The sequence below is a fragment of the Salvia hispanica genome, chromosome 4, assembly GCF_029641045.1.
Source record: "Salvia hispanica isolate PSC_SH4W2 chromosome 4, Shi_PSC_v1, whole genome shotgun sequence".
NCBI lineage: Eukaryota > Viridiplantae > Streptophyta > Magnoliopsida > Lamiales > Lamiaceae > Salvia > Salvia hispanica.
This window is the reverse complement of record NC_142695.1, coordinates 18,846,265-18,986,433: the sequence shown is the minus strand read 5'-3', so window position 1 is coordinate 18,986,433 and position 140,169 is coordinate 18,846,265. Positions and strand designations below refer to the sequence as shown.

The following is a 140,169-nucleotide window of genomic DNA, read 5'->3' as shown; positions in this document are numbered from 1 at the left end:
CCTTGCGCGCAGACTCTTGCGCTCGGGCAAAATACCTTCTTCTATCTCCGAGTGGGCATCTGATCGTCTTCAGAAACACGGGCCATTGCGGATAGATGCCCTCAGCCAGGTAGTACCCCATGTTATGCACATTGCCATTGGCCGTGAATTCGATGGAGGGGCCTAACCCGTTGATCCGCTCGTTGAAAAGGGGCGAGGAATTGAGAACATTTAGGTCGTTGTTCGACCCGGCTATACCAAAATAAGCATGCCAAATCCAAAGCCGTTGGTCGGCAACGGCTTCAAGAATGATGGTGGGATGCGTACCTTTGTAGCCGGTAGTGAACTGGCCTCGCCACGCGGTTGGGCAGTTCTTCCACTGCCAGTGCATACAGTCGATGCTGCCGAGCATCCCCGGAAAGCCGTGGGTCCTCCAGTGCCAATCCAGTAGGAACTGGCAGTCAGCTGCGTCCGGCGAGCGAAGGTAGTGCTCCCCAAATATCTCTCGCACGCCCTGACAGAAATTCTTCAGGCACTTGTTGCCAGTCGTCTCGCCGCAGTGCAGATACTCATCGAACATGTCGGCGGACCCTCCGTATGCCAACTGCCGGATGGCAACAGTGCATTTCTGTAGGGGCGATAGTCCGGGCTGTTAGGTTTGGTATACTGAAAAGCATGTTTCGAGCAAGTTTCGCTCGAATAGAATTTTGCTTGTATACGTAAAACTCTACAATCCACTTTTAACCCGATTCAGTATTATTCGAGCAGTCTCGCACGAATAGAATCACTATTATTATTACATTGTGTTTGCTTGTGCATTTATAAGATGTTTTATAAACATTTAAATGCATAAGAAGTAAACAAAGTCTAAGTCTTTTGCTTAGTAGACCGGTTGTGGGCGTCGTCCACTTTAAGGTAACACGGTCAGATCTATGCAATGCTTTGCAAAAGAAAAAGAAGAATTTCACAACCTAGATAGGCTTTGACTACCTATCGTGAAAGGTTGCAATGTCAGTCCGCATATTTCTAAGCCTTACTGAAATAATTTGACATTGGTGTGGTATAGCACTGAACGGATCTAACAGCAAGACTTGCCTTAGGCTATCTACTGAAAGGCGAGGTCTTGATAAATATTTATTTCTTAATCAATGTAGGTTAGCATTGAGCATACGGTATTGATTATGCACTACTTTGACTTATCAAATGGTGCGGGTTTTTCGCAACCCAATAATCCTGATATATTGAGTAGTGGTGATTAATATCTAGCGATGCTAGGATTGCTATTATGTTGAATCGTGCGCGAGGTGAGTCTCGTTTGATAATGTCCTCAAGAGGAGCTCGAACAAGGTTTTATTATTCGGAAAACTGGCCAGTTGGAGTTTTATTACTCTATGAATAATAAATAAATGATTCTTGCTAAGTCCACTCTTGGAATTAATAAGATATTAATTAATTAAGTCCATAGCAGACATTAATTAATTAATGGACATTTATATCTTAAGCGCGGGAAATAAATAATAAAAGTGGAAACCCGGATTACTTGTAATTTCGGATTTGGATGGGGAGAGTTCAATATTACTTCTGTAGTGGCTGCTCGTAATATTCCAATATAAGCTTGTATTAAATTGTGGGTTCAATTTAATTAGTAAAAAGCTAATTGGGCGAGCCCATATCCAAAACCTTCCATAGATCCCTGTCTGGGCCCATAAGGAACTTAATATAAATAGGAGAATAAAGGAGACAGAAATAACACAATTTTATTTCTTAAAATTTTCGAAAATTTTGAAAATCTCTAGCTTTGGAGAATTTCGAATTCTTCACCTATTTCTAAAAGGATTTCTTCTGTCTTCTTTATTCGAGTCCTAGTATTTTGATAAGATCAGCCCACCCTGATATCGAGATACAGTTCGGGAACCAGAGAGAAGATCCGTGGTCTAGTATTGAAGATCATCACGTGGAGAAGGCGCGAGCAATCGACGATTCTTTGGAGAATCAAATCGGTAACTCTAAACCGTAGAATTCATGTTTTAGGATTTACTTTCTTAGAGCATGAATTATTTGCGTTCTAGCATGCAATTATCTGTTTAACATGTGAATTGATTAATCGCATAATCGGTCAAATAGATCCATATCTGATTTATTTGTTTTGTACAAGTCTTCCGCTGTGCAAGGGGCACCAAATCCCAACAATTGGTATCAGAGCCAGGTTTTTGGCTCTGATTATGTGGATTAATTTCATGTTATGTGAATTGCTTGAATGCATGAGTTCTTCGTTTATGTGTTTTATTTACTGTTGAACGAAGAAGCCCAAGGTTCCATGAATGTTGAAGACGGAGAGGGAAGGCTAGCTTGATGCAGGCGGCGATGGCGGTCTGAGTGGGAGCCCTTCGTGGGCAGTTCCCGGGCTCGAAAGACAGCGACCTTCGTGAGCAGCCGGCGTCGGAGAAGTCAGGCTGGCCAAGCTGCATCGGCAGCTCAAGCTCTCGAGCTTGACAGTTTGCGTGAAGCATAACAGCGGCTGTGATTCGAGTGGGAGCTCTTCGCGGGCAGTTTCCCGGCCTCGAGTTTGACGTCGCATTACCTCGTTCCGTGACTTCGCTTTCCAAATTTGATTAGGGTTTCCTAACCCTTGCATTAATTTTGGAAAGTATTCCGGATTAATTTGGAAATAAGATTTGAATATATCTGGTGGATTTTATATATTATATAAGATTTGATTTTGTATTAAATCATGGATTAATTATAGATTTTATTCTTATTTTATGGATTTGTAGGGATTTAATTCCTAGATGAATCCTAGTTAAATTTGGATAATGACAATTTAATTTTTATTTATATCCTATGGATTAATGTGGATATATCCTAGACAAATCCTAGTTGGATTTAGATAAATATAATATTATTTTATTCTTATCCTATGAGTTTATATGAATTTATTCATAGATAAATTCTAGATGGATTTGAATAATGATAATATAATATTTTATTCTTATCTTATAGATTTATATGGATTTGTTCCTTGATAAATCTTGGATAGATTTGAATGATTATAATATAATATTATCTTATTCTATGGATTTGTATGGATTTATTCCAAGATAAATCCTAGATGAATTAGGATAAACATTTATATTAATTTATTTATTCCTATAGATTTGAATAGATTTAATTCTATTAAGACAAATCTTAGATGGATTAAAATAAGTATTAATCCAATTTATCCTTATCTTATGGATTTATATCCTAGATAGATTAGGATAAAGATGATATATAAGAAATCCTTATTTAATTGAATTTAGATAAATTTATTTATCTAAGAAATCCTAAGAAATGTTTAATATATTCTGGATGTCTATTCTAAACAGAATAAAGATTTGTATAAATCTTGGTTGATAGGATTTTATTTTTATCTTATGGATAATGATGGAACTGATTCTATCTAGTAGTATCCTAGTACGATTTAAATAATGATAATCTTAGATCAACGTTATCTTGAATTGTAGGATTGATTTTATCGAAATAAAATCTTGAATAATCCTAAATGGATTTAGATAGTTAACTCTATCTTGATAAATCCTATCAGTAATTGGATAATTATGATCCAATATAAAAATTAATTATTTAATTGTTTCTCCCTTGACTAGATTAAATAATTTTCGATAATTATCCTGTGTGTTTAAATGCCATGCATTAAATGGATTTATCTGTTTATTTGGTGTTTATCTATTTTAAGTGGATTATCTGCTTTATCTGCTTATGTGATAATTATGCAAAAACTATATAAAATATCTAAGTGATGATTACAACAAGTGCGTTGTATATGGTCTCCATCGGTTGGACTGCAAAATTTTGTGAAGCTGATTTTCTAATATTATCGCCACCTACAGAGTAGGGACAATAATCCTACGAAAACAGTAAGTTCATAAGGGCGGACTTCTCACATAATAAATAGAATGAACTAGAAAGTGGTTCCCAATATTATTGCCACCTGCAGAGTGGGGACAATAATCCTAAGGAACTGCGAGTTTCAGGGTTCAATCAGAATTTATGAGATAGCTTGATTTTGTTATCAACACATGAACATTGTTATGGGAGTGTGTTGTAGAAATAAAATTCTGTAATGCTAAATCTGATGGTCGTGCTTAGGCAGCATTAGGCGTGTCAACCTCCAGAGGAGGAAGCTATTGATGCGTCGGTGTTGTGACCAGTAAAATTGTCAAAATTTTAATGCGTATTAACCTCCAGAGGAGGATACAATTTATTAATTTTGCAGTTGTAAGATACATAATTGTTTTGTGGTTATTTGTGATTATGTATTGAGCATGCGAATGTGATAATAAGTTTATTTGCCAAATCTTCATTATGTCATTTAATGTTTGTCTGCGATCCTTAAAGAAAGTAAACTCGAATGCCTAAATTATGTAGACCGAAAACAAAAGTGGATAAGATTCTCATCGCTGAAAGCTTGGAGTTTATACTCAATGATTCATGTCCTCCATTTCCTCGACATAATTCCACGAAGAATGTTCAAGAATGCATTATGCATGTACTTGACAAACTCTTTGAGGAATAAGGTCAAGCTATTTTCCTTTAAGTAGCTCGACAAGTCTTGGTTAATGACAATGAAAGATGGATATCAATAGAATCTGTCAAGATGATTCGATTGGAATATCCTAAAGTGACAGAATGTTTTGAGGATCTTTTGATCACTTAAATAGTTTCTGACACAAGTCATCGCCTAAAGTAACAAGAAATGACTATAAGAAGGTTTAACTGAAAAGTAGAAAATCTTCAGAATAATAGTCTTTGTGTTACTATTAGAGGAAAGTAACATGATAGATGACGAATTCATAAAGGCTGCATTTTTCTTAAGTCCTAGTTCATTTGAACAAAAGACTAGATATGGAAATGGGAGAGCCTGGATTGTCATCAATGTTTGTTTAAAGCGAGAAAAGATGCTTTGTGAGTTGGATTGACCTATTTTATAGAAGGACAATGACTTACATGACAATGCAACTTCTAAATAAGAGATCTTGATCCAGTTAGGTTTTTGTTGCAGTGGGAGCTATTAATGCTCAACTATTGTTTTATGGTTGATGCTTAAGGCATCATAGTATTAAAATAATATAATTGCGACAAGGTTGAGTATTCAACAACACATCAACTTCTTAATCATTGAATGATAAAGTATTTATTGCTCTTAGTCTTAAGGCCAAGAAAATACTTAGAAATTGTTCGAACTGATCTAGACTATCAAGATTTTAACATTTCGTTAAATAGCTTGACAGTTGAGAAAGTCTGTTTAATGCACTTTGAGTTAGAATCATTTGATTTTTCAAGAGATTCAGAATACTTATAGAAGTGCAACATAGAAAGACTAGCAAGTCTTAATGGTTTACACCATAAGGAGACGAGCAAAGGGTTATGATCAGTAGTGGGAGTCTAATCTCCATTAACGAATCCAAGCATTCATCTAATGAATGGGATAGTTATGTAAGAAGGAATCAAAGTCTTTCTAAGACAAGTTTGATTAAGTGATGAGTTGTACTCATTAAAATCTTATCATTGATGGGATAAACATTAAAGAAACTACCAACATCAGTACCTTCTACAAAACACGAGTTGTGGACTAGAGCGTCTCTAGTCTAGCACATCTCAAGGTGGAATGTTGTTCCAACACGTGTTGGAAAAGTGTCCAAGAAATTGGAGTTGAGTACTGAGGCATGTTTTAAGGTTTGTCCCAAATGATGTAAGGTTATAAGTTCTGTAATCTTCAAAGATATAATTCTTGTATGAAGATCAAGAGATGAACTACAAGCCTAACAGCGTGATAACTCTCAAAATAAAGAGAGAGATATCGGATTTTCCACATTACCAAGAAGTCATACCATTAGAAACTTTTGCACTAATAAAATCAACTTCAGTACCTAAGATTGTAAGAACCATATCGTAGTGGGAGCGTTCCACTGGAACACAACAAGTTCTTGGGTCTAAGAGTGTCGTAAGACTCGGTCTTAGATTAACTTGAACATAATCCCTTTAACTACAATGTAGTATTGGTTAATTTGGATAATCATCTTTGAACAGGTGATAGATTCCATATTACAATCTAAGATAGACAACATGTTTTACAAGACTTGCAATACTACCTACAGGCTGTGTCAATCAGTGGGAGCAAGTATCTTTGCAAGTGTAAATGTGGATCTCAAATGGCTAGACAATGACAATGGGTTATGCCCAAAGAGAATTATCTTCTCGCTATCGTTGTGCCATGATTTATTTGATCCTATTGTCTATTAGAACTTACATAAATTAGAATATATGTATTATGATTGTCTAGACAGCCTTCTATAAATAGAAGTCTTGAGGAAATCATCTACTAGAACATTCTAATAGATATGTAATTAAGGGCAAGAAACGCATGATTGGAAGCTTATATAGACCTTCGTGGTCTTAGGCAAGCATCTAAATCAGAGTATATGTGTTTTATCAAAATTATCAAATATTTGGAATTTGACTTATGTCCTTAACAGTGTTGTAAGCACAAGGAAGTTGAAAGTGCATTATGTATGGTATTATTGGTACTCTACGATGATGAATCTACAAAAGTTGCAAACAACTAAGATTGGCATCTAGCGTAGGAAACTGGTTGTCTACCCAGTTAAAGATAAATGATTTAAGAGAAACTAATTACATTCTTAGCATCTAAGTCCTTTTAAGATCGCTAGAAAGAATGTTGAGATTCTCTTAGGAATCCTATATCTACACATTGCTTGGAACATTTAAGCATTAGAAATTCCATGAAAAGGTTTATACCTTTCAAGGTGGAATTGTCTTGTCTCTAGTCAAGTGTCATTTGACGCTTAGTGAGATCAAGAATTATGAGACTAGTTTCGGAGATAGTTGTCTCATGTATGCTATAGTGTGTACTAAGTTTGATATTAGTTGTTCTTATACATAGCAAGTATATATCATATTAACCATGGCAAAGGATTTTGATTGAGGTAATGAATATACCCTAGTGCTTGAGAAAGACTAGTAACTATATTCTAGTTTACCAGTCATTCATGTAATGTCCTTGGGGTTACACTGTCTTAGTTTTATTACTAAACAGTGATCGAGTAAGTTATCCTCTGAATATGTGTTTACCTTAGGAATATCTTCCTAATAGCTTTAATCGTAAGTTTGAGTATGCCTATGAGTATTACATTTGGAGTATGACTCTATTGAAGGCTAACTCAAGGGACACACGAGTTTATTAAGCTAAGCAATCACATATGGGGATGAAATTAATTAAAGATCAAGTACGCAGCAAAGACATTATGGTGAAAAAGATATTATCAGAGAACAACCAAGCAGATTTTTCTTTCACCATGTGAAATGAATGGTAGTTCGATATATCTAGAATCAATACCTGCTTTGTGTATAAGTGGGAGAGTTTTTGGCAGTGGGTATACTCGAAAGCATGTTTTGAGTATAAGTGGGAGATTGTTAGGTTTGGTATACTGAAAAGCATGTTTCGAGCAAGTTTCGCTCGAATAGAATTTTGCTTGTATACGTAAAACTCTACAATCCACTTTTAACCCGATTCAGTATTATTCGAGCAGTCTCGCACGAATAGAATCACTATTATTATTACATTGTGTTTGCTTGTGCATTTATAAGATGTTTTATAAACATTTAAATGCATAAGAAGTAAACAAAGTCTAAGTCTTTTGCTTAGTAGACCGGTTGTGGGCGTCGTCCACTTTAAGGTAACACGGTCAGATCTATGCAATGCTTTGCAAAAGAAAAAGAAGAATTTCACAACCTAGATAGGCTTTGACTACCTATCGTGAAAGGTTGCAATGTCAGTCCGCATATTTCTAAGCCTTACTGAAATAATTTGACATTGGTGTGGTATAGCACTGAACGGATCTAACAGCAAGACTTGCCTTAGGCTATCTACTGAAAGGCGAGGTCTTGATAAATATTTATTTCTTAATCAATGTAGGTTAGCATTGAGCATACGGTATTGATTATGCACTACTTTGACTTATCAAATGGTGCGGGTTTTTCGCAACCCAATAATCCTGATATATTGAGTAGTGGTGATTAATATCTAGCGATGCTAGGATTGCTATTATGTTGAATCGTGCGCGAGGTGAGTCTCGTTTGATAATGTCCTCAAGAGGAGCTCGAACAAGGTTTTATTATTCGGAAAACTGGCCAGTTGGAGTTTTATTACTCTATGAATAATAAATAAATGATTCTTGCTAAGTCCACTCTTGGAATTAATAAGATATTAATTAATTAAGTCCATAGCAGACATTAATTAATTAATGGACATTTATATCTTAAGCGCGGGAAATAAATAATAAAAGTGGAAACCCGGATTACTTGTAATTTCGGATTTGGATGGGGAGAGTTCAATATTACTTCTGTAGTGGCTGCTCGTAATATTCCAATATAAGCTTGTATTAAATTGTGGGTTCAATTTAATTAGTAAAAAGCTAATTGGGCGAGCCCATATCCAAAACCTTCCATAGATCCCTGTCTGGGCCCATAAGGAACTTAATATAAATAGGAGAATAAAGGAGACAGAAATAACACAATTTTATTTCTTAAAATTTTCGAAAATTTTGAAAATCTCTAGCTTTGGAGAATTTCGAATTCTTCACCTATTTCTAAAAGGATTTCTTCTGTCTTCTTTATTCGAGTCCTAGTATTTTGATAAGATCAGCCCACCCTGATATCGAGATACAGTTCGGGAACCAGAGAGAAGATCCGTGGTCTAGTATTGAAGATCATCACGTGGAGAAGGCGCGAGCAATCGACGATTCTTTGGAGAATCAAATCGGTAACTCTAAACCGTAGAATTCATGTTTTAGGATTTACTTTCTTAGAGCATGAATTATTTGCGTTCTAGCATGCAATTATCTGTTTAACATGTGAATTGATTAATCGCATAATCGGTCAAATAGATCCATATCTGATTTATTTGTTTTGTACAAGTCTTCCGCTGTGCAAGGGGCACCAAATCCCAACACGGGCTTCCCTGCTGCGTCTCGCTGGAGCCGGAACTCGGGGTAACGCGCGGACAACGCATTAACAATGCGCAGGAAGAGGGAGCGGCGCATTCTGAACCGGCGACGAAATACATCTGCCGGATAACGTGGTTCCTCCGCGAAATAATCGGCGAACAGCCGATCGTGCGCACCAGTGTGGTCGCGAGGGATGTATCGGTGCCGCCGGCGGATTGGCCGTTGGGGGGGTGGCTGCTGCATTCGAGCGATCTCGCTTTGTATGCGGCGGGAGATATAGTTGTTGATTGGGTTGTTGGCGAAACCCGCTACATCCCATCCGGTGGGAGCGGGAGGTACCTCTTCTTTGAAGAAGAATGTGATATTTCCTCGTCGGACTGAGCACGAGACGATGAATCAGAACTCATTTAATAAAGATGGAGAGAAAAAAGATTGAAAATTTGTGTGAATGAAGTTTGTGGGTGATGAATGGAGGAAGAGGATGAAATATTTATAGGGGTGGAATTTAGAATATGACCGTTGAGAAAAAAAAAAAAAAAAATTTTGATCATCGCCGGATTATCGCCGAACAGCTCCCCACAGTGGCCGGCGATGATCCGGCGATTTTTCGGCGTTAAAACGCCGCTTGGCGTAAATTCGGTAGGAAATTCGCTGAAAAATCGCCGACCTCCTCCCAATGGCCGGCGATAAGTCGGCGATATCCGGCGAAAAATCGCCGGATTATCGCCGTCGCCATTGGGAGTGCTCTAACTACTCAATTTATTTGAATGGCTTATTAACTGTATTTTGGCCCAACAATTGTAAGCCCAAATTGTATTGTCTACATGTTATTTCAACGGCTACTTTCAAAGTCGCCTCAAATTTGAAAATCTCTCTCAGTTCTTCTTATGCCGTCGCTTCATACAATCTGTTCTTGCTTCATTAATTCACACACTCACACACACTTATGTAAATAAAGAGAGGTTCATAACTGTAAAAGTATTAAATCATACTGCAAAAAATGGATGAGCATCAGGAAATTCCGAGTAAGTTGTGTTCAGTTTCGTCATCAGAAAATCGAGATTCGATCGGGTTTACGATAAAATCGAGGCACCGAAGTTTGTATACTTCACTGTGCCCGATCACTACAGGCCCAATGATCGTTATTGGTTTTGCCTTCGCGTGGGTGAGTCTCCTCTTCCAGATTTCGTCTCTTTTCTCTACTTTCGAATTCCGATTTTTTTTTTTTCTCATACTAGCTTTTGCAGCTTGACTTATTGTTTCTCAATTAGAGCCTTGCCTTGTTTACATAGATTCGTTTTAGATGGATGAGATTTGTTTCTGTTATTGATAATTTTGCCTGATCTCTACACCTGGATGTAGAAGAATGAAAAGGAGAGTGTTTTTTTCCTCAGTTTACTGCAAATTTGCGAATTACGAGCTCACTCATTGTATTGTTGACTGAATTGGCGTCAGAAATGGGGGATTTTACGATCTCTATCGGTTAATCGGATGAAGGATATTTCTTCGATGATTTGGAATTCTTTTGTCTAATTATGATGGATCTGGTTTAGCTGTGAACCCTAAATTCCTTTTCAGAACAAAAAAACTGATTGGCATTGGATTATTATGCTCCATATCGTATTTCACATTACTGATTGATTGTTACTCCGATTAGATCTTCTTTCAAGCTATTTGTCTATTCTTCTATAGATGTGTCAGAATTTTCAATTCCTGTGAAATTGATCTTCATTTTCTGGATAACATCCTGAAAATCTTCATATAGTAATAGTAGTGTTTAAGAAGAGGAGGGCTGATTTGTGTTTCAGGATGTGATCAAAAGCATGAGGAAGAAATGGATTCTGAAGCAATCTACAACAATTTTGTTCTTCGGGTTAGTCATCAAATCATTGATTTCACTACTGAATTACTGAATCTTTTTTGAACTGCTGAAATCTGCTCATACAGGTGATGGCAGCCAGGAGTACCAATGTAAGGCTTCGGAAAGCACTTGATAGAAATGCTTCAAGGTACGTTTTTAGATAGATTTTTCATTTCTATGTCGTTATCTTGCTTCTTGAGATGACTGCAATATCTTCAACTATGTTTTCCGGAACACCTATCAAATGCCCACTTTCAGCTCTCCCTAAATCTTCCAAGCCAAGACTGTCAAGGATGGCTGTCATTTCATTGATTTCTAAGAAGATGGCCGAGGACAACAAAAAGGTCGTCCGGCCCCTTTCGAAGCCTTGTTCTACACCGCTGACAAAGACAAAACCAATTGCTGCAAAGTATCTTACAACTCCAAGGAACAAAAAGAGCACATCGGATCAAAGTTCATTTCAAAGTGTTCAGTATCCAAAGCCTATCAATGTCGAAGTGCCAAAGAGTCGAATAGTGGCAAAGGCTTTGGTTTTTCGCTCTCCGAAGAAGGCCACTAAGGTAAAGACATCTGTTGAGCTGCGTATACCTGTTTCAAAATCATGCCAAGGGATGAACAGGCTTGAGATTTCGAGTCAGAGAAAGCGTGTCTTGGGCTATTCTTGCAACTCATCGAAGAAGTTGAGTAATAGTTCTTTGAGGAGACAGGTGAGCAGTCAGAAGTTGCAGCCTAAGCCTGAAAAACCTCTTCAAACTTGCAAAGTTCAAGATGCTAAATCTGAAAGATCGACTAGAACTAAGATTAAAGGACAGCTATCTCAGCAGAAGGAGACTATGAATTGCTGGGAAGCAATGCGACACATAGCATAAAGAAGAAAGAAAATTGTGACATTCGAAAACAGTTAGCTACAAAAGTCATTGAAGAGTCTGGACTTCGAGAATCTAGTCATGAAGACGCATGTATGCGTTCAGCAGTGCCACCAGTGGCACAATGCACAATGCTTGGATTCAGTCTCACTTGATTGGTTAAAATTTGAAGTTAGCCTTCTAGTTAGAAGGAAGAGATGATTCACGATCCGGAGCTACAAAAGCTCAGGACAGTAATGGTAACAATGGAAACAATTCTTATGAAGGGGAACGGAGTCGACTTGACTATGAGGATGGAGATGATAAAGAAAATGCTGCAGCCTCTGATGATAACAGGTCGAAACTCTATAAACACGTTGAAAACATACTTCCAGCAGTTTTTGAACCTATTGAAGTGATACTAATCAGTAACATATTGTATGCAGGATACCAAACACCATTCTGAAGGAAAATGGAGGAAAAATCTTCGGAGTGCACAAGAAATGTGACAATGTTAGAAAAAAGGTTTCTTGTTCGAAGCTTTTTTGTTTACATTTATCGTGTATCGTGTTTCTGATTGCAATATACTATTGATTCCATAGGGTGCTCAACCACAGGATACTCTGAAAGAGGGTTTGTGTGGTCCAGTGACTAAGCTGAAGAAACCAAAGGCCACAAATCCTAAGCCATTTAGACTAAGAACTGATGTAAGGATCATCCATAGTTAGCACCTGAACTTTTGAAACAGCAATAATAAATCTAATAACATTGTAATTTCAGGAGAGAGGAATCCTCAAAGAAACCATCTTGGATAGAAGAGTCGTCCCAACCCCCAGCTAGCCAATGTGAAAATGCAAATGTTAAGTACCCCAGGTGGGAAGTTGCAGCAGAAAAGTTTAAGTGATATTCAAGTAAGCATTTTTGTTTCAGGGGAAGAAGCTAACAATGTGTAAGCATGGCAGTAGCTTTTAAGGCTCCAAAACGGCAGGAGAGGTCAAAGTCAGCAGCGTCGATGAAACCACAAAGTAATAAATCTAAGAGCATCCGCAGCGGGATGCTCTTCCGGACGGCGGAGCCGTGACGTCGGCACGGCGCTGCTCGACGCCTAGAGCAACGGTGACACATGGCATTTTCTGGTTGGGCGGTGACACCCAATCGCGCCCCCCGTGACCTGGCGTCCCGCCTTGCCCTGTAATTTTTTTTTAAATTCAAAAAATCTGAAAAATCATATTTAAATAATAAAAAAAAAAATTCTCACTTCCCAATAAAATATATCCATTTTTTCATACCCAAAATTCACATTTTCATCTATACACCCCTATTTCACCCAAAATAAAAAAAGTCTCACACCACACCCGAAAACTCTCTCAAATTCTCTCTCTCTCTCTCTTGCAAACATGTCCGGCGAATACCCCTCCGGATGGAACCATGATTGGTTCGGCGGGTTATCATCGGCCTCGCCGGATATGAATTTCTCGCCCCCTCCTCCTACCTAAGACTCGGGTATTCCGGGTGGCTACCGACTAGACCTGCCCAAGGTTTACCAAACCGGCGGTTAACCGCGAAACCGGAACCGCGAGAAATATCCCGAAACAAAATCGTGAATTTTAGAACCGTGGTTCAATTCAGGTTTCAAAATTTTAGAACCGAAACCGCGACCGAACTGTCGGTTCCGAACCGCCGGTTAACCAGCAGATTCATAGTTCCGACACGAGACTCGAGGAATCGCTACACCAAGTGACGTTTTAGCTTTTTGCAGACGGTTTGTTGACCAAAATCGGCGGTTTAATGATAAAACCGACGGTTCCACGGTTTTGCACAAAACACCATGCCCAAGCCCTTTTCAATAAAATTGTGGATACAGTTTGTCGGCGCAGCAGATCAACTAGGCTCTACTTCTGGTCATTTTTACTTCTTTCCTGAGTTGATCCAGTCATTCATGCACTTACCGTTTTCTTCGTTTTATAGCTTCTGCACACTCAAATTCACCATTCTTTTTGCACATTATTAGCCATGTTAGTGCAATAAACCCTGTAAAACCATGCTTGTAACGAGCCCTATCACACATCCTTGGGGGCCATCTTAAAAAATTGTGTAGTAGTGACCATGGTAGAGAGGATACACAAGATGACCTACAACCTCAACCCGGAGCTATTTGGTGTTCAGTTCCTCTCGAATGTAGGTGTCGTGGAACAAAAAGGTGGTGTACTTCAATTCTATGAAGTGACGAGGCCAGGGTCACAGCCGGCGGGGGCTAACAAGAAGAAAAGCAAGTAGAAGCAGGTGGAGGTGGTGGCAACTGAGACGGACGGAGAGAGAGAGAGAGACACGAGCAAGGATTTAAGTAGCCCCATCCATTCTGCACACGCAAGATGAAGCTGCCGTGCCTTCGACTTCCGCTGCATCTGAAGCGTCCCCTGGACATGCCTTGTGGAGTTGGTGGGACACCACGATGACTGGAGGCCAAAATGGAGGGGCTGGTTGAAAGGATAGCCCTAAGTACTGAAAGAATAGCCCTGCAATCCGAGGCCCAGACGCAGTTGATAACATCCCAAACGGAGATACAGAGGACATATGATGTGGATGTTAGGACATTAGTCTTCTCAGTGCGAGAGATGGTGTCTCTGATGGCAAGCGAGTTAATTCCGCAGGGCCAGAGGGCTGCCTAGTCTTTTCCAAGTATGTTGGGTTCACTGGAGTTCGTCTTGGTTGGATAGCAATTCCGAAAGAGCTCCATTATTCTGATGGTTTTCCAGTGGCCAAGGACTTCAACCGCATAGTGTGTACTTGTTTCAATGGTACATCTAATATTGCTCAAGCTGGTGGTCTGGCATGTGTTTCACCTGAAGACATTAAGGTAATTCCTTTTCGGTTTGCCTATTTCAAAGTTAAAATAACGTAAGCTAACATCAAAATTCAAAAAGCTTAAAGATGATGAGTGAAAAAGGCAACAAAACGGTAAAGCTAAAATGATGCTTGGAGCAATGAGCATTAGTCTGTCATGTGCAGGCAATGCATGAGGTTGTTGGTTTCTACAAGTAAAACACAGCTATCATCGCCGACACATTCAATTTCCTCGGGTTTAAGGTTTATGGGGGCAAAAATGCACCATATGTTTGGGTCCACTTTCCTGGCCGTAGCTCATGGGATGTGTTCAGTGAGACCCTGGAGAAGACTAATGTCGTCACCACTCTTGGAAGTGGTTTCGGACCTGGGGGTGAAGGGTTCGTCCGGGTCAGTGCTTTCGGGCACAAGGAGAATGTTATCGAAGCCTATAGAAGATTCAAGGAGCTGTACAAGTAAAGCTGAGGCCCCTCGGACGAGTTCTTCTAGGATCAATCGGACAATGCTTGATCAATCGGGTTAGTTTGTAATGCTTGATTTGCACTTAATGACTATTGTTTGGCGGGATTCTACCTTGAAAAAGTAGTTTAATTTTTTTTTTCTTGAAATTAATGTGTTTAATTTTTTATTAATAAAAAAGCAGGGGAAAAATTGAAGGATTCAATTTTTTACTCCGATATAAAATTCTTATATTTTATACTCCCTCCGTCCTACTTTAGGAGTCCCAGTTGAGTTAGGCACGAGTTTTAAGAAATGTAAAGGAAAGTTGGTGAAAATAAATAATGGAATGTGGGTCCTACTTTTTTATATTAGTTTTATAATAAAATGTGAGTGGAAAAAGGTTAGTGGAATGTGAGGCCTAATACCATTTATGGAATATTCCAACCGAGACTCCTAAAGTGGGACACCTAAAAATGATAAACCGGGACTCCTAAAGTGAGACTGAGAGGGTAATATTTAATACTCCCTCCGTCCCGCTTTAGGAGTCCCGGTTGATCAATTTTGGGTGTCCCGCTTTAGGAGTCCCGGTTGGTATAAACTAATAAAAATTGCCTACAAAGTGTTAAAAGTGGGTCCCAACATCCACTACAACATTTATTTATTGGACACTCCATTAAAAGTGGGTCCCAACATCCACTACAATATTTATTTATTACATAATCAAACACTTTTTTCTTAAAACATGTGCCCAACTCAACCGGGACTCCTAAAGCGGGACGAAGGGAGTATTATTTTATTAAAATAGAATACTCCATTAATTAATTTATTATTATTATTTAATAATTTAAGCAAATTTAAGAATTCTTTCTTTCCCTTCCTATTTTTATTCTCTACCAGCTTAATCTTTAAAGTATTTCTTAACTTCGTGCTGAAAAGAAATACCCCAACTAAAATAGGATGTAGGGAATAATATTATAAAGAGTGAACTATACGTTTAGGCCCTATACTATTTCGCTATGCACATTTGCGGTTCCTACATTTTAAAGTGGGAACATCTTTTTTGGTCCGATAACTTTGTCAAAGTACTATTGTTTTTGGTCCGTAACGTTTCAAAATAGCATTTATGGTCCATAAACTTCGATTTAATATCATATAAGTTATTTTTCACCGTTTCTAAAATTTTAGATGAAAATACCCTCAAAGTCATGAAGGACAATTTAATCTATTTACTCTCTCTCTCTCTTATTAAAATATTTATTTTGTCTCTCTTTCATTCTTCTTACCCTTATAAAGGAATCTTCAAAAATGTGAACTTGAAGAAAGAAAAAGAGAATGATGTAAGGATGGAGAAGGGAGGAAAAAAGAGAGATAAATTAAATATTTTAATGAAGAAGAGAGAGTAAATAGACTGAATTTCCCTTCATGGCCTTGAGGGTATTTTCGTCTATTTTTTTTAAACAATGAAAAAGTTGCTCATATAATTTTAAATCGAAATTTATGGACCTCAAATACTATTTTGAAATATTACGAAAAAAAAATGATATATTGACAAAATTCGTGGACCAAAAAGATGTTACCTCTACTTTAAATGCACTTTTGCGGTCCTATGTCGTTCATTTTGCTCGTTTTAGATGCTTTTGCACTTTTTCAAACACTTGAATAAAAATGGCTCCAAATCCATTAGGGTCATTTTTGTATTTGCTCTCCATTATGGCTCCAAATCCATTAGGGTCACTTTTGTATTTGCTCTCCAATGACCTTAAATAAAATTTATTTTGCCCGGACTTGAAATGAAATTCGTTATACTTTTGGGTATGTGATCTGTAATAATTTATTCGAATTAATATTTACAAATTGTTCGTTGGAATGGTGGTTGGTAGTGTGCAATTTATGAATCCATAGTTTAGTCAATCCATTGTAACAATAGTTTAGTCAATCCATAAAGTACCTATTTTGTCTTCTAACATTGGTACGCCAATAATAAATTGACACGTACACTGTTACTTTATTACTACTACTACTATAAAATTAAAGCTCATCCTACCGCATTAAGTAGAGGATAAGAAAATTGTGGTGAAAGAAAAAACATATGAACAAATCCGAACTTGTATTCATTCCATGTCCTGCGCTAAGCCACCTCATCCCCACCATAGAGACGGCCAAGCTCCTCCTCCTCCGCGACAGCCGCCTCTCCGCCACCGTATTCCTCCCACCTCACATCTACGTAATCGACACCATTGCTGAAACCTACTTAGAAACCACCTCTTCAAACCCTACATTTTCCTCACGACTTAAATTCATCCGCCTCCCTCCCATTCAACACTCAAACAAACATTTCTTCGAGCATTACAACGTCCAAATCCCCAACGTCCGGCGAGAAATCTCCAACCTCCTAACAAATGAGCAAAATCCCCGCCTCGCCGCCATCGTGCTCGACATTTTCTGCGTGGGGCTCGTCTCCGTCGCCGCCGAATTCGGCCTGCCGGCGTACCTTTTCTTCACCGGCGGCGCCACCTGCCTCGGCATCTACCAACACTTCGTCTCGCTGAGATTCGACCGTGACGAAGATGTCACGAGGTACAAAAACACGGAGGTAGACTTGCCGGTGCCCTGCTTTTCGCTTCCGGTCCCGGCAAAAGTCTTGCCGATGATGACGGTGGATGAGACCTCCCCTCCGGGGATCTTCTTGACCCATTTCAAGATGTTTTCTGTGGTAAAGGGTATTTTGATCAATACGTTTTACGACATGGAGCCCTACGCAGTTGAGTCGCTCCTTTCCGATGATAAGACGCCCGAGATTTATCCGGTCGGGCCGGTTTTGAAGGTGGAAAGCAAATGGTTTGCCGAAGATGACGATGTGAAGAAATGGCTTGACGATCAGCCGGAAAATTCAGTTGTTTTCTTGTGTTTCGGAAGCCTCGGTATATTTGGTGAAGAACAAGTGAGGGAAATCGCTAAGGGTTTGGAGAATAGTGGGACTCGTTTCTTGTGGTCGTTGAGGAAGAGTTACAATCCCAAAATAGAGAGAGAAAGATCTGAATATTTCGAGGGTTTCTCGGAGAGGACTAAAGGGTTTGGGAGAGTGATGGAGTGGGCCCCGCAGGCGGCTGTGCTGGCGCATCCTGCGGTGGGAGGGTTTGTGTCGCACTGTGGGTGGAACTCGACTCTCGAGAGCGTGTGGTTTGGGGTGCCCATGGCTACTTTCCCGATGCACGCGGAGCAGCAGCTGAATGCGTTTTATCTGGTCAAGGAGATGGGGATGGCGGAGGCGATTACGTTGGATTATCAGATGGATTTCACAGGAGAGAAGCCGCCCGAGAGTGTGGGGTGGGAGGTGATCGCGGGGGGGATAAGGCGGCTGATGGAGGAGGAGGGAGGGAGTGGGGTGAGGAGGAAGGTGGAGGAGATGAGGAAGAAGGCGAGGGAAGCTTTGGTGGAAGGTGGATCTTCTTACAATGCTCTAACTCGTTTTATTGAGGATGTTATGACAAATGTAGATTGATTATGTATTTGATTCTTGTATTTTTAATATGAAGTATGGTATTGCTATAAGATTAACCAGAGTAAATATTGTTTAGTAAAAATCCCTATGAAATTTAAGAAATTGATGCATGTGACGGAATCAGGAATTTAAAGAAGTTGAGGCTGAAATTTAACGATAGTACGGCATAACATCCTTGTTATCCAGTTTCGGTGTAAATAGTACTCTCTTCGTCTTGAAAAAAAATCTTATTTTGCCATTTTAGAATATTCCATTTTACCATGATAATATTTATATAAATACAAATACAATGACTTTTTGAGGATATTGTAAACTAAACTATTAAAATATGAATTTATAAATAAACATAATACTAAAAGAAAATTAATATGATATTACATTTAAATCAACTTTTTAATAATACTTGAAAATATTTTATTCTCCAAACCATTTTAAGAAATAATACTTCCTCCATCTCATGTTACTTGTACTCTTCCATTCGGCTCGTCACACACTACTCACACTATTTATAGTTTATGTTAGAATTAATGTATTTAATTAATACGTTAGATTAAGTTAAAAGCTCCTTTATTAAGTGATATCTCATTACACTTAAAATTTTAATTTAATTACATTAAAAAATCAATCTCAAATTTACGGCATAAAATGAAAAGTGCGAGTAACACGGGACTGAGAGAGTACTACTAAATATTAAAATATACTACTAATACTTTTTTCCCCACACTCTTTGTCACACCTCAACCCCTATGACTTATGCACTTACTATAAATAAATTAAAATTTCCAAAAGCACACATATTATAAAATTTCAAAACCAACATTTATCAAGTACATATTTCAAACTTTCTAAATTGTAGTAGGACCTTCTCACTACTCTATAGATTATACATTTATCTAGATGCAAAAATGATGAGGAGGAGAAGGTTGCCAAAACGCGTCAGCCGCCGAACCTGATAACACGTAGTTCCTACGACCAATCGTCAACCAAAAACCTCACTAATCTCTTATTCCTGAAAAATATTAGTGGTTTATATGAGCCACAACTCAGTATATATAAACCATACTTTTAATTTCAAATCACAAAAATCAAACATATTCTCTAGCCACAATATTCAACAATAAACAACATATATTAAAAATAATTCGTATAGATATGCATTATGCTACTCTGTTCAGTTTATTATTCTGTGACAAATCAAGCCTGGTATCTGCCCGGGATTCCTCTATGACTCGAAGGTCCCTCTGTAATTGGACTCATAGGTCCCTCTGTATTTGACCCGAAGGTCCCTCTGTATTGGACTCATAGGTCCCTCTGTATTTGGACTCATAGGCCCCTCTAAAATTTCAGATCCAGTACAAGGCTGTCACAGATCCTCTTTAATCACATGATTCATGTACTTTCAAAACCCCATGTAGCATATATCAATGTCATCAACTACATATCTATATTATATTCAATCAAATAATTCCAACATAATATATAAAACATATCCATACAAATTTCACACCATATAATTCAATTACTCATTCAAATTCAACAATTAGCAATCACTCAAATATCACATATAAAATTAAAAGTGTGATTTATACACACCTGATTATGATAGGTAAACTTATTGAGCTCCTGATTCTGATTCTTACTTTATAACTCTCAATCCTATAAATTTTTAAATGCGGGATTTAATTAGGATGAAAAAAATAACTATACAACTAACATCTACCTAGAATCAAAATATATATACCATCGTATATTAAATAAAACATACGACTAAAAATAAGTGTGTTATGTGCAGATTGTATCTTAATTAAATTTATCATCTACTTACCAAAATTTTTCTCTATACTTTTCCGTACTTCCTCTAAACTCTCTCAAAACCTTTTCTTTTTTTCCAAATGATATAAACAATATAAATATTTGTACACAAATATATACATCGGCTATTTTACCGACTTATGCTAATCAAAATAATCTCTTAAGTACAAGTGTCATATACTATGCTAACTATTCAACACGTAACCCATATAAATAATAATATAAGAATGACCAAAACGTACATGAACAATTTATTTGGTACATGTAGCGTTTAATTCAAATGCATATATATATATAATATTTTTAAGTACGTATATCAATACTAGTAATATATGGTACACATGCACATATATTTAAATAATTATGGAATTTATACACTAACTTAATTATATAGTATATACACATTCATATTTAAAATTTTCGTGAATTAAAACTATCTATACATTTGATTATACCGAATCGATCATAAAAATAAATATATTCTCTATGACATACTTAATATCTCTGTAGTATAAATGAAAATATAATATGCAATATGATAATATGCAAAATAATGCAACTTTCGGATTAGGAATGTCACTCTTTAATACTAATTTATGTGTAAAACTATTTATTATTATTATTATTATTATTATTATTATTATTATTATTATTATTATTATTATTATTATTATTATTATTATTATTATTATTATTATTATTATTATTATTATCACCACTATAAAAAAACTGAATAAGTAAAATTAATAATTGTATTACTACGACTTTTAGATTCCTAATCAAATAAAATCCAACCCAATTTTGACGGGAATAACAATATGGCAATCATTATGACCTTCTGCGCCCCTTTTCCCTTTTTTCCTTCCTAACTTTCTCTCTCCCGATTCTACCCCACTTCGAGTACTCTCTGTAAAAAATGGAGCGGGGACTTGGCCTTAGCTGGTCCATCAGTGAATTGATGTTTAAAGATTGAATGGTGATATCGAGAATAAAGTAGAACAAGAGAAAGAGAAAGTAAAGTTGAAAAAAATAACTTATTTTAAAAAAAATATGAAGCATGTAGATTGGGATGATCCAAAAAGTAATACTCCCTCCGTTTGTTATTAGGAGTCTCATTTCTTGGCGGCACGGGTTTTAAAAAATATTAAAAAAGTGGATAGAAAAAAGTTAGTGGAATAAGGGTCTCACTTGTATATATTAGTTTTAAATGAAATGTGAGTGAAATGAGTTATTAGAAAGTGAGACCCTATTACCATTTATAGTAAAAGTGAACCGAGACTCCTATTCGCAGACGGAAGGAGTACAAAACTAGTAGCCAGTGATGGAGGGGTGGAGGGAGTAATTCTTTAACCGCATAACATATTTAGTAAATTTAATTTGAAATTATGCTCTTTATTCACAAAATTAAAATATACTCAATTTTTTAATTACTTCCTCCGTTCCTGAAAAATATGAACATTTGGTTTGATACGGGTTTTAATGCATAATAATTGGTAAAGTAAGAGAGGGATCGAGAGAAAAACTAATTAAAGTATTGTTAGTGCATAATAGTTCTCAGCTCTTTAGAGAGAAAAAACTCTTTAAAATTATAATATTGACAGACTATAAAAGAATTTGTTCATACTTTTTAGGGGCAGAGGATGTATTTATTCAAAGATGACAGTATGTATTTTTAATTTATATTATTCATTTTAAGATTATATTTCTCTTATTATCTGCTCCCTCCGTCCCATAGAAATAGACCTTTTGGATTTGGCACGATTTTTAATGTATAATTGGTAAAGTAAGAGAGAAGAAGAAAAAGTAGTTGAAATTGTGTAGTGGATGGTGAAGTCCATATATGATAAAGTAAAAGAGAAGGAGAAAAAAAGTTAACATAAATGAATATGGACTATTTGTACAAGACGGACGAAAAAGAAATATGACATATTTCTATGAGACGGAAAGAGTATCTTTCTTGTAGTTTCTTAGCATTAGTTGCGGTTAATGATAGTTTGGAACCAATGCTGGACTAATCGAGTTCCGATTACCATGCTATCCACATAGCACCGCTGTGATCAAATATAAATTCACATATTAGAGATTGCAAAGTAATGAATCTTACAACGGCGAAAATTGTTGGCCCTGTATAGTATCGAGTACGAGTTGTAAGCCACATATCGTGGACTTCGAGAGTAACTGTCATAACATATTTGCACCAATTGTAGTTGTGCACGTTGGAGACATCCTCGATGTAGTGCAATATTTTTGGCCTAACGGTTCCATTAGATCGAGTCTCGAGACAATACTCCAACAAAACTAGGACAACTTTTTGAAAAGTTAACCACCGCCTTCCTCCTTCAACATGCGTGTTTGAACATCCTTAGTAGTAGTAAAATATTTTTTCATCTTGTTTTCCTTTGCTGCAATCTCTCCATCAATTCAAATTTGAGCCACATCTTTTTCTTGTAATCAATACTTTTCCTTTTCGGAAAACCTAGGGTAAGGTGGACACTCCCTTGTCAATGTGTTTGCCACCGACCCCTAGGCTTATTGGCAGGTTACATGTTAGTGGATTGAAATGTGCTGCCACCCACGCTAGCTTAATGGCATGTACTCGAGTGTTGAATCAAATAATTAGAAATACAAGAAAATTGAAATAATTACGTGAACCAAGACATGGAAAAAGAAATTCAATTAAACACAAAAATTTATTGTAGAGCCTATGAAAGATTAGCCAAACATGTTCATAGCAAAAGTCAAACGACTAGCGGAATTGATTGGGATGGCTCATTTATTCAATCTCTAGGTTATTTTCTCTCTTCGTAAATGTGTATATGGTTGGGAATACACTAAAAACCGTGTGGGGGCTGTTTATATAGGGTCCCAAGTTGCCAAATATGATTAGGGGTTTGAAAATCCCTCAAATAAAGGCAATTTTCCATGCTTCCTGTTTTTGCCATGACCTTACCCGGACCACACCTACTTCTGGATCCATTTTTCGGCAGGCAGGCCGCTCGGCTATGTGGCAGGGCCCACATGGGCTTCTTGGCACTTCTGAACAACACGCAGTCTACGTAAAACTAGCAGAACTTTCTTTGCAAAACTTTGATTGAGGTATGCAAGATACCCACCCAAATTAGCTCTTTCTAAGAAGAGAACATTGATATCCATTTTATGATATTTAGGGATCAACATTATAGTCCTTTTTTCCTTCAAAACTCAACAAAATTGTCAAAACAACCAATTGATGTATAATTGACTCAAATGCATAATTCAAGCCGTAAAACTCAACAATACACACGTTAATCTATTAATCAAAAAGGACAAAATAACGAGTTTATCATGACCTTATTGTGACACTAGAAGTCAAGAAGGGTAAATTGCAAAAGGAGCATGAAACAATGAAAGAAGATAAGTCCAACTACAATTATAGAGGTGATGGGGTTTGGCCAGCTGATCCATTTTGGTATTACTAATATTGTATGCAATCATTAAATGAGAAACATATTATACATCTCATGTTCTGTTGAAATTTTATGAATGTAGTAGTTGATTCAGTGTATTGTTATTTTTACTAAATAAATGTTGAATTTTTGCAGTCCATAAATTGATAAGGAAATTGGCAGCATACTGTGAAATGAATCAGATAAAAGAAGCATTGATTTGAGGCTAAATATGTCACCCTCTATTAATTTCATCGGAACCCATCGATGTATCAAACTAATCAAACTAAATTAACTAACTGATTTACAAGAACAAAGCCTAATTTTTTTTTGAAAATCAGATCAGGAAATAATAAAGCATTTTTCTGGTCAAAGTCGCAATTTATTTCAGCTCAGGTCCTTTTCTTGACTCCACTCTAAAACGATTACAGCGAAAAAGAAAAACTGAATACTTCGTATTTCGTATAACAAATTGCAGGTAGTAACTAGTTACTCCTTTATACAAAGAAACTCGTCTCCGAGGTATTGCATCATCTTCAACTTGAATTAATTATACTTTTACTGTCCCATAAAAATTGAGACATTTTCCTTTTTTGTCCGTCTTATTAAAATAAGAAAAATGTTTTGGATTTATGGCAATGCCATAACGGGGATTAAATGGTAATTATACACTATAATTTTATTTTAAATTAAATTTATATTTTGGTATATATATATACTTAACTATCCTTACATTAAATGATGTATTAAAGACACCTATTTATGGACATAATTCTAACTTAGGCGTGTACAATTTTTTTGGCATCATAGTAACCACAAACTTAAGATTAACAGATTTTTTCTCTCCCCTTTTTATTGCATCTATTTAATGACTCATCTTTAAAATTTTAAAATATTGCAATTTTATTAATTTTTATATATTTGGTGCACATTTGTCTACAAATAAATAATGTTTATTAGCAAACAAATAATGATGGATTTTCTTATTAAACTGGTCTTTTCAAATTTAAATTTAAATAATGTAATATAAAAATAATTAGCTATATAAAGTATTTAAAAATTTGTTATCTATTTTTAATAAAATGTAGTAATAAGTAAGATTTATATAAAATATGGCAAAAAAATTACTTTATAATTGAATTGTAATTTTCAATATTGATAAACTTATTTATTTTGTCACTTTTGATTCACAAGATTCTTTATTAATATGAAGAGTTCTTAGCCCAATTCAATAATTATTTTCTTAGCTGAATTCAACATACTATCATGCACTAACATATTAAAATAAAAATAAAATAAAATAATAATTAAAAAAATGCTTCATCATATAACTACTCCCTCCGTCCCCCATAATTTGTCACCATTTGACCCGACACGAGTTTTAAAAAATGTAATAGAAAGTGAGTTGAAAAAGTTGGTGACATGTGAGTCTTACTTTTATATATTAGTTTTATAATAAAATGTGAGTGGAAATGAGTTAGTGGAATATGAGGTCCACTACCAAAAATGGTAAAAGTGAAAGGTAACAAATATTTAGGGACGGACGAAAAAGGAAATAGGTGACAAATTTTCTGGGACGGAGGGAGTATATTATTTTATCATACAATTCAAATTTGAATAAGAAAAATATTTTATTTTTTAGAATATCTTTTCATATTATATACTCTCTTTGTACTTGAAAAATAGAAACATTTGAAACGGCATGAGTTTTAATATACAATTGGTAAAGTAAGGGAGAACAATTGATAAAGTAAGAAAGAGAATTAAAAAATGAATAAAGTAAGAGAGAGGAAGAGAAAAAGTAGTGAAAGTAGTGTTAGTGAATTGTGTAGTCCACGTCCAAAAATAGAAAGATTTTAAAGTTTCTATTTTTAAGAGCCGGACTAAAATGGAAAGAGTTGTTAACTTTAAAATACGGAGGGAATAAATAATTTCATTGTTTTGTACTCCATTTTAAAATATGTGACAAAAATGAACAAGCTATGAAAGAAGAATACAAAAGAAAAAGGAAAAATTTAACTTAAATATCAAATAATTAAATAAAAATTCACATAAGTTATCAAATTATTTTATAATTAAACATAAAAATTTGGTTAATACTACTATAATAATATTTATAATCGAAAATAATGATTTTTTAATTAAGTGTTACGTACATTACACTATTTTTAAAAAAAATCCATTTATGACCTTTTTTTAAAATCAAAGTCATAATCCATTTATGACCTTTTTTTAAAAAATCCATTTATGACTTTGAACATGATTCAAGTTTATCCCTAATTAATAAACATGCATTTAGGTATAGGTATTTAATTTGATTTAATTTTCTTAAACTAGACATATATAGCCTTAATCTGATATTAGGGTAAATTAGTCATAATATGAACTAAAATTATGGCAAAAAACATAATGTGTTATGGCATAGAGACATTATGTCTCTAAATCACCACTATTCATTTTCATTTATGGAAACTTTTCCTCAAACTCATTATCTATATCAATCAATTTATTTACATGAGTGAACTACATAAATAGTATCTGATCTTTCACTTTCGCACAACAATGGTACATGATCTTTGTTTTATATCATTTTTGATACCCCATGACAAAAATAACCATATTTACCAAACATGTGATTTTGAGTCACACAGGGTATCTTTGGAAATTTCAATTAAATAGTACTCCTTAAACATGTGATTTTTTCCTCTTTTTAGTTTCTATTTCCTCTTCTTTCTTGTTTCTTTCTTCTCTTCTTCTTTTTAGTATTTTATACATACACTTAATTGACATTCATAATATAAATTAAAGACAAAATATCTTATTAAATCAATTGTTTAAACTAATTAAACCAACTAAATATTTTTAATTTAAATTTTTATATCATTTTAGGACTAAAACACCTAATTAAAAATATTTAATATTTTATATATTATAAATATAATTCATAATTTTAAATTTTATAAAATTATATTGATTAGTTATTAATAAGATAAAATAATAATTATTATTATAATTCATATTATATAATTTATTTAAATAAGTATATTATAATTATTTATTTATTACGAGATATTAATATTACTCTCTGCATCCCCAAAGAATATGCACTTTGGGTTTAATACGGGCTTTAATGCGAAATTGATAAAGTAGAAGAGAGGTAGAGAGATAAAATAATTAAAGTATTATTACTGGGAAATGGGTCCCACTGAAGAGCGTAGAAGAGTGCGTGTGTGTTTTGTGTGTGTTCAAACTTCCCAGATCCAGATAATCCACTAGACCACTGAGTCTAGAAACTCAGAGAATCCTCGAAATCACCTGTCGTTGAGCACACAATCACTTTCTACCCTTCAAAAGCCTCAACCCGCTATGCTAAAAGGATTAGTACAGGGAAGCAGGGATCGAATCCCACAGAGATGGATGCGTAAGTAAACATGCAAAAAGACCTGGACATTGTTTTTGGCTGCTGCCATGCTTATTTTTTGGGTTGAGATTATACTCCTAGACTTTGGGAAATGAAATTCTCTATCCTTATAGCTAGACCTAGGAAAAAATAACAGAAACATGCATGATGATAACCTGACGAATTCAAGATAACCTTCAAACTAAAACAATTACCAGACCGAGCAAATAACTTCCTAAACTAGCCTAAAACAGAGCGTGGGGACCATTTCCCAAAATAGCAAGGTACGTATAAAAAACTGCAGATTAACTAACTAAAGGCTTAACTAACAGTGACTTCATCTTCTCAAAACCTTGATCACGAAATGCAGAGGAAAAACAGAGCAATAAACACAAAAACGAAACAGAGCAAACCTAAGTAAATCGATTAATGCGATCAACTACTGAAACCGAAGCAGATCTACTATTACTAGACGAGGTAAGCGAGAAAATAGAGATTAAACTTCAAAACCATGCATGAAATGAACAGATCTAGCTACGGGATGCTTCATCCACTCCAGATCCAAGCCATCCACCACAAACCACACCAAATTCCATCTCCGATCAACAGATTTAACCTGATTCAGCCGATTAACAACGATCTCCACGTAACTTCAACTCAACAACTCAGATTCATCGCAAAAATATCAAAGCCAACAGAAAACAAAGCGATAACATGAAACCAAACCATAGCAGTGAATTCCATAGCAAAAGAGTGCAATATCCAACGGAAATGTAACAAAATACGACCGAGTTTCGAACAGCGAAGACTCGGGAAACTCGGAAATGTAAACTGAAAGCAGGAAAAGAGATTGTATCTTCGCCTCCCGTGGAGACGGTGTTACACATCTACTGATAAACTTTGGAACCTTAACCCCCAATTCGATTTCGTTGAGCTAAACTAAGAGCTAAGAGATGATGATGATTCGTTGATGCCCTCAGGCTTGTTGCGTGCTCTTATTTATAGAAGTGGAGTTGAGCTTCTAGATCCTTCTTTGAATTCTCCATTCTGCCGTTCGTCTAGAATCCTCATCCGTCTGGTGATTTTCTTCTTCCTTCTGCTCACTTTCTCTGCCAGACTCATTCTCCAGGCAATCTTCTTCTTTCTTCCTAGATCTGGCATTTTTCTCTATACACCTGGCTTATAAACCGTGTTAGGCCATCCGCATCCTTGTCTCTTATCCGTCTCTTATCCGTCTCATCTCTTCACTAGTCATGGGCCCCACTGTACTTTTCACCTCATCTCTTAACTAAGAGACAACACCTGCATCCCTCCATCTCTTAACCATTTCATCCCTTAACTATTCATTCAATTTCATTTTTTATTTTTATTTCCAACAAATTCAATTAATATTTCATTGAAATATTAAATTAATACTAATAATTCATTAAATCATTAAAAACCACAAAAGTTACAACATCCGAAAATACGAAAAATACATAATTGAAATCCTATGGAGTATTTTTAATTTTAATTTTAATATTTTAATTTTCAATTTTTATTACAATATTGAAAAATACAAAAAATAAAAATTACAATATTTTAATTTAATTTATTTTCTAATTTTCCTAATTTAAAAAAAACAAAAAAAAAACATTTTAAACGGATATAAATGACGCCCACTCGCCGGCCCGCGAGTGGGCGTCACGCACGAACCGGAGCACGCCACGTCGCCAAGGCGCGTGTCTCGCCAGCTAGAGGCTGGCCTCTTCGGGACGCGTCAGGCAACGAGACGGCTCGTCTCTTCGGGACGAGATGCATACCGCATCGCCGTCTCGATGCTGTCTCGTCTCGTCGAGACGAGATAGGGACCGCATCGAGACGCGATGCGGATGCCCTTAGACCCAAGAAATTACAGAATTTAACCCCATAACCAATGCATGAAATTAGCCTTATCAAACTGCTCACACTTAAACCATACTTGTCCTCAAGTATAAAGACAAGAAAGAGAAATAAGGCGAATTTCAATGCATGGTTATTCCTAGACCTAGACACTCTACTGACATAAAGAGAGAGTAAAAGAAAAACAAACACTTAAGAAAACAAGACTGATAAGGCTAATTTCATGCATCGGTTATGTGGTGAAAAACATTATATTTTACTGGGTCTAACACAGTTTTTAAGCCAGGTGTGTGACGGAATGGCTAGATCCAGGAAGAGCCGGAGGAAACGGACTAGCGAAGGAAATGAAGGAAAGTGAGCAGAACTGAAGGGAAAAGAATGGCTAGAAGAAGGGAGTCAATAGCTGATGGCAACAAAGACTATCTATACCTCGCTGGGCCCACTTCAACGCCTATAAATAAAGGAGCATGCATCACACACATATACAATTTTTTGCTCTTAGCTCACACACTAAAACACACACTTGGGAAATGGGAGTTCTGGGGTAGTTTAGGGTTCTAAGGGTTTCATCTTCAGGAAAAGTCAGTCGTAACACCGTGCTTACGAAGGGCGAAGATACAATCTATTTTACATTCTGTTCTAGCACTTATTTCGTCGAACTTCACGTTTTGGAAGTCGATTTGGTTGTTGCTACTTACCGATTTATCTATGCATTTAGTTTCTGTCATGATGGTGTTTATCTTGTGTTGATCTACGTTGATTCTGTATTATTTGAAGTTTTATTTCGGCTGTTATATGTTAATCTCTGTTTTGGACAATTCTGTGCTTGATCTGGGGAATTCGGCGGTGGATCTGTGTTGTTGTTGTTAATCGGAGGTTGTTTGGCGATTCTGTAGTTATGGGTATGTTTTTAGCCGGGTTTGTGTCGGATGCTTGGATCCGGAGTGGATTTAGCATCCGAGGTTGGATCTGAACAGGGGATTCAAGTTGTGCATGGATTTCCGACTCTTTCACTCTTTTGCAATTTACTCCGTCTAGTAGCCGTAAATCTGTTTAGTTTTTAATTGTTCTTCGTTAAATTGTTTAAATCCAGTCTGCTTTGTTTTCCGGTCACATTTCATCTCTGTTTCTACTGAGTTTTATGCAATTTGATTTGAAGAAGATGATGTCGCTGTTAGTTAGTACCTTAGTTAGTTGTTTTCCAGCTTTTCGTCCGTACTCTGCTTTTTCAGCCATGGTCCCCACGGTCAGTTTATTTCCCAGGTCTAGGTAGTTTAGAATAGTTCTTAGATCTAGTGATTGTCTCGGTTTCCAGTTTACATGCATCATTTCCGTTTTGCCTAGATCTAGCTGTTAGCGTAGCAGATTTCAATTCCAAGTTTAGTCTAATTTCCTTAACCCAAAAATGCGTGGCAGCAGCAACCCAAAAATAGTTCCCGAATCCTTGGGCATGTTCATTTCACATCCATCTCTGTGGGATCGATCCCTACTTCCCTGTGCTAAACTTTAGTATACGTGGTTGAGGGTTTTTGAAGAGGTATTCTGTGTGTCCGAAAAACGAGATCTTCCAACGATCTGTGAGTTCCTAGACCTTGTGATCTAGTGGATTCACTGGACCTAGGAGACTTGTTATTCCTTACTGTGCACACAATCTAAACCAAAAAAGCAGGAGCTTCAAATGGCGCCGTTGCCGAGGATGGATGGCGTTTATTGTTATTGCGTTTGAGGATTTGGTGTAAATAGTTTAATTTCTGTTATTTTGTTTTTCTTGACAGTTTATGAACACGGGCTTTCATTCTGGAAGTTGGGCTAGTTCATCTGGGTCAGGGAGCGGCCGATACACGTGGCAAGTCAAAGAGTCTACGTCCACTATCACCACCAGATCAGGTTTAAGGACGGTGGACCCATTTCCGTTCAAATCAGAAAGTGAGAAGGAGTGGAATTCGTCAGGAGAAGATGACCCGAAGTCGTCAACAGAAACAGAGCATTCCGAGACTGAGGAGGAGGAAGACCCTCATTTAGTAGATCCTGATCCAGAGATATGGTCACTCACCGCACATCTTGACGGTGAACCCGCCCATGCTACAGTCTCGAACCCGTGCCGGAGGTCTATTGTTATCAAGACAAATGTGCTCGGAGTTTTGCCCACATTCTCTGGACGAAGGAACGAATGTCCTTACAAATTCTTAAACGAGTTCAGTAAGCTGTGTAGCATTCAAAAGCGCCCCAACGAGGCGACTGAGGAGGACTACCGTTTACGTGCAGTTCCGTTTGCCCTCAAGGGGGAGGCTAATACTTGGCTGCTGAGGCTCCACCAGACTCGATTAACACATGGAAGGATTTCAAACTAGAGTTTTTGGATTATTTTTTCCCATCCAACAAGACGAATGCCTTGAAGAAGGAGATTCAGGAGTGCAAGCAAGAATATGATGAGTCTCTGAGCTCTTATTAGTCCCGGTTTAAAGGACTGTTGGATGCTTGTCCGAATCATAGGATGATTAAAGCGGAGACTTACTATCTGTTTTACGAAGGTGCAAACCCTGAGTCAAAGGACTTGATGAATTCCTCAAGCGGGGGAAATTTTACCAAAAATAAAGCAAGTGAAGCCAGAGAAACTTTGGGAAGATTGATCGAGGCAAAGAAGGCCTATGATAACCCGCGGAGCATATTGAGGGGGTCAGCCAATGCAGTAACAGAACAAGATGACAAGAAGGTGGAAGATAGGATAGATAAATTGGAGAAAGCACTGCAGAATGCAATTGAGAAGTACAACCCTCATGCTCCAGTGGAAAATGAGAAACCCTCTGGTCCAGAGGAAAGGCAACTTCAGCCTTATTACGGTTAGCCCTGTGAAGGGGAATGCCAAGCCCAAGCAAATTCGATGGGGAGCTGGAATCCAGATGGAAGTTGGAACCAAGGAAGACAAAGGAATGCCCCATGGAGGACTCACCCCAATTTTAGATGGACTGACAATGATCAAAGTCAGCCACCCCCACTGCAGATCACGAATTATGCACACCCTCCGGAGAGGCAGTCCAACTGGTAAGGAAAGAGTCAAGAAGGGAAATTGCAACTGGGGTACAAGAATTAGGACCATACTAATTGGAGAAATAGGAATTAGAACAATCCAGGGAGCTCCTATGTGCCACCTCACCAGAGGAATAACTAGGGGAACTATCAGAATTCCCAACCAAATCACCAAGGGAATCAAGAGTCTAGCAACCAGTACAATAACCACCAAGGAAATCAAGGGAACTATCGGCAGAACCAAGGGCAGAACCAAGGTCAAGGATCAAATTTTAATCAATTCAACTCCAGGCCACAAAGGAGTCTGGATGACATGGTCCACGACCTAGTGAATTCACAACAGTTCATGCAGAATAACTTGCATTCCAACAACGACGTGGTGCACAAATTGCAAGACGCTCAGTCGGAACATAAAGCCGCCATGGATATGATGGCGAAACAACTGTCCCAGATCGCAGTTTCTTTGAATGAGATGCGGGGAAATGAAGGAAAACTTCCTGCCACGGTCAAGCCACCAGACCGAGCAAACATTAGTCAAATCACCTTGAGATCCGGGCGAGGCTATGAAGGACCGACGCTGGAGATCAACGAGGAGGTACCCACACAGGCAAGTAAAGGAAAGGAAGGTCAAGTGTTTCAAGGGGATAGCCCTAGACCCAGAGGAGTCCCTGTTCAGGATGACCTCCAGAAGGGAGATTTAGGGGGATCTCTGCCTCGACCAAGTGACCCATTTTTCCTAGATCCAGAACCTGAGTTAGTAAGCAAGGAAGGAAGCAGGGAAGTTGGTGAAACCCAGGCTGGGAGTTCCACAAATGCAGTGAAGCGAGCAAAACCATTTTCATACCGGGGGGAAGCAAAGAAAAAGAAGGATGATACAGAGGATCTCATGGAGATTTTTAACAAGCTGGAAATCAACCTGTCATTCTTGCAAGCCCTGAAGATGCCTACCTTTAGCAAGTTCATCAAGGAATTCATAGCAGGAAAGACCAAGCCCGACGGGAAGATTGTGATCGGGGAGAATGTGTCTGCCGTGATACAAAAGAGAAGGATGCCCTCGAAATGCACGGATCCAGGTATGTTCACATTACCCATTTCTTTAGGAGATATCAGAGTCGAACATGCTATGTGTGATCTAGGGGCGTCTATCAATGTTTTACCGCTTTCGATCTACAAGAAATTGACAGGAGTTAGGATGGTCGCTACCAAAGTGGTAATCCAGTTAGCAGATAGAACTTGCATTTGTCCTGAAGGTGTGTTGGAAAATGTCATAGTCAAGGTGCATGATTTTCTATATCCTGCTGATTTCTATGTAATCGAGATGAATGATAATGAGTCTGCTGAGTCTAGTGGCGTACTTTTAGGGAGACCATTCTTGCGTACTGCTAAGACCATTATCGATGTCTTCGATGGAACAATTTGTTTAGATTATAATGGGGAAAAATATACATTTAGCATAGATGAGGGAATGAAAAGGCCATTAGATGTTGAGAATCTGTATGCTATTGATGTTATTAACCCCCTGGTCCAAGAATATCTTGAGACGGAATTGATACAGGAACAAATTGACAACTCGGAGTTGAGCCATTTAATCGACAGAGAAGTTGTAGGGTGGTGTGCAGCAATGAACACAACGGAGTTGACAGATGAGGAACTTACAGAGGCCATCATGGAGTTTTGCAGGAATCCCGAGTCAGCTAGATCTAGGGGATCAGCTCACGTGGCTAGTCTGGAGAATTCTCCTGGGCCTGGGAGAGAGGAATTACCAGATATTGCAGGAAAAAATCCCTTGCCCCAGGAGACGAATGAAACAAAGAAGGAACTGAAGACACTTCCACCAGGCCTCAAGTATGCTTACTTGGAAGAAAATGAGGCATTTCCAGTAATAGTCAACAGCGGCCTGACCAAGGAGCAGGAGAAGGATTGTTGGAGGTCATCAGACGAAACAAGAAAGCAATAGGGTGGACTCTCTCATATTTAGTAGGAATCAGCCCTGATCTCTGTATGCATCACATCCGTCTAGAAGAAGGTGCAAAGGCTCACCGAGATGCACAACGAAAACTGAATCCGAACATGCGGGAGGAAGTTCTGAAAGAGGTGTTGAAATTGCTCTCTCTAGGGATCATCTACTCCATTCCGGATAGCGAGTGGGTCAGTCATGTCCATATGGTGCCCAAAAAGTCTGGAATACAGGTTGTCAAGAATGATAAGAACGAATTGGTACCCACTAGGCTGGTGACGGGGTGGAGGATGTGCATCGACTACAGGAAGCTGAATGAGGCCACAAAGAAGGATCACTTCCCCCTACCTTTCATCGATCAGATGTTAGAAAGATTGGCTGGCAAACAGTATTTTTGTTTCATTGATGGATACAATGGCTATTTCCAGATCTACGTTAACCCAGAGGACCAAGGGAAAACCACGTTCACATGCCCCTTTGGTACATATGCATACCGAAGAATGCCGTTTGGATTGTATAATGCACCAGGAACATTCCAGCGGTGTATGATGAGCATTTTTTAGGATCTACTGGAAGTATGCATTGAGATCTTCATGGATGATTTTACAGTATATGGGAATTCGTTCGACACCTTTTTGGCAAGCCTTGATCTAGTGTTGAAGAGATGCCAGGAGAAGCATTTAGTTCTGAATTTCGAAAAGTGCCACTTTATGGTGACGGAAGGTATTGTTCTGGGTCACGTGGTTTCCAAAAGAGGAATACAAGTAGACAAAGCAAAGGTAGATGTGATATCAAGGTTACCTTACCCCACGAACCAAAAAGAAGTTAGAGGCTTCCTGGGTCATGCGGGTTTTTATAGGAGGTTTATCAAGGATTTCGCAAAAATCGTACAACCGCTCACTCATTTGTTGCACAACGATGTGGAATTCGTCTTTGACGAAGGGTGCAAGAAGGCATTTCAGTTGCTCAAGGACCGACTCGTGTCAGCACCAATTATCAGAGCGCCAGATTGGAATCACCCTTTTGAGATAATGTGTGACGCGAGTGATTTCGCTGTGGGAGCCGTCCTAGGACAGAAGATTGACGGAAAGAATTATGTGATCTTCTATGCATCCAAGACTCTAAATCAAGCTCAGAAGAACTATGATACCACGGAGAAGGAAATGTTGGCTGTCGTTTACTCGTTCGAAAAATTTCGACCTTATCTTATTGGGTCGAGGGTTATAGTCTTCACAGATCACGCAGCAATAAAGTACTTACTGGCTAAGAAAGAGTCTAAGCCGAGGTTAATCCGTTGGGTATTACTTTTGCAGGAGTTTGATTGGGAAGTGAAAGACAAAAGAGGAACAGAGAATCGAGTAGCTGATCACTTGAGCAGAATTTATCAAGGGGAAACAGAAGAGGCCATACCGGATGCTTTCCCTGAAGAGCATTTGTATTATTTAGGGGATTTTCCTAGACAAAGGGAAGCGAACTCTGAACACAGAGCCGTGGTTTGCTGACTTAGCTAATTACTTGGTCACAGGAGAGGTGCCGAGTTCAGACGAAATTTCTCGGGCCCAGAAGATGAAGATCAAAAGCGAAGCCAAATATTACTTTTGGGATGATCCCTACTTGTGGAAAATGTGTTCAGATCAAGTGATTAGGCGCCGCATTCCAGAATGGGAACAAAAGGATGTGCTAATTCATTGCCACACTTTGGCATGTGGAGGTCACTTTGGACCGAGGAAGACAGCAAGGAAAGTATTGGACAACGGTTTTTACTGGCCTACACTCAATAAAGATGCCTTTGAGTTTTGTCAGTGTTGTGAGAGATGCCAACAGACAGGGGGAATTTCAAGGAGGGACGAGATGCCTCAGGTCCCGGTGATTGTTTGCAAAATTTTCGACGTATGGGGAATGGACTTCATGGGACCATTTCCATCATCCTGTGGGAACACTTATATATTGGTTGCAGTAGACTATGTGTCTAAATGGATAGAAGTTAAGGCCACCACAACATGTGAATCGAAGGAGGTGGCAAATTTTCTGAAGGCCAATATCTTCAACAGATATGGAGTTCCTAGAGCCATCGTCTCAGATCAAGGAACACATTTCTGTAATCGCACCATCGAGGCTCTAATGAAGAAATATGGTGTTCACCATAGAGTATCTACCTCGTACCACCCTCAGTCTAATGGTCTAGCGGAAATTTCTAATCGCGAAATCAAGGCAATATTGAAGAAGACTGTTAATCCGTCAAGGAAGGACTGGAGCAAGAGGCTCGGTGACGCATAATGGGTCTACAGAACTACTTTTAAGACGCCTATTGGAATATCTCCTTACAGGCTTGTGTTTGGCAAGATATGCCACTTACCCGTGGGTATCGAGCACAAGGCGTACTGGGCAGTAAAAGAGTTGAACATGGAGCCTTCGACTTGTGAAGAAGAAAAGAAATTACAGTTGCAAGAACTGGAGGAACTGAGGCTGGAGTCGTACGAGTCTGCCATGTGGTACAAGGAAAGGACGAAGTTATGGCATGACAAGAATCTCTGGGTCAAGGAACTCCATGTGGGACAGAAGGTGCTCCTTTCCCAATCCCGGCTCAAGCTGATGCTAGGGAAGTTGAAGTCAAAGTGGATCGGTCCATATACCATCATCGGCCTCCGTGCAAACGGAGCAGTAGAGATCCAGGGAAGTGCCTCTAACTTGGTCCCTTTTCTTGTTAATGGTCATAGAGTGAAAGTCTATAGGGATAATTCTGAGCTGTGTGTAGTGGTGGAAGTGGCACTACGCGCACTCTCTACTATCACCTAGACAGACGAGGAAGTATTCTTGATGAATTCCTGGGTCAGGTAAATTGGTTGACATTTTTTTTTTTGAAAATATGCACTGAACCAAGGAATCTCGGGGATACTCAAAAGGAATGTGTAAATAGTTTAACTGCTTTTCAAATAAAGGAAAATCCAAAAAAATAGTATATACAATTTAAATCTCCCAAAAATATTTTTGAAGTACCAGACTCCAAGGGACAACCGATTCTTTATTTTCTAACCTCGACCTAGGAGTCTGGCGTCTTCAAATTATTTTTAGGTATAGGGTCATGGTCAGGGAAGCCAGCTAGGGAAGGAGAGCCTAGAGAGAGAAGTCAAGGAGAGCCTGGAGGAAGAGGTCAAGGAGGGATGGAGATAATTTGAATTTCAAAATTTGGCCGATATTTATGGGAGGTGTACGGTTGCTTACATCACGCTTGCAACCGCACCATCTTTTCATCAGAAAAGGCAAACCATCACTTCTCTCTCCAATAATCCCAATCGACGAAAACTGCATATTCCTCTTCCTTCTCTCTACTTTCGTTCTCTCTCTAGAAACACAAACCCGAACCAAATTCGACCAAGTTTCTCTTTGATTTCAGATCTACCGTAATGGATCCAACTCAGGCCACTGGAAGTTCGCATCCGACGGCGTATGAAGCAGTTCTGTTGGCAGAATTGACGCAAAAATTAGGTAGCGTCGAGAAAGTGAAGGAAGTCTACGCTCTGTTCTCCGCGAGCCTAATGACATCCGCGGCGGCCACACCACCACTGACGATTCCAGAGGATTCGGTGGCACAACCAGCAGTTCCCCAAGAAGAAAGGCCTCAAGACTCAACCAGGGCGCCAGACTCTGGATCGCAACGAGCAGAAACCGCTTCACGGGAGGCGGATAAAGAAGAGGCAACGCATGAACTGCTGGCAGATAGTGGACAGAAGAATGGTGAAGCGGAGGTGGAGACCGAACGACAAGGTAACGGAAACCCTAACTCAACGGATTAATCTCGGCTTAGACTCTTTCTTAGACGGCAAGTACTTAATCGCCGCGTGATCCGTGAAGACTATAACCCTCGACCCAAGGAGATACGGTCGAAATTTTTCAAACGAGTATACGACCGCCAACATTTCCTTCTACGTGGTGTCATAATTTTTCTGAGCCTGATTCAGCGTCTTGGAAGCATAGAAGATCACATAGCTTTTTCCATCAATTTTCTTTCCTAGGACAGCTCCCACAGCAAAATCGCTCGCATCACACATTATCTTGAAAGGATGGCTCCAGTCTGGTGCCCTGATAATTGGTGCTGATACTAACCTATCCTTAAGCAACTGGAACGCCCTTTCGCATCCTTCGTCAAAGACGAATTCCACATCATTATTTAACAACCGAGTGAGTGGTTGCGCGATTTTTGCAAAATCCTTGATAAACCTCCTATAAAACCCTGCATGGCCTAGGAAGCCTCTCACCTCTTTTTGGTTCGTAGGGTATGTAATTTTGATATCATATCCACCTTTGCTTTGTCTACTTGAATACCTCTCTCAGAAACCACGTGACCCAGGACAATGCCTTCAGTCACCATGAAATGGCATTTCTCGAAATTAAACACTAAATGCTTCTCTTGGCATCTCTGTAACACTAGATCAAGGCTGGCTAAACAAGTATCAAATGAGTTCCCATATACGGTGAAATCGTCCATGAATATCTCAATGCATACTTCCAACAGATCCGAGAAAATGCTCACCATACACCATTGGAAAGTTCCCGGTGCATTACACAATCCAAACGGCATTCTTCGGTATGCATAGGTACCAAAGGGGCACGTGAATGTGGTTTTCTCTTGGTCCTCTGGATTAACGTAAATTTGGAAATAGCCGCTGTATCCATCAAGGAAACAAAAGTACTATTTGCCAGCCAGTCTTTCCAGCATCTGATCAATGAAAGGTAGGGGAAAATGATCCTTCTTTGTGGCTTCGTTCAACTTCCTGTAGTTGATGCACATCCTCCATCCTGTCACTAGTCTGGTAGGTACCAACTCATTCCTTTCATTCTTAACAACCTGTATTCTAGATTTTTTTGGTACCATATGGACAGGACTGACCCACTCACTGTCAGGAATGGAGTAGATAATCCCTAGAGCAAGCAATTTTAACACCTCCTTTAGGACCTCCTCTCGCATGTTCGGGTTTAGTTTCCGTTGTGCATCTCGATGAGCCTTCGCACCTTCTTCTAAACGAATGTGGTGCATACAAAGATCCGGACTTATTCCCACCAAATCTGAGAGAGTCCATCCTATTGCTTTCTTGTTTCTTTTGATGACTTCTAATAACTCCTTCTCTTGCTCCTTGGTCAGGTTGCTGTTGACTATTACCGGAAATGTCTCATCCTCTTCCAAGTAAGCGTACTTGAGGCCTGGTGGAAGTGTCTTCAGCTCCTTTCTTGTTCCATTCGTCTCCTGGGGCAAGGGATTTTTGCCCGCAATTTCTGGTGATGCCTCCTTCCCACACCCAGGAGATGTTTCCAGACTAGCCACGTGAGCTAATCCCTTAGATTTGGCTGACTCAGGACTTCTGCAGAATTCCATAATGGCCTCCGTGAGTTCTTCATCTGTCAATTCCGCTGTGTTCATTGCTGCACACCATCCTACAACTTCTCTGTCAATCGAATGACTCAACTCCGAGTTGTCGATTTGTTCCTGTATCAATTCCGTCTCAAGATACTCTTGGACTAAAGAGTTAATAACATCAATAGCATAGAGATTCTCAACATCTAAAGGCCTTTTCATCCCCTCATCTATGCTAAAGGTATACTTTTCCTCGTTATAGTCCAAGCAAATTGTTCCATCAAAGACATCGATAATGGTCTTAGCGGTACGCAAAAATGGTCTCCCTAAAAGTACCCCACTGGAATCAGCAGACTCATTACCATTCATCTTGATCACATAAAAATCAGCAGGATATAGAAAATCATGCACCTTGACTATAACATTTTCCAACACTCCTTCAGGGCAGATGCAAGTTCTGTCTGCTAACTGGATCACGACCTTGGTAGCAACCATTCTCACCCCAGTCAACTTTTTATAGATCGAAAGCGGTAAAACATTTATTGATGCCCCTAGATCACACATAGCATGCTCGACCTTGATATCCCCTAGAGAGATGGGTAATGTGAACATACCTGGGTCGGTGCATTTTGAGGGCATCCTTCTCTTTTGTATCACAGCAGACACAGTCTCCCCGATCACAATCTTCCCATTTGGCTTGGTCTTCCCTGCAATAAACTCCTTGATAAACTTGTTGAAGGCAGGCATTTTAAGGGCTTGCAAGAATGGCAGGTTGATTTCCATGAGATCCTCTGTATCAACCTTTTTCTTCTTCGCTTCCCCTCGGTATGGAAATGGTTTTGCTCGCTTTACTGCATTTGTGGAAGTCCCAGCCTGGGTTTCATCAACTCCCTTGTTTCCTTCCTTGCTCACTCCTTCCGGTTCTTGGTCTAGGAAGAATGGGTCTCTCGGTCGAGGTAGGGACCACCCTAAATCTCTCTTCTGGAGGTCATCTTGTACAAGGCTTTCCCTGGGTCTAGGGTTATCCCCTTGATGCATCTGGCCTTTTTGTCCTCCACTAACCTGCACGGGTACTTCCTCGTCAATCTCCACAGTCGGCCCTTCATAACCCCGTCCAGATCTCAAGGTGATTTGACTAATGTTTGCTCGGTCTGGCGGTTTGACGGTGGCGGGAAGTTTCCCTTCATTCCCTCGCATCTCATTTAAGGAAACTGCGATCTGGGAAAGTTGCTTTGCCATCATGTCCATGGCAGCCTTATGTTCAGACTGAGCGTCTTGCAATTTGTGCACCACGTCATTGTTGGAGTGCAGGTTACTCTGCATGAACTGCTGTGAATTCACTAGATCATGTACCATGTCGTCCAAACTCCTCTGTGGTCTGGAGTTAAATTGACTAGAATTTGGTCCTTGACCTTGGTCCTGACGATAGTTGCCTTGATGATTGTTGTATTGGTTGTTAGACCCTTGATTTCCCTGATGGTTGTTGTACTGGCTACCAGACCCTTGATTCCCTTGATGATTTGGTTGGGAATTCTGGTAGTTTCCTTGGTTATTCCTCTGATGAGGTGGCACATAGGAGCTCCCTGGGTTATTCTGATTCCTATTTCCCCAATTAGTATAGTCCTGATTCCTGTACCCCAGCTGCAATTGCCCCTCTTGACCTTTCCCTGACCAGTTGGACTGCCTCTCCGGAGGGTGTGCATAATTCGTGAGCTGAAGTGGGGGTGGTTGGCCTTGATCATGGTCAGTCCATCTGAAGTTTGGGTGAGTCCTCCATGGAGCGTCCCTCTTTCTTCCTTGGTTCCAACTTCCGTCGGGATTCCAACTTCCCATCGAATTTGCCTGAGCTTGACACTCCCTTTCGCAGGGCTGACTGTAGTATGGTTGAAGTTGCCTTTCCTCCTGACCAGGGGGTTTCTCAATTTCCACTGGAGCATGCGGATTGTATTTTTCAATTGCATTTAGCAAGGTCTTTTCCAGTTTATCGATCCTATCTTCCACCTTCTTGTCTTCTTGTTCCATCACTGCATTGGCTGATCCTCTCCTTAATATGCTTCGCGGGTTATCATAGGCCTTCTTCGCCTCGATCAGCCTTCCCAAGGTTTCCCGAGCTTCACTTGCCTTATTCTTGGTAAAATTTCCCGCTCGAGGAGTTCATCAAGTCCTTTGATTCAGGGTTTGAACCTTCGTAGAACAGATAGTAAGTCTCCGCTTCTATCATCATGTGGTTCGGACAAGCATCCAGCAGCCCCTTGAAACGGGAACAATAAAAACTCAGAGACTCATCGTATTCTTGTTTGCACTCCTGAATCTCCTTCTTCAAGGCATTCGTCTTGTTGGATGGAAAAAAGTAATCCAGAAACTCTAGTTTAAAATCCATCCACGTGTTGATCGAGTCCGGTGAGAGCCTTAGCAGCCAAGTGTTCGCCTCCCCTTTGAGAGCAAACGGAATTGCTCGAAGACGGTAGTCCTCCTCTGTTGCCTCGTTGGGTCGCTTTTGAATGCTGCATAGTTTACTGAACTCGTTCAAAAATTCATAGGGGCATTCGTTCCTACGCCCAGAGAAAGTGGGTAGAACTCCGAGTACATTCGTCTTGATATCGATCGACCTCTGTCGTGGGTTCGAGACTATAGCATGAGCGGGTTCACCGTCAAGATGTGCGGTGACCGACCCTATTTCCGGATCAGGGTCTACTAGATGAGCCATATTCGGGTCTTCCTCCTCCTCGGTCTCGGAATGCTCTGGTTCTGTTGACGACTCGGGGTTCTCCTCTGTCGACGAATTCCACTCTTTTTCACTCTCTGACTCGAACGGGAATGGATCCTCCGTCCTCAATCCTGATTTGGTGGTGATGGTAGATGTAGATTCCTTGACTCGCCACCTTTATTAGCCACTCCCTGACCCAGATGAGCTTGTCCAACTTCCAGAATGGAAGCATGCGTTCATAAACTGTCAAGGAGAAAGAAAATAACAGAAATTAAAATATTTACACCAGATCCTTAAACGAAATAACAATAAACGCCATCTTTCCCCGGCAACGGCACCATTTGAAAGTACGTGTATGAGTTCACGGTGCGCACAGAAGGAAACAAACAGGTTCCCTTGGTCCAGCAAATCCACTAGATCACGCGGTCTAGGAACTCGTTGGTCGTAGGAAATCCTGGTCGTCGGGGACACAGAGCACTTCTTTCAAAAAACCCTCAACCACTTTACTAAACCTAGTATAGGGAAGTAGGGATCGATCCCACAGAGAAGGATGCGTAATAATTATGTTCAAGGATTTGGACTTGTTTTTGGTGTTGGCTGCTGCCACGCATTTTTCTTGGGTTGAAGAAAACAAATTAAACTTGACTTGGGAATCTTAAAACTCCTACGCTAATAGCTAGACTTAGGCGAAATAACAAGAGAACATTGCAAGAAAATTAACTGCTCAATCACCAGATCTAAGAAAACTACTCTAATTACCTAGACCTAGGAAACAAACTGACTGTGGGGACCATGACTGAAAAAGCAGGGTACGGACGAAAAGCTGGCAGAATAACTAACTCGGGTACTAACTAACAGCAACATCATCTTCTTCAACCAAATTGCGTAAAAAAAAACTCATAAGAAAAACAACATGAACGAAATCAGAGCAGAACAAACTAAATCTAAATCAAATTGATGCATAACAATGAAGAACTGAACGGATCTACAGATGCTAGACGAAGTAAAACAGGAAACAAGCAGAAAACTCAAATCCAGCCAACAACTTCCTTTTCTCACTTCGGAACCAACCTTAGACGCTAAATCCACTCCGGATCCAAGCGTCCGACACAAACTCCTCCCAACAGAAACACTTCATCACTTCAGATTTAAACAACAACCTCCAATCAGTCAATAAACCACAGATCTATCACCAAATTCCCAGATCGAGCACCACAACATCAAAATAAAACAAAGATCGACATAATACTTGTTAAAATAAACTCTCAGCAGCAAGATCTACGTAAATCAACTCGAAATATCACAACTAAACGCAAACCAACAGAAGCGAAAAGATAACAAGTAACATCAACAGCCAAGTCGACTCCCGAAAGTGAAGTTCGCCGCAAAAGTGCAAAACAACCAAAATTAAAAGAGATTGTATCTTCGTCCACACGCGGACGGTGTTGCAACTGAGTCCTTCTAAAGAAATGAACCCTTCGTAACCCGAACTACCCCAGATCTCCCATTCCCAAGTGTGTGTTATGTGTGTGAGCTAAAAGAGAGTGAAAAAGTGATATCCTTGTGCGTTGCATGCTCTTCTATTTATAGGCGTTGGAGTGGGGTCCAGCAAGGTATAGATAGACTTTGTTGCCCTCAGCTACTGACTCCCTCCGTCACGCCTTCTTTTCTTTTGAATTCTGCTCACTTCACTTAATTCCTTTGCTAGACCGTTTCCTTCAGCATTCCCTCGATCTAGCGATTTTATCACACACCTGGCTTAGGAAACGCTTTTTACCATATAACCGATGCATGAAATTAGCCTTATCAGGGGATAACATGAGTTTCAAAGAACGTCAAGCTAAAGACGAAAAATAAGCGCTTGTTGGGAGGCAACCCAACCATTTATTTCCAGTTTTTGAGTATCTTTTGGTTTTTGTTTCGTTTTCTGCTTTGAAAATTTTTCCAGGTTCTTACCCTTACGTGGCGCCGCCGCAAGCTCTGCGGCGGTCCGCCACCTGCTCGCTGGAAGTTTCTGTTGACGTGCGGCGACCGCCGGACAGGCCGCGGCGGCCCGCCACCTGGGCATAGTCTCCAGCGCGATTTTTCAAAAATTTTCGAATTTTCGCCCCCGTCAAGCCTCTACGCGAAATTTTTCAGGGTATGTTTTCTTTTCAGCAGTTTACTCACGTCCCTACCGACTCTACAAACTTATTTTACACTTTGTTGTAAATAAGTTTGGGGGGATGAAGTGGTGGACCGTGAGTTTAGGTTTTTGTTTTAGGGTTTTTCTTTTTGTTTTAAAGTTTTTGTTTTTGTTTTTCAAAACCCCGTAAGAGAATTTTGTGTTCTAAAAATATTTTCTTGAATCCATGTCGTAAACTTAACATGAAGAACTTAGAAACACGCATGCTTAAGGACACCCTTTAGACCGAGTTGCCGATGATATTACATTCCATCTATGTTTAAGTGTGGCTTTATGTTTTGATTTGATGGTTTGGTGAAAAGGTGCATAATTAGTGAATTGCTTGTTCGCCATGAATCATGCTTTATACCTTGTGAGGATTTGAGCCTAAATTTCATTCTTGTGTGATTTATCTGCATGCATGTATATGTTTCTAGAACTTGCTCTTAGTCTTGCCTAAGTTTACATAGTGTTTAAGTTGATTTAGGAGGATGATTGGCCATCTTTTCTAGCCTACTTTTATTCCCAAATTTTCGACCCTCTCAAATTTTCAAAATTTTTACCTTTGGAGCCAATTTTGAGCCTTTAAGCCTTTTCTTTGGAAGCCAAATAAATGGGGACGATTCCTTGGGTTAGTTAGTCTTTGCTATCTTATTTTGTAAAGGAATTGGAGAGATAAGGAGGAAAGTATAAAATGTAGTGTGCTTAATGTAAAGAAAAGTACAAGTTGTGAAATAGAAAAATTCCAAATATGTGCTTAATCTTAGAAAGGATGCTTATGAAAGAGAAAGAAAAAAAAAAAAGGAAAAATGTGTGAATGGTTGTGAAAAAAAAATATATATATATAATCAAAGGATTGGAAAGTGAGTTAAAGGAGAAAATAGTGTTAGAAGTGTCTTGGGTTTTAGAAAAGTGGAGTCACTTTAACTCTACTTGGGATATTTTATTTTTAGTCACTTTTTAGCCAAATATTCCTCACCTACCAAAGAGCCTACATTACAACCAAAGATAAAGACCTTTCGGACTTTTGATGCTTAATCACATCTAGTAGATGAGGGATTAAACTTTGAGCAAGCCTATGGTAAACTTTGCATGATGCATGATTTGAGTGTTTATATACACATTACCCTTATACACTTTGAGAGTGAGAGAACACTTCCCATCTTTGGAAGTTTGCCACATGTGAGTGCTTGAATTCAAGGTGTTCCATGAGTTAGTAATGAAAGTGCACTAATAAGCCTTGCTTGATTTGGTTGCGTTAATACATGCTTAATCTATTCTTTCATCTTTTGAGGCAATTATGACGTCTAGTCCTTGTGCATTCCATGCGTCTATTTTTTGTCTTTATTATTTTGATCGAGGACAAACAAAAATGTAAGTTTGGGGGAGTTGATATGCTCGGATTTTGCACGGTTTTAAGGCCATTATTTGGCCCGTTTATAATGTCAAAGTTGCATTGCATGTCCATTATTTGCATATTTTATCTATTTTGGTATTTTGACATGTTATGTGAGAAATGTGCATATTTGAGCCTAAAAAGGGGGTAAAAACGAGAAGTAGGAAATCTGGAGCTTCTCCGGCGACCGCCAGCGCTCAGCGGTGACAATGACACGCCCGGCGACCGCCACAAAGATTCAGAAGCTTCTCGACTGCATGCGGCGACCGCCGGCCAAGGTGCGGCGGCCCGCCACAAAAACGTGGCGCGCGACAGCTGTCTTCAAACTCAATTTTCCGGCGATCCAGAAATCCGATCAAGGCGTTCTACACACCATTTTCTTCTTCTTGAAAATAGCTTCAAGATGGTACAAGAATTACCTCAATCGGAGTTTTTTGGAGAGAGTTATGTCCGTTTTACCAAAGTTGCGCAAAGCTGCCAGCTGCAGTCTAGGCGAAAAATTGAAGAAGGAAAGAAGATTATACCTTGTGAAGCCAAATCTTTTCCTTCTACTATGGGGAACGAAAATACATATTTCCTAATGCTTGGAGGACACTTATTACCAAATTTAAATCCTTCTAAAGCCTATATATACCCCATAACCTCATTCATAGAATTTAACCCTTCCTTAGCCCCCAAAAGGGGAGCTTTCATAGCTCCTCCTCCAACCCTAATCTTTCATCTTCTTTTTGCCAATTACTTCCATAGCATAAATTTGAGAGTTCTTCATTGTGCAAGGGGTTGGAGAAAGAAGCAAGAACATCAAGAACGACAAGGATTCAACCTACGGGTTTTATTTGCTTTAGTTTTATGTTCCAATTGTTTTCACTCCAATCTATGTTTTTAGCTTATTAAATTATGTCTAACTAAATTCATAGGATTCTTTGGATGTGTTAGTAACGACTTTGGTTATACAAATTCCTTTTACTATTTAATATTCGTTTTGTTTTTACTTTGTTTATTCCCTATGTAGTTCTTATGCTGCATGATTGAGTGACACAATCTTATATGATTTAATATAACTTGTTTCATAACTGTGACAGAGTTCTAGCGAGTTAGATTCACTTAGTAGACGCTACAGTTAGCTTCCCTTAAAACGGCACTGTTAATTGAGAGTGAGGACTTTTCAAGGGTCTTAGGAGCTTTTTGGAGTTACGTGTTAGGATTGACAACCCTAATGTTGTAATCAACGTTTGTATCGCATGAGCATAAGCTAGGTGACTCTTCCTTTCAAAGTATAAACTGTGCTAGGGTATTGTAGTTGGAATTTGTATAACCATAATTGTGAACGCACATCCCTAAAATTCTCTTATCTCTCATATTTTATCTTTGTGATTTAATTGCATTTAGTTGTTTGATTGCTTTTAATTGTTTATACTTTCAAAAACCCAAAACTTCTCTTGTTTCTCTAGATAGTATTTGACGCTTAGTACATAATAGTCAGTTGCAATTATATTCCCCGTGTTCGATATCCCGGTACTGACCTTTAGCTATACTAGATCTACCATGTATACTTGCAGGTATTTTTAGTGCTAATAAAAAATGCATCAAGTTTTTGGCGCCGTTGCCGGGGAATATTTTTGCTTTAAGCTGATATTGTAGAAATGTTGATTATACTAATTTAGAGTGTAATATTATTTAATTTTATTTTTCTTTTGATTTTTATTGAGGTACTTGAGGAGGGCAAGGAGCGCAACAATGGATGCGTTTCAATATTGGAGATAGCCGACATGGGCATACACCACCAATGATGAATCCGAGCAAAGGTGCCGTGGACTTGAATTCATAATACAAGAACTTGAAAGACATAGAGAGGAGAGTCTACAATAAGGGAGAGAAATTCGAATGGAAAACACGATGAAGTCCATGGAGAACAAATGCAAAGAGATGAATGAAGTACTCGAAAATATGAGCAAGAGGATCACTGAGGCGATACTTCCATTTTTTGAAGAAAAGTCAATCATTGAAGAAGAAAAGGAGGAACAACCCCGCACCAATTGGGAGGAACGGTTAGAAATTTGCATCATCGAGGTACAAGAAAATAGGAAGGTGACCAATCAGAGGTTGATGAATTTGGAAAGAAACACCGACCTTTTAGAGCAAGGATTCGCAAGTCTTGTCGCACAAGTGGGGGAATTGGAATACAATCTGGGGAATCTGGCCACTGCAATAGGGAGTAAAGAAAAAGAGAAGGAACCAACTGACCCCTCGCCCGCCATTGATCATCCTCAGCGGCCCGCTGCACATCTTCACAGCGGTCCGCCGGGAACTTCACAGCCATCCGAGGCCGATTCGGACATAGATGCAGAGCAGCCGCCAGCGGCCGCTGCACCACTTTGCAGCGGTCCGCCGCCTGAAAGTCAGACCCAAGAATCGCAGTTTCCTAGCACTGACAACATGACCATGTCTTCCCATGAAGATGAAGAAGATTAGACAAATAAAACTGTGGTTAATTCTTTCAAACCCTCTCTCTATATAATGTCAATTCCTTTTATTGCTGACAAAGTTGATTTCGGTGAAGATTAACAATTAAGTCATGCATGGAGGAAAAGTTGGAGCAAAACCGAAAAATCCAAGTTCAAGCTAAGAAGTTGTCCGAAATATCTGAGGTACGATTTGTGTGGGTTCAATCTTTTGTGTCTATTGTCACATTCTGTGTTTGTACAATCTTCTGCTGCAGCACTTGATAAGCTCCGTAGAGAATGGGTGAGATATAAAGTCCAATGTTGATAGCTTTCTTGTTTTTAGCAGTTTCTAGTTTTATTTTCATTTTCGCTTTGTTTTAAAATTTTCGCTTTATTTTATTATTTTTTGTTTTTTTAAAAAAAAATAGAAATCTTTTTCTTTAAGTTTATTTTCGTTTTTCTTAAAAAAAAAAGGGGGGGGGGGGGGTTTACTGGAGTCAAAAGGGGGTAAAAACACGAAGTAAGAAATCTGGAGCTTCTCCGGCGACCGCCGCAACACTTCTGGCGACCGCCGGCGCTCAGCGGTGACACAGACACGCCCAGCGACCGCCGGGCAGTGCGTGGCGACCGCCACAAAGTGTCAGAAGCTTCTGGACTGCGTGCGGCGACCGCCGGCCAAGGTGTGGCGGCCCGCCACAAAAACGCGGCGTTCGACAGCTGTCTTCAAACTCAATTTTCCGGCGATCCAGAAGTCCGATCGGGGCGTTCTACACACCATTCTCTTCTTCTTTAAAATAGATTCAAGATGGTATAAGAATCACCTCAATCGGAGTTCTTTGGAGAGAGTTATGGTCGTTCTACCAACGTCGCGCAAAGCTGCCACTGCAGTCTAGGCGAAAAATTGAAGAAGGAAAGAAGATTATACCTTGTGAAGCCAAATCTTTTCCTTCTACTATGGGGAACGAAAATTACATATTTCCTAATGCTTGGAGGACACTTATTACCAAATTTAAATCCTTCTAAAGTCTATATATACCCCATAACCTCACTCATAGAATTCAACCCTTCATTAGCCCCCAAAAGGGGAGCTTTCATAGCTCCTCCTCCAACCCTAATCTTTCATCTTCTTTTTGCCAATTACTTCCATAGCATAAATTTGAGAGTTCTTCATTGTGCAAGGGGTTGGAGAAAGAAGCAAGAACATCAAGAACGATAAGGATTCAACCTACAGGTTTTATTTGCTTTAGTTTTATGTTCCAATTGTTTTCACTTCAATCTATGTTTTTAGCTTATTCAATTATGTCTAACTAAATTCATACGATTATTTGGATGTGTTAGTAACGACATTGGTTATACAAATTCCTTTTACTATTTAATATCCGTTTTGTTTTTATTTTGTTTCTTCCCTAAGTAATTCTTATGCTGCATGATTGAGTGACACAATCTTGTATGATTTAATATAACTTGTTTATAACTGTGACAGAGTTCTAGCGAGTTAGATTCACTTAGTAGACGCTACAGTTAGTTTCCCTTAAAACGGCACTGTTAATTGAGAGTGACGACTTTGCAAGGGTCTTAGAAGCTTTTTGGAGTTACGTGTTAGGATTGACAACCCTAATGTTGTAATCAACGTTTGTATCGCATGAACATAAGCTAGGTGACTCGTCCTTTCAAAGTATAAACTGTGCTAGGGTATTGTAGTTGGAATTTGTATAACCATAATTGTGAACGCACATCCCTAGAATTCTCTTATCACTCATATTTTATCTTTGTGATTTAATTAGGGCTTGGGAAAAATATCGAAATATCAAAATACCGGCCTTATCGTACCGAAAAAATACCAAAAATACCGAAATTTTGGTATACCGTGACTTTCGGTACGGTATTATACCATACCGAAATATTTCGGTAAGGTAACGGTATGAATTTTCAAATACTGCGGTATACCGCTACATACAGAAATTCGGTATATACCGTAAATTAACGTATATACCGTAAACTAAGGTATATGCCACAAAAATATAAACACAATTATATATAAAATATATTTTATATATTTTTAAATAATAAAATTTATTGTGAAGTATAAATATAATTATGAATAAATTATATTTAATTTATTTTAAAATTATAAAATATAAATAAATATTCTAAAAACTCTAATTTTCTATTTTAATTGATGTTGAAAGCCAGGTATACCACAAAAGTAAGGTATAACAAGCTTCAGTACGGTTATCGAAAATGAGGTATGGTATCGGTATGGAAATTCATCATACCGAAAATAAGGTATACCGAAGTTCGGTATACCGAAAACTTTGGTAAGGTAAAGGTATGACTTTTTCGCATACCGTATTTACGGTAAGGTATATGGTATGGTGATTTCGATAAGGGATACCGTACCTACCCACATCTAGATTTAATTGCATTTAGTTGTTTGATTGCTTTTAATTGTTTTTACTTTCAAAAACCCAAAACTTCTCTTGTTTCTCTAGATAGTATTAGACGCTTAGTACATAATAGCCAGTTGCAATTATATTCCTCGTGTTCGATATCCCGGTATTGACCTTTAGCTATACTAGGTCTACCTTGTATACTTGCAGGTATTTTTAGTGCTAATAAAAAGTGCATCAAGTATATACATAAAATTCTCACACTTAGACCAAGAATTGGGTTAAGTGGGAGAAAACAGAATTATAACAGAAAAACAGCATGCTCAACTTAAACAAAAACTTCTCACACTTAGACCAAGGATTGGGCTAGGTGGGAGAATGCACATAACAACACCTACACATGCCTCAGCACAGATAAAACACAAACATAAGAAAGAAAATTTTAAAAAAACAACTAAAATATAAAATTTACTTGGTCAATGGGGGGTTTCAATTCTGAGTCTGGCCCCCTCGGGAGCCCGACTTGGATGGTACGGTGGGGCAGTTCATCTTCAGTTTCTTTTTAGCCGGCAATGCCAGCGCTTCCTCTTCATCTATCACGGATGTTTTAGATAAGGGTTTCTTCACAGATACAGACGCAAGGGACGGCGATGTAAGTGGGGCTACCAAAGGCTTAGACTGGGGTGGGAGCTGCTGGAGCGACGAGCTTCCCTGACCGGGCTGCTTGACCACAGTGCCGGGTCTAGGAGGCTGCCTCTGCTGGGTCTGGGAAAGCTTTTTCTCCAGCCATTCCGCCATCCTTTTCATTAAAATTTGACCGCATCGGTCATCCTTTCATTTTGGGCTGACGACCTCTCGGCCAGGACATCAATACTTCTTCTGATGGCCTGCAACTCCCTTTTTGCCCCGCCCAACTCCTCACGCATCGCGGCGACCTCCTTCCTTAGTTCCTCCACATCGGCACTCACCACCTCTTCCTCTGGTTCCCTCTTCACCTTATCCACAGCTGCTCCCACGTTGTAGAAGCACACCTCCTTCCCTTCCATGTATAGGAGCCCCTTATTAAAGAAATACTCAAAGCTGAATAGCTCCGGGGGCTCGCACATCGTCACACTAGGCTCCGCCTTCCCAATTTTCATCACAAAGTTCCGCTCAATATAGGCGCCCAGGAGATGGCAGGTATACATATGGCGGGAAGGGTTGGCTGTCATTTGGTGGCAGGCTTGGGCCAACCAATAGCCAAGGTGGACTTTGATGCGCTTCGACATGCACCATGTGAAGTACAGCTCGGTGGTGGTGAGGCTTGACCTGTTCGTTCCCATCAAGTTGTAGCCAATGAATTCCTGCACGAATCGGAGGTGATGATCTGTGATGTGGTTTCCCTTTGATACACTGGTCTTGAAGGTCCCACTCCTGGCGTGTGTTATAGACTCCCATGTCGTCTGCGGTGTGAATCCGAGCGTATTCCTTGGTGGGCCAAACATTCTGTCATCCCAAATACCTTCTGCGTCCTCAGCGTTTGTAAACAGCCCCATTCGGAGGGACCACTCTCTGACACTCATAGTATGCTCGATATTGAAGAGGTGGAAGGAGATCGACTCTGCATCTGGATCGGTGGTTGCCTTGAAGCGGAACGTAGAGAAGAACTCCCTTGTTGCGTCCACAGGGACATCGTGGTCACTGTGTTTTAGCAACCACTTGAAACCGATATCCCTGATGTGGCCGGGGAACTCCTCCTCCGACTCTATTTGCTTCAGAGAATCCGGGTCATATCGCTTCCCAGACTTGGCCAGCTTCCCAACTGCGCTCCGGTCCTTGTAGGTCTGTGCTCGTCTGGAATCGTTGAATTTGGCCATAGATCCCAGGAGTTTCTTGCTGACCCAGATTTCTTCCCGCTCATAGTTGGGGACTTCCTCTTCCTCCGACTCCTCTTCTGACTCACTATCGGCATCTGCGTTGCCAGATTCAGGAAATTTAGATGGTGCACGGGGCGGCTCACTGCTTCCCTGACGGAAGAGATTCTCTGCGACTTCCTGGCTTAGGTGTGGCCACCTTCTTTCCCTTTCTCTTACGCTCCATTGCCACGCGGCGCTCTTCCGCAGTGTCTACCTCCTCTTCTAACCCAGGCATTTCCCCCTCCTGCACACTTCCCGTCCCTGGGGCAAGGAATCCTGATCCCCTAGACTGGTCGTAGTCGTCCACCTCAGTGCGTTCCTTCACGCCACCCGTCTTGACTCCCTTAGATTGATCGGCGAGTCTTCTCCCTCTGGCACATCGACCAGATCCACAATCTCATATGACCCTTCCTTCCGGGGCTCCTATTCTTCTGCAATAAAGGGGACTTTATCCCCCACAGACTTTCCAGGGATTTCTCCCTTAGCAAACATAGACGGGGTTTCTCCCTTAGATGGTTTCGGAGTCTCCTCCTCAGTGTTTTTCGGGGTTTCCCCCTCAGATCTTTCAGGGATTTCTCCCTCTACAAACATAGACGGGGTTGCCCCCTCAGACTCAAACGGGGTCCCCCCCCCCCCAACATATAGATTTGGGGTTTCCTCCTCGACATTCCCTGGGGTTTTCCCCACAGTAGATTTTAAGACAGGGTTTCCCCCTCATCAGACATCTCCACAGAAACATTACCTTCCCTTGCGGCGTCATTCCCAAAGTCGTCCACCGTCATCCCATCAAGCTTCTCCGCAAAACCACAAACACTCTCCTGCTCCACCTCAAGTCCACCAACGCCTTCTTGCTCTTCTATATCTGGGTTCAGCCCAATTTCTGCATGTGGTTGAACTTGGGTGTGATCTTCAGCTGAGGTTTGGGCTGTTGATTCGTCAGGGATTATTGGCGGTTGTGTCACTATGGTTGCAGTTCCGGTATATCTTCCTTGTTGAATCGCCGAGAAGCAGGCAAAGATCCTTCTGGCCTCCTCCTTGCTGCTGAATTTTTCCTCCAACTCTTTTAAGAATGCCTCCTCCTTAGGGTCTTCAATGGCAGACGATTCTGGAACTGCGGAAGCGCGCCACTCGGAGCGTATATCAAGTGCTGGAAAAGTTGGTTTCGCTAGAGCCGGTGGTTGTGCCGTCAGATCCGCCTGTCCTTTAGACGAATCGCCGGGAGGTGGCCTTGTGATGGGGTTTTCCTTCCTTGCAGTAGCATCTGGTGCCTTCTTCATGCCTTTCCTGCAAGGATTTCACAAAAACTAGGGTAAAATTTGGTTAGGGTTTGAGAGAATTTGGGTATTGAGAGAATTTTTGAGAGAGAGAGAGTTCGGTTAGGGTTTGTGATTTGAAAGGAAAAAAGAATATTATTTTTTTACTTTTTAGAAGAGGCAGGCGAACGGTTGCAGGGTGATGTAAGCAACCGTACGCCTCCTAAAAGGGTGGGTTTTGAATTTCAAAAAAGGTAACCGTCTTCCCTCCAAAAGTGTTTTGCCTCCCCCAGGCATCTCTTAGTACCACGCAAAAGTAAAGGTGAAACACCAAGTTCTCAGGTCGAGGAGTGCGAATGACAAAACAATTTCCCTAAAGAGCCTGGTGCTTCTAAAATGTTTTTGGAAGATTCAATTTTTTTCTTTGTTTGGATTTTCTTATTTTTTTTGAAAGCAGTTAAACTATTTACACCTGCAAATAAGTATTCTTAAGATCCCCTAGGTCAGTGCACAGATAAACTTGCATTTCTCATTTCACCTGATCTAGGAATTCATTGAGAATGGTTATTGTCCTAACCAGTTAAGCAATAATTACAAATGCATGCAGTGGCACTTTCTTCATTACATGCAATTTTGAATTATCCCTAAATACCTTTACCCGATGTCCATTGACGAGGAAGGGAACAGAATTTGGGGTGCTTCCTTGGATTTCCACTGCTCCATTTGCTCGAAGGCCAACGATGGTGTATGGTCATATCCACTTGGATTTCAACTTCCCAGGCATCAGCTTGAGCCGAGATTGAAAAAGAAGTACTTTCTGCCCAACTCGTAGTTCCTTGACCCGGAGGTTCTTATCATGCCAGAGTTTTGTTCTTTCCTTATACCACATGCTGAGTCAAATGCTTCTAGCCTGAGCTCCTCCAGTTCCTGTAGTTGCAGCTCCCTTTCTTCTTCACAGGCCGGCGCCTTCATATTCATCTCCTTTATGGCCCAATATGCCTTGTGTTCCACTTCCACGGGCAGATGGCACATTTTTCCGAACACCAATCTATAGGGTGACATCCCAATTGGTGTCCTGTAAGCTGTCATATAGGCCTAGAGAGCATCATCAAGGCGCTTACTCCAATCCTTCCTTGTGGTGTTCACCGTTTTCTCTAGAATGCTCTTGATTTCTCTGTTCGAGACTTCAGCTTGACCATTTGACTGAGGATGATATGGGGTAGATAACTGATAGTGTACACCGTATTTCCTCAACAATGCCTCTATGGTGCGGTTACAGAAGTGTGTTCCCTGGTCTGAGACTATAGCTCTAGGCACCCCATACCTGTTGAAAAAGTTCGCCTTCAGGAACTTAGCTACTTCTTTCGATTCACAGGTGGGTGTATCCTTTGCCTCTATCCATTTGGACACATAGTCCACCGCGACCAAGATGTAAGTGTTACCATGAGAAGATGGGAACGGTCCCATAAAATCCATTCCCCAGACGTCAAAAATTTGCAAACTATTATTGGAACTTGGGGCATCTCGTCTCTCCTTGAAATACCTCCCGTTTGTTGACATCTTTCGCAAACTTGACAGAATTCGAAAGAATCCTTATTCAGGGTTGGCCAATAGAATCTGATATCCAAGACCTTTTCGGCAGTCTTCCTAGGTCCAAAATGACCTCCACATAAAATGACCTCCACATGCCAAGGCGTGGCAATGGTTGAGTACGTCCTTCTGTTCCCATTCTAGAATACATCATCGAATTACTTGGTCTGAGCACATTTTCCAGAGATGAGGATCATCCCAAAAATAGTATCTGGTCTCACTCTTCAACTTCATCCACTGGGCCCGGGAAATTTCTTGGGAACCTGGCATTTCTCCTGTGACTAAGTAGTTGGCCAGGTCAGCGAACCATGGCTCTGTATTCATCGGATATTTCCCTTTGTTTGATGTTCCTGGACCCGTCACTATCAACACTATTTCCCAATTAATAGGCCCAGCAGATTTCTCTAGATAGTAAAGATGTTCGTCGGGGAAGGCATCAGGTATGGCTTCGTCCGTGTCCGTTGTCCAGCCAGTTCGAGATGAAAGATATGGGTGATGCGGGACACATTCTCGGTATCAAGGTTCTTCGAAACCGTGCAAAGAGAACGTTGTGCTTATCCCAAGAATCTTACATCGATACGGTACTTAGACGCTTTAGCATGCAAGATGCCAAGAAAGGTTTCTTACCTTTTAGACATGGCATCCATTTATCTCAAGAGATGTGTCCAAAGACATCATCTAAGATAGCAGAGATGAGAAGGATACCATATGCCTCGGCTGTTGGTAGTCTCATGTATGTTATGCTTTGTACCAGACCCGATATTTGCTTTGTTGTTGGCATGGTAGCAAGATATCAATCAAATCCCGGCCAAGGACATTGGACTGCCGTAAAGAACATACTCAAGTACCTTAATCGGACTAAGGACTATGTTCTAGTTTACAATGTAGCCGAGCTCTGTCCTTTAGGATATACAGATTCAGACTTTCAAGCTGATGTAGATTCGAGAAAATCAACTTCCGGATATGTGTTTACCTTAGGAGGTGGGGCTGTAATTTGGAAGAGTGTAAAGCAGAAATGCATTGCAGACTCTACCATGGAAGCCGAATATGAGGCCGCTTCGGAGGCTGCAAAAGACGCTGTATGGCTTAAGAACTTCCTTCTGGACTTAGGTGTGGTTACGAATATGCCCAAGAGCATCACCATTTATTGTGACAATTCTGGTGCTGTGGCAAATTCGAGGGAACCACGGGTGAAGATCGGTATGTAGACTGTGTGCACAGAAAGGAATAACAAGTTTCCTAGGTCCAGCAAATCCACTAGATCACAGGGTCTAGGAGATCACTGGTCGTTGGAAAATCTCGGTCGTCGGACACACAGAATACTTCTTCAAAAACCCTCAACCACTTATACTAAAACATAGCACAGGGAAGTAGGGATCGATCCCACAGAGATGGATCTGAACTGAACATGCTCAAGGATTTGGAAATTATTTTTGGGTTGGCTGCTGCCACGCATTTTCGGATTGAGGAAATTAAACTAAACTTGGCATCGCTATCTACTACGCTAACAGCTAGATCTAGACAAAACAGAAATCATGCATGTAAAATGAAATCGAGACATCGCTAGATCTAAGAAACTATTCTAAATTACCTAGACCTAAGAAATAAACCGACGGTGGGGACCATGACTGAAAAAGCAAGTACGGACGAAAAGCTAGGAAAACAACTAACTAAAGTACTAACTAACAGCGACATCATCTTCTTCAAATCAAATTACACAAAAACTCAGAAGAAACAGGTATGAAACGTAATCGGAAAAACAGAGCAGACTGTATTTTAACAATTTAACGAAGAACAATTAGGAACTAAACAGATCTACGGCTACTAGACGAAGTAAAACAGAAAGTAAACAGAAAACTCAAAATCCATGCACAACTCGACTTCCCCTGTTCAGATCCAACCTCGAATGCTAAATCCACTCCGGATCCAAGCATCCGACACAAACTCCGGCCAAAAGCATTCCATAACTACAAAATCACCAAACAACCTCCGATCAACAACAACACCACAGATCTACAGCCAAATTCCCCAGACCAAGCACCAAAGTGACAAAAACAGAGATTAACATGCAACTTGCCGAAATAAAACTTCAAACAACAGGATCAACGTAGATCAACACGAGATAATACAAATATAACAGAAACTAAAGGAATGCATAGATAATCAGTAACAGCAACAACCAAATCGACTTCCAAGTGAAGTTCGAACGAAATAAGTGCAAAAGAACCGAAAGTAAATAGATTGTATCTTCGCCCTTCACGCGGACGGTGTTACGACGGACTTTCTCTGAAGATGAGACCCTTAAAAACCTAAACTACCCCAGAACTCCCATTTCCCAAGTGTGTGTGTGTGTGTGAGCCAAGAGCGAAATCGTATATCTTGTGTGTTGCATGCTCCTCTATTTATAGGCGTTGAAGTGGGGCCCAGCGAGGTATAGATAGTCTTTGTTGCCCTCAGCTATTGACTCCCTTCTTCTAGCCTCCTTTTCCTTCAATTCTGCTCACTTTTCCTTCATTCCTTCGCTAGTCCGATTCCTCCAGCATCTCCTGGATCTAGCGATTCTGTCACGCACCTGGCTTAAAAACTTTGTTAGACCCAGTAAAATATAGTGCTTTTCACCATATAACCGATGCATGAAATTAGCCTTATCAACGGGCTCATAAAGCGAGCAAGCACAGAGAGAGGAAGTATCATATCATTCGAGATATAGTGCAGAGAGGAGACATACAAGTGGTCAAGATTGAGTCTATAAACAACCTGGCAGATCCCTTCACAAAGGCATTAGCGGTCAAACTGTTTGAGAGCCATGTTGAAGGAATGGGAGTTCGACTAATACAAGACCTCAATCCGCTTTCAGTATAAGTGGGAGAATTAGACGTTAGCACAATTTTTTTTTGTATACTCGAAAATGTTTTGAGTATAAGTGGGAGATTGTTAGAGTTTGTATACTAGAAATCACGTTTCGAGTGATTGAATACTGTAAAACTCTTATTTTATTTTCCAAGGAATAAAACAGATTATTTTGGTCATAATGTTGTTATGTTTTACATTTAATGGATGTTAGTTTTATGTTTAAATGTATAAGTTAACTTAACAAAGTCTAAGTCTTTGTTTGTAGACCGGTTGTGGGCGGCGTCCACTTTAAGGTAACACGTTCAGTCCTAAACAAAGAAAAAGAAGAATTTCACAACCTAGATGGAATTAGACTACCCATCGAGAAAGGTTGCAATGCCAGTCCGCATATTTCTAAGCCTTACTGAAATAAGATGACATTGATGTGGTATAGCACTGAACGAATCTAACAGCAAGACTTGTCCTTAGGCTATCTACTGAAAGGCGAGGTCTTGATAAATATTTGTTTCTTAATCAATGTAGGTTAGCGTTGAGCATACGGTATTGATTATGCATTACTTTGACTTATCAAATGGGGCGGGTTTTTCGTAACCCAATAAACCTGATATATTGGGTAGTGGTGATTAATATCTAGCGGTACTAGGATTGCTATTATATTGAATCGTGCGCGAGGAGAGTCTCGTTTGATAATGTCCTCAAGAGGAGCGTGAAACAAGGTTTTATTATTCGGAACCTAGCTAGTTGGAGTTTGATTACTCTATGAATAATAAATAAGCGTTTCATGCTAAGTCCACTCTTGGAATTAATATGAAGTTAATTAATTAAGTCCATAGCAGACATTAATTAATTAATGGACATTTTTATCTTAAGCATGGGAAATGAATGTTAAACGAAAACCCGGATTACTTATAATTTCGGATTTGGATGGGGAGAGTTCAATATCACTTTTGTAGTGGCTGCTCGTAATATTCCAATTAAGCTTATATTAAATTGTGGGTTTAATTTAATTAGTAAAAAGAAAATTGGATGAGCCCATATCCAAAACCTTTCATAGATCTCTGTCTGGGCCCATAAGGAACTTAATATAAATAGGAGAATAAAGGAGACAGAAATCATAAGTTTTAATACTGCAAATTTTCGTCCCCCCCCCCCCCCCTGTCCAAGAGGAGTTCGAAAATTATCCTATTCCAAAAGGGATTTGTTCTGTCTTCTTTATTTAAGTCCTAGTATTCTGGTGAGATCAGCCCACACTGGTATCGGAGTACAGTTCAGGAACCAGAGAGAAGATCCGTGGTCTAGTATTCAAAGCATCACGTGGAGAAGCTGCTAGCCATCTTCAATACTTTGGAGAATTAATTAGGTATTATTTCTGCTCCGTAGAAAAGCATGTTTTAGGTTTCAATATTCTTAAAGCATGATTAATTCAAGTTATGAGCATGATACATGTGAGAATTACGCAAATAGATTTTGTCTAAATAATCTGCTAAATAGATCTGATTATTATGTGATTTATTTGTGCGATTAATAATTGTTAAATTATGTTATTCCTTCGCACCGCTTCCGCTGACAGTTCCTTCAGTAGCACCCACCTGATCAACCTTGGTTTGGACTCTCTCTTGGCCAGGAGATTTTTAATGGCTGCGTGATCAGTGTAGACTATCATCTTCGACCCTAGTAAGTACGGTCGGAATTTTTCAATTGAGTATACCACGGCCAACATCTCCTTATCTGTAGTATCATAGTTCTTTTGAGCCTGGTTGAGGGTCTTCGAGGCATAGAAAATGACATAACTCTTCTCTTCGATCTTCTGACCCAGGACCACTCCCACTGCAAAATCACTTGCATCACACATCACCTCAAAGGGGTGATTCCAATTTGGGTTCTCTGATTATCGGGGCAGAGACAAGCTTATCCTTCAACAATTGAAATGCCTTCTTGCAGTATTCATTAAAGACGAATTCCACATCATTGTGTAGGATATGAGTAAGTGACTGAGCAATTTTAGCGAAGTCCCTGATGAATCTCCTATAAAATCCTGCATGCCCCAGGAATCCTCTGACTTCTTTTTGATTCGTAGGGTGTGGTAGTTTTGCGATAACATCCACCTTGGTCTTATCCACTTGAATACCTCTCTCCGAGAGCACATGACCTAGGACTATTCCTTTTGGCACCATGAAATGGCATTTCTCAAAGTTTAGGACCAAATTCTTCTCCTAACATCTTCTTAGTACCAGATCTAGGTTGGCTAAACAAGAGTCGAAAGAATTTCCATACACAGTGAAATCATCCATGAAAATCTCAATTCACACTTAAAGCAAATCTGAAAAGATGTTCATCATACAGCGCTGAAAGGTTCCAGGTGCATTGCATAGAACAAACGGCATCCTTCTATATGCATAAGTGCCGAACGGGCAGGTAAAGGTTGTCTTCTCTTGGTCTTCAGGGTCTACATATATCTGGAAGTACCCACTGTATCCGTCAAGGAAGCAAAAGAACTGCTTCCCGGCCAATCTTTCCAACATCTGGTCGATGAAGGGTAGGGGAAAATGATCTTCCCTAGTGGCTTCGTTAAGCTTCTGGTAGTCAATGCACATTCTCCATCCAGACACCAACTGAGTCAGAACCAATTCATTTTTTTTCGTTCTTGATCACTTGTCCCTGACTTCTTAGGCACCATGTGAACTGGGCTAACTCATTCACTATCTGGAATGGAGTAAATAATACCCAAGGACAGCAGTTTCAGGACTTCCTTCAAAAACTTCTTCCCTCATGTTCGGATTCAGCTTTCGTTGTGGATCTCTATGGGCCTTTGCGCCTTCTTCCAGTCTGATGTGGTGCATACAAAGATCAGGGTTGATTCCTACCAGGTCTGAGAGAGTCCATCCTATGGCCTTCTTGTTCCTTCTGATGACCTCCAGTAACTCAGTCTCCTGTTCGTCTGTCAAGTGGCTGTTTATTATCACCAGGAAAGTTTCATCCTCTCCAAGGTAGGCATACTTTAGACTCTCGGGCATATTCTTCAGCTCCTTCTTAGGTGTGATGGCTTCCTGAGGCAAAGGATTCTTTTCCAAGATCCTGGTTGCCATTTCCCCAAAACCGGTTGCCTCGTCTGGGCGTTTTGCTTGAACAAAGCAAGTCGATTCGAATGATAGTGGTTGGTGGCAGAATGTCATGATCGCTTCATTGATCTGCTCGCCTGTCATGTCTCGAGTCAATAGGGTTTCACACCACCCTGCTACCTCCTTGTCAATAGAGTGACTCAACTCTGAATTATTGAACTGTTCCTGCATTAATTCGGTCTCAAGATATTCCTGGACCAGTGGGTTAATAACATCGACAGCATGCAAATTTTCAACATCTAGCGGTTTTCTCATAGCTTCATCAATGCTAAAAATGGTGTGTAAAAACGGTGTTAGGCATATGGTTCCATCAAACACATCGATTATAGTCTTAGCGGTGCGTAAAAACGGTCTTCCTAAAAGCACTCCGCTAGACTCAGCGGATTCATTCTCACTCATTTTTATCACATGGAAATCAGCTGGGTACAGGAAATCATGCACTTTAACTATCACATTCTCTAACACACCTTCGAGTGAAATGCATGTTCTATCAGCCAACTGAATTACCACTTTCGTGTCAACCAAACTTACCCCTATCAACTTTTTATATAATGAAAGCGGTAAAACGTTTATGGATGCTCCTAGATCACACATTGCATGCTCAATTTTAATGTCACCCAAGGAAATGAGTAAAGTGAACATACCTAGGTTTCTGCATTTTGAAGGCATTATCCTCTTTTGTATCACAGCTGAAACGTTTTCTCCAATCACTATTTTCCCATCGGGTTTGGTTTTTCCAGCTATGAATTACTTGATGAATTTGCTGAATGTGGACAGCTTCAGAGCCTGCAAGAACGGTAAGTTGATTTCCAACTTGCCGAAAATCTCCATGAAGACTTCGGTATCATCCTTTCTTCTTCTTGGCATCCCCTCGGTAAGAGAATGGCTTCATGCGTTTCAATGTTCCTACTGACCCTCCAGCTGAGGGTTCTTCAGTATCTTTCCTTGTTTCTTCACTCTCCACCTTTGGTTCTGGGTTTAGGAAGAATGGATCAGCCATACAAGGTAGCGGCTTCTCCAAATCATCCCTTTTGAGGTCATCTTCTACTCTGGTGCTTCTTATCTCAGTATCCCTCTGGTCAGGGGTAAGTTTTTCATCATCCTTGCTTGTCATAGGAGACACACTCTCATCATCCTTCATCATGGGACCTTCATAGCCCCTTTCTGACCTCAGAGTGATCTGACTGATGTTTGCCCGGTCTGGTGGTTTGACCGAGGCTGGTATCCTTCCCTCGTGTCCCCTCATCTCGTTCAACGAAGTTGCTAATTGAGACATTTGCTTAGCCAACATGTCCATGGCAGACTTCTGCTCCTGTTGTGCATCTAGAATTTTATGTACCACATCATTATTGGCTTGCATGTTGTTCTGCATATGTTGTTGAGAGCTGACTAGGTCGTGTACCATATCATCCAGATTCCTCTGAGGCTTATAGTTTGGCTGATTGGAACTTGACCCTTGATTATGGTTCGGTCCACTCCCCTGATTTGGGCGATAGTTTCCTTGACCTCCCTGATTGTTGCTGAATTGATTTCCTAACCCTTAATTCCCTTGGTGGTTATGCTGGAAATTCTTATTGTTCCCCGTGGCATTCCTCTGGTGTGGTGGCACATAAGAATTCCCTTGGTTACTCTGGTTCCTATTGCTCCAATTGGACTGATCCCCTTGATTGCGGTAACTCCAGTTGTTCAGCCCTTCTTGATTCTTTCCTCACCAGTTCAAGTTGTTGTGTTGTGGCCCTTCTTGATTATGGTTAGACTAATTCTGTTGAGTTTCTGCTGGACCTGGGTACTGTAGTTGAAGCTGTTGGTTCCCATCAGCCCACCTGAAACAGGGGTCGTCTCTCCATGGGTATCTTTGGAAATTTCAATTAATAGTACTCCTTAAACATGTGATTTTTTCCTCTTTCTTCTTAGTTTCTATTTCCTCTTCTTTATTGTTTCTTTCTTTTCTTCTTCTTTTTTAGTATTTTATACATACACTTAATTGACATTCATAATATAAATTAAAGACAAAATATCTTATTAAATCAATTGTTTAAACTAATTAAACCAACTAAATATTTTTAATTTAAACTTTTATATCATTTTAGGACTAAAACACCTAATTAAAAATATTTAATATTTTATATATTATAAATATAGTTCATAATTTTAAATTTTATAAAATTATATTGATTAGTTATTAATAAGATAAAATAATAATTATTATTATAATTCATATTATATAATTTATTTAAATAAGTATATTATAATTATTTATTTATTACGAGATATTAATATTACTCTCTGCATCCCCAAAGAATATGCACTTTAGGTTCGATGCGGGCTTTAATGCGAAATTGATAAAGTAGAAGAGAGGTAGAGAGATAAAATAATTAAAGTATTATTACTCGGAAATGGGTCCCACTGAAGAGCGTAGAAGAGTGCGTGTGTGTTTTGTGTGTGTTCAAACTTCCCAAATCCAGAGAATCCACTAGACCACGGAGTCTAGGAACTCAGAGAATCCTCGAAATCACCTGTCGTTGGGCACACAATCACTTCTACCCTTCAAAACCCTCAACACGCTATGCTAAAAAGATTAGTACAGGGAAGCAGGGATCGAATCCCACAGAGATGGATGCGTAAGTAAACATGCAAAAAGACCTGGACACTGTTTTTGGCTGTTGCCACGCATTTTTTTTGGGTTGAGATTATACTCCTAGACTTGGGAAATGAAATGTTCTATCCTAACAGCTAGACCTAGGCAAAAATAACAGAAACATGCATGAGGATAATCTGACGAATTCAAGATAACCTTCCAACTAAAACAATTACCAGACCGAGCAAATAACTTCCTAAACTAGCCTAGACAGAGGAAAAACAGAACGTGGGGACCATTTCCCAAAATAGCAAGGTACGTATAAAAAGCTGCAGATTAACTAACTAAAGGCTTAACTAACAGTGACTTCATCTTCTCAAAACCTTGATCACGAAATGCAGAGGAAAAATAGAGCAATAAACACAAAAACAAAACAGAGCAAACCTAATTAAACCGATTAATGCGATCAACTACTGAAACCAAAGCAGATCTACTATTACTAGACGAGGTAAACGAGAAAACAGAGATTAAACTTCAAAACCATGCATGAAATGAACAGATCTAGCTACAGGATGCTTCATCCATTTCTGATCCAAGCCATCCACCACAAACCACACCAAATTCCATCTCCGATCAACAGATTTAACCAGATTCAGCCGATTAACAACGATCTCCACGTAACTTCAACTCAACAACTCAAATTCATCGCAAAAATATCAAAGCCAACAGAAAAGAAAGCAATAACATGAAACCAAACCATAGCAGTGAATTCCATAGCAAAAGAGTGCAATATCCAACGGAAATGTAACAAAATACGACCGAGCTTTGAACAGTGAAGACTCGGAAAATTCGGAAATGTAAACTAAAAGCAGGAAAAGAGATTGTATCTTCGCCTCCCGTGGAGACGGTGTTACACAACTACTGATGATTTTCTTCTCCATTTTGCCCTTCGTCTAGAATCCTCCTCCGTCTGGTGATTTTCTTCTTCCTTCTGCTCATTTTCTCTACCAGACTCCTTCTCCAGGCAATCTTCTTCTTTCTTCCTGGATCTGGCATTTTTCTCTACACACCTGGCTTATAATAAACCTTGTTAGACAAATTACATAATTTTAACCCATAACCAATGCATGATATTAACCTTATCACCCACCTCTATAGAGAGAAAAGAGTTTTCAAAATTGGAAAGTGCATATTCTTGTGGGACGGACTAAACATGAAAGAGTGCATATTCTTGTGGGATGGGTGACATACTTGGATTTTACATGGTTTTACAGTGTGGTTTTGTATGAAATTGATCATATTTAGGCTATTATTAGGCGTGTTTATATCTGTTTCTCTATTATGTTGGTATGTTGACCATTTTATTAAGAATGTGTAAAAAAGGTACAAAATATGTCGATGTGCAACAGCCTTGGTTTGAGACAATTTTACTGAAGATTTTGAAGTCCAATCAGCCCCCAAGGCATATCATTTTCTTCGTCTTCGAAAGAGTTTCGTGTAGATATCTTAAACGCCTCAATCGTAGTCCGGTAAAAGAAGTTAAGGCCGTTTTACGAACAGTGTACTGTCTAGAAAATCTCATGCGGCTGGGTGAATTTCATGTTCAATAATACCACCCGGCCGGGTAGCCTGCTAAAGAATGCGAAATTCCAGAACTCTCACCCTTGCCGGGTGATTTTCCTGTGGATTAATTCCACCCGGCCGGGTCCGTCACATTGGCGTATTTTCTTAGTGCAAACGCGATTTTTAGAAGAAAAGAATAAGAAGGAAGAGTTAGGTCAAGCTGGGGCATTCTCTATCAGCCGTAACACACACACACACTTTGAAGAACTCTTGGAAAAAGATTGAAGATTCAAGCTTCAATCCTCCGCCAATTGTAATTCCTATCATGATTTCCACTTTTTTCCTAGCTTCTATTTGTTTTCTACCATGAACATGAGTAGCTAAACTTTTCCTGTAGAGTTCTTGGTGAAGATGCATTGATTCATAGTTTTAATCCAATTGACTTCGTTTTTATCTTGCTCTTGCAATTGTTTGAATTATTCTTGTGCTTTTTCCTATCAATTGCTTGATCACCAATTGGGAGTGCTATGGTTTTTTAGAGTAATCGGGAGATGAAATATCTAACCTTGAAAGAGGAATAATTCACATCTTAATTCAATAAAACTTGGGAGAGTTGAGATTCTAAGTGAGATCTTTAATCTAATCAAGCTGTTGGGAGTTAGGTCTAAGAATTAGAAGGGGACTTCAATTATTACACTTAATCTACAGATTTCTCACCTTGGGAGGGGGTTTAATCTACTATTGTGATTGCTTCAACAATTCTGGAGACTTTAAATGGTAAATCGGTTTCAATTGGGTTAGGCTATGAGTTGTGCATCGGATCCTTGAATTCTGCATATTTCTCTATCATTTTCTACATCTTGCTCACTTGCTTTCTTGTTTAAGTGCTTTATTTCAATCTCTGAATTTATATTCCTTTACTAGTTGTTAGTTTCAAAACCAAAATTCTTGATCGTCTGGATAGCAGTTGAAATTTGTTCGTGGTACTTAGGTGTACACTTAATTGTCTCTGTGGGATACTGACTCCGATATTTTTTGCTGCGTGCACAATATGGAATATCAAGCTTCCTGGGTCCAGAGAATCCACTAGATCACAAGGTCTAGGAACTCGCGGAACGCTGAAAGACCTCGGTCGTTGGACACACAGTTTATCACTTCAAAACCCTCAACCCGCGTATACTTATGAATTAGTATATGGAAGCAGGGATCGATCCCACGAGGACAGATGCGAAATCATGCATTTAAAGGGCTTTTGGGTGGTTCGGCTGCTGCCACGCAAATTTGGGTTGAGGAACTTATACTAGACAGGGGAAAAGAAATTTAACTATCTCTAGATCTAGGAACAGGAAAACATCCACGTAACACAAATTGACATTATATCATCACTATCTTCAAACCAACTTCCTAGATCTAGTAATATCACTACCTAATCTAGCTGGGAAAACTCGATGCATGCAGTGGGGACCATTTTCCCAAAATAGAAGTGTACGACCAAAAGCTGCAAAATAACCAATTCTAAGCCTAACTACCTACAAACGCAGAGCATCATCGGAATTTAACTGAAACATGATGAAAACAGAACAATACTTTGTAACTCAACGGTGACCAACAGATCGGACGTTAGAAAACGCCGAGAACCAAAAAAAAACTCAGATCTCTATCTCCTAGATGAAGTAAAACAAAAACGAAAGAAGAAACTCAAAATCCATGCATAATTCAATTCCCATGTTCAGATCCACACTTCGGATGCTAAATCCACTCCGGATCCAAGCACCCGAGACAAACTCCGGTCAAAATCATCTCCATAACTACAGATTCACCAATTCTCCACAGATCAACAACAACAACCACATATCAACTCATATTCCCCAGATCAAGTACGCAAAGCATCCAACAAAGTGAATAACAATCAAACCTCCGGAACAAACTCCTCAAAACACAGAATCAACATCATCAATAACATGAAATAAAATTCATAGATAAACAACAAGTAGCAAAACGAACAAATCGACTTCAAACGGCGAAGTTCGACAGAATCCAAAACATAAACACTGAAAAAGTAAATGATTGTATCTTCGTCCTCCTTGAGGACGGTGTTGCGCAGATTTTTCCGAAGATTAGACCCCTATTCTACCCCAAAATTCCCATTTCCCAAGTGTGTGTGTGTGTGAGCTGAGAGCTATCGTGTGTCCTCATGTGTGTTGCATGCTCCTTCTTATATATGCGTGAAAGTGGGTCCAGCAGAGGCTTTTTGTGTGAATTGTCTCTTTGCCCTCAGCTTCGGACTCCCCTCATCTAGCCATTTTCTTTCTCGATTCTGCTCATTTTTCGCCTTCTTCCTTCGCTAGTCCACTTCCTTCAATTCTTCATGTACCTGGCGAATTTCCTTCACACACCTGGCTTAAACAATGTGTTAGACCCAGTAAATGGTGACTTTTCATCATATAACCAATGCATGAAATTAGCCTTATCAGATACGATGTGCTCTTGCTTGCTATTTGCTACGATAACCCCGTATACTTGCGGGTATTATTTGGGTAAAATAAAGTTGAGTCAACGAGGGGAGTATAATAATTAAATATAATTAACACTATAACTATAATTAAGTATGATTCATAATATGAATTATATTAAATATTAATTTATAACATAATTAAAAATAATAATATTAGTAATAATTAATAATAAGTATAGAAGAGAACAATAGAGAAGATATACATATCATTTTAGGTCCTCTTTTCATGTATACCCAAAAATGCCTACCATGGCAAAAATGTGAAAATGTGATTTTTAGGAGATATTTTGGGGTGAAAATTAGCATCAGGTATTGAAAATATGATTTTTAGATTAAAAAAACGTTATAAAACAAAGATCAAGTACCATTTTTGTGTGAAAGTGAAAGATCGGGTACTATTTATATAGTTCACTCTATTTACAATTTATATTACTAGGGTCACTATTAAACCATGCTCCCTCCGTCCATCAATACAAGGCCAAGTTTAGCCGGACACTAATTTTAAGAAATGTAGTAAAAAGTGGGTAGAACATGTTAATGGATGTAAGTCCTACTTTAGTTAGTTTTATAGTGAAACAAAGTTAGTGGATTGTGGTGTTTAGGATTTAGAGTTTATGGTTCATTACCAAAAGAACAAAAAGCATGACATTTATTGGTTGGCGAACGAAAATAGCAAAATAAGACAATTATTGGTGGACGAAGGTAGTGATAATAATGTGGGTCAAACTATCCACTAACATTACTTTAAATATCATTCTCATTCTATCTCTTACGTTATCAACTGTACATTAATTATTGTGTCATTCTAAATGTCCATTTTTATGGGACGTGAGAGTATAAAATGTTACTCTCTCTGTCCTCCATTAATTGACAACGGTTAACTTGGTCCGGGTTTTAAGAAATATAGTGGAAAGTAGATGAGAAAAGTTAGTGGAATAATGTGATCCCTACTTTTATATATTAATTTTATAATAAAATGTTAGTGAAATAAGTTAGAGGAATGTGAGATCTATTAAAAAAAATAATAATACTAAAAAATAAAAGTGATAATTAATCGGGGACAGAAAAAAAAAATGAAAGAAGTGTAACTTATGAAGGTAGCGAGTACTAGAAACTATTCATTGTTGTGTTATGGAAATACACATAATAATAAAATATCAATCCTTCGACTTTAATTAATTAAAGTCCCACTTTAATTGTTGACATTTATCTTAAAGAAATTGATATTTTCACTAAATTAACGTTGAATTTATGCAGTCCATAAATTGATAAGGAAATTGGCAGCATACTTGCCGGCGATTTGTAAGCATAGCACAGGTAGTGATTTTTTTACAGTAAAATGAATCAGATAAAAAAGCATTGATTTTAGGCTAAATATGTCGCCCCGCTATTTCTAAATAACAAGAAAAAAACCTAAATTTTTTTTTAATATCATAATCAGAAAATAAGAAAGCATTTTTCTGGTCAAATTCTCAATTCTTTCTAATCGAGCCCTATTCTTGAATACTCTATCAAACGATTACAACAAAAAAGAAAAACTGAATACGACAAATTGCAGGCTCGTTCAACTAAGAATCACTGGACTAATTAGATAATTTAAATTATTCCTTTATCAAAGAATCTTGTCGCCGTGGTCTTGCACTGCATCATCTTCTTCTACTCGAATTATAAATTAAATGCTAAAAAATTAGAACACATAATAATAAAATATCAATCCTTCGACTTTAACAAATTAAAGTCCCACTTTAATTGCGGACATTTAACTTAAAGCTGCGCTGAGCTGCATGTGGAATTGGTTCATTCCTAATATTTAATTGTTTCATGATACATTGCTTCTTTTGTGTTCCCACATAATTTGTATCCAAGATTCATTGCTTCTTTTGTATTCCCACATAATTTGGATTTTCAATAACTCGACATTAAATCATCCAATCTACAAATCTAGAGCAGATGCAACTCTCACGGGGCGATGATGTTGTTCCAATCCGAATATGGAGTCGAAGCGACGAAGAAGCAAGAGCATTCTCCATAAGAATCTCGAATGCAGATGATCATGCAACAGAGATTTACAAGGACCAAGATCTCTACCTCGCAGCCAAGAATGGCAATCTTGAAGGCTTCACAAGACTTCTCCAACAAATTTCCACATCAAACCACATCAACTTCCATGATATCTTAACTAGATCCACTCCTATTGGAAATACATTCCTTCATGTAGCAGCCAAGCGTGGCAGACTAAACATAGCCAACTTCTATGGAGAAACCCCTCTGCATCTTGCTGCCAAATCCGGGCAAGTATCAATGGTGGAAGCCTTGGTCAGAGTTCATCGCCACCACCACCAACTTGATGGCGAAGAAGCCACTCTTCTACGCGCGAAGAACAAGAGAGGCAACACGGCGTTGCATGAAGCTTTGTTGAGCTTCTTGGAGAATAAGAGAGGGAAAGCATCCCTTCATGGATCCTGGATTAGGATTTCCGAATGTTTGATTCATAACGATCCTCGTCTCTCGTATTGTACAAACAAGGATGAAGAATCTACCTTGTATTTGGCTGCAAAAGCCGGTCTTAAAGATAGCGTGTCTTTGATTCTTCGTCTCTTGCCAGACCAAGAATGCTTGAATGATCTCTTCAACAAGAAATCTCCTATTGAAGCTGCAATCCAAGGGAATCACAAAGGTATGTATGTATGTGTTACAGAATCTAGTGCAATTTGGGGTTTATAGATTAAATGTGCTGTGTCTGCTAATAAGGAGTAGTTTTTTGGAATGAGTTTGTGTTTGGTATGTAACAGTAAAATGTTATGACAAAAGTTCTCTTCATGCACTCATATAAATAATTAAGGAGTTGTGTTTTCTTCATAATTTCCAGATGTTTTAGAAGCAATGCTTCACACGAACCGGAGCTTCTTCCATCTAAGAGACGAAAACGGCAAAAATCCTCTTCACCACGCGGCCGATTATGGCTACCTCGAAGGCACGAATCTGCTGCGCACCCACTTCCCTGAAATGGCAACTCAGAGAGACAAAAGTGGCTCATTCCCAATTCTTGTAGCATCAAGTGAAGGCCATGTTGATGTCGTCGAGGTTCTGCTCCAGGACCTGCCCGATCCAGCCGAGGTGCTCGACAATGATGGGCGGAACATCCTGCACCTCGCGGCCAGGCACGGGAGGACTAATGTAGTCCGTTCTGTTCTCAGGAACCGCCATCTCCACGAGCTCATAAACATGACAGACGAGGCCGGGAACACTCCCCTGCATCTGGCCACCAGACACTGGCACCCCATGGTGGTCAGAGACTTCACCTGGGACAAGAGAGTCGACGTCGCCATAATCAACGATGACGGGATGACAGCTCTCGACGTCGCCGAGTACCACATGCAGCTCAAAGATTTCCAGAACATCCAGGTACACTCCTGACAGAAAATAGAATGCGGAAAATAAATAAGAGTAAAAGTCAATTTTGGTCCTAAACATATGACCAAAATACGAATTTGGTCCAAAACATTCACTTTTTAAAAAGCAGGTTCATAAAAAATGAAAATGTCAACGAAGTAGTCGTTTTTTTTACGGTTCCATCAAAAAAACTAATGGTCATGCCACTGTGATTAGCGTTGACCGTTAGTTTTTTGACCGAACCGTCAAAAAAACGACTACTCCGTGACTGTTTTGGACCAAATTCATATGTTGATCATATATTTAGGACCAAAATTGACATTTACACTGCATTGTACTAACTCTCTATCTGTCTCAGTACCTGACTTGGACAGCACTGATGGCAGCCAGCACCCCACGGGCACTGACAGGCAACACCTTAGGCACAACCAAGACGCACCGGATAGACGCGTTCGAGCGCCAGGTGAACTTCCTCTTGCTCGTATCGATACTAATTGCCACGGTGACTTACGCAGCAGGGTTCACGGTCCCTGGAGGGTACAACAGCTCGGACGACGACCACAACAACACGCCGGGGCTGGCGACAATGCTGAGGCACATGGCGTTCCAGGTGTTCGTCCTGACGGATGTGCTGGCCATGTACAGCTCCCTCACGGCCGCGGTGGTGCTCGGGTGGGCGCTGTCGTTCGACTTCGTGCTGGTGGTGAAGGCTCTGCATCTGGCGCTGCCGCTCTTTGGGGGAGCCCTGATGATGATGTGCATCGCCTTCACGGCGGGGATTTACCTGGTTGTGCACGATGTTTGGTGGCTCAGAACAGGTGTTTTGATCATGGGGATACATTTTGTGATCAAATTGGTGCTGCTTGGCCTTCCTTTGTGTTTCCCGGTTTCTTCGCCTAATTTGTTCTTGCGCTACATTTCCTACTATCCTTTCTATTTCTTGGTATTACTAAATACCTAACATCTTGGATATTTCACTCACTTGTAGTTGTACGAGTATTGTTATCTTAATCTTTCTCCTTACTTTCCGATGTTTCCGATTTGAATATTGAAATGCAACCTTTGCTCAACCACAATTATAATCTGTTCATTGTTCTGTGGTGGTTTTGGTTTAGGCTCCGATTTTAGTTCGAAACAATCGATTTTGTTAGGTTTCTCATGCATGTACTTACAATTAGTCATTCAGCCATTCACAATTCCTTTTACAGAGCCATACTCAATATTTATAATTGACTATCAATGTGGTGTTTGGTTTTCAAGATAAAATAATACTGAGTTGTGAGATTAATTTAGTCATAGGGGGGTTAGCTATGACTAATTATCCTATGATTATCCATCTGCGATTGAGTTGTGGAGTTGAATCTCATGAACCAAACAGACTACAAATTTAATATCGGATACAATCTTGCAAACCGAACACCCCAAAAAGTGTATGATTTTGGGCTAAACTATAATCGGTAACGAATTTGGCAGACGGTGAAGATAGAATAAAAAATTAATTGTTAATTTATTCAAAATTTTCCAGATAAAATTGAATTAAAATTCAAAAACCAAAATTCTAAATCCAAAAAAGACCTAAAATAAATTTGGGAAATTGGTCTCTAAAACCATGAACTTTGCCTAAAATTTGGTATTTCCCATGAACTTTGAAATTGGTATATAATATCACGAACTTTGCATTTTGTTTGGTATTTCCCGAACTCACTCAAATAAGATATTTTCATCAAAATCTTATTTAACATAGGCAACCGTGATATGTTTTATAATATTTGAAATCACTTTTTAAGTTCATAACATGTAGCATAGAAAGTCACGTTGAAAACCACGTTGATTTAATTGTGTCAAGTATGATAAAAGCCTCGTAAGTTAGTCAAATATAGTACTCCCTCCGTCCCGGCTAAGATGACACATTGCTTAGCCGGCACGAGATTTTAGGAGTTATTAGTTAAAGTGTTTAATTGGAGAGAGAGAGGGTGGGTGTAAGTATTAAAGTAGAGAGATAAAGAAAGATGGATATTTTAATAGAAGTGAGAAAAAGTGGTTGAATGTATTAATTGGAGAGAAAAAGTTACCAAAAAAGGAAATGTGTCATCTTAGTTGGGACAAACTAAAAAGGAAAACGTGTTATCTTAAACGGGAAGGAGGGAGTAATAAACATGCCGTGGGAAATACCAAACAAAATGCAAAGTTCGTGATATTATATACCAATTTCAAAGTTCATTGGAAATACCAAATTTTAGGCAAAGTTCATGGTTTTAGAGACCAATTTCCCAATAAATTTTTGTCAGACCAATTTCCCAATAAATTTTTGTCTAGTGATCCACAGTTTTGTTAGTTTATCTCGGCGACAACAGATGGGAGAAGAATAGCCAACCAAAGACCGATTTCCGACAGCCACAAAAACTGGATACAAAAATAAAGGCTCACAACAATTTCCAATTCTATTCTAAATTATCATCTTTATTTTTTATAATCCCATTTTCTTTTTTTCAAAACTCACAAAACCAAATCATCTCACTTCACCAACAACATGGAAGCCAACAGCCGTATTTCCCGAATTTCCGCTCACCTCAATCCTTCAAATCCACAGGTAAACAAAGTTGAATGAAGTTTAATTCTACTTAAAAAAAGCGGTAGTGAATTGGAAGCTCATGTTTGCTTGCACAGATGGCTCCGATGCTAAGTGCGGCAGAGTGCAGAGCAAAAGGCGGCGCCCCGGGCTTCAAAGTGGCGATTTTGGGCGCCGCCGGAGGCATTGGGCAGCCCCTCTCCATGCTAATGAAGATGAACCCCTTAGTCTCAGTCTTGCATCTATACGACGTCGTCAACGCCCCCGGCGTCACCGCTGATATCAGCCACATGGACACCGGTGCAGTTGTGAGTTCATTTAACTAATATTAGTATTTGGCTTTGTTGAAGAAAAATATGAAGTTGCCATATATGTTTGGTTGTAGGTGAGAGGGTTTCTGGGGCAGGGGCAGCTGGAGAGCGCGCTGGAAGGGATGGATCTTGTCATCATACCTGCTGGTGTTCCGAGGAAGCCCGGGATGACTAGAGATGACCTCTTCAATATCAATGCCGGCATTGTCAGGACGCTCTGTCAAGGGATTGTCAAGAGCTGCCCTAACGCCCTTGTTAACTTGATCAGCAATCCGGTGAACTCCACCGTGCCTATTGCCGCTGAGGTCTTCAAGAATGCTGGCATCTATGATCCTAAGAAGCTCTTGGGAGTCACCATGCTTGATGTTGTTCGAGCCAACACCTTCGTGGTACATGCTTTGCTCTAATTTAGTCTTGAATTTTTCGTTTCGAGACTAGAGTTGAGCCTGTTTGTCTCATATAGACTTGGTAAAGATCATGCTTTCAGAATATAGGCAATCATCTCATGAATTTTGGGCCAATTCTAATAGTTTCAATTGAGCTTATATATTTGTACTCAAATTGATGCAAAATTGTGTATAGGCTGAAGTTTTGGGGCTTGATCCTAGAGAAGTTAGTGTTCCTGTTGTTGGTGGGCATGCAGGGGTCACAATTCTGCCCCTTCTCTCACAGGTAGTCAAGATAAACTTTGCTGTTTCAATATGTATTAATTCATTTTAGTTGCAGATCTGCATAGATTTGAATGAAATCTTCGTCTGTAGGTGAAACCTCCTTGCTCTTTCACACCAGAGGAAACGGAGTACTTAACAAAGCGTATTCAAGATGGTGGGACTGAAGTAGTTCAGGTAAAATCGATTGCTGTGTTTCTTAAATAAGTAAAAGAAAATATGCCATTGAACAAAAACTGGCCACCATCATTGCAGGCAAAAGCGGGTGCAGGCTCGGCTACTCTGTCAATGGTAATGATTCTGATTCAATGTTCAAAATAAGAGGGAGAAGCAGGTAACTAACATTAGAGATGAGTTAAACTTGTAGGCATATGCAGCAGTGAAATTTGCAGATGCATGCCTTCGAGGCCTAAGAGGAGATGCTGGCATTGTTGAGTGTGCTTTTGTGGCTTCACAGGTACATCTATCGAGCTTCATGAGGTCCACTTTCTGCAACAGTTGGCTGACTTGTGCCTCTCAATGTTCGGTTTACAGGTTACAGACCTCCCGTTCTTTGCAACTAAGGTGCGACTTGGGCGTGGAGGAGCGGAAGAGGTGTACCAGCTAGGACCTCTGAATGAGTATGAGAGGTAAGACTTAAGAGTGTGTGTGACATGAAAAATTACTACTATACTGGCTTGGTAAAAACTAAATTTACTGATTGCTGGATAACTGTGGACAGGGTTGGATTGGAGAAAGCAAAGAAAGAACTGGCAGTAAGCATTCAGAAGGGAGTTTCATTCATCAAAAAATGAAAATGGAGATAATCAACCCTATGATATTAATATAATAGCATATCAAGAATCCCTTCTTAAAGATGTTTTTACTTTTTATATCTGTTGCCTGATAAAGTCTTTAAGATGTTTCCATGTGCAGTTTCTCTCTGTGTTATCAGTAAATTTCATCTGTGTCATATACAATAAAAGTGATTGATACAAAATCATGAATCACATAACCTCATGGCTTTTTGGTGAATGGTGCAACTAAATTGCTACACTAGTGTAAAGTACAAATTTAATTCGGAATATATTCTCACTTTTTTGTTAGGAAAACATGAAATCGAGAAAATTTCCTACAGTGGAAGAAAATATTCCACACTATACCCTACAATCTCTTAATTAATCTCAAAGTGAAATTAATAAATATAATATTCATATTAAAAATGGATATATCATACTACTGTTTGCTTTGCAATAAATATTTGACAAATGATCATTAACCGCACACGAATCTTGACACACGGTGAAATCATTTGGCCGGAGAACCAAATCCCTTAGTTGACTATACATTAGAAATTAAATATTCTCTAATTATTTTTTTAATCAAGATAATCGTATTTGACCATGTGCCCAATTGGGTATATAAAATACTCTGTATTATATATATGTGTCATCACGATGTGGATATGGAAGCCCCCGAGAAATGTTCGTTTGATGAAAAGAGAATCGAAATACATTGATTTGAAATAAAATGTTGAGATCAAAAAGGAAACCATTATTGCTAAAGTTATTCCATTATCAGTTTGACCAAGTAGTTGGATCCCATTTTTGGGATAAGTACCCATTTCTCCCAACAAAACGGAATTATTAATTTATTATTGATTATTGATGCTAGATACGTTAAAATTAAAATTCCCAAAAGGAAGTTCACATCTGCAGATTATGAAATAAAATAATGTGAGAAAGATATACCAAATCATATAAGTTAGACCTATAAAATGAGCACATGTCTTATCGATTCACTACAACAAATCAACTTGAGAAAGACTCAAACTTAGAGACGCAATATTACAATAAAATTTAGGATTAACTCTTGAGTGGAAATACAAAGCTTTTTTGTCCATTGAATTGGAAGGTAAGTTGTTCATTTCTCCAACCTTGACACACTTGAAAAAAAATCAACATCTGTGGCACAAATTGATTGTTATTTTCATCTTATATGTGCAGGCTAAGGCTATATTACTATATACCATCATTATTAAGTAGATCAGCAATTTATTTCTCAAGCATGGAGATTGCAACATTCAGAAACATAGCTGATTTCGTAAGTAAACTAATAATCTTTAATTTTTTTCCAATTAAATTTAGTTATTTAGATTTTTGGTTTAATTTTGCAGGGAATGGATGATCCTCTCTTCTTTCAGCAATGGCAAGTGGACGCTATCGATGATTTCAACACGATTCCTTGTGCATTTTCCCAAGGGGTTCATCACTCCTACGCCCCCCAGCAGCCTCTGCCTGAGATCAAGAGGCCGGCAGAGGCGTTTTCGGGCAGTGAAAGCCGGCCATGGAAGCAACTGAAAGGATCAAACTGGAGCAGCTGCAAGCAAGAAAGAATGTCAACCTCACCTCCCCCAACCAATAGCCCTAAAGAGGAAAAATGGTTCTTTCCCACTGACCATCAAACCTCAAACTATGTGCTGAAGCCATGCCAAGGCATCAAGAGAATCACCCCCAACACCAAGCTTTCTCAACCACAGGACCACATCTTAGCAGAGAGAAAGAGGAGAGAGAAGCTCAACCAGAGTTTCATCGCCTTGTCCGCCTTAATCCCCGGCCTTAAAAAGGTGATAATCAGTACTCCCTCCGTCCCATGAGCGAGTCATATTCCTTTTCGCTCTCTAATTTTTTCTATAAATATTAATTTCTTAAATCCTGTGCCCAAAAAAAGTGTTTCACTTATCTTGGAATAGCGTGTAAATTACTGAATTTAGATAAATCTCACATAGAATATATGGTTTTTGTTGTTGCAATCATTGATGCAGATGGATAAGGCTTCTATTCTTGGAGATGCAATCAAGTACATGAAGCTGCTGCAGGAAAAAGTGGAGGAGCTTGAGGAGAAGGCCAAGAAGAAGACTGTGGAATCTGTGGTGTTAAGTGGCCGTGATCAAAGCCGGGCCGAGGTGTGTGAATCTCTCCCGGAGATCGAAGCAAGGATATGCGACAAGGATGTGCTGATTAGCATCCATTGCGAGAAGAGGAAAGGGATATTGGAGAAAACTGTTGCGGAGATTGAGAAGCTCCATTTATCAGTTGTCAACAGCAGCGTCATGACTTTTGGACATTCTGCTCTCACCATAAACATAACCATAATCGCAAAGGTATTTATTTGTAAATATATGCATAGATTAACAATGTTTCTATAAATTAGCTTAGCATATTATTGTAAATGTACAAAATTGTGAATTTTGGTGGTGGTTTCTTTGCAGATGGATGGCGAATCTGGTTTGAATATGAAGGAGCTGATTAGGAATTTACGCGGTGCTATTAGCAGATGACGGAATGCAAGTTGATGATATATATAGTTTGTCAAAAGTTTTGCTATGGAGTTTATATTTTGAAGAAGGGAGTATTATTTTTCCAGCTCTGATGAGTTGGTTTTTCATGGTTCCAAATAGTTTGCCCATGTTTTTATATACTTACCATTCTGTTGTAAAGTATACCTCTCATAGCCTGGTTAGGGTTTAAAGTTTGGTGTATGCTGACGCAGGAATTAAGGTTTTTTTATTTTTGAGATTTTTATGAATCTTTTTCTTAATTTGGGCTTTTTGCTAACTAGTGTTAGCCCACGCGCTATGCGCGACACATAATATTTTTGTTCTATTAATTAGATATTTTGAATAAATTAAATAAATTAAAAATAATATCATTACATACGATTAAAAAATAAAAAATATAGTACTATATACAATAATATGTTAAATAATTATAGATATAAAATTAAATAATTTTTTAATTAAATAACATGATAATATTTGTTAATTACGACACTTATAGTTACAACATACATACTTCAGTACTAAAATTCTCAATATTAAATTGATATAAAATATTAAATATGCAACTAAAAAGTATAAGGAGGACAATAACATCGTCATACAAAGATAAAATGATGTACAAAACAAATAAAACATAAACATTAGAACAATAAAACAATAGTTTGTAAGACATTAAAAAACTTATATGTGAACAATCTTAATTGTACAATAATAAGAATAGCAGCATAAAGAAAATAAAATAAATAATAAAACACAAACTCCAATATCCCGATGACTCTTCCTCAACCTTATTTTCCTCCTTAATCTCCAAATTAATTATTTATGCATATGCGCAAAAACAAATGTGATATTTATGATCTTCGTCTTCTTTGCTTCCTTTCGTCATTTCGTTGTTTTAGGTGTTTTCTTTGCATGAAAACTATGAAGTGACGAAGTTGGTGACAAATGTGTAATGTTGTAGCTTCAAAATATTATAGATAGTCAGAGCTTATGTGATTTCTATATTTGTAAAAATAGAACCATTATAGTATGGACAAAAAAATTAAAATAAAACTAATAAAAATAAAACAAACTAACATCAAGAAAAAACTGAAATATGAACTAACATCGTTGAAACAAATTAATCTCAAATAAATGTACTACCATAGGTAAAAAGTAATAACCATATCGAGAAAAATTCTTCCTTTTGCAAAGAATCCGTGATGCAATTGGACATGACAATGAGTAATGAATTATAAGCTAGCAAATGATACATATTTATAAACAATTAAAGATTTTAGTTTTAGATAAATAACTAAAAATTAGTAATAAGCTAAGCACTGACACATACCATCCGATCGTGGAACACATATTCCAAGAAGATTACATTGTTTTGTCCACATTTAATGAACATAAATATGCATGCACAACACTTGAATCACTGACGAAGTATTGTTAGGCTGTAGACATTAAGGAATGCGAATTTCATGATGTGAACAAATCTTTACTTTTGCCGCAAATTTGTGATGGAGTGAGGGGAGACGATGAAGAAGTGAAATACAATCTTGCAAATGATACATATTTATAGATATAAAGTATTGAAAATGAATCATTAATGTGGCGGTTACAAAATAATAAGGAACAATTATATTTTGTCCAATCATTATTTGAATATTATGAGTCAACAAAGTAACTCCTAAATTGAGTGAGACTAATAATCATCAAAATAATTGCCAAAGTAACTTACAATGTAAAATAAATATACATAAATATAATATGGTGATTAGTTATTCCATAAATATTTAAATTGATCCCATAACTTATAAATATTCTGGAATAAGGACAAAACTTATAAACATTTTAAAACAAGGCCAAAACTCGCCTTTTATATATGTATAGATGTAAAATGTCATTTGTAATTTATTCACTAATTGATACCTATATGTTATGAACAGTTTTTATTGTGTTCGTTAATAAACTTGATAAGAAAATGAAATAAAATAGTCAAAGAAGCAAAATTCTCACATCATATGATTAGTAGTAACTTACTAGACTACTTCATCTGCATTTAAGTATATCATTCGGCTGATTTAATTTGTGCGAGATTTATTTTTTTTTATTTACATAAGTTATGCATAATTTTGCGTTATGCACTAAACACATGTACGTACTTTAATATTTCCACACAAATAAAACTTCTCACGTCTCAGCTTTGCCACTTAAATTATATCTAAACTTAAACAAAAGTTTATTTTTATTAACAATATAGATTACAAAGTCTTTTAGTTCTCCCTTAAATGGAGTTGAAAAGTCATATCCATATTAGATTTCTCCAGATAGTTTAACTCTAAATTTGTAAATTATGTGGTTTTATTAATCATGACGAATAGTCCTCACCTAATTTTATGATTGTCTAACTGAAATTCAATAAGTAAATCTCTCACCAAGCACTAGTGGCGCCCGGAATACCATTTTCATTTCATTTTCTAGATATTCTTGGTTATATTTAAATGATCATCCACGTCTCTAATCAAAAGAAAATACTATGAAAAAAGATCTCATTCTATTTAGAAAATATATATCGATTGATGGATAAATGAAGAGAATGCTACTGAACTACTACCATATACTGCAGACAAATAAAGATTCCGTCAATATACAACATACTCCTATTTCACCAACTGCATATATGAGTACCAATTTTTTTTATTAGAGTATTAGAAGTCCTATTATTTTGTAATTTATCCTGAATCATGCAAACTAGTTGTCTTAAGTTATCAATAAAGACAAAGTCATGTCGTTTTCAAAATCCAACGCCACACTAGCAATTGTGCCACAAATAATTATGTCTATCTATATGTATTGCGATTTGATTGTTTTGTGTATTGTAAGAGAGAGAAAGTATTTGGTTTTGAGTCTTTTGACATGCTACGTTGAAGATAAATTTTACATGTGAAAGTTACATTAATAAAAAAGTGGGTGGCGTTAATGGAAAAAATAAACGTACTATTAGATAAATAAATTGAAAAAAATAAAAATATGCTAAAAATATAGTAAAAGTTAAACAAGTCGATTTTTTTAAATTAATAAGGGACCTGAGAGTATTGATCTTAGGAGCGGATCACCTATTCCAATACACTAATCCATTTCCTACTTCACGCTCATAAAATAAAATATTAAGTGTAGACAATTTTATTTTTTTTTGTTTTGTTACGAGTGTGAAGAAGGAAATGAATTGGTGTTTTGGTTGATCTATCAGTTATCACGAACCACTCCACATATAACCTCACCAGTCACCAAACATACCCAGCATTGATTATCTTCGTCTCTCTCTCTCACTTTCTATCGATAATGGCTCTAACCCCACTAGAGCTCCGGCCGTTGGGCAATACGGGCCTAAAGCTCAGCTCCCTCGGCTTCGGCGCCTCACCACTCGGTAATGTTTTCGGAGTCGTCTCTGAAGCCGACGCCATCGCCACCGTCCGCCAAGCTTTTAACCTCGGAATCAACTTTTTCGATACATCACCGTAATGCAATCAATTTATCTTTTCTCTTTCTTTTATTTTTTCACCTGCCGATTTGATTCACCTTTCAATTTCTGTTTTTATATACTACTTCAGGAAGTTGGATTGTGTCCGAATTGGGTGTTTATGTTTGTTATGTTAAATAATTTTCTTTACATTTTAGATTTGTAAATTTGGAATTTTAGGTATTATGGAGGAACATTATCTGAAAAGATGTTGGGGAAAGCATTGAAGGCTTTGGGAGTTCCTAGAAATGAGTACATTGTGTCGACTAAATGTGGAAGGTATAAAGAAGGTTTTGATTTTAGTGCTGAAAGAGTGACGAGGAGCATTGATGAGAGCCTGGAGAGGTTGCAGCTTGATTATGTTGATATCCTGCAATGTCATGATATAGAATTTGGCTCACTTGATCAGGTTCCATTTTGTTCTTATCTCCATATGCTTGAAGATTAATCGCTTGAGCTGTGTTATATGTACTGTTTCTCAGTGACACCCTTCATCATATGCATATACTATGTCATTACTCAAATTAGGTTTCTTATCTAACAGCCTGAGAAATGTCTCTAAGAAGCTGTGCAATTTTAATCTTTCTGTTCTTTCTGAGAACTTTAATCTGGCAGTATAATACTCCCTCCGCCCCCCATTACTTGACACAGTTTGCCATTTTGGTTCATCCCACATTACTTGACACACTTCACTTTTTCCATTTTTGGTAGTGGACCCCACATTCCACGAACGCATTCCTACTCACATTTATTATAAAACTAATACTTTAAAAGTAGGACCCACATCCCACCAACTTTTTCAACACACTTTCCATTACATTTCCTAAAACCCGTGCCGGGTCAAACCGTGTCAAGTAATGGGGGGCGGAGGGAGTAGTATTTATATGTTCAATGTGAGGTTGATACAGTCCGCCTTCTGATATCGTTGTTTGTAGTTCATCTGTTCATCTGTTGGTTGATTTAAAAGTTTTGTGTTGGTTTTCTGTGTGCAGATTGTCACTGAGACGATTCCCGCACTTCTTAAATTGAAGGAAGTAGGGAAGATTAAATTCATCGGTATAACGGGGCTTCCATTGGGGATATTCTCTTATGTTCTGGATAGAGTTCCACCTGGAACAGTTGATGTAATCCTATCATACTGTCACTACGGCATAAACGACTCCACTTTGGAGGATCTCATCCCATACTTGAAGAGCAAGGGTGTTGGTATAATAAGTGCTTCTCCACTTGCTATGGGACTTCTTACTGAAAGCGGCCCTCCAGAATGGCACCCTGCTTCTGCCGAACTCAAGGTGATTCTGACTTCTTTAGGCCTCCATCTGATTCTTGGACTTCCAAATGCTATCAAAATAATACTACCTCCATCCACAAAAAATAGACAAAATTGTGGATGGCACAAGTTTTAATGCACAATTGATAAAGTAAGTGAGAGTGAGGAGAAAAGGTGGTGGAAGTAGTGTGTGTTGGATTGTGGGTCCGCATTATTAGTAGTGTTTAAAACTTTCCATTTTTAGAAATGGTCTAATTTTGGTGGACGGCCCAAAATGGTAAAACTAGTCTATTTTTTGTGGACGGGGGTAGTATTTGCTTCACTGTCTTACCATACATCGAGCTAAAAGCCTATACTTTGCACCTGAAAAAGAGAAAGAGACTCTTTGAATCTTGTGAGGCTTATATGCAAAGAGAAACTTCTTTTTTGACTTATGTTAAATCATCAATTCTAAGTTACAAGTCAACCTTTTGAATGCTGCTTGCATTGGTTCTGTAATTAAGCTTCTGTATATTTTCCTCTCAGGCTGCATGTAAAGATGCTGCTGCTTATTGTAAAGAGAAAGGGAAGAATATATCTAAGTTATCTTTGCAATACAGCTTATCAAATAAAGATATTTCTACTATCTTGGTTGGGATGAATTCTGTCAAACAGGTAAATGTTAATCCCTTTTCACCGGCCTCTAAAATGTTGCTTTTATCATCATAAATGACTTGAAGCCTAGTCTCTTATAACAGTGTTTCAATTGCTGTTCTAACTATTTTGCTACACAATTGCATTAGACAGTAGACACATTATTGGTATGGCTCCTCGTTTACAAAGATCTATGGAAGTCTCTGAGTAGATGCGCCAGTAGTTTTATTAGATAGATGGTAAAATCGAAAGTAGTATCCCAATTTCTGTTCTCTTGAGTTTTACTAAAGTGCTTGTTCGTTTTTCTTTTTCATATTGATTCAGTTGCGTTATCTGTAGTACCTTAATTTAACCTCTTAAAAGACTATTCTGCTCTTCTAAATATAAATCACTTTGGATCTGTACAATTGGTATGGCTCACTGTTTAGAGAGACTTATCAAGTGTCGGATTACAAAAGCATGTTTCTTTATCAGACACTACCAGAAAGATCTTGATCACGACTATCATACATTTATGTGGCCCATTTCGTGTAGTACTAACTTGTAAACAAATCATGGATCTGCATCGGATAACATATGTTTCTCGGCAGGTTGATGAAAATGTAGCAGCTGCAGTTGAAGTTGCAACAGTTGGGAAGGATGAGAAGGCCATATCAGAGATTGAAGAAATTCTGAAACCTGTGAAAAATCAGACATGGCCTAGTGGCATTCAGCAGAGTTGATCATTTCATATATTGCTAAAATCTGGAGTGATGCCAACCCTTTCCATTTTATTCGTCTATTATTCCTCCTCTGTAAGTAATTGTGTTTTTTATAATAATTATGTAATGCTACGGCTGTTGCTTAACATTAATGTTACTTTGGATCACTCTTGTATTAAATCATTCACATCATATATTATGTTATGTCCTTAATTATTCCCCGCAGAAAGGAAATGATACTTTTTCAACCAAATTCTTTCTAAATAATATGCATATATCTTAGATTCATAGTACTAGTAATCCTTGGTGATTGGCTAATATCATTGATGAGTGTTTCCAAAACCATCTTAGAACATAGTCGAGAAACACATTTGCCAATTCTGAGCAATTCTTCCAACACCAAGATACCCATAGCGTATTGCATTTGCCAATTTGTTAGTAGTGATGTTTAGAGTAATATGCATAGAGAAAAGGATAAGAGTCTCTTCTTTTACCACCACAAAAGAAAATGCACGTAACTGATAAACTCATGTATTTCAACAGCAAAAGATGAATGAGTTTACTACTATTAGGTGTGCTGATCACTTGCCAGCCTGGATGTTTTGCAAGCAAATTACAAATCTAAGTTGAATGGAACTGAACTGTTATAGGCAATCATGCTTTTAAATGTCCACTAAAATGAGTTCAAAAGGATGAAATGTAAAAGAGAATAAAGGCATGAACCCTTGTCAACTACTACTATCTCATTATTAATCCATCTCTAAAAAGTAATCATATGAATATTCTAATTTTGGAATAGTTAAACAACACATTTACACCTTATACCATTACAGAATTTAAGTATACTACTTACTTTACTAATTATACATTAAAACACGTGCCGAACCAAATGTTTGTACTTTTCAGGGACGGATGGGGTAATAGATAATAGTAGTACCTACGTCCAGCCCATCGGGTTTCGAGTCTGGCCTACTCGGGTTGCGGGCTAGTTAAATTGTAATTTTATCGTGTTAAAAATTTTCAACCCCAACCTTCTAAATTTAATAGACTATTCGGATCAATCCACGAATTGCGGACTGAGTGATACTCTAATTGTCCCAACTACTGGTAGTTATATACATGTAGTTGTAGTCTTGTAGATGTGCCCCTTTAGCTATTTAGAGGTAGATGAACGGCTACGTTGCTTTATTTGGTACATGGACTAATACATTATCAATAGTTTATTATGTAGCAGGAACACCTCCTAACCTTCATATTATCATTTAAGGCGTCAAAATGACGTTACGTGACCTATTTATTGAAAGAGAATTCTCTTTTGGATGAAAACTCCATTAATCGACTTCCGACAACTCCACATCCACGCCAACTATTATGTAAAACGATAATGGTAAAATTAAATAAGATCCACAGTTGAAAACCATACTCATACATGATACATTTAAAGCATAATTTTGAAAACTTTATGATTGGGCTTGAACGGTTGAAATATGAGTATCATCATATCAGTTTATCCATATTTTTTAGTGTTACCACAAATTATATACACTGGATTGGTCTAGTTGATGAAGGCATGATTGTAATTTGTGAAGTAGTTTCAGCACAATATGAGAATATCCGAGCATAATCCGTCCAAAGATGAGCAAAACATGCATACCAAATAAAATCATGATATTTATTACTCCCTCCGTCCCACTTTAGCAGTCCCATTGACTTTTCTGCCCTCTTTTTGTAAAAGAGATAAAAAATAGTTAAAGTGGAGAAATGGTAAGGTAAGAGAGCCAATAACGTAGATAAGACTCTTCTCTATATTATTCTCTCTCTTAATCTACCATTTCTCCTCTTTAATAATTTTTTATCATTTTTACAAAAAGATAGCAAAAAAGTCAATGAGACTACTAAAGCGGGACGGAGGAAGTACAATAAAAACCTCCAATATATAAATACCAAGTACTTGGGGAGTGTTATATTGTTAACTCAATATTTAATTGCTAACTAAAACTAGCTATCAAATATTTAAATTAAGGGCCTAGATCATCAACCCCGAAATGTCAATACGATCAACAAAAAACGTCTATCCTATAACTTTAAAACGCATATAACTTTCTCGATTTAAATTATTTTTTTGCACAACATATATCAAATTAATGATAATTTCATAAGGATTCTAATGAGATCTCACTTGTATATGTTCCGACGTCAAAATTTGAAAAAAAAATTGAATTTTTTAAATTTTTTCGTACAGCACAAATGTCAACATAGTATATAAAATATGTCAATATAATATATGTAGAATGTTAATATAAGTCAAGTGTTAACATTTTCAAAGCATTGTGTTCACATTCTCAAAGCATTGTGTTGATATTTTTGAAACATTATATTGACATTTTCATCTAAAACCCTAATTTGGTAGTATTTTTTTATCTTTTATGATTTAATTAATAAAAATGAAAATTACACGTGGCAACTTGTAAACCATAAATTTTCCAAAATCTTATAATCTTAAATTAGTTGTAGTAAGCAATTAAATGATGAGTTAGCAATTGATCACTCCGCCGCCAGTACTATCAGTCAAAATTGTTTAAAGCTAGCGATTTATTTCAGATGCAACTTTCATCCCCGTTTCAAAATATCAACTACCACACTCCTTATTTGGAATTAAATCGTTAGAGATATAAATCATTATTTTATTTTAGTAGTAATTCATGATACTTAGATCCAAACTATGTGTCAAAACAACAATATTTTGATATTAAGATCAAGGTAAGAGATTGTGGATGCCAAATCAGTTACTACTTCTTTGAGTCAAGGACATAATTACAAAAATATCAGTTACTATAGGGGTGGCAAAATGGGTAGTGGGTAACGGGTAATTCCCATCTCGACCCGTTACTCGCCGGGTATCGGGTACCTGCTACCCGACGATAACGGGAAATAGGGCGGGATCGGGTAGTGTTTTTTAGAGTTTTGCGGGTAACGGGTATACCTGCTACCCGCGCGGGTATACCTGTTAATCGTGATAATACCCGTTATCATTAGTACTAGCCATATACCATCTTTTAATACTCTATCCGTTCCTTATTAATAGAGGCGATTCAAATAGTTATAGTGGAGAAAAAAAATAAATAGTTGAATAATAATAGTCATATACGCACTCATTTTGAAAAATTAAAAATAAATAGTTAAAATGAAGAAAAAGTAAAGTAAGAGAGATAATAATGTAGAGAAGTGTAGTTATATTATTATTTTTTTAAAATGAGTGAAGAAAATGAAACGCCTCTATTAAGGCAGAACAATGGGAGTACTTTATATAATCTAATAGTTCTTTCGAAACATTTTTCATATTCCAACGAACATACAATTGAAAACTCACCGGAATTAGAGTGTCCCCTCACTTTTATTCTCAATAAGTTTATCATCGATATTAATAAAGTAAATTAGGGAACATTGACGACTATTATGGTTTTCAAATTTTTTATTAAGATTTTGGATCGGGTACGGGTACCCGCAATGTCGGGTACGGGATACCCGACACGGGTATCGGGTAATCCCGGTATGTCATGGGACGGGTATTGAGACAATAAATTTGGCTAAAATAGGGTACAGGTACCCGACTTGCCGGGTGCGGATACCCGCAGATAACCCGTTTCGCCACCCCTAAATTACTACAATTATTACTACTATAATACCACTCTCTCTCACCAAAAAGTATAATCTCTAAATAATAATCCTCCAAAACAAGAATTTATAATAAGAAATTTATTATAGAGAAATGCTGGAAAAGTGAGCAACCAATCAGAGGTGAGCATTTGTGGTAAAATAGTGGAAACACAGTCACCACAGAGCTCTCTCATTCTACACTCACCACAAAGAAGAAAATAGAAATGGCGGCGACCAGAGTCATTGCATCGGCTGGCAACGCCGTCTCCAGCGGTTTTCTCTGCAGAGGCCAATTCCGGGCTGCGCCTCAAAGCCTCAATCTCAGCTTCAGAAACGGCAGATTCCTGACGCAGAAAAGGCGCCTCTTTACGTGCAATGCCATACAAAACCCCCAAGTTCAAATCAAGGAAGAGGGCCAGCCCGAATCCCTCGATTACCGCGTCTTCTTCCTCGATAATTCCGGCAAAAAGGTATGTCAAACTCGGATATAACACGTTGTTTTATGTCCTTTTCTCTCTTATGTTTGAGTTTTATGGGAAAGTTACTTTAATTGGAGGGTGGAATCTGAAATTTGTGACCTTTTCTTTCTATGGTGAATGGTGATTTTACACTGGTTTTGAATAGAATCTAGCACGATTTGACTCTTCGCATCTTTTTCATACTTCTTCCATTCAATTCTACAGAAATATTAACAGTATTGATGATTTTCTTTATAAGCTTTTCTCAATAGCTGCTAATGCTATAATTTCTGTTGAATTGGATGGAAGATACGAAGAGAAATCGGAAATTATTTTAGGCGTTTATATATTGGCTGATGCAAATTCCTTAACCAGGCTATCATGTGTGAGAACTACATCGAATTATTAAATTCTACTAGCAAATTCGTGGAGATAATTTTGCTGTTTATTTGGAATTAATGGATGATGATTATGTAATAGTACTTCAAACTGTGAGTTCATATTGATGATAAGTGCTGCGATTGTTTGACACAGATTTCCCCCTGGCATGATATTCCACTGCACCTGGGTGATGGTGTATTCAATTTCATCGTGGAGATTCCAAAGGAATCTAGTGCAAAGATGGAAGTTGCTACAGATGAAGTGTATACCCCCATTAAGCAAGATACAAAGAAGGGAAAACTCCGATACTACCCGTAAGATTGCTCTAATTTCACTTTCCTACTCTTTCATGGCACTGAAAATAAATTTGCTGTTTCAAACCAACAGAAAAAGCATCCCTGGTTTTTAGGCTATCTATATAGTATGTTGAAGCAATGGTCTCCGAAAGTGAAAAAAAGCAGAGATGGAAATGGAATTTTAGTTGCTTTATAGGAACTGCTGACTAGTTCTACTTATGAGTGGTTCTTGTTTTCTTATTCTTAATTTCCATGCTCTTCTGTAGATACAACATCAACTGGAACTATGGATTGCTTCCACAAACATGGGAAGACCCTTCACTTGCAAATGCTGAAGTTGAGGGGGCATTTGGAGATAATGATCCAGGTGCAATATCATGTTTTTCAACATCATGCTTTTATCGTGTTGTTAAGTAAACTTCCCTATGGAAACTTATTCAGGAAATAAAGCAAGGGAGCAAGTTTAATCTAATTGTAATATCCTTTTTCTTATAGTTGATGTTGTTGAGATTGGGGATAGCCAAGGAAAAATCGGGCAAGTCATGAAAGTGAAGCCCTTGGCTGCTTTGGCAATGATAGATGAGGGAGAGCTTGACTGGAAAATAGTTGCCATTTCACTGGATGATCCCAGGGCTTCCCTTGTTAATGATGTTGATGATGTTGAGAAGCATTTTCCAGTAAGTAATATCATATCCATATGATATTAGTCAGCAGGCTTTTCTACCTTTACTAAACCTCTACTCTTCATCATTCTCCTGTTCTATCGCATATAGAGAGAGCTGCCTTGTATTTCTAACTTTTTCAAAGTGCTTAAAAAGTTCATCTTTATCTTGATTTAATTTGAACTTTCTAGGACAGCTTGAATGATATCAAGTTCATTTATATCTTGATTTAATTTGAACTTTCTAGAACACAATCTTTCTTTGCTTGGCTTCTATGAAGAGTGTAGTGGATCAATCTACATAATAATACATCTCATAAGTCATAAGTCTGTAAAAAGCTTGAAACAGATAAAATGCCAAACTCAATTACTGCTACTCTTTTGCAGGGAACTCTCACTGCAATCAGAGACTGGTTCAGGGACTACAAGATACCCGATGGAAAACCTGCCAACAGATTTGGCCTTGACAACAAGCCAGCAAACAAGGTATTATTTCAACTATTTATGTATCTGAAAAATGTCTCATCTATTACTCCTATCCTAGCCATGATTGATCTGGTAATTATTTCCTTGTTCGGTGAGTGCAGGATTATGCACTTAAGGTTATCACTGAGACAAACGAATCGTGGGCTAAACTTGTGAAAAGATCCATTCCTTCTGGTGAACTATCTCTTGTCTAAATGAAGCTTAGAGTGTTTGTGCTGCAAGTTTTCAGCATCCCTGGTAAAGCGATGTACTTCTTTTGCTGGCAATTTGCCGTTATTTATTTTTCTGGTACTGAGAGAGAAAATATTTGAGCAATGGAACTATTGCTTGTGTATTGACCTCGGACAAGTTTTTCATGAATGAAGAGTCTCTTTCCTTTGCCACCAACTCCTTATATTGCTTGTGTTACATGAATCTTTTGTGAGAAGGCTAAGGATATAAAATGTTGCCAGCTATTTTATTAAAACTCACGTCAAGTCTAATATTTCACAAAGTTTTGGTAGATAGAGGGAATAATTTTTATATTGCTTTCATACTCGATATAATTAACAAAATTTGAACCATCCATATGCACATTAGGTCATCCACAATGTAGTTGCTTCGGGTGCAGCTGCATTGCAACGCATCAATCAACGTGGGCAGGTGCCTTTCCACCCCCACCCAGCACAAAGCCCAGCAGCCTGTCTATGTGGTCGCCGACATTTTTTTATAATTTTTGAGTTTTTAAAAACTCCAATTTCTTCTATAAATCCACTCATTTCCTACACAGTTTTGCACACTTACTCTGCTTGCACAATCTCTTTTTATCTTTTTACAAATTTGTCAGAAATAGATCCAAGTGCTAATTCAAACTGAATAATAAAACTGTTAATGAAATGAGGCTATGGATTACAGGGCAAAATTATGGATGCCTTTTATAGACAGTGGATGACAGGAGTATTACCGTAACGTCCTTTTCAACAAACCCCACTTAACAACGACTACTTAATACTACTTGGATATGGACAAGAAATAAAAACATGTCTTGCGATTCCCTTATCTGACCTTTTGTGATGAAAGAAATTACAGTTGGCCATCACAGCTACGAATTCGAAATTTCAATATCAAATCACAATAGTTAGGGATGAAAAACCAGTCCCAATACTATTACAAGGCAACTAATGCCATAAACATATGGACATTTCTGGGCAAATATCAGATTATATACATGATGAAAATTGAAAGGAAGAATTTACACAAACTAGGTGAAAAATCCAACCATGTCTCCCACTTGCTTGTATGCCAAAAAAGTCTTAGCGAAGTCGGACCTCTAGCTGAGGAAACGATGATGCGACGCAAACACTCCAAACCCTAAGCTGGTTCCGCCATCTTCTCCTTAAGCAACGGAGTGGAATTCGACTTATCCACCACCAGAGCTGGGTGCTCAGCATCTTCGTTATATCTATCCACAGCAGGCATGAAAATTCCTGTATATACAAGATGTGCTCATTGTCTAGTGCTGAATTCGTTCCATATGAAAGATATTCATGTTCTAATGTAGGTGGAGGATCCATTGGATCGAAATGGTTTGCACCATGAAGTGAACGAATTGGGGAAGGAGGAGTATTTTTCTACTTTAATGAGGAATTGTAATTTCACAATGTGTCTGGAGCCTAAAGGAAAACTATGTTAGATGTCTTAAAATTTCTGCAGAGAGGGGGAGACCATGTCATTACCGGCTGGCCTAAAGGAAAACTAGGCCATCATCCTGGTGGTCGGGGGGGTGGGGGGTGACAGCCTCTTGCCCCCACTAAATTTGTCGTTGTTCTAATGGAGTATGTGCTAATCTACCACATACTTTGTGGATTGAACAATTTTAAGCATGTTCGATCATGCAGTTAGTCAAATACTAAATGATAGTAGTATGTATTTTTGATAAACGTATGAACATACGTACCTATAACCCAAATTGCACCAGCCACGAATAGAATAGACGTCAAAGTAAGGGCAGTAACCCTCCAATTGTTAATCCGATCCTGCAGAAGGCAACTCTTATCATGAGTACTACTAAAAATGGGTCATGAATCTTGCTTGCATCTAAACCAAACATTCAATACATTGTTTTATATCTTGGTTACCAAAAGAAAAGTGGAAAAAAAATCCCACAATCCAGTGTAGGACAAAATATATAGAATGGAATATAAGAGGAAATAAGAAGAGAAACCTGGAGAAGCCCGACAAGGGGAGAGGAGGGCACATCACCAAATATGTGAATTGATACAGTAGACATTGCCATTGATAGTGGTCGAAGACTAGGCTTGACACAATGCAGACAAACGAAATTTACAGGGGCCTGCAAAGGTCATCGATGGAATCATATTTTCACATTTGAATTTAGATAATTTAGGTCAAAATGTAGGGATGAAATCTAGGAGCACTGATAAGACCACACTAAATGAAATATATCTAACGGACTGAAAATGCGACCAAGTTAGAAATTTGAATATACAAAGATGACTGCGAAGAACAGTACCTGAGTAGCAAATACGAGCAACTCTCCGATTGCAAAAAGTGCCAGAAAAACATACAGGCTATGGAAACAAAAGGCAGCAAAGCAGAATGCTGCTCCAAGGAGTGTAGCAACCGAAAGAAGCTACAAACAGACATACCAAGAACAAAGAAAGTGAATAATTGGGATCTACATTAATAGTAACGACTCCATTTCACTTTTGGTGTAATTTACAAAATATTAAACTTTCTCATCCCTTTCTTATTTGTAATGCAGAATCAGGGAGAAGGATAGGATGAATTCCGCTTATAAAAACCGTAGTTTCATGGGTGATCAACAATTACAACACGACTTTGAATCTGGATTGCATTAAAACAATACGAGTTAAGGAATGCCGATCACCTTAAATGCATTGGGTAATGTGGAATTCATACGATCAAGAACAAGACCGCCTGCTATTGACCCGAAGACTCCACAGATCGCTGTAACTCCACCAAACATATAATCTGCATTGCTCTGGAGAAAATAACAATCGATGTTTAGCCTAAAAAATGGAAATAATCATCCAAAAGAGACATCAGGATTTATTACATGACACATTTAGATATTTCTCCACATAAAAGCATTCAGATGCATAGCCTATTTATCATTTCCATTTTACGTGCACAAAGAGCTTACCATGTGGTATATATTATAGCCCGCCTTAGGTCCCCAGTAAGAATAGGCACCTATCACAAAATTATATGCGATATACCCTGCAATCACCATTGAGAAAGAGAAGAATTACAAGGACATATAGTAGTAGCAAGGAAACACTCTTCATTACAGGCTTGCAAGCAACTGATTGTGGGTCGGAAACCATTTCTTTGATCATATTTTTGGTCAATATATCAGAGTGTACCATAGCTCCAGATAATCACTATTTTCATTGTTTATGGCTTCAGAAGAAAGAAGATTTACCAAGAACATTAACCACGTACACCTTGTTAAGCAAAAGAAGTTGCATATCTTTCCCAAATGCCGTTAAAGCTCCGAACCTGAAATATACAGCATTTATTCAAGAAAGGAAAAAAAATATCCATATGTGCTCTATATCAGATCATCTAATAAATGGAAATGTTAGTTTAGAAAGATTTTTCCTCTAGAAAAAAACTAGACAGTCTTAAACCAGAGTGATGATGTTAGCTCATATGTTCTTTACCTCAAAGATTTTGAACTTTCATCACCAACCACTCCCCTTGTAGAAAGGTCAGACCCTGCAAAGATAGTTGAAAATGGTAATCTAACTAAGAAAATCTTGTATAGTTCTTCTAGAGATGAAGCTCCGAAGAAGACTACGAAACTATGCATTTATAACAGGTATTTGTTAAAAAGGAAGTAGGAAACCAGGATATGTATAATATATACATATCGATATTTCACCAATGAAGTCCACCCAAGAATATTACAAGTCCATTCGTATATTTTACTTGAACACAACCGATTATATGACACCACTAAACCTCAAAAAAAGTCACCCAACATTTTCAGGTACGTATTCGAATCACGTTATAAGCGGCAAAAATTTAATTACCCAAGATTTAGGACACAGGTATGATATTCTCACTTAGAAGATAGGAATAATAAAGTAAACATCTTTCTACAGTTTTAGATTAACTAGCACCTTGATCTTCTGATCCATCATCCGCTGCTGTCAAAGGCTGGCTAGCTTCAGCAGGACCAAAACCTGGATAAAATAGGCTTCAACAATCAGCTAATAGATATAGTTTCTGCAAAGTGTATGACTGGTTCACTGACCTTTCAACTGTAATGGTTTCATCACAAAGCCTAAAATAGCAAAAGGAAGCATCAATAGTGCCTCCACCCAGAATGCCCATCGCCAACCAAAGGTACTAATCTGTGATCAAGCACAAAGTATTTGTGAACTGAATCAACTAACACAGAAACATTTTAATTAATTTGATATCTGGACAACAATAGAGACGGAATACAAGAATCAAGTCCAATGAGATATGTAGTACCACTCAATGCTTGATAAAGGACTAATCAATAGAAATTAGCAGATATAGTAGCTATCGAGCATGAACGTACCAATCCACCATAAACGTACCCCACTGCAACACCAGTTGGTATACACATGTAAAATGCTCCAAGCCATGCTATTCTCTAGGAAGAGAGAATGTCAAAAGGAAAAGGTCAATTCAAGAATGAAACAGCACAAATAAAGGTTGAGTAGAAAATGATGGACTAGATTCTACAGGGAAGGGGAGAATGTTTCCAATGAAGACCAAACTCATGGATTGAACAGCACCAGGCTTTATAATTAGTATAACCACATTATCAATAAAATAGACATTGAAGGTACCAAGAGTAGTGATAAAATGCAAACTTATATATTGTACAACCTCAAAACTTCTCAATACAGCTTCAACACAGTTTCAATACAATATCAACACAGTGTAAAATTTCAAGATTTTAATGTCAACACAATATCAACACAACATCAATCATTGACTACCGTTGAAATTCTTTTGACATTTTCCTGTTGATGTTTTTTTTGATCTGTTGACATTTTTCAATGGTCCAGATTATAGTTTTGAGTTTGTACAATATTTAGAGTTTTCATTTGATCACATTCCGAAGGTACCAATACTAGTATGTTGGATAGAAGAAACAAATATAGCTAGTCATATTTGTTTTTCAAATGCCTAAATAGATATGCCAGTAAAAGTCTGGAATTAGATTTGCAGTAATATGCAGGCCTTGGTGTGATTTATAATTTTCTATCAGATTCTAGCAATGAAAATCATAACTAAACCTATTTGCAGTGCTTAGTCAATGATGAATTTATTGTACATTGCTCCAGTGAATTATATAAAAATGTTCTATATGCAGCATCAGCATATTTCCAAGGAACTTTTACCAACTCAAAATTTTTAGAGAATACATAATGTTGATAAAGTGTTTAATAAACACAATGAATAATGATCTGAGGTCTTAAGAGTCTTATGCATGAATGTTTAGGAAAGACATCAAACCTGTGTGACTGGGGCATTGTCATCTATGAAAGGAGCAGCAAGACTTATGAATGAAGCCTCGCCAACACCCACTAGCCTACAGAAAACGAACTCCAGCCACAAATTAAGTAACAGCACAACAATAAGGAACGAATCCTCAACATATTCTGTGTAATGAGAAAGATCTTACTTACATGCGAGCAACCGCAATGGACCAAAAATTAAACGAAAACCCACAAAAAGTAACGGCAACAGTCCAAACAGTCAAGCCAATTCCAATGAGCCTAAAAGGATTGACACTGCAGGTTCAAGTAAACACAGGAAAAGTAAGACAAAATTAAAGGAATTAGATTCTTGTTCCAAGGATGCATAAAAAGATGAGCAATCTTCAGGAGCGCATTGTCCTTTCTATTTACATTCTACACCTTTATATTGATACAAGGCATGGATAATAGATACTACTCCCTCTGTCCCATTAGAAATGCAACGTTTTCCTTTTTGGGTTGTCCCACTAAAAATGAAACGTTTCCTAAAATGGAAACATCACTCTCTCTACTTTTCTCTCTCTCTTACTTTACTCTCTCTTCATTAACTCACAAAACAACACTGCATAAAATTCCGCGCCGAAAACCAAATGTTTCATATTTATTGGGACGGAGGGAGTATAAAATATGAACTTTTGAAGGGGCGCGGGTTTTAACGCACAATTGGTAAAGTAAGATAGAGACAGAAAGAAAAGTGATTGAAATATTGTTAGTGGTCAGAATGAGTCACACCTCATCAGAAAGAAAAAGTTTCCTAAGTTAGAAAGTTCATAATTTTAAGGGACGGAGGAAGTAGTATACTACTAACGGGGAACACTCAAAACAGATCCATGTTTCTATGGGGGATTTTCCCAGCTGAATGTGAAACATAGACTAAGAAAAATTATGCCTCAGAAATGTTTCCATGAAATTTCAAAGCATAATGCTACATGATACAAAAGACACGGGGCAATAAGGGCTCAAATGGTAGATACTTATAGACATCCAGATCATGGCTGTTCTTATTTGATGATCTTGTACTTATCATGGCTCAGTAGGGCCACTACGAAAAAAACAGTCATGAGTTTGAAGGTTTATTACCTCTTGGCTGTAGATGCAAATATCGGAGATGCCACAAGGAGGCCAACCATGAAAGCAGATGATATAACTCCATCCTCAAAGTTAGTCATGTCAAATTCACCCCTACATAAAGATAGGGAGAGAAATGAAACTTTCTTGGAATATTAGCAGAACAGGATTCATGCTTTAAGTTAGAATAGCATACAAACTTAGTCAGATTGAAATCAGAATACTATTTTGGAAGTACAATCTCGAGGAAAGACTGAAGCATGTGGTGCCAAAATTTAGTAAGAAAAGGAAGCCCTGTTCATACTCATTCTAATAATTCCTCTGTTACATAATGACAAAGGAAGAAATCAAGGATATGAGACTAAAGCCAATGAAGAAGATTGGAAATTTGACACGAGATTTATTTTTATCGTGAATCAGTGATATGGAAAACTAAAGCTAGTTGGATGTGTCATTTTGGATCATATTGGCATAACAATATTCAATATCGAAGATAACAGTAAGAAGAGAAGAACAACCACTACCATTACAGGCTAAAAATATGTGAAAATGCCAAATGATAGACTTACTGAATTCCACTACCAGGTGTGCATACACCACTTTCTGAGCAAGTTCTGGCGCTCCCATTTACACCATTACTCGCTATAGCTCCACGATCAATGTAATTTATCAAGTTGATCACACAAAAAATAGCAAGAAGCCTGCCAAATACAGCAAAAAAGTTACAAACAGCTGAGAAACAAATGTCAAACATCATGAGTGAACAAGGTCAAGGGAGACTGAGAGAGACAACTAAGAAATTATAAGAACATTTCCACAAGTCTCATACTAAAGATATCATTTTCCCCCTTAACTTAAACCAGAATTATTTACAAAACCCATCAAACAAAACAAATTGCTGCTGCATTACTCCCAAGTAACCTCACCCCAATTCTTGAAAACCAAACCCAAAAAAGATTCAAACTTTTTCAACCCTTCCACCATATATTCTCCAATTCACCAAGAAGAGCAATCACATCATCATAGCTGTATTGAACTACAACCATGGTAAATCAACATAAAATAATAGGCAGGGAAAAAAAGGTTGACCTTTTCGGAGTAAACCAAGAAGGTTTAGGGGCTAAAGAGGTGGAAGCTCTAGCCATATCTGTACCCGCCCCTTTCTCCGTCTCCAAAGTCACAGCTGCAGATTGAGCCCCTGGGGCCTGGCTCGGATCCGGGTTTGGATTAGGCCCCGGATTTGAATTTGGAGTGGGATTTGAATTGGGGTGTTGTGTGTTTTCTTCGTCCCCCATCAAATGAGAAATATCTTGGAGTATAAATATAGGAGTATTATTGTTTGGTTTGACTGCAACCGATGTTCAACCGCCCGTCTTCTTCCCTTATTTTGTTTTGCTTTATACTAAAGTTTTTTATTTCTCCTTTTCACTTTGTTTTGTATGCTTTTTATTGAATCAAACTTCGGCAGTGATTTACAGAAATCATTCTGAATTCAACTGAGGAAGAAGGATACAATTGTCGTTGATGTTTGTTGAGAATTTTGGCTCAATGCAATGGGATCTTTTGAGTATTTTTCGTTAGATTTGTTATGTGAAGCCATTTCAAATTTTCAATCATTATCCTCTCCTTTATTTCCAAATGTCCAAATCTATTTCGGATCATAGCTGGTGAATTTAATTTTGGATTTTTGAATTGCATTCTTGTTTTGGGCATGATTTTCAAATATTATCCTTTAATATGTTAATTTTATGACTATTGTTTTGCAATTTTGGGTAAATGATTTGTGTGACACGATGTATACTGGTTTTATGGCATAGTATTTAATTTTTTCACCCTTATCTTGCAGGCTGCAACTAATATGCACTTATATTATTTGGATAGAGATCAATTATAATCAGTAATCATGGAATAAAAAATTTTATATATAAATAAATTATGAGTCAGTTGAATTATTAAATATGTCGACCTCAAATTAAATTTTCATGAATAATAAATTTATAGTTATGCGAACTTATTTTCAAATTTCAGTCTATTATGTAATTATGATTCAGCTATTTTATATAGAACTAATATAAATGGAATTCAAACAATTTAATCAAATTGTACTATACCATATAGTACAAAGTAAAGTCCAATAATTTGATATTGAAAAAAGTGTATTTATGTTCTTTAAGATGTAATCAACACAGTGTGAACGGTTGACACCGTATTAACGTTGTGTTAACATTATATTGAGATTGTGTCGAATCAACTTGAAATTTTAACGTGTTAAATATGTATAGAAGCAAAATTACATTAATTGCATTGCAACACCACTCTCATATACTCCTAGACTCCACCTTTAATTTTACTAGTATCACGCTTGTACTATTCACAGATTAATATATTTTTAAAATATTAATTTTCAATTTTAAATTAATTAAATAAAATTAAAATCAATATTAACAATGAACAATAATGAATAACAATTTTAGTTATATGAGAATAAAAAATCTATACAAATCAACATTGAAGTATAATAAATTTGAAACAAATCACATAATATAATGTTTAGATAAAAATCTATTACAATAAAGAATTAAACACAATGAGTAATTACTAATCATTTATTTGAAACTTCTTTTTATACACTACATTAACTTTAAAATTAAAATCAACCTCATCATTATAAACTAAAATCTTCAATTCTTCACAATTCGTCACTCTTCAATAAAACCCATACTCTTCAATAAAACTCATAGATAAAATAACTCGTTTGTCATCTTTAAAGCCGTCTGTCTCACCTAAAACTACAATAAAATAGTAAGGAACAAAATCAATTAGCAATGCACAAAATCAATAATCAATATGTATTAAAATGATCATCCGTAGAGCAAAGCATAAGATGAGACCCATGAAAGTACACAATCGAACAATTCAAACCGCATGCATTCGATGGAAGGACAAAAAATATTTTTATTTGGAATTCTAATCAAATGTTTAAACCAAATTTAAATGACATAGTAAAACCTCTCACTCACTCCACTTAATTACATGTGACATAGTAAAACCTCCCACTCACGAAACAGATTCCTCATTTTCACCATTATTTTCATTTCCAGAAGATGAACTCTTGAACTTATTTATATGTGAAATTGTTGGAGGCAAAAAAGAGTTGTCCTGTTCAATTGGAATTAACACTATAATACTTACTTCGTCATACATAAGTATCCAGTAGAGTTAGTAGTACCTCGGAATTCAGAGGCCTCTTCCTTGTATACAGATCTCCAGGAGTAAATTCTGCCTAAAAACAAAGATAATGGTCAGATTCCAGCAGTAGACATATACACATTCGTAAGAAAAATACAAAGTCACAAACCACTTGTTCGGTCCTTCATATATTTCATTAGATTATTAAAATTTATTAAAAAATAAAATAAAACTGTCATTCATATGAGGGTGAAAATATTCACCTTTTTAAACAGAGTGGGGAGGGGGGGGGGGGTGTTGAAGAATTGGCTCCTCAGCTGAAAGAGTGGCCGCCTTACTTTTGGAACATTGAACTGTTACTTCTCAGTGTAATTGAATAGCAGTGAAATAGTTCACAGAAACTGTAATAAGGATTCAAATTTCCTATACAATCACCAACGTACCTAATAGATAAAACAACAGAATCCATAATTCCCAGCATAGGAGGAGAAGACTTGCAACACCCAATTAACGCAAACCTTCTTATCTCTTCCATCTCCATTCATTTGTAATACGACCAATATGCACCATTCAATCAATATTGTGTCAAGCAACAATCAAAATGGCTTCTTATCAATGCACATGAGATACAAATCCTTTTTAAAATATCTTCATCTGTGACTGTCCCACTAATTTTAGTTTATAGTTTTATACCTACATTGTAAAACCTCTCATTCACTCCACGTAGGTTTTCATAATTCACACAATTTTAGCTGCCCTTTAATTATACATTTTTAATTTAATATAATTTTGAGCACAAATTAAAATTATTCTTTAAAATGATCATAATTGAATTATAGTAAAATCATATTTATGGATTAATTATAGGGTAAAAAAATGATTATTTAAAACTGATTACAATTACAATTCTATGAAATAAATTAGTTAAATTCTATCCCTACAATTATGGAATTTAAATTTGTGTTAAATTTTAAATTTACAAACAAAAGGGCTATTCCCTAAATACTCCTAAAATTTCCCTTATTTCCCTAAATACCCCTAAAACTTTACTTTTATATATTGTATAGATATCAGTTTTCGTTTACCAAACATAGGTATTGAAATTTAACTAAAATTTAATTTCTTTCGATTCAATTCTATAGAATTCTATTTTTAATTTTGTGTACCAAAAGAATGAAATCAACCCCCTAGAATTTACAATGCTATTTAGTTATTAATTGAATTCATATGTAGTTAAAATCAAAACTACTGGTATTAAACTTATGAAAATCAACTGGACTGCACTATCTATGTGGTACGTAAACATTACATGAATGTCGTAATTTTAAAATACTTTGCATTTAAATGAACAAAAATGCAAATGATCAAGTGGATAATCAGCTCATCGTCCACTCTTTCAGGTACATAGTTTCTGTATAATGATTTGGATATTGTCTAGATACAAGAAAAAGCCTACTTGATTCCTTCTCCTTGTACACATTAAACATTCGTGAAGTCACATTTCTGCATACCAAGTCCAGAGGTAGAATGCATTGGCCATCACTGTACAAGACCAAAGCCTGCAAATTTCAGACATCAACCACAACTTTAACAAACTCACAAGTAATTAATACATCAAAATCTATACATAGTTGTCAGTTTCACAGTAAAGCCAGTAGTGATCAAAAACTTCAGAAAACACCAAATATATATACCTACTTCTTTCTTTCCTCATACATTCTCAATCATTTCACTAAGCTCAATCTGAACATTCATATAGGCCTAGATATTGCAATCATTTATCAAAACCGGACTTGTATGCCAATCAATGCATTGCATACTTATTGATTCTCGAACAACAAATCATAGATGTAGATGACTAACATTATTAAAATTTAAAATGACAAATTTTGAAAAGTTCCAAAAACTACACTAGACCAGGAATTCAAACATAAAATTTTCAGAGACAAGTTTTTCTGTCTCATCAACACGGAGCTGTCAGCAAGAAACTACAATTCCACAACTGAAAGTGTTAAATTTCTCCAAATGCATGTTTCTGGAAGAAAATAATGTTCTGGAATAGAAAGTTGGGATTTTCTTACTTAGCCTTCCGTGATGTAAATAGTGAGTCCATCATTTCCCAAACTCTGTTGCTCTTCTTGCAAGTTCCTTGCAGATATAACAGCAGAATTCTTGCAGCGATGCAGTTCAATGGTCTCCAGCAGAGGTGATTCACCAATTCCATAAGGGATCTCTTCCAAAAACCTGCAATGCCTTAGAACAAGCTGACAAAGATTCGGGAAATGATTTCCATCAGTCTCCCATATCTCGAGATTTGTGCTGCCAATCAGCAGGAACTTGAGACAACGAAAACCACCCGTCCAGGAATTCCATACTGCTCCCGAGAAGGCATAATTTCTGAGTTTAAGCACCTCTAGTTTGGGTAGCATACTGAGCTTGGACATATCGTCCCACGGCAAGGAGGTACCACTCAATGTCAGCTTCACTAGCTTTGGGGGAAGACTCTGCCATGGTGGAAGGCGACCCGGTTTGAGAGATGAACTGATAAATGGATTGCTAAAGACATACTTAAGCTTCTCAAGTTCTGGTAAGAGGACACGCCTTTCGAACCAGCCATGAAACTGGTAGTCTTCTTCACTTTCATACACTCCCAAGCTCTTTAAATGGGGCATGGATCTCAACATGTTCTCAGTACAACTGATAGGCCGTACTGTGGATACGGATAACAAATTGTTAAGCACACTTAGTGGAAGTGTTTCTCTTACTGCAGACACTAAGGGTAGCTGTGACTGAGATAATAGAGAATAAGTTGATAAATAAGACTGACAACTTCTCTTCAAATGAAAATGTCTTAACTCCAGCATGTCCCAGAATGTTGGGATTAAATAGCCGTTCCATTCACAATCAATGACAAGGGTCTGCAGGAGGCGGAATTCAATTAAGTTCCTTATATCTAAGGAACTATGGACAGTGAGTGCCAAAAACTTCAACTGAGTTAGCATCATTATTTCTCTTGGAAGATCCATTAGATTGATGTTAACTATGTTCAACACTTTTAGTAGTTTAAACGACATGCCTAAGAAACATCGATAGCCTGATACAGATAGTTTCTCGAAGCTCATCAGAGAACGGGTGTATGGGAATGATGCTTTATTGCTATACTCGTGGATGCTGGAGTGGAAGGACAGTCTTTGCAGATCATAATGTCGGGGAACATTCATCCGTTGAAGAATGTGCCATGGAATCTTCACCTCATCTGGTGCTGGAAGTTGTCCACAGCTGTTGATTGCATGAAGAAAATTGTGCTTCTGGGACTCTGGGCAGAGTTCTCACATCAAATCATGGACGTAGCAAGTCTTGACCGTACCACGAGAACTTCTCCTTTTGACCAATATTAAACTTCTAGCTATAAGGTCTGCCAAATAATTCTCAGCAATTTCGTCCAAGCTCTTATGAGTAGTAGACCAGATAAATCCTTCCGCAACCCACAACCGTGTCAATTTCTTTACTGATACTTCATAATCCTCCGGGAACATACCCATGTAAAGGAAGCATGGTTTCAAGAAATCAGGCAAATGGTTGTAACTCAAAGCAAGTATGTGTTGACACTGTTCTGCTTCTTCCATCAACAGTGACCCCACACATTTGGCAACTGATTCCCAAACATCTATTTTCTTGCTCATCTTTGACAGAAGACCTCCTAAAACAACTATAGTTAGTGGCAGACCATGGCATTTATAGGCTATTTGCTTTCCAACCTCCACCATTTCCTGAGGGCAGGATTCACCACCCACAAAGATCTTTGAGCTTAGAAGCTCCCAACTTTCATGCATACTCAAGCAACGCAGGCAGTGGGGAGGAGTGTCTTCACTTGCATGAACAGCTACTTCTTGAATCCGACTTGTAAGTATAATTCTACTACCATTCTTATCATCAGGAAATACTCTCTTTAAGTCATCCCAAGCTTTAGCATCCCACATATCATCCAATACAAGGAGATACCTCTTCTGCTTTAAAATCCTGTATACCTTTTCTTCTAGTTCCTCCACACTCCTCCTTTGCAAATCAAATGAATCTTCGTTGGCAACCAAATTTAGAATTGTCAACAAAATTTTTCTGACTTGATATTGCTGCGAGACAGTAACCCATGCACGGACATAGAAGTGATGTACCACAAGAGGATTATGATACAATTTGTTGGAGAAAGTAGTCTTGCCAATCCCAGCCATACCGATGATTGGGAAAACTTTTAGTTTCGACGGATGCCCAGTTAGACAGTCCAACATTGCTACAAACTCATTTTCAAGACCAATCATTTTGGCTTCTGGATTTACAGTTGTTGTTGATGGAACCAACCAAGAGGTGGGATTATCTGCTCCTAAAGGGCTAAAGTTAGAAAATTGTAGAAATCACAACTCACTGGAAAATAAAAGGGCAAATAGTTTAACCAAATTCTCTGACATATTTAAACATAAGCGGGGAAGAGTGAAGAGTATACACGAAATTAAGATTTTGTTCTTGCCTATAGAAGAGGATTGATGAATGATGTTAAGCTCCTGGTTGATGGCGATCATCTCTTGTGTGATTTCAGCGAGGCTGATGGATTTTGTCAGGTCCCAAGACTCTGGGAATCTTAGATATTTAACCATCTGTTACAAAAAAGGGATCAAAGCAGATAAATGGGCACAAAAACAAACACCTAGTGTACTGTACCCAAAAGTCGAGATATTTCCCAGCGTTGCGAGCCAAAGACACGATCCTATTCTCTGAAATTTGATTGGTGAGGTGATAATTGTAAGTGAGTCCCGAAGAATCAGTGAGGAGCGAGTGCATACAAGTGACTGCATCGTGCAGAATTCGAATCTCTCTCCTGTCAAAAGGAGCGGAGCTCTGAAAGATGAGATTGTTAGGGCAGAGGAGCTGCTGCAGATCCTCTACTAGACTTACTACGGCCATGTAGCTGCTGCCCATATTCTTCTTCAATCACTAAAGATTCTGCACAATGTTTTGTATACTTCTGCTGAATTATCATTATCAAACACAATTAATGTTTATAGTATACTACTCACCTCGTCCACAATTTTAAATTCCATTTATCTAGAGCAAATTTTAGAAATTTATTTAATTTTATGGAGTAGTTTTATATTAGTATAAAATTTGAAATGAATCTTATTTTGCTAAATTTATTTGTTAGAATGACATGTCCAAATTTAATACTCCCTCCGTCCCAATAAATATGAAACATTTGGTTTCCGGCACAGGATTTTATGCAGTGTTGTTTTGTGAGTTAATGAAGAGAGAGTAAAGTAAGAGAAAGGGAAAAGTAGAGAGAGTGATGTTTCCATTTTAGGAAACGTTTCATTTTTAGTGGGATAACCCAAAAAGGAAAACGTTGCATTTCTAATGGGACAGAGAGAGTACTACTTAATTAAAAAAATTTAAACAATTTAATTATAAATAGTAAACATCCTTTCTAGTTTAATTAAAATAGTGCATGGAGATGAAATCGAGTAGCTGAACAAACCTAGAAATCATTACATATTTGTTCAAAATTTAAGAAAAGAAAGTTAAATACAAATCATCTGTAACTCCACTCTATTAGCATACAGCATCAAGCTCATTAAGCTCCCAACTGCCCCAAAAAATTAACTGAGCAGATTTTAATACATAGCCCCCCCTCATAAGAGAATCACCATAGAGCAGTAAATCAACAACTAAACTAGAGCGTTCAAAAGTAGAGGACAAATTTAACAACTCCAAAAAAATTTACTAACACAATTCCTTCTATAGCCACCATGGATGGTAATCTGAGATATGAAGTTGAAACAAAGGAACAAGATGCATTTAAGGTCAGTAGGAAGACAATCTACAAGAAAGGACAATGCAATAGACTACACAAGGGCAACTTGTAGCCATGAAAGCAATAGTTAGTGGCTATGAACACAGAGATATATTTGAATTAAATAAAGACAAGGTAAAAACACTTTTTGTTTTTGAGAAATCTTTCATTAAAAATATGGTTGTTAAACATGATGATAGCAAAATCCTACTACACCAGTTGTTTTAAATTGAAGTATAAACACATTTCTGTATAGCAAGATGTAAGAGAGAATGCAGAGACCATCACTGTATGAGACTAAAACCTGCAAATTTCAAACCATAAAGTTTATAACAAACTCACAAGTGACTGACCACCATCCATTACTTTGGTCCAAAATCACTAATGTGATAAAGACCTCAACATCTGTATATAGCTGTCAGTTTCACAATAAAGCTAGTCATCAAAATCTTCAGAAAAACACCATATATAGCTAAAGCAAAAAACGTACAGGTCATCCACTCTTTATAAACTTTAAACCTTCATTGGTTTCACGTTTCTTTCCTAAATTTCTCAATCATCTCACTCTAAGCTCAATCTGATCATTCATATTGACCTAATGTTGCAAACATTTATCAAAAGCAGACTTGTATGCTAATCAATGCATACTTATAGTTTCTCTAACAACAATACATGGATTTAGATGACTAAAAATATTAAAACTTAAACTGACAAATTTTGAAAAGTTCCAAAAACCAAACTACACCGTGAATTCAAGCATCAAATTTTCAGAGACCAGTTTCTCTGCCTCATTCAACACTGAGCTGTCAGCAACAAACTACAATTCCACAAGTGAAAGTGTTAAATTTCTCTAACTGCATGTTTCTGGAAGAAAATAATGATTTGGAAAAGAAAGTTGGGATTTGCTTACTTAGCCTTCCGTGATGTAAATAGTGAGTCCATCATTTCCCAAACTCTGTTGCTCTTCTTGCAAGTTCCTTGCAGATATAACAACAGAATTCTTGCACCGATGCAGTTCAATGGTCTCCAACAAAGGTGATTCACCAATTCCATAAGGGATCTCTTCCAAAAACCTGCAATGCCTTAGCACAAGCTGACGAAGATTCGGGAAATGATTTCCATCAGTCTCCCATATCTCTAAATTTGTGCTGCCAATCAGCAGGAACTTGAGACAATGAAAACCTCCGATCCAGGAATTCCATACTGCTCCCGAGAAGGCATAATTTTTTAGTTTCAGCACCTCTAGTTTGGGTAGCATACTGAGCTTGGACATATCGTCCCACGGCAAGGAGGTACCACTCAAAGTCAGCTTCACTAGCTTTGGGGAAAGACTCTGCCATGGTGGAAGGCAACCCGGTTTGAGAGATGAACTGATAAATGGATTACTAAAGACATACTTGAGCTTCTCAAGTTCTGGTAAGAGGACTAGCCTTTCGAACCAGCCACGAAACTGGTAGTCTTCTTCACTTTCATATACTCCCAAGCTCTTTAAATGGGGCATGGATTTCAACATGTTCTCAGTACAACTGATAGGCCGTACTGTGGATACTGTTAACAAATTGCTAAGCACTCTTAGTGGAAGTGTTTCTCTTACTGCAGACACTAAGGGTAGCTGTGACTGAGATAATAGAGAATAAGTTGATAAATAAGACTGACAACTTCTCTTCAAATGAAAATGCCTTAACTCCAGCATGTCCCAGAATGTTCGGATTAAAAATCCGTCCCATTCACAATCAATGACAAGGGTCCGCAGGAGGCAGAATTTAGTTAATCTCCTTATATCTAAGGGACCTTGGACAGTGAGTGCCAAAAACTTCAACTGAGTTAGCATCATTATTTCTTCTGGAAGATCTGTTAGATTTATGTTAATTATGTCCAACACTTTTAGTAGCTTAAGCGACATTCCTAAGAAACATCGATAGCCTGATACAGATAGCTTCTCAAAGCTAATCAGAGAACGGGTGTATGGGAATGATGCTTTATAGCTATACTCATGGATGCTGGAGTGGAAGGAGAGTCTTTGCAGATCATGAAGGTAAGGTGGGGGAAATTTTATCACTCCAAAGTCTGGAGGGGGATCAACACCAGACATATCTTCAACATGCAGTGGCAGTTGTCCACAGCCGTTGATTGCATGAAGAAAATTGTGCTTCTGGGACTCTCTCAGGCAGAGTTCTCTCATCAGATCATGGATGTAGCAAGTCTTGACGGTACCACGAGAACTTCTTCTTTTGACCAAAATTAAACTTCTAGCTATAAGATCTGCCAAATAATCCTCAGCAATTTCTTCCAAGCTCTTATGAGTAGTAGACCGGATAAATCCTTCCGCAACCCACAACCATGTCAATTTCTTTACTGACACTTCATAATCCTCAGGGAACATACCCATGTAAAGGAAGCATGGTTTCAGGAAATCAGGCAAATGGTTGTAACTTAAAGCAAGTATGTGTCGACACTGGTCTGCTTCTTCCATCACCAGTGACCCCACACTGTGGGCAACTGATTCCCAAACATCTATTTTCTTGCTCATCTTTGACAGAAGACCTCCTAAAACAACTATAGTTAGTGGCAGACCATGGCATTTGTAGGCTATTTGCTTTCCAACCTCCACCATTTCCTGAGGGCAGGATTCACCACCCACAAAGATCTTTGAGCTTAGAAGCTCCCAACTTTCATGCATACTCAAGCAACGCAGGCAGTGGGGAGGAGTGTCTTCACTTGTACAAACAGCTACTTCTTGAAGCCGGCTTGTAAGGATAATTCTACTACCATTCTTATCATCAGGAAATACTCTCTTTAAGTCATCCCAAGCTTTAGTATCCCACATATCATCCAATACCAGGAGATACCTCTTCTGCTTTAAAATCCTGTATACCTTTTCTTCTAGTTCCTCCACGCTCCTCCCTTGCAAATCAAAGGAATCTTCGTTGGCAACGCAGTTTAGAATTGTCAACAAGTTTTTACTGACTTGATATTGCTGTGAGACAGTAACCCATGCACGAAAATAGAAGTGATGTACCACAAGAGGATTATGATACAGTTTGTTGGAGAAAGTAGTCTTGCCAATCCCAGCCATACCGATGATTGGGAAAACTTTTAGTTTCGATGGATGCCCAGTTAGACAGTCCAACATTGCTACAAACTCATCTTCAAGACCAATCATTTTGGCCTCTGGATTTACAGTGGTTGTTAATGGAATCAACAAAGAGGAGGGATTATCTGCTCCTAATGGGCAAAAGCTAGTTAGGAATAACAACTTCACTAGAAAATAAAGGGTATCACTTATAATTCAAAGGGCAAAACACTTTAACCAAATTCTCTGATATAGTTAAAGATGAATGAGGAAAAAGTGAAGCCAATACACGCAATGGAGATGTTGTTCTTGCCTATAGAAGAGGAGTGGAGAATCATGTTAAGCTCGTGGTTGATGGCGATTATCTCTTGAGTGAATTCAGCGAGGCTAGAGGTTTCTCTCATGGCTTTGGCCCAGTTCCAATGCATGATGTTGTTCAGATGTACAACTGTCTGTTCCAAAAAAGGGGATTAAACACATGAAAGCAGAGAAATCTAGTGAGTGTAGTGTAAGTGTACCCAAGAGTCGAGATATTTCCTAGCTTTGTGAGCCAAAGATACGATCCTGTTCTCGGAAATTTGATTGATGAGGTGATAATTGTATGCGAGTCCGGAAGAATCAGTTAGGAGCGAGTGCATAGAAGTGACTGCATCGTGCAGAATTTGAATCTCTCTCCTGTCAAAAGGAGCTGAGTTCCTAAAGATGAGATTGTTAGGGCAGAGGAGCTGCTGCAGTTCTTCTACCAGACTAACTACGGCCATGTAGCTGCTGCCCATATTCTTCTCCATCACCAATGTTTTGTGTGTGTTTAGTCAACAATAAAGATAACCATGAAAAAACAATAAAACAATCGTACTTTGAGTTGAAGAAAATATAAATTACGCCATAACTAGTGCGATAAACGTGAATTTCTTCAAACCCATTTGGCATGGCATGCTTTTTTTACACGGCCATAAACTCTTCAAAGGTTGTTGATTGATCTAAATTTCAAGTCTCTATCAGCTCAATCCAAATTTGACTTAGAATTATTCATAATTACTCACATATACCCCACTCAAAAGCTAGAAAAATAGCAAGAAAAACCAAGCACAGTCCAACGCGGCGGCGTGTGCCGCCCAAACGCTCCTTAATTTACACTAATAACAGAAAAAGTTTGAAGTTTGAACACACAATCTTTTGCAACTAGAGAAACACAATTAGCTGCGATGAGTAATTTATTTAAAAATTTCCACCGATCTAAATGAGTTTCTAATATTTTTAGTAAAGCTAAACCGATCTACTTAATTATGTTATTTATGAATAAATAGGCATTGGCATTGCGTGGTCAATTGTGGTGGGTGGATGCACCAAACATCCATCCTATTTGAGCAGTTGAATTTCGTTACACCAAATCCCATTCAATAAAACTCAGCTGCCCCCAAGTCGTCCCCTCCCTCCCTTCACCGGCACCAATGGCGGCGGCCAGCGCCTTCTCGATTTCCATCTCTTCTGCTAATTCCGATGCTAGATTCAAAATTCATCATTGCACCAAACTCTCTACTTCTTCCATGCTTTCTTTTCCTCCACGGACACGACCTCTTTTCACCGATAGGATTTCCGCTCCTCAAACGCGGTCCTTTACGTTATGTCCGCGATGCGACCTTGCTTCCGACTCGGAGATCCCCTCCAAATCGACCAGCCTTTCCGCGTTGGAGCTTCTCAAGTCGTCCGCTGCTGATCGTAAGTTTCATCCTTCTTCATTTTATTAATTATGTTTTCACTTTTATTGTCAATGTGTTGTGATACTGTGTTTGGATGAGTAACGTGATAAATTCTCTTCCTGGTTTTGGATTATTTGCTGTTAATTTTGGAGATTTGGCGACAAGGATTTTGGTGCTGGTAAATGATTAATAGCTGATGTGTAATTCAGGGTTGTGCAAGGCACACGATGCTAGATTTTTCTCCTATTTGACCTTGATGGTGGACTTTTATGGATTTTTAGAGACTTTGCACTGAGATTATGTGCTTAATCAATTACTCTATTTTACATCACTCAATATATTGGAGGAAAGAAAATTAAGGTAGTTAGTTAATATGTATGGTTTCTATGGAAATTTTGGTGTTTGTTTGATGCTTCTTGAGTTGGATCATGAAGAGATAAAGCTCTAACAAAGACTTGTACATTTTTCTATTCAGGTTATACGAAAGAAACCAGCAGTATTTTGGTTGTGGGTTTTAACTACCGTACAGCACCCATTGAGGTACGCGAGAAGCTTTCTGTTCCCGAAGCACAATGGCCGCAAGCAATTGGTGAACTATGCGCTCTAAATCATATAGAGGAAGCTGCTGTCCTTAGCACGTGCAACAGGCTGGAGATATATGTTGTGGCTCTGTCCCAGCATCGTGGAATAAAGGAAGTGACTGAATGGATGTCTAAGGTAAAATAACAGTTTGCAGATTTCTTATTTATATGGATTTTGAATAGTTTATTGGCTGACTTGAAAGTTTATCATATGTTTTTTGAATGGCTTGCAAATTTTCGTTCCGGTATCCTTTTGATGGCTGATGACCAGATTTTCCTTAACAGAAAGAATGATTAGATCCTGATTCATCTGCCTGAAATCTCATCACTTCTCCTCCATGTTAACTTTTTTCTGAATGGCTTTATTCTTGAAACAACTGGGTTAGTTTTGTGAGCGTAATTTTGAATGGATAGTGCTTGACATTGCTGTCTCGTTTTGCAGATAAGTTCAGTGCCAGTTTCAGAGCTGTGTCAGCACAGAGTTTTGCTTTTCAACAAAGATGCCACACAACATCTTTTTGAAGTATCTTCAGGGCTCGATTCCCTTGTTTTAGGTGAAGGTCAAATTCTTTCACAGGTTAAACAGGTTGTTAAAACAGGACAAGGGGTCCCTGGATTTGACCGTAAAATTAGTGGGCTCTTTAAGCATGCAATCACTGTGGGAAAACGTGTTAGAACAGAAACCAGTATCTCTACTGGGTCAGTATCAGTTAGTTCAGCTGCAGTGGAGCTTGCTATGATGAAACTTCCAGAGTCTGCTCATGATTCAGTGAAAATGTTGGTCGTTGGAGCTGGAAAGATGGGAAAGCTTGTGATAAGACACTTAGCTGCGAAGGGATGCAGGAGGATAGTAGTTGTTAACAGAACAGAGGACAGACTAAATTCCATACGAGAGGAGCTCAAGGATGTTGAGATTGAATATAGGCCTTTCTCACAATTATTGAAATGCGCTGGTGAAGCAGATGTCATTTTCACATGTACGGCTTTGGAAACACTTCTATTCTCAAAAGATCAAGTTCAGACACTCCCCCCTGTGGCTTCAGAAGTTGGAGGCGAGAGGTTATTTGTCGATATTTCTGTTCCTAGGAACGTGGGATCATGTGCGTCAGATATTGAGAGTGTTCAAGTTTACAATGTGGATGACTTGGAGGAAGTAGTGGCTGCCAACAAGGAAGACAGATTGATGAAGGCAATGGAAGCTCAGGCGATCATTGAAGCAGAAGTGGAAGAATTCGAAGCATGGAAGGACTCCCTTGAGACTGTCCCAACCATCAAGAAGCTTAGGGCATATGCAGAGAGAATTAGGGCCGCTGAGCTAGAAAAGTGCTTGTCTAAGATGCGTGATGATCTACCAAAGAGTGAAAAGAAAGCCATATATGATCTGAGTATGGGGATTGTGAACAAGCTTCTTCATGGTCCCATGCAACACTTGCGATGTGATGGCACGGATAACCGTGGGCTGAATGAAATCATGGAAAACATGCACGCGCTTAACAGAATATTCAGTCTGGACACGGAGATATCCGTCCTGGAGCAGAAAGTACGGGCGAAAGTGAAACAACAGAACAAACAAGCAGCTTCTTGAGATCTCTGTATGCAACCATATGTTCATTTGATTTTGGGGAGGGGAGCTTCTCTCCATCGGCATTCAGTTTATCTTTATTTGGAGGCGTCGCAACTCTTTTACATAGGCAGTGACAAGGATACAAGCAAGCCATTGCATCTGCCTTACATTATGAAAAGACATAAGAGAGGTCAGAATGCAAGACTTGTAGCGTTTCTTGTTTCGCATATTTTTTCTGGGAATTTAACTTTGCATTTTTTTACAAAGCATATTCTTTTGTAAAATTGTAATATTCGTGTATTAATTGACATATAATTAATTTTAAATGAAGAGATGCTTTTATTATTTAATCTTTTTACCGATGTTGGAGAGTCGCGGGTTTCTATTATCGCATTTCTAGAAGATGTTCTCAGCAGGATTGTGGGAAGAAGCATCGCGGGTTTCTATTATCCGATTTCAAGATTATTTCTAGTAAATCACGAGTTTGCACTAAGTGACGGTCACTTAGTGAATGGGTATTTTAAAGTTGAATGTAACGACCACGGACCATGTACCGTGAAAATTGTCTGAACTATAAGAAAGATGATTCATCATTTTATTTGTTTGACTGCTTCGATTTATTACATTGGAGATTATAATATGTAAATGTAAATGCTATAAAAGATTATTAATCTCAATTGCTAAAAGTTAATTTAATTCATATGAAAGATGTTAAGTTTGTGTTGAATTAAAAATGGCTATAAAGTCTCCAACTCATTCAGTAGAATAGAACACAAAATCAAAATCCGAGATTTGAGCATGTGATTTAGATGTATGTAACTATTTATTGTCTTCTTTTGAGATGTACAGATACAAATTTCTTTGATTGTGGAGACTTGTGTTAATTAAAAATATAATTATAAAGATATCAAATTGTTAAATTCAAGTTTCGTTTCTTCAATCTTCATGGAAAAACTTTTGCTTTTTTAGCTGGCCGAGGAATCTCAATTCACTGTTCTTCTTTTTCCCCACATAGCAATAGATTTTGGGTTATTTTCTGGTATTAGATGTGGATTACTTTCTATAAATGGTTTGACAATGTTTCAACTACAACTTTCGTTGCATGCCAACATTACAAAACTCAACGAAAAGATTTTATAAAATGCTCCTCACGAATAAAACTTAAAAACCCATAAAAAAGATTCTTCAAATCAAACAAATATTCGAAGCAGATGTAGAGAAGCACTCATAGAGAATTCTAGTTTGTAATACTAATGCAGAGGCCATCCTTTCTTAGGTGGACTTTGTAAAGAATCTATTTTTTTCAAGATTAGATACAACCAAAAGATACAAAAAAATATCAAAACTACCAATAGAATAGCTAAGCATTTAGACAGTGCATACATCTTCTAATCGCACATGGTCAGGACTCCTGGCCCTCTGAAGGACCATCATACCTATCACAATATGTGCCTCGAGCCGGCCCTTAATCACAACTTGCTTGATTGACTATGGTGGCATGCTGGACTGAGTGACACATCATTACTACGACTTCCATGATCTCTTATGGGGATACATTATCTGCGACCCCTTTCATCATCAACCCTTTCTACTCATCAGAAACAACTCTATTGAATATCTTACTGAAAATTCACAAGTCAATTTATCAGCCCACTAAGAAGAGGTTAAGAAAGGAAAACATAGCGATGAAGCAAGCTAACATACTCATTACATCATATTGGTGCCTTCTAGAGCCTTTATGGCATCTTCATGGGTATATGCATTAAGAACCCTCCATAATGCTCAAATTGTCTTTCGATGTCAATACGGTCAAAGTTTATCACAAAAAGGGTTTTAGTTGGTCTTTGTTTTGATCCTATAAAAAATAAAAAATAATGCAACTGGTTTCAAATGAAAAATTCTTAGGAACCTCATAAATATCTTTAAGAAACAAGTGACCAAAAAATTTATCATTTGTATTGCCTTGACTTAATAACATGTGCATAAGTGAAATACAAAGGAAAATGTGGAGGCTGCGTACCCGGGTAGATGTTACTAAGCTAATGTTAGCTTTGGCCTCAGATATCTCCAATCAAAAGAAAGTATAGACAACGCAAAGCTATTCATATCATTGCACACTAAAACATTACGTGCATAACCAGAGCATTGACCTCCAAGCATTTATCCAAAGTCAATTGGCACGGAAACCTTAATCGACATTCTCCAATAAAATTCTTTCCAAAGTGACGTTTATGTTTCCACAATCAGGAACAAACTTTTTAACTAGAATGCTCCAAGAATCAGATTTGACCTCCACTTTACTAGAGACAGCAGCACCAAGAACATTCAGTATATCATCTTCACAACCAGAGCTGCAGAGCCCTTCAATTAAGATAGAGTAAGTGGATTCATTTGGAGAACACCTTTTATCCAACATCTCCTCAAATATCTTGATCCCTTCCTTTGCATAACCCTTTTTGCAGAACCCTTTAATCAGTAAGTTATAAGTAAAAGCATTGGGAGGACAACCCTTTTCTACCATGTCATCCCACAACCTCCCAGCCTCACATAACTCCCCTTCATCACACATGCCTGCAATGAGCGTGTTATACGTTAAAACACTAGGTATAGAACCCTTTTCAAACTCATCAAATAACTTCCTTGCTTCCCAAACCTTCCCTTCCTTGCAGAGCCAATGCACGAGTGTGCTCAGTATCACGTTATCTGGTGTGCAGTTCTTCACCAACAATAGCTTCCACAAGCTGCAAGCTTCATCGACCTTCCCTTCCCTGCACAAGACATCTATAACCTTACAACATAAAGCTGAGCTGGGGACATAGTTACTGTCAAGCATATCACCAATCATATTGACTGCTTCCCCTGACTTCTTCACTTTGCACAATGCCTCAATCATGACACCATATGTAACATCATTCGGCTCAACCCTATTATCCATCATCTCATCCATCACCTTCGTCGCATCAACAAAGTCCCCCAATTTACAAAACCCATCCATCAGAACTGTGTATGTGGTTGCATCAGGCAACCAGCCACGATCCAAGAGCTCATCGAACATTCTCTTTGCTCCCGACATATCACCACGATCCACGTATCCAGACATAATAGTAGTGTAACTCACCACATTAGGCACCATTCCCATTCCAGGCATTTCATCAAGCACCTTGAGTGCACCCTCAACATCATCCTTTTTACACAGGGCTTTTAATAATATATTGCAAGTGAACACATTGGGCATAATGTTGAACTTCTTCTGGCAATTTTTGAACATAAGGTACACAGAATCGTACTTCTTATTCTGAACCAAAACGTTTAACAAAGTATTTAACGAACGAACTGACCTTTGCACTCCAAAACCATTAACTTGGAGGAACATTTTAATTGCATCTTTCGGTCTGCTGGCAAGACCGTAGTACCTAATTAGCGTGATGAATACATTTTCTCCGCATTTGATTTGTGAACCACGTAATTGATTTAAAAGGGAGGGTATGGGCTCGAAAGAGCGCAAGCGGGAGAGCTTGTGGATAATGGAGTGGTAGGTTTCATAAGTGTGATGGAAATTCGGGTGGTAATTTCCGGCGTAGTGGAAGATTTGAAGGGCGAGATCGAGATTTTGCTGTTGGGTGATGATGGAGCAGAGGCGTTTGGGGGTGAGTTTTCGTGGCCAGGGTTTGATTGGGGGTGTGACAGTGTATAAGTCGAGCAGTTCGGATTTAGAGTTTATGGTGGAGATGTGGTGGTTGTCATTGGAGGAGATGGTGGAGAATGGGTGGGTCGCGGCGGTGACGCTTCGGACATGGTGGATTTTCCTATAACTTAACATGATGGATATAACCTGCAGACAAAGAGAAACTTGGTTTGTATATGATCTTAATTTCCTCAAACAGTTGATGCTCAACAGCAAGACAAGTGTATATTATGGACCAAGCAACAGATTAATTTTCCCAACTCACGACACTCTTCCAAAACTTCAGATCATAATTCTTCTTTCTTTTTTTAAGTTGTAGCCAAAATCATATTTACACCTATCAATTAGCGTAATTCCAAACTCAATTAAGCACATCAAACTAAGTTCTCTTTTTTGATTCATCTCCAAAAATCTACCTTCATTTTCAATTATCTTCAATTTACAGGATAGAGACTAAATTAATGTCCAAACCAAGCAATTAGAATAAACAAGAAAAAGGAAAGTACTCGCCCTATTCATTCCTTTCATTAAGAATTGGAATTTGTCCATTTTAAATTCTGATAGAGAATAAAATAAGTGAATTAGAACCAGTTGTTACCTTAATTTCACAAGCTATGGGACTGGGGGTGTTGAACTTTATGCCACTTCCATGAAGATAGGAAGAGAAGGAGCGATTATATTGTAAATGCTGAAAAACATTGAGAACAGAATGAAGAAGAGAATAGAACTGATATTCAGTTATAATTTCAAATTAATTTATGTTTGTGATGGGCCTCATTGTATAACAATTTATGAAGTTATATGTGTGATGATGGGCCACCAGTTGAAAACATTAATACTAATGAAGATGATTGATTTTTATTTTTCATTTCTATATAATTTCTAATTAAATAAATAATATTATTAAATTATTATTATGTATGGCTTCTATAAATTAAATAAGTACTGGAATATAAGAGTTGGTTTCATTTCTATTAAATTGAAACCAATAAGTTTTTGTAAATCGAGAAAACGATTACAATTTGTTATTGTCATCTATTTTAGATTTAAATTAACAGAATAAATTAATTTAATTTAGAACAATAAGTGCTTGATGGTAGAATTTAGATGAGTAAAGGTTATTAATTCATCATTTTCATTCTAGTTAGTAGTATTATTTTTTTTGGGATGTTACAAGTCAATATATGATAAATTTGTATTTACATTGTTAAAAATATGATCAATATCATGAAATGAAAAAATGAAACTATTTTTCATGAACATGAGTCACGTGAGTATTAGTAGTTTACTAGTTTATATAAATTTGAGTGTGATAAGTTAATGGGACGTGAGATTCATTACCAAAAGTTGTACTCCATCTGTTCTATAGTAGTAGAGCCATTTCATTTTCTGCACTCATTTTGAAAAAATGATAGTAATAAATAGTTAAAGTGGTGAGAGAGTAAAGTAAGAGAAAAAATAATGTAGAAAAGAGTAATATCTACAATATTCTCTCTCTTACTTTATTTTTTTTAATTTTAACTATTTATATTTATTTTTTTAAAACAAGTGCGCAAAATGAAATAACTCTACTACTATGGAACGAAAGGAGTAGTAAAAAGTAAAGGTGTCAATTAATCGTGGATGTATGAAAAAGAAAAGTTATGTCAATTAATCATGGACGGAGAGAGAGTATTCATAGATGTAATTTAATCATGCTACGAAGATAGCAAGGCCACTTGGCAAAAATGGTGGTTGCATTGGTTTTACAATAATGAAATAAATAGGTGCAAACCAACTTTGAAATCTTGCATCAAATTGACGCTAAGTTGTAGGTAATGAGTTGTGCTAAGATATCAAGCCAAGTATCAGGAACACCAGGCAGGCACCAATGCATGCAGTCCTGTCCCCACACAGCCACTGCATCCTTCTTCCCCAGCCACACTGCCGGGTGAGCATCGGCTCTCCACTCGCTCAAACCACTCAAGTCCAGGGGTCTGATGCTCGTCCCCTTCAACATATCCCCAATCACTTCATTCACTCTTCTAGCTTCTCTGTTTGTTCCGTTGTTAGCCGGGTCAAACCATAAATCAAGCTCAGATTCTTTTAGAGGCTCGTCGAACAAGCAACTTCCGTTCTGATTCCAATCGCCGCCATAAAAATGCCGTGGTGACTGCAGCCGCCAGAACTTGAGCACCTTCTTGGGGAATGCTTTCTCAATATGAGCTACCATGTTCTTCACAACAACTTTCAGCCCATCCATCAGTTCCAGATAAGGATGTATTGGCTGCCCATCTCTGAAGAATACGAGTGGAGTCTCTTTTGGGAATTTATCAGGACCCCACCTAAGCACAAGACGACTTATTATCACATCAAGATACAAAATGAAACAACAAAATGAGACCACATAACAGCACCTAAACAAAAATCTTCCCCAACCAGAGGAAAGGTGTGAATAAGAAAAGATTAGAGAATCACCAGTGACCAGTGTTGAAGACCAGAACATCGTAGAAATCTGAAATGTTAGCCCAATCATTAGCCGGGATATCAACATCTACTCGGTATATTCCTTTTACTCCATCTTGACCAGAAAACCCAGGCTGTTTAGTCTGCCACCTTGTTTTATCAGTAATTAGCTAGTGAGGAAGCAAATCCAACAAAAGATACCCATGGTACATATCATAATATATGTCCAGCACTAAAGAAACACATGTAAGAGGATCAAATTCAGTCAGATAATGTCTGACACGGTCATACACACTGCTCGGGTAGAAAGAGGTGAGATCCTGGATTATATGAAAGAGGCAAAGAGCTGCAACCAATTTGATCAAAAAAAAGGACAAACATGTAGCCAATACGATCTTCAAATATATTAATGTGTAATCAATCCATTGAAGGAAAATGGTAGCTTTTCTATACAGTTTATTTCTCTCTAATTTCAGACAGTCTTAATGTTTGCACATGTGCCAGGAACTTGAATAAGGCTTCACAAAGCTAACATAGATTTTTTTATTTATACACTAATTATTTCTACAATACAATAGTGAACACTAATGCCTGAACATACAAAGTTTTGGAATGCACTTTATAAAATAAGTCATCTTAAATAATATAGAGACTAAGATATTATCTAGCTTTTTGCACTAAATAGCCAATTAGATTTATAATTTCTCTCATATTCGAATATGAAATACTAAAGGAAAGATATTTACTCTAGTGACGTCTTTCTTTCTAATCATTGCGTTCCAATAAGTGATTTTACCTATTTGATCTATATGAGAAATACCCTATCACTTCCTACTTAGACTTATAAACAATTATACTGTTCATTTAGTAACACCTAAAGTTTTGTTTCGAATCCAACTTACTCGTGCACACATCATCAAATCTTGGAAAAGTTAAGGTCTGTGAGAACGACATACATTCATTCAAGTCTCATAAATCTACATAAACACCCAACCTACATCGTTAGATCATAAAGACTTAAACTGCTATCATAGGCTTCACGAAAAAACAGTAAGCAACCTCAGCAGCTGCATTGAGTTCCAAACGAATAACAAACAAATACAAACTTGTTTCCATATACTGAGCAGCTCAATTAATACATTATGCAAGCTTAACTGATGAATTACTACATAGAAAACCATATACAAAATCCATATACTAATATCATCATCAAATCCAACAATGCATAATAATTACATCACAATTACCAAAGGCCAAGTCTTGGTTATACTAATGAGCATCCATAAAACATAGAATTACTAAAGTATCTCAAAGGAAGAATGCATACTCATATCTGGCCAGCAAAACAGCTCGATGATAGGCCACAGTGACATTGAATTTGGGGAAATAAGCCCCTCTCCAAGCACCCTTTCTCTTCCATTTCTTAGCACCTGGATCACCCACTCTCAGCACACACAGAAGCGACACCAAGAAGTTCTCGTTCAAAGAGTCCCCAACAAACCCAATATTCTTATTCCTCATCAAATCCAAGAACCCGGCCGGGTCGACCCGGTCCAGATCGCAGCCACGGGGCATCCATTTCCAGGAATTGATCCGGGCCATGTTATTCCTCTGATTCTTGATGCAATTCCACGCATTTCTGTGGAAGGGGCAGGTGGAATCGTACATCGGTTTGCGAGTGGGATCGAGAACCCACCGCCCCTCGAAGAGATTGCATGGTGCAGAGGGTAAAATAGGGGTTTCGGAAGAGGGGGGCTGTGGGATGAAAGGGGGGAAAGAGGAGTAGAAGAGGATGAGGAAGCAGGAAGGGAGGATTAAGCAGGTGATGAGTTTTGGGGTTAGTTTAGATGCCATTAACACTCATGTATTCTCTCTCATTCCCTCTGCTACACTTGATTCTTTGAAATCAAGTGTGAATTTTGAGATTTTACACATGACTTAGCAGGATCTGCCGATCAAATTCGGTTTGCGCTGGGGATATTTTAAATCTTGATATTTTTCAGCTTCATTTGATCTGTATTAACTGTGATTTTGAGATTTTGAGATTTTACACATGACTGTGATTTTTATATGGAGAAACCTGTATTAATCATTTCAGTGATTAACTTCAATAAAATTCCATTAAATTAGTACTACCTTCAATTGGATTTTTCTTTTATGTATTTTTATTATTTTATATAGATTTGCCAAATAAAAACCTTACATTTACCCCATATAAAAATAGAGTGGCTATTGTTGCTATTGTTGAATTCAAAAGTCTCAAATTCAAATCTCATAATATACATGACAGAGAACAATAAAAATCAGGCTTCGTTTATTACCACAATAAAACATGCATTAGAATTTGAGTGAAACATAATTGTTGGAAGAAAAAGTGATTGTAGTGTTAACAAGAAAAGGGTCAAAAGTGATAAAAATAGCAATAAAATGGGATTAGTTAAGTTGAAAGAGATATGATTATTCATCAAATAATTAATAATTTCTTCCTCCAAAACAATACAAAATGCCTAATCCCATTCCCATCATTCATTAATCGTGCACAGATCTCATGTACGCCACCATAACCACCACTACTTTTTGAATTCCACAACTATTTCTTCTTCCCTTATTAATTCCAGATTCCCACTCTCATTTTCTCCATCTTCACGAATCCAAGGAGGAGCTTCACAACACCTGCGCTGCTCCTTTTTCACTACTCAGTGAGTTTACCAACTCTTAACATTTTTTGTAATGGGACGCCAAAATCTTGTTCAAGTTTGACTTTTGATGATGTATCTTTGTCTCACTAGTGTAGCTGATTGTTCTCTCTCGTGGGGTTTTCAATTTCACTCAAATATCAGTTGCTTTTCGGTTTTCTCCTTTCTTTGTTATGTTGTGCTTAGTTGACTTGCTTGGTTCGTGTGTCTATGTAGTAGATTTTTTGAAGTAGTTTTAGTAGATTACTTTTTACTTGTTGGATAGTCGAAATCTTAGTTTGATTTGTGTCCATGTTTTCTATTGCAAAGATCAAATAGGGAGAGTGTATCCTGATAACTAAACTGATAAAGATGGTCATGGCATCATCCTTGCTATCACAGTTTTATTGCATATAGGACGTTTGAGAAATATTCTTATATCCGAATTCGTGGAGCATATTCTGTACATTAAGTGAATAGCACCTTAGATAATGTACACCTCAATGTAATTGCATGTGCTCTTTACCTAATTATGTGCTTATATAGTAAGGTGTTTCGTTGCTTGTTCTTTTCAGTAATGGATAATGGCGTTTGCCCAAGTTTATTTCCACTGCACCGCAGCAAAACCATCCACCTGGTTGGTAATTATTCTTTGATACTTAAAAGTTTCTAACTGCATCCAGGGAATATTTGAATATGCTGCATCTGTGGTTTGAAGGGCACATAACAACCTATTCTATATTTTGATTTTGCCAATTTTTCAAAGGCTTTGTGGTCTCATTAAACCATATGTTCAGGTGAGGCATGCTCAGGGAATCCACAATGTAGAAGGAGATAAGAACTACAAAGCTTATATGTCTCCGGAATATTTTGATGCTCACCTAACTCAGTTGGGTTGGCAACAGGTAGGAAAGCAGCCAGCGGCTTAGTCACTTACATTTGCGTACTGTCTGACCTCTAGCTCTTCTATCAGGTTGACAACCTACGTAAACATGTCCATTCAAGTGGCCTCATAAAGAACATTGATTTGGTCATTACGTCTCCATTATTAAGGTAGTAACTTTGGTGCAAACAATCTCCAACCATCTTAAATGATAATCTACAAACTGTTTCCTAGATGCTGGCTGTTGTCCTGCTATTATGTCATCGGCTTATTTAATGGGGGAACACCTATCTTATTGACATAGGACCATCCAAACAGCTGTTGGGGTATTTGGTGGTGAGGCCTATTCCGACAAGATGGATAATTTACCACTAATGGTGACAAATGCTGGAAATAGTGATCGGACTGCTATTTCAAGTCTTGATTGCCCACCTATTGTTGCAGTTGAAATCTGTCGAGAACATCTGGTACGTTCACTGATACAACATGTTTGCTTCATGCTGATTCTGTATCTGATGTCCTTGGTAAGGGTCCTAGAGTACACAAAAATTTGATACAATTGCTTGTTAATCTAAGAGAAAATTTTCTTACATGTCGTCAAACCAGAAAGCCCCATGGATTGCATACATCTTTACATGGTGATGTAACCAGAAAACCAAAATGATAAATATGTTATGATCAGTTGCTGCTACATTATAATATGTAAAAAAAGCCATTAACATCTGCTAACATGAATGTATAAGATCAGCTGATGCTCCTATTTAATCTCGGGCCATTTGCTATAACTTCCTAGGTGCTTAATGGTCATTCAAATCAAATTTAATCCATGTTTTCTGGGAAGTGCGTGGTAATTGTTTACCTAAATTAGAAAACCTTTTCCATTTAACACCAATTAGTGTACCTTTTCCATCTTGAAATTTACTTTCAAAAGTTGTATACATTTGAAATAAGATGAAATTGTTGTGATTTTCAACTATCATAAACCTCAAATGTGCATAAGAAAAAGTGGGCATGATCTAAGGCACACCAACTTCCCCACATAATTCTGGTTGCAGGGCGTTCATCCTTGTGATAAGAGGAGAAGCATTAGTGAATATCAGTCCCTTTTTCCAGCTGTTGATTTTTCACTGGTAAGTCGTTTAAGCTTAAGGATATATATATTTTATTGGTGAATGAGAACATGCCTGAGATGCATACCCATACGTTAATGATTTAGGGTTAGGTTTGAGAAAATATCCTAATAGCTATCTCGAATTTCGTTCAGATAGAGAGTGATGATGATGTATTATGGAAGGCTGATGTCAGAGAGACCAAGGATGAGGTTGCAGCTAGAGGAATGAACTTCATGAACTGGTGACTAATTCTATACTAAAATCTTATCATCTAACATTTATCAAGGGGTAAATAATCTCCATGGACCACCTTATTAAGTTTCAAGCCTTTCTTCTCAGTTAATTGAATATAATACATCTTTTTAACATCATTACAAATTTCTTGATCCTCGGTTGATGATTAACCAAATCCAAACTGCTCAGAAAGTGGGGCACTAGAGCGGGATATTTGGTGGAAAGGAATGAGGGAATCTCAAAGATAGTTGTGAATGTTGCTTTTATATTTAAGTGCAAGTTTCATTAAGTTCTTTGCGAGTATGGGAGTATTGAAGTATGTTTGCATCCCTTGTTCTATCCAACTGGTAATAAAGAGATATGTCATCTTGTCAGAGTAGGTAGCTACCGGTCCATAGGCCTGCTGCATCCGAGACTTGCTTCTTGCTGCATGAAGTTGTATATTGATATAGGCATATAGCCACGTTTTCTTCAGTCAGTACTAACATTCATCAATACTCACGCATCAACATGCATGCAGTGTGTAGGGACCCTTCGCCACTATCTGGTGCCTTCACTCTGGCTTTCTAATCTTCATCATGCATATATGCTGTGTTTCACTTTGCTCCCGACTTTTTTGTCCATGTTTTAGGATTTACTTTCGATTTTGTGTATATTTGCAACCTTAGTGATGGTTCTCGAGAATAAAAAACACTTGACCATATATTTACTTTCAGCGACATTTATTGCATTTTTGTATATATTTATTTACACAGGTTGTTCACACGGAAAGAGAAGGAGATAGCAATAGTTACACACAATGGGTTCTTGTTCCACACACTAGCAGCGTTTGGTAACGGCTTTCACCCTCTTGTGAAGAAAGAAATCTCTCGTCGGTAAGTGAAACTGCATCGCTAGAATCCCTACCCGTCCTTAGTATAAAAAATTACTACTTGATTTTGTTTATGTATTTTTTCCGATCACATCACCTAATCACTATATTGTAGAAAATGAGCAGTCTTCAATTGCTTTTATGTTAAAATTTCTGCCTTTCAAGTATACGCTTTATGATAAGTGATTGTATTTGGGCTGAATCTCTCAATGTTCCAATGGTATGTAGTTTTGCCAACTGCGAGCTTCGTTCCATGGTTATCCTTGACAGAGGGTAAGTCCCATAACTCAACACAAGGTTTTGATTATGAATATTATCCAGATTCAGTTAACTTGAAATAATTGGTATATATTCGTTAGCATGGTTGGGTCGCATTGTTCATCAACCAACTTTCCCGGAAAGATTCCATCCGGACTTGATTCGCCTAGTCATATCGCTGCTGATAGCAAGAAGCAAGAGGAGTGACCAAACTCGCTGCATCGATTGAGAATGTCTTAACTGATGGATGAGGCGGTCGAGACTAATTAAGCACACGATGCTTCAGTAAGTGGACATTCATAGAATCATTTCGTGCTCATCAGAAAAAGGTGCCTTATCTATTTTCTTTGAATATTCAGTGCCATGTACGACATGGCTGAGTTTCTTCACCATCACAATTCACATTTATTATTTGCCCACATTGTGGTCAATTTGTGGTTGAATGATTGATAAGCCTTGTGTTTATATTTCATGCAAATTTGACATACTTCCTCAACAATACAGGACAGAAGTAGTGTAGAAACAACAAATCAATGTCAGATTTTGATAATATCATCATAATTGATAAGGGTACTTGTTTTTACTCCCCTTTCAATATGTCATAATATTGCTGCGGTTTTTTCTTGGGTGAGCAGCAAAGTTCCTGAAAATATGATCTCTCTGTTAGAATTGTTGTTTGTTATATGAAAGGCAAGGTGGATTTCTTTTAATTTGATTATTGAGAATGATAAGAAACGTTGAGAACCTCAACAGCAGCAGCGAGACGTAAAATTGTAGCTTCACACCATGGGCGGCCAATAATTTGTAAGCCGATGGGAAGTCCTTGTTTGTCATATCCAATCTCAATATCACAAAAGAACATATAACAGTCAGTCAGCCATCATTGTGTATGGATAAAATATGAGAACCGTCAGATTACTCACCGGGACAGATATTGCTGGAAACCCAAGAAGATTTGCCGTTACAACAAAGCGCATGAGATTTCCTGCAATAGAACAATAGATAGATTCATTTCTGGAAAAGTATAATTATAACTCCAAGCTAATAAAGATTTCAAAGTAAAACAACTAACCAGTAACTTGCATATTTGTCTCTCCCAAACTAAGTGCAGCTGGAGGAATAACAGGTGCAGTCATCCTGAACAGAGGTCAATATATTTGTATAAAGAAATTGGTCAGATGGCAATCTTGTCAAGAGTAGATGCCACATCGCCATCTTAGCTTTGTAGCAAAGCAGTGGATTAGCTTTAGATTTAATAGACAAGTTCAAACAGGCATTATCTGATTACTCTTAGTGGACTATTAAGTTTCACTCGAAGTAAATGGAAATCAAGTATAGGCGTCAGAAGCACGAGAATATCATTAATGCCAAAATAAGCATAGCAAGTTAATCATCATACCCTGTAGTCGGAGTTACAATGACATCTACCTCTTTGAAGGCCTCCATATGGTAGTACATGAGCCTTCTCCTGCAATAGCACAACGCAAGACATAAAATTTCAAGCACAAGTCTAAAATGCTAGTACTATTATATTAGGAGGATGCATGACAGATTTCATGGATATAATTTTGTACACTGATAACATAACACACACTATATCTATCAGATTTGGAAGCATTATAATGATAAAAAGGAGTTACTAGCTAGGTAGTCATCACCACAAATAGCATCAGTAAAGAGGAAAGGATCATAAAACTTGTAAAAAATTAAAGAAATTAGTTTGTACTACTTCACTAGTTCAGAGCAAAAACTTGAATCTCAATTATCATTTTTCCCCCGAGTATAATCCTGATTATAAATATAAATAAATTAAATGACTTACCTCAGACATTGAGCAGCAACATAATCTGATGCCGAAAATGTCTGGAAAAGTGCTAAGTTTGTCCGTGTGTCAAGTGTGAACTTCGCCTTTTTACTGAGTAAGTGAAGATTCATAAAATTATCAAGTCAATAGATATACACAATACAGAACCATAATGTAAAGTGAGAACTCGATTTCAGCCTGTGTACATGAAAACAAAGGTAAGTGAACAAACCCATCTTCATAATCAGGATTCAGTCCACATGCAGATTCAGAGCCAATTGAAACAATGTGAGCAGTGCGCATCTCGAGAAGCTCAGGGATAACTATCTCCACCATCTTTTTCATCAACAGTAAGGACTAAGGAACTTAAAGCAAGGAAACTTAATTCATAATCTTAAGAAAGCATGATATTTACCTTGCATCCATGATTCTCTACTAAACGATTGAGAACATCCTCACACTTATCAGAGATCTCAGTGGAGAATACATCATTAAACCACTGCAGACCAGATGTCATATGATTAACTGATATTCAAGAGTGGAGAGAGAAAACTATCCTTGATGTAAGAGGCAAGTGGTAACCTCTGTATACTTCCCCAATGTTAATGATCCAGAGCCGTGGGATAATTCATTTGAAGTTAAATCAGGCAAACAAGGAAGAGACTGCAAAGAGAAGAAAGCCAATTTACTATCTTATGTTCAGTTCTTCGAATTCCAGGAGATTAGTTCCCACTGTAATGAACTTGAGATTGCATATCAGTCGTGATATTGTGTAATAAATTATACTCATTCCATAATCCATCCACCACAAATGTGCCTTATTAGGCATCCACACAGTGTATGCAACTTTTAAAGTTTTTTAATTCCTCTCCTTATAATTTACCCTCACAGTACTCCTTATTTACAAAAAGAACTGCCTACGGCCCACCATCCTAACCCACTCTTTGCCTTTGATGGGACACATTTTCCACTAACCAAATATCTACCTAACATGCTTTTTGTGTTATCCTAAATGTTGCACACCCTTGGTGGATCGAAGGAGTATTAGTAGCACATAGAAACCCTACCAGAGCTAGAAGATTAAGTGGGCCTTGAAACTCAAGAAGTTATCATAGGTTAGGAGATTACAGGTTTTAAAGCAATCCTTTCAGCAGTTGAAGATCCCAGAATTGCTGCATACCTGAAGCAAGATCGGTAGGTAAACTGATGAATCTTCTACCAAGAAATACAAATGCAAAAATACCAATTCAAATGCCATCATCAGTAAATTTGATACTACCAAGGGAAAAAGATGGGACGAACAGAATATTTCACATTAAGAAACATATATGTAAGATTCTGAATTTGTGATGCAGGATTCATATATGGTGACAGTTGTGTGGTAGAATGACAAGTGCTACATGTAGTTGTCATATAAAACAAGAAAATACAAGTATACTTTGGTTAAAAACATGTAGATGTTACCAAAGTAATATACAACTGCTAGTACTAAGTTACCAAAGTAATATACAACTGCTAGTAATAATAAATGAGTTTATACTAGAACTTTCTCAAATGGTTCAAGTAATAAATAAACATGTTGTACATGGTAAAATAATGTAGTATCTGATATCTCAAGCATCATAACTCACACTAATATTGCATCTTCAACATTTGAGGTGATGGGTCCAATAATCTCTACCGTTCCAGAGTCACATATTGAGCTGCAAGAAATACAGAAAAAACCATAATATATAATCCCCGCAATGCAAAGAAGCTTTCCCCTAAACTATTTCATGGAGAACTTTACTGAAATATAAAGTATACAACAGCTGATAGAGTAATTTAAAACTATCTTTTTCATTCATTCTTCTTATTTTTATTATAAAAGTACTTAACTGTTTCGCTACACCACACAGTTTTGCAAGTATCTTACCTTATGAAAGGTAATGTACATATTGGGTTAAGATGGTTGACAAAATAAATATAATAAGTGACATGGACATGTTCAACTTTGAAATTAATTAATTAAGTTATTGATCATGTATTCTGGAATTGGATACAATATGGTAGTGTAATTTCAGCATATGAGTGAGAGATCAAGTCCAAGTTAGTGAATAAGTTTCAACATTTTCATATTCCCTAATACATGGCAATCAGAGGATTTAGCTCCCCCTATAGTTTATTTTTTGTGGGTATCCAAATATCATTTGCTTCTTTAGCTGCTACATTAAATTGTAACTCTAGTACACTAGCTTAAGGGAATGCTAACCTTAATGTTTACTGTAATTAGATTGTTCCTGTAACCTACAATGCACATGCTTATTTACAAGACCTCTGAGCTTATTTACTATTTGTAAGAGTCATTATTTGACATAGATGTTAAAGACAGTCTCAAGTTCAGCTATTCTATCCAACTGGTTACCCTTAACAGTAACAAGAAGGTAACAAAAGATGAAGAACGGCATCTACTTTAGATCTTGAAATACAATCATATTCTATTTGTTCAAATGGCGGTAAAAATTTTAAAACTGGCAGTTGAAAGATGATTCTTTTAACAAAAAGTGGTAAAAGAGAACAAGAAATTCCCGCTCTTACCCACTCATATCAGTCCTTCCATATGTTGATTTCAGTCCTACTACACCACACAGGGAGGATGGAATACGGACTGAACCTGTATTATGAATTAAGTATATTACTACTGAAGCAATATAATGACCAAGCTTGGTTTACAAGAAAGGACTGTTATGTAATTCACAACCTCCCCCGTCCGTTCCTAATGCTGCTGAACATAACCCAGAAGCAACAATTGCAGCTGGCCCTGAAGATGACCCACCAGTGTATCTTGCAGGATCATGAGGATTTCTTGCTGTTCTGCATGTGAGAAGAGTCAATTTTGGATTAACGTCTGCATATTGATGGTCAGTGGCCTGCGGTGATAGAAGAAGCAAGGAAGCGTAACAATAAAAAATCATCTATGCTAGTATCTTTCTGTGATTTCCCTTTTAAAAAGTTCAATGCTAGCAGTTCTCCAAGCTGGTAGAGTATACATTTCCCTACGAAAAAGTTGCAACAATTTCATTGCAAGTTGGCATGTCTTCACTTGCAAAGGCATAAACATAACAATGAGCTATCCCCTATGAAGTGAAACTAAAATCACTCTGAATATAAGTCACAAGAAAGAGATTCCCGAATCCAAATCTCACTTTGCTACAACAGTTTATTATAGCTGCTCTTGCATAGCATGTCAATTCATCATAAAATATTCCAGTTATCATGTCTTCATTCATAAGAAACTTAAGAAGTTCTATAAGGGAATATGAAAATATACACAAATGGATGCCTCAAACAATTTTCTCCACTGATAAAAGAATGTCTAGCATGCAATTTTGTTCAACTGAGTTTCTTTGAATAATCCTAGATTTTAAGATACAGAGAAGAAGTGCTTGAAAGAATATCTTATTATCTAGAACAGTCCATCAAGACATGCTTCAATTCCCTACATTTCATGATTTCTAAAGCATAGACATGCCCAAAATCTGGTTGTAAATGTTGAAATCAAAAGAATCATCTGTGAGATCAGTACATGGATCAAGATAATGCAGTATGTTGATGAAGTAAGGAAACAGTGGTATGCTAGAAGTTCCCATCACATAGCTTAGCTTCATATAAATAAATATTTACTATTCCTATCAAATTCAGGAATTACTAGACTAATGACAACTCAGTAGACTTCAGCTGAACTTCGCTTTTTTTTTTTTTTTTTTGCAAATTGTTAGTTGAATTTATTAAAAAATAAATAAAAATAAAAACAGAAAACAGAAAACAAGCATACCCATGATTTGGATTATTTCCTGTTGTTCCCAGACCCAATTCATGCATATTTGCCTTTCCGACTAAGATCACACCACAGCTACGTAATCTTCCAACAGATGCTGCATCCTCTTCAACAGGACGAACCTCATGGAAGAAGGTTGTTCCACCTGTTTGTCATGAAGCAGTCACAAATATTTTGATAGATGACAAGGATGATTCAGCTCGTAATTCAACTAATTACCTTTTGATGGATGCGGAAAGCAATCAATATCATCCTTAATTGCCATAAAAATCCCATCAAGGATTGATACTGGGCAGCCTGAACAACATGCTCATATAAGAGATCTTGTGTGAACATCATAATGGGACATGCAGAATTGTATAATTAAGGAAACAGATACATTGAAAGCGCAAAATTCTGTACCTTCCTCAAACCTTCTGGTGGAAGCTGCAGCCTGCTTTCGTAAAAGTTCAGGGTCAAAAGAAATCAACAAGGGAGTAGGAGGTTTCATATTGTTAAAATGGTCCATTGCTGCAATAAACCGCTCCGCAACCTTAAAACATAAAATTTTATCAATGGTTTCATTTTTAAAAGTGAAAACTGATAGAGGTGCTAATTTATAGCTTACAATAGATGGGGTGGTAATTTTGGATCTGTATGCATATGCAAAGTCTCTAATCTTCCAATAGCAAAAAGGTGAAGAAGGATCAGTGCTCAAACTCTTGGCAGGCTCATAATTTGGAAGACTCTTTAGAGCTAATTCAACTCTTTCCTCGGGCCTTTGGTCCTCGTCTAAAGGAACAACTCCTGTTTCTGGTTCTACATTAGAATATAATAGCAGTCTGTCAGATAGATGGAAATAGTAATAATAATTTTAGCCAAAAAGCCCAGATTGTAGTAAGGATAGTAGTATCATTGAAGCTAGCACGTAAAACCGTCGGATTCATGCTTCTGCTCCCTGCTTTACTCCATCTGACAAAATATGCAACTTCTATTGCGAACCAGACAAATTCTAAAATAAACCAATAGATTGTCGTGGTTTCCTCTTCCACGAGTAGAGATCCAGATAGTAAAAGTAGTTCATTAGGAAGCCAACTTAATTCTAATGAAAAAACTTGTTTTCTTCAACTCTTTTTAAACTAATGTCATGTTGTATCTGTTTAAGGTCATAAACACCTTTCACACAATAATCATTGAATGTCTAAAATTGAATAATAGTTGAGTTTATTGGTCACATAGCAAACAGTTGGAAGTGGCTACATCATTGTGATCAGGGTTTGCCTAGAACTACACTATAAAGCAAGGGAAAACAGATATAGTCTAAATTTCTCTCAACACACATGCTCAGCTTAATTGTTCAAACCTGGAAAAATGAAATGACCAAGTACCTTACATTCAGAGTCAGAATCCATGAAAGACCACTCTATTACATATAGGAGTGGTAGAGATAAAAGAACAAACAGGTGCAGGGTCATGAAAATAAACCTCGAGGAGGAAATTCGGGTTTGAACATTGGAGTCTCGGGTATCACGGTATTCCTCAGAATCTGTTAACCACAAACACAACTTAATTAAGCTTTCTGAGAAATAGTACAAAACTTCGATTCTACTTTCCCAATTGAAAATTCAGAACCTCAATCATTTTATTCTTCTTCTTCAATTGCGAAATTATCAAAGAGCCAATCAACGGCGCTTCGAGCACTTTGACGAACAACTTGAGTCCAATTCCAGTCAAATGCGGCGCTGAAGTGGGAAATTTGAATCAAACCCCGTAACAAAAAAAATTCAATTCATCCATACCAAAGCAAGAGTGGTAATGAGAAACCTTCAATTGCTTCGTACTGGTACTTCACCGTAGCCAAATCAACTTCATCGGCCGGCAGCATCACTTTCTTCTTCCCCATCTTCTCACCCAAAAAAAGAATCAATCAAACAAAAAAAACAACAGCAAAATAAATAGTAGGAGTGTCTAACTTGGGGGACCGATGATCGAGCAGCACTCACATTGAGTAAGTCTTGTTGTGAAGCAGTCAAAAGCGTGAACAGAGGAGAGGCATAATGCGCCGGCCGGCAGCTGAAGGTTGGTTGAAAGTGGGTCCGAAATTAATAGAGGTTGACAGCTGCGTAAGATACGAGGGGATGGCGCAGCATAATTAATAGACCACACTTGGTTCATGCAGCTCTATTGGCTATGAGCCTAAGAGCATCCCCATCCGTGCTCTTATGGTGTCTCCGGCGGCGCCCCTCCCACTCGCCCTTTCCATGCCACGTCAGCACTAGCCCCTCTCATTCCACTGCCCCTCCCATTCCACTGCCACATCACTAGCCCTTCCCACTCGCCCCTCCCACTAGCCCTTCCCACAATTAAATTAATTCACAATTAAAATTTAAATTCACGGAAATAAAATTCGACACGAATACGAACGGGAAATACGAAAATTACATTAAAAAACAAAATTACATAATTAAAAAAAACATAGTTTAAAAATAAAATTAAAATTACATAATCCCCTCGGCTTTCACTCCTCATCCTCGTCCTCGTCCCCGTCGCCCGTGCCGCTGCCACCTCCGACGTCCCCGCCCCCGATCTCGACGCCATCATCATCAATGGGTGGCATCCCTAAATCGCGCCGACATCAGTCGACCATCTCCTTGCACAGCCTTCTCAAGACTGGATCGTGCGTGTTATACCACTTGAAAGTGATCTGCATCAGGGTCTTCGTTTGCTGCGCGCGGGCGAGGCTGTCGTCATCTTCTCCTCCTGGGACCTCCGATTCGACCTCGTAGGACCCGCTGCCGCTGCCGCTTCCCCTCGCCATCCGCTGCGCAGCCTGTTGCCCCATCGGGCGACGACGACGGCGAGTGTCTGTTCGCGGTAGCGGGGCCACTTCCTCGGCTTCGGGAAGCTCGTGCGAACCAGCACTGCTGCTGTACTCACCGGAAGAGTTGATCTTCGTCCGCTTCCAGCCCGATTCGACACCCACAGCAAACTTTTGCGAATCCTTGACCACGAGAAAGGCCTCCCACTAGTCAAACTCTTTGATCCCCAAGTCTTTGCTGGGGTACTGGGATAAGGATTGTCTCCGCACATAATCCTCAGACATGCCGCTGCTTACCATGCGCATGTTGTTTTGGTAGATTGCGGCAAAACGACTGAGCTTAGGCCTCAACCGGAGCCACTGTTTCCGGCATTGCTCGGGGATGCGAGGCTTCGCCCCAGGCGGTTTGTTGGCGCAGTAGGCGGCACTGATGCGATGCCACATTCGGTCAACATACTGGTTCGCTCCGGTGTAGGGATCCTCTACAACACCGACCCATGCCTTCGCAAGCGCGGCATTTTCCCACACGGTCCAGATCGTCCTCCGCTCAGTCTCATCCACACCCTCCTCCCCTCCCATCCCCATGTGTGAGGAAGAGCTCGGGACTTTGCCCCTGCCCCTACCCCCGCTCCTGGCCGTGACCTTGCTTTTTCTCCTGCCCCTTGCAGGCCCCGCCTCCTCCTGGGGAGTCTCACGGATCGGCGATAGCCCCAGATCCTCAAAGGAGAAAGTCTCGATGCCGGCGTACTGAGTCTCCGGAACAGAAGAAGGGGAGTCATCGGCCAACAAATCTATATATGGCCGATAGACAGATTCCCCAGGCGTCCTCGGGCTCCTGTGCTGCATCGACCCACTCACCGACATATTTGGCGGCGTACCGCCCATCCCCACTGCCCCGGGCACCATCCCTCCCACCCCCGCCACATTTGGCGGCATACCACCCATCCCCGCAGTCCCACCCATCCCCGACATATTTGCCGGCATACCCGCTGCCCCCGGCATCATCTGACCCATTTGACTCATCCAAGTGTACATATTGTAGAACATTTGGGGAGTCAACATCGGCATACCGCCCATCCCCGCCATCTGGGGATTCATCCCCGCAAAATTTCCCTCCGCGCCGATGGGAAACGAGGGTGTGTTCCCTCCGCTCGTGGTGGGGGAGTTTCTATTGTACTCCATTGTAGTAGAAATGAAATTTGTAGAGAGAGAGAAACTTGTTAACACAAGTGGTGTGAATGAAATGAAGTTGGGGGAGCCCTATTTATAGAGTTTATTATATATTAATAAAAAAAAATATTAAAATGTCGGACATCCGAGTGGGACGGACGACCTTCGCCACAGTGGCGCCCGTCCCACTCGCCCGTCGACGGGAGGGGCGAGCCCATCGCAGGGGCACTCGGGACGGGCGTGGGCGCCCTTCCCTCCCACAATGGCGCCCGTCCGGTCGGACGTCGCCGACGGGCGAGTGGGAAGGGCGCCGTTGGAGACACCCTTAGCTAAGAGCACGGAGGTGGACCCGGACCCACTTTTACTCCTTGTCCTTAGCTAAGAGCACAACACCCACATCCGTGCTCTTAGCTAAGCACAAGCTCAAGAGTCTCACTATTCTATTATTCAATTTAAATATTTCAATTACTAAAAACATTTTTACATTATAAAAAATATATTAAAAAATAAAAAATACATAATTAAAATCCTAAAAAATAAAAATTACATAATTAAAAGCATCCCTGTCCGTGCTCTTAGCTAAGAGCACGGAGCTGGACCCGGACCCACTTTTACTCCTTGTCCTTAGCTAAGAGCACAACACCCACATCCGTGCTCTTAGCTAAGCACAAGCTCAAGAGTCCCACTATTCTATTATTCAATTTAAATATTTCAATTACTAAAAACATTTTTACATTATAAAAAATATATTAAAAAATAAAAATAACATAATTAAAATCCTAAAAAATAAAAATTACATAATTAAAATCCTAAAAAATAAAAATACATAATTAAAATTCTAGAAAATAAAAAAATACATAATTAAAATCCTACAAATTAAAAATTCCTATAATTAAAGTGTTATGGGAATTTTTTGTGTTGAAGTGGGGGTATTTATAGATGAAAATGTGAATTTTGGGGGAAAAAATTGAAAAATAAATTAAAAGTGGGTAGAAAACGGATATAATTTTTTGGGAAGTGGGATTTTTTTTTATTTAAAAACATTTTTTTAAATAAATTTTGAATTTTAAAAAAAATAAAAATAAAAAATCGAATTTAGTCGTTGGCCAATAAGAATACGCCACGTAGGACTGCTCAGCGGCACGGATGTGCTCTTCGCTAAGAGCAGCGCCGTGCCGCTGGCACAGACAGACAGTTCACAGCAGCGGACGGACGAGCTCGTGCTCAGCGGCACGGACGAACGCCACCGCTGCGGATGCTCTAATGGTTATACTCCAATAATTAGGACCCTTTGTTTTGATAGATAAAATATATTAGTATTAAATTATTTATTTAGATTGATTAATTGTATAAAACAAATTCAAAGATAGTAACTTAATAAAAAAAATATAGAAGAATTAAGATTTTTTTGGTGTAATCAGGCAAAAATGCATAAATTAAGAATAAATAAATTTGTATGAGAGATATTTTTAGAATTTTGTATGGTAGATTGTATGATGACGGGATAATAGATTCAATGTAGTAGTGCTCCCTTTTATTAGCTTGCAATAGGTGTGAATATTACTCTATCTCTCATTAAAAAATAGACTAGTTTTTTTTTTTTTTTTTTTTTGAACTATTCCTCAAGATTAGAGTCTAAATAAGGAAAGTGTGAACTACTAATAACGTAGACTGTACACTCCACTAACATTAGTTCTATTATCTTTTTGATACGCCCGGATTTTGCACTGTTTTAAGGCCATTATTTGATCCGTTTTTGTTATCAAAATCACTCTACATGTCCATTATTTGCATATTCTATACATTTTGGTATTTTGACGTGTTTTGTGAGAAATGTGCATATTTGAGCCGAAAAGGGGAGTAAAAACGCATAGGGTTTACTCACGTCCCTACCGACTCTACAAACTTATTTTACACTTTGTTGTAAATAAGTTTGGGGGGATGAAGTGGTGGACCGTGAGTTTAGGGTTTTCTTTTTGTTTTTTTGTTTGTTTTTGCTTTAATTTTCCAAAAACCCGTAGGAGATTTTTTGTGTTCTAAAAATGTTTTCTTGAATCCATGTCATGAACATAACATGAAGAACTTAGAAACACGCATGCTTAGGGACGCATTAGACCGAGTTGCCAATGATATTATATTCCATCTATGTTTAAGTGTGGCTTAACGTTTTGATATGATGGTTGGGTGAAAAGGTGCATAATTAGTGAATTGCTTGTTCGCCTTGAATCGTGCTTCTACCTTGTGAGATTTGAGCCTTAAATTCTTTCTTGTGTGATTTATCTGTATGCATGTATATGTTTCTAGAACTTGCTCTTAGTCTGCCTAAGTTTACATAGTATTTAAGCTGATTTAGGAGGATGTTAGGCCGTCTTTTCTTAGCTACTTTTATATCCAAAATTTTCGACCCTCTCAATTTTTTCCTTTGGAGCCAATTTTGAGCCTTTAAGCCTTTTCTTTGGAAGCCAAAATAAATGGGGGGACAATTCCTTGGGTTAGTATAGTTTTTGTTATCTTCTTTTGTAAAGGAATTGGAGAGATAAGGAGGAAAGTATAAAAAGTGGTGTGCTTAATATTAAGAAAGTACAAGTTGCGAAATTGAGAAAAATTCCAAATATGTGCTTGATCTTAGAAAAAAAGAGAAAGGATGTGTAAGAAAGAAAAAAAGAAAGAGAAAGACAAAGAAAGAAAAAAAAAAAAAATATGTGTGAAAGGTTGTGAAAAAAAAAAAAAACGAAGGATTGAAAGTAAAGTGAAGGAGAAAAATAAAGTGTTAGAAGTGCCTTAAGTTTTAGAAAAGTGGAGTCATCCTAACTCTACTTGGGATATTTTTATATTTGAGTCACTTTTTAGCCAAATATTCCTCACCTACCAAAGAGCCTACGTTACAACCGAAAAGAAAGACCTTTCAGACTTTTGATGCTTAATCACATTGAGTAGAGGAGGGATTAGACTTTGAGCAAGCCTATGGTAAACTTTGCATGATGCATGATTTGAGTGATTTACACTTTACCTTTATACACTTTGAGAGTGAGAGAAAGAACACTTCCCATCTTTGGAAGTTTGCCACATGTGAGTGCTTGAATTCAAGGTGTTCCACGAGTTAGTAATGAAAGTGCACTATTAAGCCTTGCTTGATTTGATTGTGTTAATCCATGCTTAATCTATTCTTTCATCTTTTGAGGCAATTATGACGTCTAGTCCTTGTGCATTCCGTGCGTCTATTCTTGTGTCTTTAGTGTTTTGTTCGAGGACAAACAAAAATGTAAGTTTGGGGGAGTTGATACGCCCGGATTTTGCACTGTTTTAAGGCCATTATTTGGTCCGTTTTTGTTATCAAAATCACTCTACATGTCCATTATTTGCATTTTCTATACATTTTGGTATTTTGACGTGTTTTGTGAGAAATGTGCATATTTGAGCCGAAAAGGGGAGTAAAAACGCATAGTCTGGAAATCTGGAGTCAGACGGCGACCGGCGACCGCCGCGAAGTTGTACGGCGACCGCCGGCGCCCGGCGGTCAGAGCTATGTGGCGGCCCGCCTCGGAAATTTACGCTAGGAGAAGAGTCTCGCCCGGCGACCGCCGGAGGACATGTGGCGGTCCGCCACCGAAGGGTCAGAGTTTCTGGACTCCAACGCGGCGACCGCCGGCGAAGGTGCGGCGGCCCGCCGGAGAAAGGCGGCGAATCCGACCAGCCCTAGATTTGCTCCAAGATTTACCAAATTTTGAAGATCTTTTCCTTCTATGATGAGAAATAATCTTCCCCTATAAATAGGACCTCAAGCTTCATCAAGAAGAGAGTTTTTTTTTCCGACACACAACAAGAACACATTCATAGAGATCAAAAGCTAGAGTACTTCAATTGTGCAAGGAGTTGAAGAAGGATTTCAAGAACATCAAGAACGACAAGGATTCAACCTACGGGTTTTATTTGCTTTAGTTTTATGTTCAGATTGCTTTCCCTTCAATCTATGTTTTTAGTTTATTCAGTCATGTGTAACTAAACTCATAGGATTCTAGGGATGTGTTAGTAGCAACTTTGGTTATACAATTCCGTTTTCTATTTAATATCCGTTTTGTTTTTACTTTGTTTCTTCCCTAAGTTAATCATGATGCTTCATAATTGAGTGACACAATTATGTATGATTCAATACAACTTGCTTCATAACTGTGACAGAGTTCTAGCGAGTTAGATCCACTTAGTAGACACTACAGTTAGCTTCCTTTAAAACGGCACTGTTAATTGAGAGTGAGGACTTTTCAAGGGTCTTAGGAGCTTTTTGGAGTTACGTGTTAGGATTGACAACCCTAATGTTAGTAATCAACGTTTGTATCGCATGAGCATAAGCTAGGTGACTCGTCCTTTCAAAGTATTAACTGTGCTAGGGTATTGTAGTTGGAATTTGTATAACCATAAAAGCGAAAGCACATCCCTGGAATTCCCCTTATCTCTATACTTTTCTCTCCGTGATTTGCTTGTTTTTAGTTGTTTACTGTTTTTAATATTTACTGTTTTCAAAAAGTTACAAAAAAAATTCTTGTTTCTCCAGATAGTAATTGAGTTCTAGTAGAAGATAGACACTTTGTGTACATCTTCCCCGTGTTCGATACCCGGTACTGACCTTTTGCTATACTATACCTACTCTGTATACTTGCAGGTATTTATAGTGCAAATAAAAAGTGCATCACTTTTCCCTCTTTCTTTTACTTTTTCTTGTCTCTTTTACTTTAACAATTACACATTTAAATTCGTGTTATTTACTTTTTAGAGTCGAAGGGAGTATATCAATGCGACAAATAAGAATATCATATCTGTAAAGATTAGTGATGTAATCCTAATTATCCGGTCAGTTTGAGATTAAGGATATTGGAGAAGTTAGATAAAAAGATGAAAATATGTAGTAATGGAGTCCGAACAATGTTTAGAGGACTAAGCGGGTCAAGCGCAACCTATGTGAGACCACAAGCCTCTGGAACGGGCCATGGGGTCAATCGAGGCTGCCAAAAGAGCTAAGCCAAGAGGCACGCGCAAGTCGTGTGACCTATGCCTACATCCGAGATTTTACTTCTTTTGTCAAATTTTTAGGGTTTTGAAGCCCCAATTCCTCTCAAGTTTAGCCCAAACTATGTATACACATTTGGAATTCGATAAATACAACTTTTGTCCATATATAATAGTTTTAAGTATTTTAACTTTCGGAGAATGGGAGCGTCGAGTAGCAAATTCATGAGGGATTAAGCACAGCTAAGATTAATTCATCAGAGTTTTATATAGTTTTTGTTAGATGGAACATAATTTACTTTGTTATTGCTAATTTAGTTTATCTCAAGGTTGTTGACTTGAGTATGGATGTGAGGACATATGATAAAACCCAAGGATCTCGTAGAAGTTGCATGCTATGGGTTAGTCATATGATGCTAGTTCTAGTATGTGATCCAAAATTTAAATACTTCGATAGGAGGTTTATATTATAATGGTCATTGTCTTAGCAAAGCTTGAGTAGTCGAATGAACATTGAACTAAGTGATTAAAATTATGGAACAGTTTATAAAGTCATTAGGATTTTCTTGATTATTTATTTTTTTTAACTTGTTTCTTATTTCAATATTTCTTTCCAACATTAGTAGTTAATAATCATTCTTTGCAGTAAAAGAAGGCGATTCCGTCGCCTTGGCGGCCCCACACTCCAGCCTAACATTATGTGAGAGGGTTCAATCAGGGTACACAGTA

General features: G+C 38.2%; 13 protein-coding genes, 1 long non-coding RNA gene and 3 pseudogenes across 23 annotated transcripts; 9 read left to right on the top strand and 8 right to left on the bottom strand.

The window, feature by feature from the left end:
- The first annotated feature begins 9,886 nt into the window (after positions 1–9,886).
- Positions 9,887–15,160, top strand: LOC125194788 (uncharacterized; annotated as a pseudogene). Its single transcript, XR_016137825.1, has 8 exons — positions 9,887–10,167; positions 10,811–10,875; positions 10,950–11,010; positions 11,095–11,822; positions 11,875–12,065; positions 12,155–12,233; positions 12,311–12,415; positions 12,489–15,160. The product of XR_016137825.1 is annotated as an uncharacterized LOC125194788 (transcript).
- A 1,880-nt stretch (positions 15,161–17,040) lies between these two features.
- LOC125193023 (UDP-glucose flavonoid 3-O-glucosyltransferase 6 pseudogene) lies at positions 17,041–18,545 on the top strand (annotated as a pseudogene).
- Positions 18,546–19,274: 729 nt separating this feature from the next.
- Positions 19,275–20,382, bottom strand: LOC125191596 (uncharacterized). The gene is made up of 3 exons (XR_007171191.2): positions 20,321–20,382; positions 20,089–20,151; positions 19,275–19,504 (listed from the first exon to the last, which is right to left on the bottom strand). It is a non-coding gene; the product is annotated as an uncharacterized LOC125191596 (long non-coding RNA).
- Positions 20,383–69,673: 49,291 nt separating this feature from the next.
- On the top strand, positions 69,674–72,236 carry LOC125197425 (uncharacterized). The gene is made up of 3 exons (XM_048096161.2): positions 69,674–70,491; positions 70,684–71,219; positions 71,566–72,236. Exons 1-3 carry the CDS (start codon positions 69,765–69,767, stop codon positions 72,166–72,168), a joined length of 1,866 nt encoding a protein of 621 aa, XP_047952118.2. The 5' UTR covers positions 69,674–69,764; the 3' UTR covers positions 72,169–72,236.
- Positions 72,237–73,636: 1,400 nt separating this feature from the next.
- Positions 73,637–75,669, top strand: LOC125191911 (malate dehydrogenase, glyoxysomal-like). The gene is made up of 9 exons (XM_048089344.1): positions 73,637–73,797; positions 73,875–74,084; positions 74,162–74,476; positions 74,670–74,759; positions 74,849–74,932; positions 75,011–75,046; positions 75,123–75,212; positions 75,290–75,384; positions 75,477–75,669. Exons 1-9 carry the CDS (start codon positions 73,738–73,740, stop codon positions 75,547–75,549), a joined length of 1,053 nt encoding a protein of 350 aa, XP_047945301.1. The 5' UTR covers positions 73,637–73,737; the 3' UTR covers positions 75,550–75,669.
- Positions 75,670–76,527: 858 nt separating this feature from the next.
- Positions 76,528–78,334, top strand: LOC125194784 (transcription factor bHLH25-like). Its single transcript, XM_048093006.2, has 5 exons — positions 76,528–76,648; positions 76,741–76,837; positions 76,911–77,360; positions 77,559–77,897; positions 78,006–78,334. The coding sequence occupies exons 2-5, from the start codon at positions 76,802–76,804 to the stop codon at positions 78,072–78,074; spliced, it is 894 nt and encodes a 297-aa protein (XP_047948963.2). The 5' UTR covers positions 76,528–76,648; positions 76,741–76,801; the 3' UTR covers positions 78,075–78,334.
- A 2,930-nt stretch (positions 78,335–81,264) lies between these two features.
- On the top strand, positions 81,265–84,399 carry LOC125192502 (NAD(P)-linked oxidoreductase superfamily protein). Its single transcript, XM_048090098.2, has 5 exons — positions 81,265–81,580; positions 81,763–81,991; positions 82,575–82,874; positions 83,378–83,506; positions 84,076–84,399. The coding sequence occupies exons 1-5, from the start codon at positions 81,405–81,407 to the stop codon at positions 84,205–84,207; spliced, it is 966 nt and encodes a 321-aa protein (XP_047946055.2). The 5' UTR covers positions 81,265–81,404; the 3' UTR covers positions 84,208–84,399.
- Positions 84,400–87,995: 3,596 nt separating this feature from the next.
- On the top strand, positions 87,996–90,512 carry LOC125192404 (soluble inorganic pyrophosphatase 6, chloroplastic-like). Its single transcript, XM_048089943.2, has 6 exons — positions 87,996–88,313; positions 88,836–88,996; positions 89,245–89,345; positions 89,474–89,655; positions 90,027–90,125; positions 90,227–90,512. Exons 1-6 carry the CDS (start codon positions 88,068–88,070, stop codon positions 90,317–90,319), a joined length of 882 nt encoding a protein of 293 aa, XP_047945900.2. The 5' UTR covers positions 87,996–88,067; the 3' UTR covers positions 90,320–90,512.
- Positions 90,513–91,132: 620 nt separating this feature from the next.
- On the bottom strand, positions 91,133–98,155 carry LOC125197268 (Major facilitator superfamily protein). The gene is made up of 16 exons (XM_089057360.1): positions 97,832–98,155; positions 97,312–97,443; positions 96,755–96,856; positions 95,825–95,929; positions 95,652–95,727; positions 94,705–94,779; positions 94,411–94,510; positions 94,277–94,339; positions 93,815–93,869; positions 93,574–93,650; positions 93,292–93,368; positions 93,016–93,129; positions 92,638–92,757; positions 92,329–92,457; positions 92,062–92,140; positions 91,133–91,591 (listed from the first exon to the last, which is right to left on the bottom strand). Exons 1-16 carry the CDS (start codon positions 98,035–98,037, stop codon positions 91,476–91,478), a joined length of 1,626 nt encoding a protein of 541 aa, XP_088913486.1. The 5' UTR covers positions 98,038–98,155; the 3' UTR covers positions 91,133–91,475.
- Positions 98,156–99,246: 1,091 nt separating this feature from the next.
- LOC125200368 (DNA repair protein RAD5A-like) lies at positions 99,247–100,797 on the bottom strand. Of its 3 annotated transcripts, none has more exons than XR_016137545.1 (4): positions 100,375–100,797; positions 100,195–100,284; positions 99,972–100,025; positions 99,247–99,531 (listed from the first exon to the last, which is right to left on the bottom strand). XR_016137545.1 is itself a non-coding variant. In XM_089069578.1 (4 exons), exons 1-4 carry the CDS (start codon positions 100,470–100,472, stop codon positions 99,526–99,528), a joined length of 228 nt encoding a protein of 75 aa, XP_088925704.1. In that variant the 5' UTR covers positions 100,473–100,797; the 3' UTR covers positions 99,247–99,525. The 3 variants fall into 3 exon arrangements, 1 of the variants encoding a protein (XP_088925704.1); XR_016137546.1 differs by having other exon boundaries at positions 100,195–100,268; XM_089069578.1 differs by having other exon boundaries at positions 100,195–100,264.
- A 448-nt stretch (positions 100,798–101,245) lies between these two features.
- Positions 101,246–105,293, bottom strand: LOC125194783 (putative late blight resistance protein homolog R1A-3; annotated as a pseudogene). Its single transcript, XR_016137505.1, has 4 exons — positions 104,645–105,293; positions 104,454–104,580; positions 102,013–104,309; positions 101,246–101,490 (listed from the first exon to the last, which is right to left on the bottom strand). The product of XR_016137505.1 is annotated as a putative late blight resistance protein homolog R1A-3 (transcript).
- A 1,044-nt stretch (positions 105,294–106,337) lies between these two features.
- LOC125194782 (putative late blight resistance protein homolog R1A-3) lies at positions 106,338–109,762 on the bottom strand. The gene is made up of 4 exons (XM_089069520.1): positions 109,362–109,762; positions 109,157–109,295; positions 106,681–108,995; positions 106,338–106,587 (listed from the first exon to the last, which is right to left on the bottom strand). Exons 1-3 carry the CDS (start codon positions 109,629–109,631, stop codon positions 106,681–106,683), a joined length of 2,724 nt encoding a protein of 907 aa, XP_088925646.1. The 5' UTR covers positions 109,632–109,762; the 3' UTR covers positions 106,338–106,587.
- A 400-nt stretch (positions 109,763–110,162) lies between these two features.
- LOC125195319 (glutamyl-tRNA reductase 1, chloroplastic-like) lies at positions 110,163–113,038 on the top strand. The gene is made up of 3 exons (XM_048093486.2): positions 110,163–110,562; positions 111,019–111,260; positions 111,567–113,038. Exons 1-3 carry the CDS (start codon positions 110,295–110,297, stop codon positions 112,707–112,709), a joined length of 1,653 nt encoding a protein of 550 aa, XP_047949443.2. The 5' UTR covers positions 110,163–110,294; the 3' UTR covers positions 112,710–113,038.
- An 864-nt stretch (positions 113,039–113,902) lies between these two features.
- LOC125196464 (Pentatricopeptide repeat (PPR-like) superfamily protein) lies at positions 113,903–117,134 on the bottom strand. Of its 5 annotated transcripts, none has more exons than XR_016129098.1 (4): positions 116,972–117,134; positions 114,709–116,520; positions 114,393–114,543; positions 113,903–114,310 (listed from the first exon to the last, which is right to left on the bottom strand). XR_016129098.1 is itself a non-coding variant. In XM_089057739.1 (2 exons), exon 2 carries the CDS (start codon positions 116,506–116,508, stop codon positions 114,877–114,879), a length of 1,632 nt encoding a protein of 543 aa, XP_088913865.1. In that variant the 5' UTR covers positions 116,509–116,520; positions 116,972–117,134; the 3' UTR covers positions 113,903–114,876. The 5 variants fall into 5 exon arrangements, 1 of the variants encoding a protein (XP_088913865.1); XR_016129099.1 differs by having other exon boundaries at positions 114,400–114,543; XR_016129097.1 differs by having other exon boundaries at positions 113,903–114,543.
- An 865-nt stretch (positions 117,135–117,999) lies between these two features.
- On the bottom strand, positions 118,000–120,850 carry LOC125192339 (protein trichome birefringence-like 12). Its single transcript, XM_048089880.2, has 3 exons — positions 120,146–120,850; positions 118,831–118,968; positions 118,000–118,697 (listed from the first exon to the last, which is right to left on the bottom strand). The coding sequence occupies exons 1-3, from the start codon at positions 120,670–120,672 to the stop codon at positions 118,166–118,168; spliced, it is 1,197 nt and encodes a 398-aa protein (XP_047945837.2). The 5' UTR covers positions 120,673–120,850; the 3' UTR covers positions 118,000–118,165.
- A 490-nt stretch (positions 120,851–121,340) lies between these two features.
- Positions 121,341–125,338, top strand: LOC125195757 (Phosphoglycerate mutase family protein). Its single transcript, XM_048093962.2, has 10 exons — positions 121,341–121,517; positions 122,069–122,130; positions 122,291–122,398; positions 122,467–122,546; positions 122,681–122,843; positions 123,432–123,506; positions 123,641–123,729; positions 124,478–124,597; positions 124,822–124,866; positions 124,953–125,338. Exons 2-10 carry the CDS (start codon positions 122,071–122,073, stop codon positions 125,056–125,058), a joined length of 846 nt encoding a protein of 281 aa, XP_047949919.2. The 5' UTR covers positions 121,341–121,517; positions 122,069–122,070; the 3' UTR covers positions 125,059–125,338.
- Positions 125,295–132,613, bottom strand: FAAH (fatty acid amide hydrolase). 2 transcript variants are annotated; one of them, XM_048093960.2, is made up of 21 exons: positions 132,455–132,613; positions 132,276–132,354; positions 132,084–132,193; positions 131,937–131,997; positions 131,080–131,270; positions 130,875–131,004; positions 130,692–130,769; positions 130,470–130,617; positions 129,396–129,508; positions 129,233–129,308; positions 128,287–128,358; positions 127,784–127,835; positions 127,238–127,318; positions 127,071–127,154; positions 126,888–126,991; positions 126,674–126,766; positions 126,251–126,319; positions 125,924–125,988; positions 125,775–125,836; positions 125,597–125,692; positions 125,295–125,494 (listed from the first exon to the last, which is right to left on the bottom strand). In XM_048093960.2, exons 2-21 carry the CDS (start codon positions 132,352–132,354, stop codon positions 125,432–125,434), a joined length of 1,827 nt encoding a protein of 608 aa, XP_047949917.2. In that variant the 5' UTR covers positions 132,455–132,613; the 3' UTR covers positions 125,295–125,431. The 2 variants fall into 2 exon arrangements, with proteins under 2 accessions (XP_047949917.2, XP_088912579.1); XM_089056453.1 differs by having other exon boundaries at positions 132,425–132,612.
- Positions 132,614–140,169: the final 7,556 nt, after the last annotated feature.

Excerpts from the sequence above, each read along its gene's own strand:
- LOC125200368 (XM_089069578.1), bottom strand. The coding sequence starts at position 100,472 with ATGGAGATGGAAGAGATAAGAAGGTTTGCGTTAATTGGGTGTTGCAAG. Across the intron at positions 100,265-100,374 it reads TCTGTTGTTTTATCTATTAG|GCGGCCACTCTTTCAGCTGA; the intron begins GTACGTTGGTGA and ends TCCAAAAGTAAG. Across the intron at positions 100,026-100,194 it reads TCCCCACTCTGTTTAAAAAG|GCAGAATTTACTCCTGGAGA; the intron begins GTGAATATTTTC and ends CTTTGTTTTTAG.
- LOC125197268 (XM_089057360.1), bottom strand. The coding sequence starts at position 98,037 with ATGGGGGACGAAGAAAACACACAACACCCCAATTCAAATCCCACTCCA. Across the intron at positions 96,857-97,311 it reads ACACCTGGTAGTGGAATTCA|GGGTGAATTTGACATGACTA; the intron begins GTAAGTCTATCA and ends ATCTTTATGTAG. Across the intron at positions 94,780-95,651 it reads ACAATGCCCCAGTCACACAG|AGAATAGCATGGCTTGGAGC; the intron begins GTTTGATGTCTT and ends CTCTCTTCCTAG.
- LOC125197425 (XM_048096161.2), top strand. The coding sequence starts at position 69,765 with ATGCAACTCTCACGGGGCGATGATGTTGTTCCAATCCGAATATGGAGT. Across the intron at positions 70,492-70,683 it reads AATCCAAGGGAATCACAAAG|ATGTTTTAGAAGCAATGCTT; the intron begins GTATGTATGTAT and ends CATAATTTCCAG. Across the intron at positions 71,220-71,565 it reads AAGATTTCCAGAACATCCAG|TACCTGACTTGGACAGCACT; the intron begins GTACACTCCTGA and ends TATCTGTCTCAG.
- LOC125192404 (XM_048089943.2), top strand. The coding sequence starts at position 88,068 with ATGGCGGCGACCAGAGTCATTGCATCGGCTGGCAACGCCGTCTCCAGC. Across the intron at positions 88,314-88,835 it reads TCGATAATTCCGGCAAAAAG|ATTTCCCCCTGGCATGATAT; the intron begins GTATGTCAAACT and ends TGTTTGACACAG. Across the intron at positions 90,126-90,226 it reads ACAACAAGCCAGCAAACAAG|GATTATGCACTTAAGGTTAT; the intron begins GTATTATTTCAA and ends CGGTGAGTGCAG.
- LOC125192502 (XM_048090098.2), top strand. The coding sequence starts at position 81,405 with ATGGCTCTAACCCCACTAGAGCTCCGGCCGTTGGGCAATACGGGCCTA. Across the intron at positions 81,581-81,762 it reads AACTTTTTCGATACATCACC|GTATTATGGAGGAACATTAT; the intron begins GTAATGCAATCA and ends TTGGAATTTTAG. Across the intron at positions 81,992-82,574 it reads AATTTGGCTCACTTGATCAG|ATTGTCACTGAGACGATTCC; the intron begins GTTCCATTTTGT and ends TTCTGTGTGCAG.
- LOC125195319 (XM_048093486.2), top strand. The coding sequence starts at position 110,295 with ATGGCGGCGGCCAGCGCCTTCTCGATTTCCATCTCTTCTGCTAATTCC. Across the intron at positions 110,563-111,018 it reads CAAGTCGTCCGCTGCTGATC|GTTATACGAAAGAAACCAGC; the intron begins GTAAGTTTCATC and ends TTTTCTATTCAG. Across the intron at positions 111,261-111,566 it reads TGACTGAATGGATGTCTAAG|ATAAGTTCAGTGCCAGTTTC; the intron begins GTAAAATAACAG and ends CTCGTTTTGCAG.
- LOC125194784 (XM_048093006.2), top strand. The coding sequence starts at position 76,802 with ATGGAGATTGCAACATTCAGAAACATAGCTGATTTC. Across the intron at positions 77,361-77,558 it reads TAATCCCCGGCCTTAAAAAG|ATGGATAAGGCTTCTATTCT; the intron begins GTGATAATCAGT and ends TCATTGATGCAG. Across the intron at positions 77,898-78,005 it reads ACATAACCATAATCGCAAAG|ATGGATGGCGAATCTGGTTT; the intron begins GTATTTATTTGT and ends GTTTCTTTGCAG.
- LOC125195757 (XM_048093962.2), top strand. The coding sequence starts at position 122,071 with ATGGATAATGGCGTTTGCCCAAGTTTATTTCCACTGCACCGCAGCAAA. Across the intron at positions 122,547-122,680 it reads ATTACGTCTCCATTATTAAG|GACCATCCAAACAGCTGTTG; the intron begins GTAGTAACTTTG and ends TTATTGACATAG. Across the intron at positions 124,598-124,821 it reads AAGAAAGAAATCTCTCGTCG|TTTTGCCAACTGCGAGCTTC; the intron begins GTAAGTGAAACT and ends AATGGTATGTAG.
- LOC125191911 (XM_048089344.1), top strand. The coding sequence starts at position 73,738 with ATGGAAGCCAACAGCCGTATTTCCCGAATTTCCGCTCACCTCAATCCT. Across the intron at positions 74,477-74,669 it reads TTCGAGCCAACACCTTCGTG|GCTGAAGTTTTGGGGCTTGA; the intron begins GTACATGCTTTG and ends AATTGTGTATAG. Across the intron at positions 75,385-75,476 it reads CCTCTGAATGAGTATGAGAG|GGTTGGATTGGAGAAAGCAA; the intron begins GTAAGACTTAAG and ends AACTGTGGACAG.
- LOC125192339 (XM_048089880.2), bottom strand. The coding sequence starts at position 120,672 with ATGGCATCTAAACTAACCCCAAAACTCATCACCTGCTTAATCCTCCCT. Across the intron at positions 118,969-120,145 it reads GTTTTGCTGGCCAGATATGA|GTGGCAGACTAAACAGCCTG; the intron begins GTATGCATTCTT and ends TGATAAAACAAG. Across the intron at positions 118,698-118,830 it reads GTCTTCAACACTGGTCACTG|GTGGGGTCCTGATAAATTCC; the intron begins GTGATTCTCTAA and ends TCTTGTGCTTAG.
- FAAH (XM_048093960.2), bottom strand. The coding sequence starts at position 132,354 with ATGGGGAAGAAGAAAGTGATGCTGCCGGCCGATGAAGTTGATTTGGCT. Across the intron at positions 132,194-132,275 it reads CCAGTACGAAGCAATTGAAG|CGCCGCATTTGACTGGAATT; the intron begins GTTTCTCATTAC and ends TTCCCACTTCAG. Across the intron at positions 131,271-131,936 it reads ACCCGAATTTCCTCCTCGAG|AACCAGAAACAGGAGTTGTT; the intron begins GTTTATTTTCAT and ends ATTCTAATGTAG.
- LOC125194782 (XM_089069520.1), bottom strand. The coding sequence starts at position 109,631 with ATGGAGAAGAATATGGGCAGCAGCTACATGGCCGTAGTTAGTCTGGTA. Across the intron at positions 109,296-109,361 it reads GGAAATATCTCGACTCTTGG|ACAGTTGTACATCTGAACAA; the intron begins GTACACTTACAC and ends TTTTTGGAACAG. Across the intron at positions 108,996-109,156 it reads TCTCCACTCCTCTTCTATAG|GAGCAGATAATCCCTCCTCT; the intron begins GCAAGAACAACA and ends TTTGCCCATTAG.
- LOC125196464 (XM_089057739.1), bottom strand. The coding sequence starts at position 116,508 with ATGTTAAGTTATAGGAAAATCCACCATGTCCGAAGCGTCACCGCCGCG.